The 144,179-nt window shown below is 36.0% G+C and overlaps 6 protein-coding genes and 1 long non-coding RNA gene across 16 annotated transcripts; 6 read left to right on the top strand and 1 right to left on the bottom strand.

Moving 5' to 3' along the window:
* Nucleotides 1-72,962: 72,962 nt before the first annotated feature.
* LOC141381559 (secretory phospholipase A2 receptor-like) lies at nt 72,963-93,678 on the top strand. Of its 7 annotated transcripts, none has more exons than XM_073946902.1 (9): nt 72,963-72,994; nt 74,579-74,660; nt 81,766-81,877; nt 85,940-86,045; nt 88,741-88,801; nt 89,630-89,770; nt 90,772-91,134; nt 92,314-92,646; nt 92,756-93,678. In XM_073946902.1, the coding sequence occupies exons 6-9, from the start codon at nt 89,737-89,739 to the stop codon at nt 93,118-93,120; spliced, it is 1,095 nt and encodes a 364-aa protein (XP_073803003.1). In that variant the 5' UTR covers nt 72,963-72,994; nt 74,579-74,660; nt 81,766-81,877; nt 85,940-86,045; nt 88,741-88,801; nt 89,630-89,736; the 3' UTR covers nt 93,121-93,678. The 7 variants fall into 7 exon arrangements, with proteins under 7 accessions (XP_073803003.1, XP_073803002.1, XP_073803001.1 ...); XM_073946901.1 differs by lacking the exons at nt 72,963-72,994; nt 74,579-74,660 and adding exons at nt 81,032-81,362; nt 81,484-81,601; XM_073946900.1 differs by lacking the exons at nt 72,963-72,994; nt 74,579-74,660 and adding exons at nt 81,032-81,362; nt 81,484-81,601 and having other exon boundaries at nt 85,940-86,062.
* LOC137491389 (uncharacterized) lies at nt 84,367-128,988 on the bottom strand. Its single transcript, XR_012401737.1, has 4 exons — nt 128,390-128,988; nt 126,479-126,544; nt 85,902-85,993; nt 84,367-84,875 (listed from the first exon to the last, which is right to left on the bottom strand). It is a non-coding gene; the product is annotated as an uncharacterized lncRNA (long non-coding RNA).
* On the top strand, nt 93,185-97,118 carry LOC141381522 (macrophage mannose receptor 1-like). The gene is made up of 7 exons (XM_073946738.1): nt 93,185-93,196; nt 93,647-93,678; nt 93,972-94,089; nt 94,844-94,898; nt 95,487-95,849; nt 95,920-96,249; nt 96,359-97,118. Exons 1-7 carry the CDS (start codon nt 93,185-93,187, stop codon nt 96,721-96,723), a joined length of 1,275 nt encoding a protein of 424 aa, XP_073802839.1. The 3' UTR covers nt 96,724-97,118.
* LOC141381558 (macrophage mannose receptor 1-like) lies at nt 98,137-101,276 on the top strand. The gene is made up of 5 exons (XM_073946898.1): nt 98,137-98,248; nt 99,017-99,071; nt 99,653-100,015; nt 100,085-100,414; nt 100,524-101,276. The coding sequence occupies exons 2-5, from the start codon at nt 99,032-99,034 to the stop codon at nt 100,886-100,888; spliced, it is 1,098 nt and encodes a 365-aa protein (XP_073802999.1). The 5' UTR covers nt 98,137-98,248; nt 99,017-99,031; the 3' UTR covers nt 100,889-101,276.
* LOC103910408 (macrophage mannose receptor 1-like) lies at nt 101,338-104,916 on the top strand. The gene is made up of 7 exons (XM_073946737.1): nt 101,338-101,346; nt 101,452-101,483; nt 101,779-101,896; nt 102,661-102,715; nt 103,299-103,664; nt 103,731-104,060; nt 104,166-104,916. Exons 1-7 carry the CDS (start codon nt 101,338-101,340, stop codon nt 104,585-104,587), a joined length of 1,332 nt encoding a protein of 443 aa, XP_073802838.1. The 3' UTR covers nt 104,588-104,916.
* On the top strand, nt 104,934-114,997 carry LOC137490819 (lymphocyte antigen 75). Its single transcript, XM_073949101.1, has 7 exons — nt 104,934-104,939; nt 105,045-105,076; nt 105,342-105,459; nt 106,219-106,273; nt 106,995-107,354; nt 107,424-107,753; nt 114,406-114,997. Exons 1-7 carry the CDS (start codon nt 104,934-104,936, stop codon nt 114,771-114,773), a joined length of 1,269 nt encoding a protein of 422 aa, XP_073805202.1. The 3' UTR covers nt 114,774-114,997.
* Nucleotides 117,557-121,822, top strand: LOC100331140 (secretory phospholipase A2 receptor). Of its 4 annotated transcripts, none has more exons than XM_073946894.1 (5): nt 117,557-118,075; nt 118,526-118,574; nt 120,206-120,562; nt 120,632-120,961; nt 121,071-121,822. In XM_073946894.1, the coding sequence occupies exons 2-5, from the start codon at nt 118,538-118,540 to the stop codon at nt 121,490-121,492; spliced, it is 1,146 nt and encodes a 381-aa protein (XP_073802995.1). In that variant the 5' UTR covers nt 117,557-118,075; nt 118,526-118,537; the 3' UTR covers nt 121,493-121,822. The 4 variants fall into 4 exon arrangements, with proteins under 4 accessions (XP_073802995.1, XP_073802994.1, XP_073802996.1 ...); XM_073946893.1 differs by having other exon boundaries at nt 117,699-118,075; nt 118,526-118,577; XM_073946895.1 differs by having other exon boundaries at nt 117,805-118,075; nt 118,526-118,577; nt 120,221-120,562.
* Nucleotides 128,989-144,179: the final 15,191 nt, after the last annotated feature.

Below are 144,179 nucleotides of genomic sequence, written 5' to 3'. Positions count from 1 at the left end.
AATTAAACCAGAGGTGTGTCATTTTGTGAAGTTTATTCATAAACTAATTTCGAGAGGATCATGTGCTTACGACTGACACTGCTGGCCCCGAGACGAACCACCAATCTGACTATTCCTAACCCAGTATAAATAACCAAGCATCTTATCTTTAGTCATCTTCGTCTTGAAGAATTCCTCCTTCCACCCCCTCTCCTCCTTTTCTCTATAGGGCAGCACGGCGCCCCAGTGGCTAGCACCGTGACCTCACAGCAAAAAATGCCTCCAGCTCGGGTCTCTACCCAGCCGCACTGCATTTCCGTGTGGAGTTCATGTTCTCCCTGTGCTTGCGTGGGTTTTCCCTGGGTCCTCCGGTTTTCCCAAAAACATAAGACTTAAGTAAATTGATTAAATCAAATCAGCACCATATTCAATTTCATAAGCAACACACAACCTTAGCAATCTTTAAGCAGCCGGAGACCTCGAGATCTACCTGAGCTCAAACTCCCCTCTCGCCCTGCAACAGGAGGGAGCCCCGGGCTTGAGGATCTCATGAGCTCAGGGCTCTCTCCCGGGATAGCATGCCAAACTAGCTTATTACCAATCTTTAGCTAAGTGTGAACTCTTGAACATTTATTTATTTATTTTCTGTATTGCAACACGAGTGGGTGTACAGGGATTTTTTTTAATAACACAAAACAAAATACAAGCAAAGATAAAACTGGAATGGATTCTACCATTATTGCATTATGGGTGTAAGTGTCACTCCACATCCAGACTAAAGATGGCTCCCTGGTGAGTGTTCATCTAGGAATGAATCCAACCCCTCCTTCCTTTAGCAATCATCCCCATTAACCGAGAGCCTTAGCTTTATGGAGTCGATTACATTGTCTTCTAGGACACATATATCACAGAGTAGCCTCGGGGTCTCGGCGACGGTCGTGCTTTCATCAAGTTTCCATATTATCAATTACTTACAGCCTCCAACAAGTAGCCAATTCCAGCGCTGATAAGCGGATTAGATGAATCCTAAAACACATACTGTCAGGCCAGCCATGTCATATTAATGGCCTTGGAATATTTCTAAAGGAGATGATGCAAACCAGGCATGCTAATAATGGCCAGGCTCGGATTTGTTCTTTTGGATTAAGACCCATTAAATCCCAATTCTGCAAGATGAAGCTTTTACAAGCATACATGTTGCCATACAAATGTGCAACAAGATCACTGAGGTGCATCGCTGGCTACCTTTCAGGAGACATGCAAGCTGTCGGGCCGGATGCCACTTTTATTTTAAAAACCCCACCTTGCCGCTTTACTCCCAGTTTCACCATCGCTTAACGCAGCCTTGAGTTTCTCCCTTCTGCAACTCCCAAGCATTCTGCTGTCGACAAAGTATTTACCGTGCGCTAATTAAAGAATTCAGAGGGGTAAATGCATGCAGGGTACCGCATCTGACAGACTCACCAAATGTGAGCACGGAAACACACGCATACACCCAAACTTAACTAACATGCGCACACACAAAAAGGTATGTGGTTTCTCTTTTCCGCTGTTTGTTTGCCAGTTACCCCGGGGAATGGTGTTGGCATGGCTGACACAGTGTGAATCAAACTAATTAATCCTGGGGAGAAATGTTGGTGCTCAACACACACACACGCTATATTGCATTGGCTTTGGAAGCTTCCCTCAGTGAAGACAACAAGAGAGAGGGTCATTATCTCTGTTTCACTTCCAACGAAATTAAATGTTCAAATACAACAGGCGGTCTGCATCAAAGCAGATGGCTCTCTGGTTCTAAAAAAAAAAAGGGTTTCGTCTTCTTGCAAATGCCTCCATACTGCAAAAGGAAAAACCTGAAGCTAGGTTTTCCCTGCCCCAGAACGTTTATTAGTCCTCAGGCAAGGTGTAAGCAGCGGGTCACCTGTTCTCCACGGACCACGCTTAGTGAGAAGTGCAATATCAATCTGCCGCTAATTAATTTAGTCTTGTCTAGGAGTGCAAGGCACAGGCAAATGAAGTCAATTTTTGGATGCCGATACTGAAACTTTCCCAGTATGGTGTCAGACTAAATGAAACTCATTATTTAGATGACAAGGGAGACAGGCTGTGTTCTCCACTACAGTTTTTTTTTTTCCTGTATGAGACACACGAGCTCAAAGACATCCCAGGGTGCCACACAGTCATTTCTGAATAGATATAACAACCGCAATGTGGAGATGAACAAAATCTAGCAGATGAGCCAGCAGATGATCTGGCTTTAAAGGAAGGAAAGTTTCAATGGCTGACTGCAGAAAGGGGAACTAAGCAAAGGTCATCGTATAACATACAAGCATATGCTTGTGTAAATAGTGGCATGGTCCCACTTTATATTAAGTGGCCTTAACTAATATGTACTTACACAAGAATTAATAGTTTGTTACATTGTACTTATTGTGTATATACATGTATTTACTGTGTACTTATGCTTAATTAAATACATGTATGTAATTAATTTTTATAGTTACATTTGTAAATACACTGTTGACCATCCCTTACACCTTAACCCACCCTTAAACCTACCCATACCACCAAACCTGTCCATAACCCAACCTCTATCCCAACTCAAAAGCACCACAAGTGTTCTCAAATACATTATAAACACAGTAAGTACATTGTATTTATTTTTTGATGTAAGTACATAGTAGTTAAGGACACTTAATATAAAGTGGGATCAGTGGAATTTACTTAAAAGAGAAAAAAAATCGGGATGTGAGTGATAGTGTTTTAAACTTAGCTTAACTTCAACAGACTGACACAAGTGGAAGTTAATGTCACATATTAAATATAAGTAAGCAAGCAAAGATGCCCAGGGCTTGGACTCACAATGATTCTCTAACACACAGCCAATCCGGCTCTATCCCGGTGCATAAACATCTGCAGTCTTTGAAGATAATTCAGGGTGCCCATGAACGACATTAAGAATTTAAAGAGGTCAGAAAATCCCTTTCATTTCTTCATGAAATGTCTCCCTATTTGTGAATAATCTAATGTTTTTTATTTATTGACCATAGGCAGAGGTTTCAATACAAGCCTTATTTGAGTTTAAAAAACAAATAGTGCTATTGCTGGTACATTTCATATGGCCTTTATTAATTACACTAGCTGCTGTTGTGGAATATATACAAAGCACAATGGCACACTTGACTAAGTTTGGTTTGTGTAGCAGCTTGTGCTTTACAGTTACTAATGTATACTGGCTGTCAGCCCCAGAGCTGGTCCATTGAGTTGTTATTAGAATTTGAAGGTGGTTCATTACCTTGATGTAAAATGATGGTTGTCATTTCCATTTATAACACAGAAGTGTTGTCGGCAGAGGGTTTTTTTTTTTTTTGTGGAGGCATATCTCACTGTAGCAAAGTGTCATGATGATTGCACTGTAGAAAATACATGGCTCACCTTGCCTTGTGGGAAAATAAGACATCAGCTGTGAAGGTTATTGTAAAAATATGATTATGACAACATTATCAGGACTCAGCCTGATATGTTAAAAGAGCTCTCTCAAAATAAACTTGCATTATCATTTTCTCGCCAACCTCAAAAAAACTAAATACAATTTCCACACAATGACTGTTTGCTTTAGTCAAAGTTAACGGCCGGTAAGCCCATTCGCTGCATGGAGAATCTGTAAAGAGTAGATTACTTTTCTCTTTGATTTCAGGCTTTCACATTGGAATTGAGACAAACTGAGAAATTGAGAGAGACAAAGGAGAACTAAATGAAAATCTAGTTTGATGCATATTTTATTACCAATTAAAAAGTAGTTAAAAGTCACCTATAAATGAAAATTAAAGGGTTCCACCTTGATCTTGTCTGACTAAATTGCTTTACAAGTACATGGAAATGTCACATGACTGTATCGGACAAGCTTCCTCCAGGGAACGACAGATTCAAAACTGCATTTTGCAATGAGACCCATGAGAGACGAGTGAAGGAACGGCATCCTGGAGGTACGCCAAAACCTGTCTATGCAATAAAATGGGCTGGCAATGCCAGGAAGAACTAGGGAATACAACATGACGGTGAAGAACCGTCTGCAGGGAAAATAAAACAGGGAAGCATCTTAGGGAAACTTGGCTTCTGATTTCAAGAACATCATTACAATTTGCTCTTCAACTAAACATTCAGCTGAACACCTACTTTTAGAGAGGATTTAGAAATACAATACTAGTAACTTTATCAAATGTGGATCAGTGAAAAGTAGGATCGGTAAAAAGTTGATTACCTTTCCCCTTGATTTCAGACTTTCACATTGGAATTGAGACTAACTGAGGAATTGAGACTGAAGGAAAGAGACAAAGGAGAACTAAATGAAAAGTCTAGTTTGATGCATTTTTTATTACCCATTAAAAAGTAGTTTAATATCACCTAGAAATGAAAATTAAAGGGTTCCACCTTGATCTTGTCTGACTAAATTGCTTTACAAGTACAGGGAAATGTCACATGACTGTATCAGACAAGCTTGCTCCAGGGAATGACAGATTCAAAAATGCATTTTACAATGAGACCCATGAGAGACGAGTGAAGGAACGGCATCCTGGAGGTACGCCAAAACCTGGCTATGCAATAAAATGGGCTGGCAATGCCAGGAAGAACTAGGGAATACAACATGACGGTGAAGAACCGTCTGCAGGGAAAATAAAACAGGGAAGCATCTTAGGGAAACTTGGCTTCTAATTTCAAGAACATCATTACAATTTGCTCTTCAACTAAACATTCAGCTGAACACCTAGTTTTAGAGAGGATTCCTAGAAATACAATACTAGTAACTTTATCAAATGTGCTGCAATAAATTATTTAGGGGTTAGTGATTTAAACATACCATTATATAGACAAGTAAATGTAAATCTTACCTCAGCACACCTCTTACCCTCTCCTGGGTTTAAATCCCATCAAATCAACAGTGTTTCCCCCACCCAACGTTTCAGCCCTTGAGCCTTTTTACATGAATGTAATTGCTCTTATTTATTAAGATTGCAGCGTTGTGTGACTGGAATCAGTCACCAGATACAGTGTATTAACCTTAGTTGATGTGTGGGGAGGGCTGAGAAAGTTCCTAGACTCCTGAATCATCTAGGGGACGATTACTTCTATAAGGCAATCGTATGAGAGGCTCCAAGGCACAGCATGGATAACTTATCACCTAGTGGCAAGAGCCCTGCGCAACCTAAGTCCAGGAGTTCTCGGTCACGTCTGACAGCCGTGAGAAAGGGTTCTGCTCTCTTGGGGTGAGAGATGACATGCTGGAGGCAATGTGGAGGGGTTATGAGAGGAGTCATGCTGCCAAATTCTCCTACTGAACCGAGAATGAGGGTTTGGTTGAATTATAAAGCCCCACAAAGACAGACAAACAAAGCTGATAGTGGCAGAAATATTGGATAGGAATAATGCACCCTCTTGGGCTTTCATTTGCTCATCAAACAGAGTAGCGGGCTTGCAGAGTGCTGGATTTGTTTGACTAAAAAAAAACAGACAAACAAACAGGCATCATCTGAAAAAGTCCCTTTCTGATTCAAAGGCTGGAAAGGGGGAGAGTAAAAGCCAGAGTTCCAGCACTTCTTTTTATCTGCTCATCAAAGGCTGGCCTGACTACTTCACCAGCACTCAGCTCTCTGCTTAAAGATGACTCACTGACCGCGGCTCTGTGTTCAAAACCCTGCCCATCCACCATGACTTCAGTCTGAACAGCAACTGAATAATCTGTTTGAACAACTGAAACACCAGAGTGTCTTTTACAAGTCAACATGAAATAAAATATGAAACCATTATTCTTTAATTTTTGTTCTTTCTCGGCAAAATAAATGTCCGCTGGACACAGGAAGCTGTGCAGTCTATCACACTTTACAATATACAACACAGAAAGATCTTTTAATAAACGCCACGTTTTTGACAACTTCAACTCTATGCTCAATATCAATCCAAGTGCGGATGTACTTCATTTAAAACTCTATGCACAAAAGAGCATTATTAGAAAGATATATGCAAAGGAGAATCATTTAGCAAGACAATTGATTATATCCCAAAACAATCAATGCCATTAGTCAATTAACATTATGACTCTACCTGCACTCACAGCAGTCTTTCACATGTTCTTAGTAACTCTTGATATGTTACCACCAAAAAGTCAAATTTGAGACAAACCACACTTGATTCCCACTCAATTGCTTCGTACTGTTTTTATTTTTTATTTTTCTTACATTTTAAGGGTGATAAAAGACAGACGTTTCGGCACAAAGCCTTCCTCAGTGTTCGTCACACTGAGGAAGGCTTTGTGCCAAAACGTCTGTCTTTTATCACCCGTAAAATGTAAGAAAAAGAAAAAAGAAAAACAGTACGAAGCAATTCGAGTGGGAATCATTACCATTTTTTAATAATAGCAACGAAAAGATCAACGCACCAAACCAAAGAAGTAACTAAAAAAAAAACGCAAGCGCGCAGGACAAACTTCACAAACTGAACTTGAGCCAAAGATGTAGAAATAATGATGCACTGTTATTGCTTTTTTGATAAATTACAAATATGTTCAATAACACTTTATAATAACTACACACTACGAACCATTTATTAAGCATTAGCAAATGGTGAATTCAACATTTGTTAAGCATTAACTCTACATTAATAGACATTAGTAAGCAGTTTATAACTGCAGCTACAAATGCTGTGTTCTAGACTTACAACCACATTTATAATGTACTTAATAATTGTACTTTCATACTTTGTTAATGATTTATTTTTCATTACTAAATGAAGTATCGCATTATTTACAAACCAGTTGTATTTAAGAGTAGTTGGAGGTTTTAACATAATTCAGAATGAGTTAGTAAATAATTAATAAACTATTGAAATCAACGTTTATACATCTTATTATTCAGACATATATTAATGGTTACTATGTATGTTAACAAATGCTTTATTAACTGAATCATGTTAAAACCTTCAACTACTTTGTAAATAATGCGATACTTCATTTAGTAATGAAAAATAAATCATTAACAAATTATGAAAGTACAATTATTAGGCACATTATAAATGTGGTTGTAAGTCTAGAACACAGCATTTGTAGCTGCAGTTATAAACTGCTTACTAACATTTATTAATGTAGAGTTAATGCTTAACAAATAATACATTTATTAGATGCTACTGCTTAATAAATGGTTCATAGTGTGTAGTTATTATAAAGTGTTACCATATGTTCTTTTGTAATAGTATAAAGTGCACATGCACAAAATAAGATCAGAATTGTGTACAAAAAGCAAACAGGGTCATTTAGATTTTTTTGGCAACAATATGCTGCACAACAACCAATTTAAGCACTGAGGGAGTATCGTAATTGAGTAGCCTAAAGAGGCTTTAACCAGGTTAACCTTGGATTGTTTCCCCAAGAGGTTAAGCTAAGGTTCAGTCATTTTCAGTGATTTTTACAGTTATAGACCACAAATTGTGCTTGCTACACATTTCTTTTGAGAGCAGTGATATTCAATTCAGTTCATCTTTATTTCTATGGAACGTTTACAATGTAGATTGTGTCAAAAAAAGTTCTAGTAAACTGAAATTGTCAGTCCAGGTTTCAGAGTTAAAGTTCAGTTTAGTTCAGTTCAGTGTGGTTTAAATTTCACTGCTGAAAGTCCAAACAATCGATAGGCAGCTCTACAAGTCCTAACCAAGCGTGCCAGGGGCGAAGAACAAAACTTCACCAATTGACAAAAGTGAAGGAAAAAAACCGTGAGAGAACCCAACTGTGCCCAACTGAGCCTGATTTCTCTTAAGGTTTTCAGAAGCACTGTGGAAGATTATGAATTATAAAGTCTCTCAGATGTTTTTGGTAAGTCTTTGTATTTTTCCATCCAAGGTTCTGATGTCAAACAAAACTTCTATTCACCTCTATTCATAGTTAAACTGACTATTAGTTCAGTCACTTATGTAAAAGGTCTGTCCATTTATTCGATTTTAAAACTCTATTTAGCATCTAGCAGAGATCTTTAGCTGCAGTAGCATATGATGTGATGTTATGCTTGTCATAATAAAGAAAAAACAATTATGGGAGGATTATTATTTTATTTGATGTTCTGCAATGTTTTGTCTTCTACTTATATCTATATGTATAAGAGGTTAGCAATTGTTTGAGCACAAAACGGTAGAAAAATACCCAGGAGAGTTGTCATTTTTAGTCGGCTTACACAAAACTACAAGGTAGGGGCATTAAAAGACAACCTCTAGCTATGATGAATTTTGCAGTAAGCATGCCTCAGGCTACACTTAGCTGCAGTCTAATCACTAGACCAAAATGTCTTCTGTGTAGATACCCGTGCATTTCTTCCCTGTGTATTACGTTGAACGCGTATCTCCTCTAAGCTCAGGGCAGACCCAAGCCGTGAAGGTTCTTTGACCTAGAAAAGCAAGCCTCTTCTTACATATCCTTCATGTTTGATCCGCTTCAAAAATCACTGGCTCTTTGAAGTCAAAGAATTAATGAGTTTCATAAAAGTGACTCAATTCTTCAGAGCTGCAAAAATTCCAAATTCACACCTGTTGAGAGAAATGGTTTAGGATGGCAGCTGTGGTTGTAGAAAGAAAAATAATTCAGGCAATTAAATGCAGCTTGCTAATATATACACCCATACACTGAAAAAAAAATATTCAAAGATAATTCCTTGGATTTACTCAACAAGTGGCTGTAAACAATTTTTTTTGGGTTGAATTTAAACAAACAAATTAAGTTGAACATTGATAAACCTAATTTGTTTAAATTCAACACAAAATAAATTCTGTGCAACCATTCTGCATGCAACACTTTTTTCAGTGTACATATTGTCACGGTTGCAGGTTTGTGCGCTCTCCCTGAGTGTCTGTTTGATCATGTGGGTTTGTTTTGTTTTTGTTTTGATCACGTGTTATGATGGCACTCAACTAGCTTGATGAGTTTGCCAGCTGAGGCTCATATTCGTGCCTATATATGGGCGACGTTTTCTGTGTGTCCTTGTCAGTCCGTTACGTGTGCTTATGTGTGCTATCTGCCTGTGCTCAGGATCGCGAGGAGTTTCTACTGGACCCTGTTTCCTGCCTGATACCTGCCCAGTTTCTCCTAGCCCTAGCACCGCATTCATTCTTTGCATTTGTTTTGACTGTCAATAAATAATTTTTGTTCACTCGCACTTGGATCTATCAGAACATTTCTTTGACTGTGACACATATTTACATTTACATTTAGTCATTTAGCAGATGCTTTTATCCAAAGCGACTTAAAAATGAGGACATGGAAGCAATTTACACAACTATAAAAGCAACAATGAATAAGTGCTATAGGCAAGTTTCAGGTATGCAACAAAAGTGTAAGAAGCAAAACATTAGTAATTTTTTTTTATTATTTTTTTTTAATGTAGTTAGTGGAGGGGTCAGAGAGGGAATTGCAGACTTGTAAGGAAAGTGGACTTGTAGCTAACTTAAAAGGTAACAATTAAAAAATTGCATTTAATTAATAAAAGAGCTTTGTCAGGAAACCCTCTAACTTCTGCTTTTTTTTTTTTTGACAATCACTAAGGACCACTTTAGAACCAGACTGAAATTTTTTTAACGTTTTCTACAGGGACTGATGGAACCATAATAAATAGCCAAACCTTGACCCCATTTCAGGGATTCTGATGCTGTACTAAGACATCACTTGATGGCAAATGAGTCCTGAATCCAAACTAGGTTTGAAATGCAATAAATTCTAATGATTTTTTTGTTCATGCATACCAAAAAACAAGACAAAACCTTGACAATCCTTGGTTTTGTTTTGTTTTACCACTTGAAAATAGCACAATTTTAGAGCAATATCTCTGCAGCTGTGATAAATCCCGCTCTCAGAATTCTCTAAAAAATGAAAATGCACAATGTTTTAATAAAAACACCTTGAAATGATTCCAGCGGAGGCCTTCAGCCTATTCAATCCTCCGAGTGATTTTATAGTAGCCATGTGGAGGTTTTTAAAAACACAAGATGGTGAGTACATGCATAATCGCTTAGGAAAAAAAACTATCCCTTCTTCTGTTAAAAAAGGATGCGTGGGTGGAAAAAAGCTTACAACGCTGCGTTGGCTGTGAAACAAGCACTGAATTGAGGAGATGCAGCCCCTTCATCAGCAGCCCTGAGGGAAAGTGGCGATGGAGAGGCACATCCTGTCGGCATGTAAGCCGTCTTCGCTCTTTGTTTACACCGACCCGTTTACAGCGTTCCAGGATGCGTGTGGCTGCCTCATCTGCATAATCTCTGTCAAGAGTGACAAAAGCTTCCCAAAAATAGGCAATGAAAGAGTCACAGACTGTGCGAAGGTCTTAGTGGACTGTGAAGTTGAGAAACATGGGATATGAATCTGATCATGTGTCTGAACTCTACGTAACAGGGATCCATTCCATTACAAGAACACTATATTAAAAATCTATGGCATAACTAAATATAAAACACATATATTAAAGAACAAGATGTTTAAGATAAGTGATGATAAATGTAAACTGGTGGGGATTTCAGCATGCTACATCGTTGACTACTGTCTGCAAGGCTTGAAAGGGAGAGTTTAATGAAAAGACAAGCGAATTACGAATGTCTCACTAATGAAATGCATGAAACATCGGCTGCACTGAGTGTCACTGTTGAGCTTATTTTCCTTCTGATTTGGAGCCAACAAGACCTTCAACATGCACAATGCTCTGTCGCTGGGTTTTTCAATGCAGCGCAGCTACAGTAGAATGCCAAACGCATGAATGTCTGAGGGTCGAGGAGAACAAGGAGGTCTGATTTTAAAATTACAATCCTCCATTCATCCTTGATGACTGCTTGAAAGTCCAATTACCCACCAGCAGAATGTGATTGCTCAGTTTTCTTTGAGTATGGAGAGATATCAGTATGGCTGCAGGAGGCTCAGCCCTGACCCTCTTGCCCCGCTGTGAGTCAGAATAACCCCTCAACGCTGCACTCCCAGCCTCCTACCAATGTTTCACAATAAATGCTCTTCGGTAAGGGGGTTGAATCCTGCACTCGTCACCTAGAAAAAAAATTAGTTATCCTCTTTTTTCAAAATGATAATTCTGGGGTATACCTGATTTCAAAAATTGCCAAATGCAGTTCTCAAAGTGCCAACATGGTGCAAGGCTGCTAAGTGATTGATGAAAATGCCTCAATTGTTGCCTCAAAAAAAGGTGGACTGGGAGTATAATCATACCTTCCTTCTGCAGCAATCCAACTTATACTTCTATCCCACATCTACCAATCACAGATGACGTATATCTGACAGAAGGACTAGGAAAGGTAAAGCTGGTGTACATGTATTGAGTGAAATTGGCTAAAAAGAGGTAATGGTATTATATTGGGTTATGATTACATAATATAGAGACATGGTTTCTTAAAGTTAACATCCATTGGAAATGTTCAAGGGTGCACAGCCAGTTAGATGAAACATCTCCATTGACATGCTTTGTCTGCAGTTATGTTCATTTAAGACTTACGCCTGTTTCACACCGCAAGCGTCAGCAGCGCGTGAGCAGAGCGTGAGCAGCGCGTATGTTGAGCAGAAGCAGCACACAGGCATCTGCCTTTCACACCAGCTGCGTCTGCAGCGCGCAGTTTTTCGGCAGCTGCTGCAGAGATCAACATATCTCTGTCTATTCTATCTAGTTACCTATGTCTCTCTATATACAAATACACTTTTCAAACTTTTCATCTGCAGCAATGCTCGCGGAAACTGCAGTTTCTTTAACCTGCAAATCTTTATTTTACAATTTTTATAGATGAAATAGTGCTGTATGCTTCTCAAGCTGTCTACAGTCAGAAGACAATCGACTGTGATATCATGTCATTTGTTTTTTGATTGTCAGGTTGCTGTAGACTTAGGTATAATAATACTTATACAATATAATTATAATGATATTTATACATGATCAAACTAGTGTTGCTTTCGCCGCTTCAGTGATGTCCAGCGGCAGAGTAACAGCACGTTAATTCATGCTCGTGCAGAGGATGAGACGGACAAAAGTGATCAATGCATGCCCTCCTTTTACTTATTTTCGTGTTGTCGGGTTCACAGTGCAAACAGCTCCCAGGTGGAATAACTTGAGCGAACATAAAGCAAAGCCGAATAAAGCTTTCTTCCACTGCTTGAGCAGCACAGCACACAGCCAGTTCACATCATCCAGCATGCGTGTCGAACTACACTACCCACAATACACTTCGCTATGGACTACAATTCCCGTAAATCACTTTCCCTCTCCAACAAATCTGATACTAAAATTGTTTTACTATTGGTTTTGTAGTTCGGGCCGCAATAAAGGTTTGTTGCAGTTCATTTGATTGACTATATATAAATTAGTTGATATTATTGACACATTTATTGGGTAAAATTACTACTTTTTACTGTCATTCAATGTATTTAGGTCATTATCAATGCACTGTCACTTTAATTGAGCGTGAGCAGCGCGTCAAAAATAGACCCAGCGCCGAAACTATTGCTGCACTGCTGCTTCAGCGACGCTCACGCCTCGCTCTGACGCGCTGCTGCTGCGTGCGGTATGAAAGCTCTAATCTGTTAACATGGACGCCGAAAACACAAGCGCTGCTCACGCTCTGCTCAAACCCCGCTGACGCTTGCGGTGTGAAACAGGCGTAAGGTAAATTAAGCCTAAGCTAAAATAACAACAAATTATGCACTCTAGGACATGGAGATCTCCCTAATGACACCAAATACAGAGTGAACCTTCATCATTTCTGCCGTCTCACACACAATACCAACCATAGAGACTGAAATATGATATGCCTACTGTATACCTGGCAATGCACATTTCAGACGAACATAGGTCAGAATAAAGAAGTTAATAAATAAAGCCTTAAGCCTTATCAAAGTATCAGCAATTGCTTTGCATTCATGTTGGAATTTGATGCAATCTATGAGTTCACAGGGTTACGCTTTTGAGGCTGTTTGCCGGGAGAGGGTTTGACTTTCTTTCAGTCCTCTGAAAATGAAAAGAGATTGCAGGCAGACCTTACACGCCACAGCCTCTTATTGAGCTTGAAGCAACACACATATCAGAGTGATGAGAAGACAAGATAGCAAACTTGCAAGAACAATCCTGAGTGCTGGCTGTATGTCACCTCCCTGACCTTTGATGATAGTGAAATAATCACCCCTGCCTCTCCTGAGAGGTCTGGGACAGGAACGCAAGGTCAGCTTTAATAATACGATAACCTCAAATCAAATATACACAGTACTGATATCACCCATCTCAAGGGAGATGACCTAGGGTAAGCATGAAGCTCATGAGTCGAAATCTTTGAGTCAAAGTCACAGTTTATAATTGATTCAGGAAACCGTTTGCAGTGATCAAAAGTATAAAAAAAAAACAAGAAAAAGTACAATATTTTGTTCATAAGCTAATTTGCCTGAGAAGATGGTGGCAAAATAGTAAAAAATTAAATGAGAGGGAAACATTAAAATGTCAATAAAATGTGCATTTTGGTCAAATATATGTTGTTTTCACTAATATAACCAAAATGATAAAAACATTTGTAAAAGTATGAAAAAACACGATGTTTATAAAAACAGACCATGGGTAAATTTAAAGACTCTTCACACTAAAGACAGTAAACAGCAAAACAACAACCCAACAGCAATGTGCTAATTTACACCTTAATGAAGAAAAATATCATAGGGTGCTTTCACAACTGCCTCCTTTCATTCAGTTAAAATGTATCAGAGTTTGTTTGCCTTTTTGATGAGATTCATTTGGGTAGGTGTGAAAGCACTCTTGTGGGCACCAAAAGTAGACCAAGAGGACCAAGACCAGTTCCAAGAGGTGGCCAAGGTAGGCTTTCAAATGAACCCTGGATCAATTTGTTTGTGACAAGAACGTGAACCTACGACCTTCGAGCTCACCCAAATGCAAAAAGTCCTTTACTTTTTTTTGTACTGAACCAGCTGACGTAGTTAGCTACAACATGCATTTTGGCATGACATTTTTGTTTAGATATTTATGGCAGGTCACAGACAAACAAGTTGTGTGAAGGTCCATATTGTTTGCTCACTTTTTTCTCCACTCTTTGTTTACTACCGTGTGTTGCACACGTGAAGTTTATTTATAAACTAATTTCGAGAGGAACACGTGCTTATAATTGACCAGGGCTGGTCCCGTTATCACATGATTCACCAATCAGACGATTCCTAACTCACCCAGAGTTTCTTACCTCAATACCTTTGTGTAGAACAATACCTCTTCCCACCCCTACTCACTCACCTTTCTAGAATGGGTGCCACAACGACCCAGGGATTAACACTCTTGCCTCACAACAAGAATGTCACTGGTTAAAGTCCCTACTGAACGAGTCGACATTTCTGTGCAGAGTTTGCTTGTTCTCCCTATGCTTGCGTGGGTTTCCCCCGGGTTCCACGGTTTCCTCCCACAGTCCAAAAACACCTGACCTAAGTAAATTGAACATTCTAAATTGGCATCATAGTCGAACTCTCAGTAAGTCATATATCTTTCTTTAGCCATCCCTTTATCTACCATTAGCCAGAAATAAGCCTGGGGAGTTCATCGAGATCTACCTGAGCTCAAACTCCCCTCTCTCCCTGCTAACAGGAGGGAGATCTTATGATCTAGAAGATCTTATGAGCTTAGGGCTCTCTCCCAAAACAGCATGCCAAACAAGCTATATGATCAATCATCAGCTAAGTGGGAACTCTTGAAATTAGTTTCTTGCAGATTCATTCTGACCAATCAAAATGATTTCAGTAAATTTGTCAAGCCAATGACTGATATGTATGTTGTCACATGACTTCTTTCTTCTTAGTTTCATCTGGTATTGTTCAAAGCAGTGAGTCTAGTGTGAAAAAATGCTAAAATGTATTATGTTTAGCCTTGGTCTGGACCAAAGGAAACATGACTACATGTGTGAAAGCTCCTATAGTGACAAGTGTAGCTCAGATTCCATTCAGAATGCACCAAAAAAACAAGAAAACTGCTCAGTGTCACAACTTTAAAATATTTTGGAGAAAACCCATATGGAATAGCCCATGCTGTCTCATACAAGTTTGTTGGCATTTTGCTGTACAAATCTTTCAAGTCATAATATATGATAAATGCATATGATGATTTATTAACACAGCCGGTCCTGTTCGACTTAGAGGGGTTCATAATTCATGTTGATTATTCTATAATTATAAAGACACAAAACAAGGCTTACATAGATTTCCCTTTGTTTAGAAATCCTGCTGGTTGCCACCAGAGGCCAATTAGCAATAGCAATTATCATGCTAGCCTGGTGCTTATTATGACTACAGACTGGGCCCAAGGTGCATCGAAATTCAGGTAGTGGTTTGACTTTGAAAACTCTTTGCAGTCAGTAGTTCATGTGTTCCCATTACACAGGGAGCCAGAGACTGGGTTTGTTTGGGCTAACTTAGTGTGACCATGAAGGTCATGTAATCAGCAAGGAAAAAAAGGAGGTTTGAGCTCAAGTAATTACTCAGCTCTAATTACTGTAGCTGGCTTCCAAGAAAGGTGGAATTCCGGGTCTCGCTGTGTAATTTCACAGCCCAACTTGGAACTTATGAATAAAAATATGTGTGTGTATTAAATGATAACTACATCACAGCTATGCATGTGGTCAAGATAGAGCTTCTGACTTATAAGCAGTTTTAAACGACTTGCCAAAGATTTATTTAGTCAAACAGATTACAATTACAGTAGTGTGAGTTAAGATGCTTGCAGTTAATTTTCTAAGGCCTAGTCACAATTCTACCCATTAGCTTATCCCAAAAATCTCCAGAAAAATCTCTGTTTCAAGGGCTATCTAGCCCCTCCTCTTAGCCCAACAATTCAATTCCATTCCATTCAATTCAATTAAATTCAATTAAATTCAATTCAATTCAATTCAATTCAATTCAACTCAAATCAACTCAACTCAACTCAACTCAACTCAACTCAACTCAACTCAACTCAGTTCAATTCAATTCAATTCAATTCAATTCAATTCAATTCAATTCAATTCAATTCAATTCAATTCAATTCAATTCAATTGTTTATTGTCACATGCACAGTAAAGAAACACATTTCCCTGTACAATGAAACTCTTACTTTGCCGTCCACAGTGAAGTCATACACACAACATACATATCATAAACGACATACACATACGTACACATATATATACACAAAAGTGACTGAAGTATAATTATGAAATGTAATATATATATATATATATATATATATATATCTATGAAAGTAAACTATATAATACCAATTGTGGAGTAATGAAAACAGATGTAAACAACGTATAGTGGTTCTTAAATTGCGCTTATTATGCAAAAAGTGCCCAGTGCAATTGGCTTATGTGCAAATAACAGTATAATGGCCGGAGCAGATTGAGTGCCATTGTACGCATTAATAGTGCAAACTGGGATTGGGAATGTAGTGTGCAACTGAGCAGAAAATGAAACTGTTTATGTCCACTGGTTATCCGTTTAAAAGTCTGATAGCTGATGGGAAAAAAAGAGTTCTTGAGTCTGGCAGTCCTGCATCAAGCAGTCCTACGACTTGGGACACCCCTACCCCTTCATGTGAACATGCAAAATGACGGGAAGGGGTGTCGCAACTGGAATAATTACAGTAGTCGCCATCGTCAATCTTATATGAAGATATGGTGATGACATATGATGACGTGTGCAGGTGTTGTAGTGCTGTCCCATTTTATAGGGGTAAAATTTGAAGCCGTTCCCCTTTAAACTCTGTTTCAAGGGTCAAGGGAAAGGAGTAGGCGTAAAAATAGAATTGGGAGTGGGCCTACATGTTGTGGCTTGGGAAATTGCCTATAATCACATCTTGAAGGATAAAACGGCGAAAGCCAGAAGGAAATTTTGCTCATAACTGCCTGATGTCCTGATGAAACTGTGTTTCACAAGGGAATAAAGCACTGTGAGTTACTTTACTATATTTGATAGACTATCTTCATGGAATTTAATGTTCTGTTTTATAAGTCAGTCTATCTATGTAACTAAGCAATTCAGTGTGGCAACAGCATCTTCTGGTTCGCACAACTCATTACATCTTCCACTTCCTAGAAGTTAAAGACATACCCAAAAATGCACTTTTAGCACATCTTAGCACTGCAAAAACTGATGATGTAGAAATATTACATGGCAAAAATGTACATGACTGCATATGTTCCAAGCTAAAGTTTTCAGACCACATTTCCCAATGATACTCACAGATCAGCAAAAAAAGTTTATGTGAACTGCAAGCAATTACTGTATTTCAAAAAAAAATTTTTTTTTTTTTTAGAAAACTTTAACAGTTGCCTTTTTCAATAGTAACAGGTTAGTTAAACCTAAACTTATCCCATTACATGAGCCAACGCTGTGTCTAAAATAAGCTGATGAAGACCACACATTCACTTTTTGTAAACCTTTGAGTTTGCTTGGACAGGAACGATGTTGTATTAACATACAAGAAGCACAACTTGATTACGTCTATGGACTAGACACATGGGTGTAAATTGAACAGTAAACACTGACATATCTCACTCTCAAGTGGTGTTTAATTAATGTAGTGGATTCTGTTTGTGTGTAGACTACAATATGGAAGGGAATAAAGGGGGTTCTGTTTACTGGTATGCATGAGGTCTTCAGAGAGTGAAGCAGTTATCAGATTTGATCCAACACAATGCACAATGAAATTGAGTTTTAAGGCCAACATTTTGGCGGCTTTCACAATTTGTTACTAAGCTTAGTGTCGTCTCAGAGGGGGCAAAACTTTCTGTAGAGCAGAGGGTGAGTGTTCATGTAATAAGAAGGAGAGCTGAGCAGAACAAGCTGTCACTGTGAGTCTCACTCTAAATCCACATATGGCAAACCTAACTAAAAGTACCTTAGCTCAGTCTTAAGTTCAACGTATTACAATTTTATTGTTACTATTATTTGTTAAGACATTAAAAATGCCAAGAATATTGAAAATGTCTTGCACCAGTACATTTCTTCTGCATTTGAGGGTCTGTTTACACCTGGTCATGTCATGCATTTTTAATGATCAAATAGGTCTCGCATGTATATAAATCTGATTGATCAAAACATAGCAGGTGGCTATCAGGAGGAACTGAACAGGTCTTAATGCATCTGATTCTTGAAAACGCAAATGTAAATTTTACTCCTCCCAACAACAACAACAAAAAATAATAATAATTAACACATTAGATTGTGGTATGGACTAATGCAAAATAAAATACAATTAAATGATAAAATTAGGATGCTAAATTACTATCAAACATAAAAATAACAACAGAGACACAATCCGCACCAGTGGTGCCTCTTTGATTGTAGAGAAAAATAGGCTGTAGCATTTCTTTCATTTAGAATCATGCGTTTTTGAGAGAGTTGATTATACACAAATTTAGCCTAATGACAGTAATCATCCAAGTCAAGTAATCTTCCTAATGTGTTTTAAACACAAATGAAGTAGCCTATAAAGCCTCTGTAGCCTAAAGACATGCGGTGCAAGTGAATTGGGTAGCCTTAAGTCATTTGTATGATGAATAAGATATATAGCTTATGTTTCTGTAAAAATAAAATAATTAAATTAAATGTGCCGTATTTAATCGGCAAAACCTACTTTGCATCACATCCATTTAACAGAGACGCATAGATGTGGTCAAGTGTAAATGGAAACGTTTTTACAAATCAGTACCCCTTCAAATGACCAACTTCTACAGTCCTTTGTAAACAGATTGTGTGTCTCCCATCATTTCCATACCCCAAATTCCTGCTCGCATGTGAAGGAGTGACATTTCTCAAGGAATCTGAGAGGAAAGTCGGCATTGAACAAAGAACATTAATGTCAAAAGCAGGACTTACCATCAACTTTTAGCCACCTCTCATTTGAGAGATACACAGTTAAACAGCCATTTCTGAAGTCGTAAAAGGAAAGCAAAGCTATCCGTTCAGAGAAAACATGAAATTTCCATGCATAAACTAAAAAGGCCCTAAATATCTATGCATTTTCATTGTAGAAATGTCAGATATTCAACAGTCATCTCACCAACTGGATCCCAGTTTACCTGGTCACAATCTCCTGATTACTAATTCCTCACACTTGTGGATTTCCTTACCATTCCCCTTTAAATAAAGACACTTTGCCTTCAAACAGCACTGAGTCTTCGGTTTACACCCATGAACCTACCTGACTCTCCCTATGATACCTACCTGCAAAGCGATGGACACTAGAGGCCATGGTCTTTAGACTTCTTGTTAAATCAACCGACTACACTGCAAAAAAAGAAGTCGCTGGTTCCATCCCAGCTCAGACCGAGTTGGATGCAGTAGTAATATTGGGTTACACATGGGGGCTCGTCCGGGATGGGAGTGAGGTTTAGAGGGGTGAGTGTAACAGAGGCCAGCTGGTGAAGTGCTATGCAGGTAAACCTCACTCCTCTGACCTCAAAAGGTGCTCCAGGGACAGACTCTAGAGGCCATGGTCTTTAGCCTCCATGTTAAAGCTACCGGCTTCCATGCAAAGAATTGCCAGTTCAATCGCACCTCAGACTGAATTGAGTGCAGTAGGACCGATTGGTTCCAAAGCTATATTACAATAAGGACCACATATGGAGAATTGCCTTTTAGAATGAAGACATTTTCAAAAAGTGACAAGCAAAACACCTGGATGCATTTTGGTTTCGAATATTTTTGACATTACGATACAATTACTCACTCCATTTGCTGAGTCATGGTACATTTCTAAGAAAGAAATATCTGTGACTACCGAGCACCCTTAAAACTTGCTGTTCATTATTAAATCTATAGTGTTCTTATCACTCTCGTCTACCTTGCCTCTGTGGCGTTTCTGTCAAAGGTGCACTCATTAAGGCTCAGTTAGTGACAGATTCACATACTTCTGATAGATTCTCACACTTCTTCATGTGTCACAGTGATACCCGTAGCTGTGATTTACTTTTCAACGGATGCTAGTGAAGGGAGTCAATTAGACTGCCAATCTGTAACACCAGTTGTTGAATAGATGCACTTAAATGACAGTTTTTTAATCCTGAAATAATCAGCAGTGTATTCAGGGAAAGGGTCATATGCAGGTGGGATGGTGTCTTCACATTGTATAAGTACTGAGTACAGACTGTGTGTGTGTGTGATGAGAAAGATGATTGTGGTCTCCTTTTTTTTTGAGAATAAAAATGTCACAGTAACTTCTTTAACAGTTTTTTTGTCTTCGCCTTTGAGGGCTACATTAAAATCATGTTCAGAGAACTCGTCACATTATGCTGCAGTCTGTTGTTTCTGAAAAACCATCATTGCTTAAATGTGTATATGACAAACAACTCTAAAACATCATCATTACATATTTACCGTCATACAGAAGGCAAAAACCCTGACTCATTACAGTCTCATTAGGCAATCGTTGCAGTCGCTGATTTTAAATTTGTCATTGAGTGATAGAGCACTATACACAGAGCTGACATATGCTTACTTCCATTATAAATATAATTCTCGACAAGATGCAAACAAAGTTCATTGTGTGATTCACAAAAAGCTAAACATTCACATGCACATACGCCAGCCGTATTTCTTTGTATAGACCTCATCTTCCCAGTACGCCACTGGCGCAATATTCATTAGCAACTCCTAATGAGCTTTTATGGGGTTGTTTTTTCCAGTAATTTTAATTTGCAGTATACAATACACTTTCAGGAGCAGTGGAGGACTATTGTGCGGCTTATTCAGGTGTTATTACTTTTTTTTTCAGTCATCATTAGCCCTGGCCAAGCCTGATTACTGCACAACACGAAACACTGATAAAAACCCACCTGCACTCTTCCCCCAGGTGCTTTCAAGAAAAAAACATTTGCATCAGCGGCAAAACTAGAAATGCCAACTACGAACAAACACGCCAACTCCGGAGGTAACTTATAATCATTCAGGCAACCTTAACAGCAAAGAACAAATGAATCAACAGCCTTTAAAAGCACTCTGAACAGGCCAATAAAGATAGCAATTTATTCCAGAAGAGTTTACTTCTTTAACGAAGATGAAATATGCCTGAACAATCCAGAAAAGCAGTTTTGTTTTTCCAAGGGGTTGTGCAGAATCCAGGTTCTTTAGTGGTCCACAATGCTTCCGGCACATTAGCCTACTGTGGGAGTATCATTTGTTATTTTGGCAGCTCGGCTGTCATTAAATTACTCCCGAGCTCAGGCTGTGTCTGAATGGCAGTTTAAGGAGAGTCAGCACTCTATTAAGCTCATAATAGAGATGATATTCACCATTTTATAGGTAACAACATTTTTCTGGACAATAAAATATTCTTTTCTTAATATTCGCCCACTTTATTTGCTAGAGAATGGATGTATAAAAGAATGGCAACATTTGGCACAGCTGCATTTCAATTCCAGTCTGACTAATCGGGCAGATCTTGGCTGGAATAAGCTGCCAAGCTGACTTATACTGACAGTCTGGCTATCACCAGTTGGAAAGAATCCTTTTAAAAGGATAAACCCATACAACTTGCCACAGTCATATCACCCTGCAGCGTAAGACTGGTTACTGAAGCTAAGCAGGGCTGACCCTACTCAGTACCTGAATGGGAAACCAGACGGGAAAACTAGGTTTCTGTTGAATGTGATGTTAGTAAGACCAGCAGGTGGTGCTCAACCTGCAGTCTGTGTGAGTCCTAATGCCCCAGTAAAGTGAAGGGGACAATATACTTTTAGTACTTTTAGTGAGTACCGTCTTTTGGATGAGATGTTAAACTGAGGTCCTGGCTATCTTTGGTCTTTAAGGGTGCTTTCACACTAGCACTTTTGGTCTGGACCTGGGTTTGTTTGACGTCATAGTACGGCACATTTAGCTAGTGTGAACGTGTCTTCTGAACTCTGGTGCGCACCCGTGAACCGTACCCAAGTCCGCCTGAAAGAGGTGATCTGAGGCACGATTCATGCAAACTCTGGTACGGTTCACTTCTGATGTGAATGCAATCGTACAAAACAAAACAAAATTGAACCGGCAACTGTACTATCCGTACAACAAACTATCATTTTCATAACGTTCGTTCATGTGTGTGTGTGTGTGTCACGTTTCGTACCTTGGTGACAAGCAGGACTGAGCCAGGGCAAGCACAGTGATGTCTGCTTGTCTACTCCAAAAACAGCTTCTGTAGACACTGTGTGATTTTTCTGAATGTTTATAAATTTTTTGCAGCAGATGGACGCGAGTCGCTTTCTGTATGTCGAATTAAAAGATTCAGTAAAAGCAGAATGACCAGGATGTGCGGAAGTGTTTCCATTTTGGCGCTTTGCTTCTGTGACTGTCACCTAGTCACAGCCAAATAATGGAACTGAACCACCAACTGTACAACAAACTATCGTTTTCATGACGTTCATTCATGTGTGTGTCTGTGTGTGTCTCGTATCATACCTTGGTGACAAGCGGGACTAATCCAGGGCAAACACAGTGATGATTTCTGCTTGTCTCCTCCAAACCAGCTTCTGCAGACGCTGTGTGATGTTCTGAATGCTTATAATATTTTTGACTATTTATTTAAAATATAGTTGTATAATAAATATATAAAATATATTATAAATATATTAAGAATATATTTATAAAATATTTACAATATAGTCGCTTTCTGTATGTCCAAAACCAAAAGGTTCATTAAAAGCAGAATGACCGCGATGTGCAGACGACTTTCCTTTTCGGCGATTTGCTTTCGTGACCGTCACCTAGCAACAGCCGTAAACAAAACAGCAGCTCGATGACACAAGCATACCGGTATTTAGTAGGAAAAAAGACAACCGAGAAGGTGGCAAGGGGGGACAATCGAACTTGGGTACGGTCCAGGCAAATGAACCAAGTGTGAAAGCGCCCTAAAAGAGTAAAGTTGTAACCCCGTGTCCAAGCCAAGTCCCCTTTAAGTTACCAGGCATGGCCTCCTTATCATCCCCATCCACCAAATTGGCTCTATCGTTGTCTCTCCACTCCTCCTATAGCTGGTGTGTGGTGAGCGCACTTGCATCATTATCCTGTGGCTGCCCCCACATCATCCAAATGGAAGCTACACACTGGTGGTAGTGTGAACAACCCCCCTCTCAAGATTGTAAAGTGCTTTGGGTGTACGGCCATACACAATACATGCGCTATATAAATACACACTACTCACTTACTTACGAACTGAGGTGTGAAGTGGCGTTTCCATACATAGTATTTAATTTGCCACTTTATGGTGTTACAACTCATTTACAATGAGTTCTACGTACAAGACCCATTAGTAATAGATGTCTGAAGGAAAGGACAAACTGACCTCCGTTCCTTCTAAAGTCTCATCTCTTCATCAGAAGCACCCCTACTGCTTCTGGAAACCGTACAAGGACAAACTGTCAACAAATCCAAGGGGTTCCATAAGCCCTGTGTCTTTGCTACAAGTGTACTTTCAAGAGCTCAAAGAAATAAGGGCTGTACCAAGCTTGTTATCTCTGTTCAGAGAAAAAAGGCATAAAATTGCTTACTGACAGTGTTTTCATTGCATAAAGAATGACCTTAATAACTTGTTTCATCTCGCGTTAAAACAATTTAGTAGATACATGAAGCAATGTTTCTGAGAGTTTAATCTGGTAAGCTTTAAGCAGGACATCAAAGCGTAGGTGAGTGTTATTTCTCTTGTGTTAACTGCATTAATACCCATTGAAAGGACATTTAAAAACGCAAGACCGCCATTAAGATTATCAAAGATCTTATTGAAGTTATCAAGGGTTTGACCTAAAAAGAAAATTAATTGCCTACTATTGCAATACAAGCAATGCAGTGGCGCAGTAGGTAGCGCTGTTGCCTCACAGCAAGAAGGTCACTGGTTTGAGCCTCGGCTGGGTCAGTTTCTGTGTGGAGTTTGCATGTTCTTCCTGCATTCGTGTGGGTTTCCTCCACAGCCCAAAGACATGCGGTACAAGTGAACTGGGTAGGCTAAATTGTCTGTAATGAATATGTGTGGATGTTTCCCAAAAGATGGGTTGCGGCTGGAAGGGCATCCACTGCGTAAAAACGTGCTGGATATATTGGCGGTTCATTCTGCTGTGGTGACCACGGATTAATAAAGGGACTAAGCCGAAAAGAAAATGAATGAATGAATGTACTGCAATACAATTCCACTTCCTTGTGAAAAGCTATGGAGTCGAGCACCTTTTGTGTTGAGACACAAAAAGAAATAAATCCACTGTTTCATTTACAATGTAAACAGTCTGTTCAGTCAGTGAGCTGGAAATATGTGAGTGCTCTGTATTTGTCTCTTCAACAAAAAAAAAAACTTAAATTTTGCGAATGGCTGATCAACTTGTTCATGTAAACTACAACAAAGCAAATACTACAAATTCCCCTGTCATTGCTTTTCAAAACTCCAATGAACACAAGGCTCCTGATCAGGATATACAATACTTTCTAATTTGCTCCCAAACTAGGAGATACTTCAGTATATTTTGTTATTCTGGAGGAGAAAGGATAATTATTGGACTACTAATAACATGGTAAATAAATGCAGAAATCTGCATTACCTTGAAATAAGCCTCAGAGAGACTTTCATTATGCATGAGAGCGCTTTTCATAATTTTGTGATTATCTGTATCTTTATAATTGATGAATTGTTTGTGGAACTGCCTGATTCGCATCCAAAATAAAAGCTTTTATTAACATAATCTCCCTCCCTCTTTTTCTCTTTCTATATCTGTATTTTGAATGTGGTGATTCATTGTTTGACAGCTCTAAAATAAATATGATATAGAAATTCTTTGAATGATCATTGGTTAAAGTCGTAGATATGAATTACAATCTATCCTTCATTCTAATTATTAATCTTTTAGTAATGCTGGGGGACACGAAAAGGCAAATGAAGCCAGCTGGTCCTGAAAAAAAAAAGAAAAGGATATTGAATTAGGAGATGATTTCCTAATGAAGATGCTATCGTGGCAGAGCGGAACAGATTGCGGTAATCCTGAATGTCCAGCTTCATTCTGCTGACCATTTATCACCCCCGGCCATAGCTCTACACTGGGGTGGCAGACACTGAGGCCAAGAAGACTTCGAAGTAAGAATAATTGTGAAATATGGAGGTCTGTCCTGCTGTTCCTCTATGAACCTGCTGCCTTTCACCTCATCCAGATGTCCAGTTTTTTTTTTTTTTTTTTGAGAGGAAGTATGACAATCTTTCTTTTCGTCACCAGAATGAGTCATGCTTAGATATGATTCATGGCCCCTGTCAAGTTTCTCTTTATTGCAAGCTGGTTAAGCTGAAACACTGGCAGGTGTTTTTAAACTACAGCTTACTAGCAGTTTTTTTATTCACCTTTCATTCACAAGAGTTAGAGCAGAACAAAGCAGAGCAATGCAATACGTTGCATTCTGTGGTCAGACAGGTTCTGAATCATCAGTGAAGAAAACAGCATTTCTGTAAACCTGTGTTTTTCAACCCTATTTATGGAGGCATACCAGTGGTTCATATTTTATATCTGCACCACAAATTTCAGGCTTAAGCCACAGACACGCTGCATTGTTTCGCCCTAAAGGCTTCCATTCATAAGCATGCGAATGCGGCAAATCAAAGCTATCTCATGGCAATTGGTAACTTTTAGAATCAGTGGCTAATTGGTATGATCTCATTCATACAATTTAGTATGACTTCCTCATCTCCATTGATAATTGGGTTTAGCGGTGCAGTTTGGTGCCTCCTTTTAAAAGTTTTACATTTTCGTACAACTGAACTCATATGAATTAGTTCAAATTAGCCACTAAATTGACTAATTGTAAAATAGTCACATTTCCTTGTGAGATCAGACTAGACAGGCTGAAAAAGCAAGATTGTGCAACAATTTTTGCATGACGATGTATTCTAAAGTAAAACGCTGTGATTGCGTGAGACGAGTAGAAGATCTGAATGTGACCTCTCTGTGTAGAATTTAAAAATTTGGGACAATCTATAGCTTTGTCGGTGTCTAATCATCTTGTTTTATCCCACCCCTTTTCGCAGTGCATCCTCAAACTTTAGTCCATAGGTCTCAAACTTGATTCCTGGAGGGCCACAGCTCTGCACAGTTTTGCTCCAACCCTAATCAAACATTACTGAGCCAACTAATCAAGGTGTTCAAGACTATGACGACCCATTCACATTGGGTGTCAGCGTCAATGCTTCCCATTCATTTTTAATGGGTGACATCAGGCGTTGCCGAACCGCATTGTGGATCTGTCGGCGGCACTTCAGAGGAGCTGCTTGCTGCAGAAGTTGGGACTAGCTCAACTTTTTAAGCGCCGATGGAAGCGTCAGCCAATCAGAGCGCTGTATGCAAATACACCAGCTAGACAGTGTTCCATTGCTGACTGATTTTCATTGGCTGATGCTGCTATGACGATCGTGTTAGCCCCAACTTCAGACACGCCTTCAGTCAAGCGTTGATGCTGAAGCCACGTGTGAATGGGGTGTTAGAGACTATTAAGGAAGTAAGAGTTGGAGATGGTTTAGAGCTTATCTATGCACAAATACGGCCCTCCATTAATTGAGTTTGAGACCATTGCTCTAGTCCAGAGGTGCTTAAACAACGGCCCAAAGGCCAAAGTTGGCCGATGCTAACCTTTGATTTGGCTCGCCATCCCATGTGAGAAGAGAGAGAGAGAATGGTGGGGATGCTTTAGAAATTGTCATTTCCAATTTAACGTAACCTTGTGTTAGTTTGTTTTATTTTTAAGCTACAAAAAAACTAACTGAAATTAAATGTTCAATTTAAATGCTGTATTTAGATTAAAATGTAGATACTGTCAACCGAGAGATAGGGGACAATGCAGAGACTTTGGTAAGGAAATCAATGCAGAGGCTGACTAGTGTGAATGTGAATGTTCATGCTTTTATTGCAATATGTTACTATTAATTAAAAAAATTCCAAATTGCATTAGTTAATTTGATTTAAAGATATGTTTTCTATTTATTTATAAATATCTTGAAATAAATTTACCCATGGCTACTTTAATGTAAGATATTTTGATATATTTACCTTTGGCCCACAGCTCTCAATGACATTTGTTTTTTTTGTCATTTATACAAAAAAAAGTTTGGGCAACCCTGCACTAGTCTGACCACGGATTTAGGAGTTTCTACTAAGGAGCTGATGAGTTGAATCAGGTGTGTTTGATTAGAAAGCAATTGAAAACGTGGGTTTGAAAACACTGCAGTAAACCAGCCATTGTCAGCAGACCCTATGGGCTTAATTGCTAAAAGCGAGGCATGTTGTTCTTTTATTACCTTTTGAATTAACACTGTCTTGCGAGAATCTCCCAAGTCTCAGGGTTCATTGAGAGTCTCTCTGGCAAATCGCAACTGATCAATGGCAAACAATGGTCTTTGTTTTCAGGCGTGTAGGAGATAACAGCTAATTAAGAAACACCCCAATCTTGTTGTGCCCCGTGGTTCAGGACTGAATCACTGATATAATGGATTTATCCCTTTATTGGATAAATAGTTAAGATTATTTCTCCTGAGAACGCAATTGAACTTTTCAACTGCAAAATTATGCGACAAGCAGCTACCTGTTCCAAGATAGGGTAATTAATTTTTTACTTGATAACAGTGTTATGCTTGAATCAAAAAGAATTATATCTAATCCTTTCTCCACCCTTAACTGAGCAAGCCACACTCGTAATCACCACAACAAGACACAATGATATTTCCTTTACACCTTTACCGCTGTAAGTAAAACGATAAGAAGAACACCAACACTTAAACTCTTTCAGAAACCGGCGGATGATTAAAGCTGTCCATCAGCACACTGAAAAAGTGAAAGTCAAATCAGACAGGCTGACAGTCTATAATGCTGAAAGATGATGTAGGATAAAGGGTCATCAACTCATCTTCAAGTTTGTCAAGAGCCTTGAGAGACCCATTAAACCGTCTGACAGACCTTTTCTTGTGCCATCTATCGCTCTCGCATTTGGGTCAGCATGAATGACAATTTATCTAGAGGGGCTAACTGTCAATATCTGGTCCCTACTCATAAATGTGCAATTGAGCCGAATAAATGCCATGACGAGGGGATGTTAGTGCAATCTAAATCCTTGCTTACTCTAAGACGGCCTGACCCTGATAGAGTTGGGGAAGGAGATTGTGTTTGTCTTTTTTAAAAGCATAATCTTGGCGGCGCAGCAGGTAGTGCTGTCGCCTCACAGCAAGAAGGTCACTAGGTCGATCCACGGATCAGTTGATGTTTCTGTATGGAGTTTGCATGTTCTCCATGCGTTCGCGTGGGTTTCCCACTGGGTGCTCCAGTTTCCCCATCAGTCCAAAGACGTGTGGTACAGGGGAATTGGGTAAGCTAAATTGTCCGTAGTGTATGAGTGAGTGTGTTTCACAGAGCTGGGTTGCGGCTGGAAGGGCATCCGCTACGTAAAAACGTGCTGCATAAGTCTACATCTTGTTTAAATACACTGTGAACAGTAGCTACGCTAATTATTCTCTTTATTCTCCATTTCCACCTGGGGATACTCATCCCGAGGTCTTCAGATTATGCGGAGTCACTGATTGGATCCAAGACCAGCGACGAGATAATCCCAAGGTGTCCATATCCGGGCCGTATCCTGAGCACCTGCTGTGGTGGTCATGGGGAGTGGAGAGCATGAGAATGATTCCAGTGATGCTCCAGGGACAGACGAGTCTTCGCTGAGGCCAGCTTCCAGCCTCCACTGCTGAGACTGCAGCTCTGCACAAGACTTTTGGTCAGCGGAGAAATTAAAATGGTCGAGTCTGGTTCTCTCAAGGTTTTTTTTCTTCACTTTACCATTGGTGAATGTTTTTTTCCCTCTCCGCTGTCGCCACTGGCTTGCATGGTTCAGGATCTGAAAAGCTACGCATCGATGAATTTGCTCTTCAGTGTTTGGACTCTCAGTAATAGGGGTGTCAGGATTTCGATTTTAAATCAAAATTGATCGAAATTTATGCTCAATTTCGATTATCGAATCAAAAAATAGAATCATCGATGCAGCCACGCCCCCATGTCACGTCAGCTTGGCTTGCCAAGCGGGAAAAAAAACAGGCTTGTTGAAGTGCTTGTTAAACTGCAGACGCAGGAGACCCGTCAACAGAACTTAAACCCTCTCCTCTTTCAATGAAGTCGCCGGTGTGGAAGCATTTTGGATTTCCAGTGAGTTATGTTGACAACGTTCGTGTTGTCGACAAAAAAAACACAGTTTGCAAGCTCTGCTATGTACGTATTACATACGGTTCGTCCGATAGACAACACCTGCATCGCGATCCTCCGCCCGCCCCCATTGCAAATCCGCTCGCGAAAAGTACACACTCAGGCCCTGTTTACACTGTCTTTGTTTTTAAATGGCATTTTAAAACGACAACGATTTGACATCCACAGTGGCGTGTAGCATTATGAGCAGCCCTCCTTCCTCTCTACCTCTGAAAATGCACATCACGTGACCACACACACACAGACGCACTCACAGCCATGCGCTCGAGACAGCAGGTCCAGGAAGTCAGAGGACTGCTTCAATCTTTCACTCACTTGTACTTAGACATTTTAGCGAACACCTCAGATACTGTTGGCTGGTTCCTGTTGGTTGTGCGTCTTTTTTACCGACGCCATTATAACGACACAGATCACTGCCTATTCACGAGTCCCGCAGAAAAAGTGATTGACAGGTGGTAATTATGTGTGTATCTTGCCTTTATTCATTTACTGTATGATTTGTTTATGGGTAAAACAAAGACCATGCAGGTCAGGTAGTTAAAATGGTAGGCTACAAATAATTTTTCGTCATCTAATCGAATCGTGCCTTTAGAATCGAAAATGTTATCGAATCGAGGATTTGGAGGATCGTGACACCCTTACTCAGTAATGATCTCAAATCACACTGAACTGAGCTAAACTGAACTGAACTTAAACACTAAAAACTGAACTACCCTGATCCAGTTACTATGACCATTTATGTGAAGCTGCTTTGACACAATCTACATTGTAAAAGCGCTATACAAATAAAGCTGAATTGAATTGAAATAAGTTGGCGGTTCATTCCGCTGTGGTGACCCTGGATTAATAAAGGGACTAAGCCGACAAGAAAATGAATAGATGAAAAGCATAATCTTAACCCTGCCTCACTGAAACTGTAATCTCAAGATTGACTGAATACCTTCCTCAATTCAATAAGAGGGGAATATCCGAAATATAGCTGTAGATTTTTTGAAATGCATGGCATCAAGAGGACAGATCTATTTAATAATGCACAAGATACATCTCACATGTGAGACATTGTCTCTCAGTGCTGATAATCTATCAGCTATTCTGTTTCAGATGGGATGGTTAAGGGACTGTAGCACCAGGCAGATCAAAAAAAGGAAGATGTAAAACATGTCACTCCCTACCACCACAGTTCTGACATGGATATGGCGAAACAAACAAGAGTGTTTTCCTCCCTGTGGTTGTCAGTCCAAATCTTAGCAGCTTACAAAAAAATCTAAAGGAATTGGGAATGGAAAACTGACAATTTGATTTGGCATCCAGCACCAGGATATGGATTTCCTGCTTGACAAACCTCACAGTCATTTACTACTAGTGGTCTGAGCTCAGGGAATGGGATTCCCAATTTCCTAACAAGTCCGCTCTTAGAAAAGGCACACCTGGAGGGTGTAGGGATTATTGAAATACATAGTTGAAGCAAGTAATTCCCAAAGGTGTGCAGCTGTGTGTGCATTTGTATGCTTTGCACATGTGTGCATTAGTAAGCGTTTCTGGCAGAAAGACAGGCAGGTGCAGCTCAGTAGGGGAACACCGTTCAACTGCCGCCCATGAGATGCCTCCTGAGGGTTGTGGGATTGACAGCCTGAGGGTGGCATGCCTGCCAGAGAGGGTGGCTTCTCAAGAGACCCTGCTACTCCTGTCATATTTTCACTTCTGTCAATGCCAATTAAAGAAAGCTAAGACACTCCATGAGTCATTTCCTGTCAGGAAGGAAGCCGTTGCTCTCTTGTACCGTTCCTCAGCCAGATTCAGGGTTTTTTGAGCCTGAGCGGTGTGCTTCTGAAAGGTTTCAGGGAGCTCCGCATTGGGTTTCATTTACATTTAACGATGAGCACAGCTTCAAGCTTAAAAGCACAGAGTGGGATGGAAGTGTCAGAGTCTCTCTTCCTGTCTCCACCTCACAGCTGACACTGGATCACGAATTCCGGAAGGATACCGCTTTTTTCCTGTTATCGCATGTGTATCATAGATTTATGAAGAACCTGTTGCCCCTCAACCATGCTCCTTGTTTATACAGTACACTGTCAAATGGACAGAGCGCCATGAATAAAAGCAGAAGTGTTGCAGCGAGGGAAATCCATAGTGTTCAGTGATACTAATATGCTTAAAGTGTAAAACAGGACATTTTAATGTGAAGCAGAGAATGTGCGGCAGGGAAGAGATTTTTTCAAAAGCATCTGAAATAGGCAATTGATTTCAGACAGTGACATTTGATTGCATTGGATCTATTGAGCCTGTCTTACACATCAAGTGCAATAAAAGTAAGGAGGCAGATATTGAATTGATTTAGTTCACATACGGGAACTACTTGGAACTCTACAGTAAAATCATTTTATAAAACTGGGGAAAATCAATGATTAAACAAAATTGGTGGTGGGTTTTAAAAATGAGCACAGGAAATAATTTAAACATTATGACAGAAATGTGCCAGATAATTTTCATACCCATGGTATAGAAACAAAACCAGTGAGGAGGAGAGAAATTAAAATGACTAACAAAATAAAAACTATACATATATAAACAGAATTGTATGTTTCTCACAGGTTAAATGGCAAGCGGTAACATTATTATCATATATTATTAATAATAGCCTAACTGAAGAAATAAAATAGTTCCTGTTCAGATTTAAGCATAATTAATCAAGTATATAATTGTGCAATGGGTCTTAATAAGTTAGGATCTTACTTTACATGAATTTTTAATTCAATTGTTAGAGCCTACTCACACTATGCTATCCGAACCATGCTCAGGCCCGCTTCCTGGATTGTTTGAGAAGTGTGAGTGCACTGAATCGGGCTCAGTTCACTTGGCCGGTCCTGGCCCAGTTGGAAGAGGTGTGCTTGAGCGCGGTTTACTTGGACTTTAGCAAGGTGTGCTTGTGTGTGAGTGCAAAAGCACGCCTAAGCCTGAAACTGAAAGCAAGACGTGACTTTTAAGGGACTGTTTCATATGGATTACTTGGTCATTCTTTCTATTCAATCAACGCAAACCCTCGTAGATTATTAAAGACGCAAACCCGTCACTGCACGACAGCTTCGCCTTCAGCAAACCTCATAATTCCTGCAGCATGAGGACTTTATGATTGTTTATGAGCGTCACAAGTGGCGGATCTGAGTGAGAGCGCTTACTGAACAGCACATCATCGATGACGCAAGCGTGCCCAGGGTCGAATGTAATGTGAGTGCGGGCCGACAGGGGAGACGGGAGGGGGGACAAGCATGCTTTGCCCCAGTTCAAGGCAACTGTACATAGTGTGAGTACGCTATTAGTTACTTTGTGAATATTTGGCATGTTAATAAAAGCATTTGACAGTGACGTTTGTTATGCTATTGTGATTCTTTCTATTAGGTTTTGCTGTTTGATAGTAATAATGTTTTAATGCAATAGTCATTATTGGTGGAAAACTAAAACACTGATGATCTTTTTATAACACTGTTATTCAGCAGTAGTGAAGAAAATATAAAATCAATGTAGAACCCTACACGTCTGATAATTCAGACATGTGAGAGAAAAAATAGTAAGAAAAATAGAGAGAGAAAAATAGTAACACCTTTGATACCTTTGACTGAATTTTAGATCACAAGATATTAAGACCACATAATTTCATGGGTTAAATGAATCTCATTTTCCATATTGAATTCATTCAATGCATTAACTTCTTTAAAGGACATGAAGCGCCAGCCACCCACCTAAGAGAGCAGTCAGATCGATCCCATGGTTCAGCCTGGCTGCCAGTGTAATGAAAAGGTCGTGTACAGGAGCATGCGTGAATTTGATCTGTTTAACTGTGTATCATCCTAAATGTAGAAAAGCTACAGCTTCCATGCTGAAAGAGGATTTGGCCCATATCAACTGTCCATAGCTTGCAGCTATAACTGACATATTCTTAATAGCTTTTTTCTAGAACTCACTAAGTTGCCTTGCTGTATATTGCCTATTTATATAGGTAGTAACCTAAGGCAGAAACCAAAATGTCATGGAATTTCACAAGCCAACAATTAGAATGGCTCTAAATAAGCAGTACTTACCTGCATAAAAGATTTGAGTCACAGTTGACTTTAATAGGGTTTGACACATTTTTTAGCTAACACAAATACTAAAAATGTTGAGAAATCATTACTTCAACACTCCCATAATTGAGGTCCTGTCCACATGAACACGGGGCTTTTCAAAACCAGTTTTTTTTCTATGTGGTTTGGCAATTGACAATTGTTGCCAAACCTCGACATGCTATCAATGTCTAATGCAGAAAAGCTTATTCATCCTTTCATGACCTCTCGGTTAGACTATTGTAATGTGTTACTAGGCGGTTGTCTTGTAAGTCAAATTAACAAACGTCAGCTAGTTCTAAGTGCAGCTGCTAGAGTGCTTTCTAGAACAAAGAAATATGATCATATGACTCCAGTTCTTTTAACATTGCATTGGCTCCCTATTAAATATCGTATAAATGTAAACATTTTATTGAATAGCCCTAAACGGCTTAGCTCCCTAGTATTTGATGGAGCTCCTGGTGTATGACAGCCCCTCAAGTCCACTACTTTCAATTAATTCTGGACAACTGATTACACCCAGATTATAAAATTCAATAGGTGGTAGATCTTTCTCATATCTGGCACCTAAACTCTGGAAAAGCCTTCCTAGCACAGTTCGGGAGGCAGACACACTCTGTCAGTTTAAAACTACATTAAAGACACATTTCTCATTAGCATACACATAAAGCACAAATGCTTTTGAAATCCAAATCCTTTAAAGGATTGTTAGTCTGCATTAATTAGGGCAACGGGAGCCGAGAAGATTTCTTTAAGACATTATAACTTGAGCGGCATCTGTGCTTATGTTAGTCTGTTTTTCCTTATCCCGAGGTCTCCATAATCTTGGACCAGGCCGTATCCTGAGCAGATGCATGGAAGAGTGGAGAGCATGAGACTGATTTCTGTAAAACCCCAGTGACAGAAAAGTCTCAGCATTGATCCTGTGGGCCAGTCTGAACACCCACCAGTGGCCTACACACACCTTCAACTTCTCCATGATGAACGTGCAGTGTTCTCCAGCCTCCAGCGCAAGAAGTTTGGGCAAAGGAGAAATGGTTGTGGCCAACTCAGCCTGGTTTCTCTCAAGGTTTTTTTTCTTTCATTATCATCAATTGGTTGAAGTTTTATTCCCCGCCGCTGTTGCCACTGGCTTGCTTGGTTTGGGACTTGTAGAGCTGCGCATCTATGGATTTGCTCTTCTGTGTTTGGACTTTCAGCAGTGAAATGTTTCAGTTTCTTAGAAGTTAAAATTAACATATAACTTCTAAGAAACTGAAACTGTGTCAGTCCAGTTTTAAAAATTCAGAGGTTGGTTTAGTTTACATTTCACTGCTGCTTTGACACAAACTATATTGTAAAAGTGCTATAGAAATAAAGATGAATTGAATAAAGGGAAATTAAAAAAAATAATAATAATTTAATAAGAAAGTAGGGGAAATTCCGTTTATAAAAATTCCCATAAACGTTTGGCAAAAATATTAGGCATAGTATAAGCATTCAAATTACTCTGCAGAAGGTAAAGTTCCTAGCTTTTGTCCAAGCCCATGGGGCTGGTAAAATAGACAGTGATATATTGCAGTTCTGAGCCCCGCTTTGAAATGAAGTGCTAGATGCTGAACCAGACACAAAAGGTAGCAGTATGTCATTAACACCACCAATATGGGTGCCTGTTAGAGCTCCATACTGCCGCAGGCACAACACCGAACCATCAGGTGGTACGGAGGAAACAGCATTCATTTATTTTCTTTTGTGCTCCAAAACAATGTGCAGAGACCCACAGCTGAACAGCGAAAAGCATGCGCTTCCACTACCTCACGAAAAAAATAAAAAAGCATGCATCAGTATCATCTCAAGGGAGTTAGCCTTTCCCGAGCTAAACAGACCTGGAGAGGCTTGGTGGCACGGGGACCAAATTAATTCATTTGTGGAATAAAGAAGATATACAAATGTAAATGAGCGCAGTCTTCATTAAATGCAAGACAATAAACAATGTGTTTTGTCTTTATGCAAATGTTTCATTTTAATTACAGAAGGCCATCAGATGTAAAAATTGCAATTGACAATGACCGCAATAAGCAATACAGTAAATCCCTCTCCACCAAAAGAACCTAATGAGCTGAGCCCAGTGTCAATTTTGCATAATTACAGACTGAACGTATTTAAAACTCAAATTAATTGCCTTTTTTACTGATAAGAGCTCGGTTCACTGAATGCACTGAGGCTGAAACAGGAATGGCACCTACATTCAATAAACATGTCACTTGCTCTTCGTTCTTTGTCACTACGGCCAAGTCGTTGCCTTGGTGTGTCACAGAGACCGTATATGAATTTTTGTTCTGTGGTGTTCTCATGATAACTGTGTTGAACGCTCCCAATGGTGCATCTCAGCGCAGTCACGACTCCATGCTATTGATACTGCGTCTTATCTTGCAGGCCCAGTCCCGCCAACATCCCGCAAACACAAACAGGCAGCAAAACAAAAGACTGACTAAAAAGCCTCAGGGTCGTCGTCATTTCCATGGCAACTGCTGTTCCAGTCAAATATAAATGTATGAAAAGACATGTCGGTTAAATGTGAAGGACAGTGACATGCTCCTACACACACAATTTGCTTTCTCTTAAAGAGATGGCACTGATTGAGTGGAGGTGGAGATGAAAAAGCTGTTGTAGAAGCAAGTTTAAATCATCACTTTAAAAAAAACTAGGTTATAATGAATAAATAATAATAATATTTCTTTAAAAAAGGGCATCAGAGTGGCTCCGGTTTCGCCCACAGTCCAAAGACATGCACTATAGGTGAATTGAATTAGCTAAATTGGCTGTAGTGTGTGAATGCAAGAGTGCACGTAAAACATATGTAACCCACCGGTCCTACAGCACCCAACCTGTGCTGAGCTGGGATCAAATTACAATTATTTGTATGGGAGTTGGTTGCTCTAACAAGCAGGCTAAAGACCATGGCCTCTAGCATCTGTCGCTAGAGCACCTTTAGAAGACAGAGGAGTGAGGTTTACCTGCATAGCACTTCGCTAGCTGGCCCCATTACACTCACCCCATAAACCTCACTCCCTTCCTGGACAAGCCCCCACGTATAACTCACCAGTTATACTGCACCCAACCCGTTCTGAGTTGGGATCGACCCGCCGATTCTATGTATAGGAGTCAGTTGCTCTAACAAGCAGACTAAAGACCATGGCCTCTGGCGTCTGTAGCTAGAGCACCTTTAGAGGACAGAGGAGTGAGGTTTACCTGCATAACACTTTGCTAGCTGGTCCCTGTTCATGGTATTTTTATGTACTCCTCACCATACCTTTTCACCTTAGTCCCTTTATTAATCCGGAGTTGACACAGTGGAATGAACCGCCAACTTATCCAGCGCATGTTTTATTCCAGCTGCAACCCATCACTGGGAAACACCCAAACACCCATTCACACACATACACTACAGACAATTTAGCTTACCCAATTCACCCATATCACATGTCTTAGGACCAGGGGGGAAAGCGGATCACCCGGACGAAATTCACGTGAACATGGGCAGAACATGCAAACTCCACACAGAGATGCCAACTGAGCCATCCGAGGCTCGAACCAGCAACCTTCTTCCTGTAAGGAGACAGCACTACCTACTGCGCCACCACATCACCCTATACCTCAATTCATTATTACTTAATTTTTGCTACCTCCCACCAGCTCAGGAGAGTAAATGAGCAACGCAGTGTTCCCTCACAAAACAATACTCCCCAATCTCTGCAGTTAAAGACTAAGCTCTTACTGGAAGCACCACCCAACACTCTTAAACCAATACTCATACACACACATAAAAAACTGCACCTCTTTAGATGGTTTCCTAGAATCTAGTGATCTAATAAACCTGGCATAGTGTACTATAATGATTCTAGGCTCTTTGATGAATTGATTTGTTCCTCTTTAATAAATCGATTTGGACCTTTGGAATGGTTTCTTAGTGACCTCATTTAAAAAAAAAAAAAAGTATAAAAAATCTATAGAAAAGTCCCCAATATATGCCCTGAATCCTTTCTTTTAATGCAACACTCCTTGTTTACCCTCAAGTACAAGACAAATATGGTTCAGTCAATGTGCCAAAGTTTGATACTCGCAGGCTGTTTCAATCTCAGACCTTACGTATAGGGAATAATACTACTGACACTTGTCCTAGCAGCTCTAGCAATAAAGTCCCTGATGTAAATAGTGGTGTCAAAGCTCATTCCGTTCAATTAGCTATATTAACACTCTAATATGCATGGCTTGTCGCCTTATCGTAGTCCCAACTCTCTGAAAAATAAGAAGAACAGCTGGTCAGCTTCGAGACTGGGTTTCCATTACAAGCAGACAGCTCGCGTAGAGGCACTGAGAATGTTTACACGCCGAGTTACGGCCTAGTCCTAAGAGACGTTCCACATTTACCAGTGGACAAACATCAAGCTCAGTGCTGTCAGTCAAGCTAGCCCCAAAATCCCAAGTCTCCCCAAGCCCCCAGTCCCTCCCACCGTAGCCGCATGTTAACTGAGGCATGGACACTCCTCGCCAGACTCCCTGGCCTTCACTCTTCTGCAATGCATGGACAAACAGTTTTGGAAGATAATCATGACAGCACACCAAGTGTGAAATATCTGATGTCATGCTGGTGTAAAGCTGTTCTACTTAGAAAACATAGAAAGCATGCGTGCAAACATCAATGCTTGGCCAACATATTGCATTCCAATAACATCTATGTAACTAGCATACTCAAAAGGCTCCGATTCTGGCCTTCTTTCAAGATGGAAAATATGTCTCCAGAATGTGTCAGGTCAAAATACCCATCAGATTATTTGTTGTACCCTGTTGAAAATGTCAATTGTTGGGTTAAAGGGAATTGTAGCTATTTTTTGCGCCTGTGCCTTTAAATTAAATTGAGCTGGTTCTCTCCACCCACTCTCTGGACATTTCTCTTCAGAAAAGGATAACCAGGGTTGGATGTCAGACAGAACTCAGACATGATGAAACAGAGACTTCTAGTCAAAAAAACAGCACAGTATGACCCACACACATGTAGCTAGAATGCTGCATTTTTCTGTTTTTGCTTATCTACTCGCAGCAAGTGTGACAGGATGCCCACCAAACAGGTAAATACACTGCTGTTTAGATATCCATTATAGCTGAAGCTACCTGAATTAACCTGTTCTGTCCTTGATTATAATTTTGTAAACTGTGTACAAGTGCAGTACTTGTATTGGAACAGATCTTTTAATCCCAGTTTCTTTGCAAATCCTGTCTTGTGGACATGATTATACACCTTGCTATGAAGATATGCTAACATGCGCCGTTCAATCAGTGTTGGTGGATGGGGAAAACAGCACTATTGTCATGTGCAGTTGGATCCTATTTTCAGGTAAGGACATTTTTGAAAAGACACTAGTGTTTAACCGCCAAAGGTCTAAGGGTGTTTTGGGGTTGTGGAGACATGCACTGACATTTGTGTTGTTTTCAGTATCTTAAAAGCATATTAGTGGCCAAAGTGTGATAACACTGTAAACAGCATAAGATGGGCTACAATAATATCTAAGCAGCATGTTTGTATGTGTTTGTGTTTTTGAGAAATAAACACTTATGTGTGGTGAGTGGAAAAACTAACATTTTGAAGTCACTGAAACAAGGCCGTGAAACACACAGAGAACATTTGTTCACAAGACTTTTGAGAACTGGATCTTGTAACCTAGTGTTTTTGCTTCAAAATTATGTGAAAATCATCATGTTTACTTGCTCACAGAAAACCATATAATGAATTACATTTTCTAAGTCACTTTCTGAGTGAAAATGGTCTATGCGAGAAGGCGTTAACTATCATTACTAATGCAGCGATTTACACCTGAGAAGACAAAGACCTGCATAATGAGTTGCATAATGAGCCATCAGACAGGTATGTGACTAATAGGAGTTTCAAGAAAGAATCTGAGCAAAAATATATAAGTTTATATGTATTTTTGTGTGCAGTTAATCTAAAATATATGTAACTATCACATAAAATAACTCTATATACACTTGTGAGATTCAGTACAGTGTAAAACTTTGTAATCTTACTGTGGATACACTATAAAAAATATATTTCTATCCAAATAGCTCTCAAAAGTGGATGTTAATGTTAATGTTTGTGCCCAATGAGTAATTTAAAAAAGCTAAAAAGTATGGCAAGTGGTGTGGATCATAATCGAATATTCGTATTAGCCAGACATCTCCTGTTTGTGGTCTTGTTCTAGCAGAGCTTTTGCCTCCCTGATCTAATATCCTACTAACTGAACTTATTAGCTCATTAGTAAAGACTGCAAAACAGGTGTGTACAATAAGGTTTGCATCCAAAATGTGCAACAGTGAGGTGTTTTAGGGTAGTTTTGGAAGCCCTGCTGTGGTATAAACCCCTGCACATGACAACCTTGCCCTTTGTGAACCAGATTTACAAAGTTTTTGTTAAAGGTGACTTGTCAAACACACAGTTTTATTGTGCTTGAGCCGAGACCTTGAAAATGTGTCTTTAAAAAACCAACTGACATTCAGCAAGAAGCACAGGCACTCATTTTCAATTGCACAATAATTTTCGCACATCAATTTTATTTTGTGTAATTGCCTTTTGGTGGAGTTTCACAAATTCAGCGGAATTAGATCAAACGCTTTCATTTACATTTTGACACAATGCAATTACATCCAACATTATTGTAGAATATTAGGGAATGTGCGACGTGAGTAATATCAGAACGGAGGAAAGTTTTCAACCTCTGGTGGTCTGAAAGCTTCCACCCACATATTCCAATTAAAATTTCTCAAGCCTGCAGAGGAACTTGCTCATGCATCGAGTTGTCTAGCCATTCAAGTGAAAGGAAAGCACTAATGAAAGAGATGAAAACAAGACAACATGACATTTGCTTAGTGAGTGATGTGGCTGGCCTATTTCCATATTAATATATAAACATGCAAATGCATGGTTTGAAGTGGCTAATTAGTTGCAAGAAGTGTGAAATTGTTAATAAATATTTCTCAGTTTGTATCTGTTCCACGATTTCTGCAGGTTGGACAGAGAAATAAAGACTAAAGTTTTAAAGCATTGACAGTAAGGCTACTTTTAGGTTTATCCATACAATTTAACATGGTGAAGTATAAACATAATCAAAATGTATCTATGATGACTCTGTATGCCCTAAAACAGGGAGGTGTTTATTTGCTGTACATTTAGTTGGCAAAAAAAGAGCAAGCTTAATAATACTTAAAGGTGCAGTATGTATAGTTTGACACCCAGTGGTTGAACTAGGTATTGCACCCCTAGTTCAAAACACGCAAGAGCAGGTTGCCAGATTGACAACACCAAGAAAGGCTGATCTAAATTGTATTCTAAATAATAGCAACAACACGCAAAAGGAGGAATATTTTCCATATAAAGTGGAGTTTTTGTCCTAACCAATGTTTGAAGTTCATATTTTAGAAACATCTTTCATTTCTTGCAGCTGAACAACAGAAAACTAAAAATGATCACCTCAGGTATACCTCATGTGCTTTATTCAGTTTTAAATGCTAAAAATGTGAGTTTGAATGCCATTTTACATGACATTTTTTTGCCATAATACTGAAAGCAGCAGCAGATAGTTCACCTCAGATCTTGAAAATAAAATAGACCGTTTGAAATTTAACTTTAGAACTGTGATTCATTGCCAAGCAACACATATCAGTGATTTTTCATCTACATTTAATAATGTTAAAGACATTTAATATGTATTAATTCAATTGTAAACCTTGCAGTTTTGGTGCAGTTTAGTGCATTGGAGTGCAGCGAGTGCACTATTCTGTGCTTCTGAATGGCTGTATTTAAACCTCTATCATGTTTAGTCTGGTGTAAACAGCCCAATTGAATATCACTGCAAATCTAGTCACGTAGCATGATGTACAATGTTTACGTTTGTAATATTTATGCTATTGGCTAATTAATAACCACCTCATGTGGAACTCTGAATCTGCGTCTCATTTTAGAGGCTGCTACTGTCCACCAGAGGTCGCATTTTCAAAGTGTGTTCAGGTGCTGAAATATAATTGGCTGAACTGGCATTGGGTGGGTTAAATGACCAAAACAACGACAGCTTTCCAGCATGTAACACACATTTTCAAAGCAGAATATGTGACCTCAGCATAGTTTTTTAGATAAACAATGTTCACTTGGCATGTTTCTTACATATCTGCAAACATATTATGGTATTTTTATACTTTAGACGAGTTAAAACCTACATACAGCACCATTAAGCGAAAAAAAAAGTATTGCCCAAAGATCAATCAATGAAGTCCCTGTTCAAACTCTCCTGGCTCTCTGCTAGCCCTGTGAAAGCTATTAGCCATGTCTATACTATATATCACCACTATTGTTATAAGAGCTTTAAAGCTCTATAGGGGACACAATAATCCAATGCGACTAGTAATAGAAGGTCATCATTAAGGAAAGTTCACCCATATTATGTCATCCACTCACCAAGCTGCTCAGAATCAAGTATGAAAGGAATTTCAGTATATAATTCTTTAGTAAATCATAAAAATTATATACTGTGTGACTTGAGAAAATTGGTATATGGACTAGCTTAGTCCGCATTTGCAGTAAATATCCATTCTGCCCTTTTGTGTTCTGGAGATGCAGTAAAAACCTTTAGATTTGGATCAGCATGAATGCAAGTAGATTTGTATTTTTAATTTGTGGCTAAACTACTCTTTTACTAAAACTAACCCAAACTTCAACTCACTCAACACGGTCTGCTTCTGTTTCATTCTCACCTCATCTCTTTTCAGCGATGACCCCGCGTTGTAATCTTCAAACAATCAGTTAAAAGATTTCATACTGCAACCAAGAGACAAAATAAGACCTTCTCGGGGAAAAAAAAGAACCACTGAAGCAAAAAGGATATTATTATGATAACATTATGGCAAGCAAGCATTAAGAATATGCCCAATTATTCCCCTACAATTATGCTAATTATCGTATTTAGTGCAAATTGTGGTTCACAGTCTGAAATACATAATCAGTGGGTTCAGAGTAATCATGTAAATTGTGAACAATTAAAATGGGTTGGGCTTAAAGCATATTCCAATAGACATAGCACTGCAGTAGCATAACCTTCAAGCTGTATCTCATTAGCATCTTGCAGGTCAGTCCCCTTAGTTGTTTTGAAGAAGTCGAGGAGCTTTCAATGCATTAAAAACAACTATATTTTACAAAGTGCAATGGAGTTAAATGGAGCCATTTTTAGTTCAATGGCTTGGCATATAAATTATAATATACATACATAATATATATGCACTATCTTTACCATGCAATGCGCAAGTCGATTCCAAAAGTACTCTGTATAAAGAAGGTGTAAAGTTCAGTTTCTTGTTGCTAAAAACTTTCAAGCTCTTAGATGGCGTCCAGAGGCTTGGGGTGAAAATTGCTAGAGCTGCTGTGTACTCTGCCAGAATGAATAAATGACAAGTTAAATCAATATCTAAAAGGCTGAACTGTTTGTATAGATGTTCACATACTTTGGTTCATGAAACTTTAATGATCACATGTGATTATCCTTTAATACCATACAATCATATATGGTAGGTTTACAAGATCGTGGAGTTACTAAGTAGCTACAATTTCTGATTGCACACATTATGAACAGAGTTTAAACAATGTGCTCTGATATCCTTGGCATTCACAGACTGCATTAGTCTCCTAATGATTAGATAACATACCTCTTAATTATTAACTTATCAGAAGCAGTAAAATTGCTTATTGTTAATGCATTATGTTGATTTCCTTACAAAAAGACTCAACAATGCAATAAATGCTAGCTCAGTCTTTGAAAAAAAAGACTTTGTCAATCATAGTCCAAATAATAGAAAAGTCCAAGCCCCAAACGAATCAATATTCAAATGCATGACAAATCACCGCTGACAAATGAACACTGCACCCAGTGGATTTATCACAAAATAAATAAATGGATTATGGAATAAGCAAGTTCGTAAAGGAAGACAAAGGCTGAATCATCAGGTTTTCTTCCTTGTACTGTAAAGTCCCAGCGCAATGTGGAAGACTGACTCAGCAGCAAGGCTGGGTTAATAGATTTTCACCCTCATCTTGCAGGACAACTCAATGCCCTGAACAAGCTTTTCTACCTGTACAAGCATATATCGCTGGTATATGGCTGGGAAATGCATGCAACTTGCTCAGGACAAGCCCATGTTTCCACTGACTTCAAAGTTGAACAAATTACTGTTGCACAACTTGCCCAAAAACGAACCCACTCTTGCTGGGTGTACTGTCAGTTTAAGTAGTGCAGTTGATTCCCCGTACAACAATTCTGTCTTCACAATGGAGTTGAACAGATGGGTCTTGGTGGTCAAAGTAAGTTCTCTCTCACACCCTACACAAACCATCAACTAACATCACAAGATAGGCTTTCAGATGGAAACCACAAGAAAAGCAGAAGAGGCTGTCCAAGTAGCACTTGGTGATGCAACCTAGAGGCAGACATCACAAGGATGGGTTACACCTGGAGACAAATAGAAAGAATGGCCGAGGACAGATACCTCTGGATACCGACCTTTGGCGGCCCACACCCCTGAAGGAGTTGTGGGCATAAGTAAGTAAGTGCAGCTTATTGTAATTGAATTAGTCAAATGGGAACACTGTAAAAAAAAATGACTCAAGCTTCTGTTTTTGAGTTAACTCAACCAATATTGAGTCAACTACAGTACTTGGGTTGAAAGTTGAGTCAACTCAAAAAGCTGTGCAGCAAGTTGGTTAGGTTTTTTATGTTTTGCAGCGTACATTCGAGTTTTGTTATCGATTATACTTGCTAACCAGACTTGCTTGTTGTTGTTCTGAAAGTGTACCAAAATTTTTGTCAACAAAATTTCGAGCAATAGCAATGGCTTTACTTAAAATTTCAACACAATCTCATGGCAATTCGTAACTTTTTAATTTAGTGGCTAATTCATATGAACTCGTACGATCTAACTTGTACAGTTTAGCACGATTTGCTTATCCCCCAATGACGGTTGGGTTTAGAGGTTAGGTGCCACGCCTCCTTTTTAAAATCGTACATTTTCATATGACTGAACTCATATACGAATTCGTACGAATCAGCCACTAAACTGGCAAAACATAAAATACTTGTTTTCTCGTGAGATCAGGCTGAAAATTTAGTAATTTTGCAAGAGAGCCTGCAAATAGTGAGTTATGACAGAGCTGCTAATAAACAATTAAATTATTTCTTAAGATGACAAGAAATAGGTCAGATTAATTAAAAATAATGATAATAAAATGGTGCACACTTAGTCAGTATTTCAGCGCGAACTGAACAGTTAAACATGTCAGTGATGTTTGTTTTTGACAAACTACAGTTTCTGTTACTGCCGCACAACTATATGTGATTACATTGAATAATCTTCAGCATCAATGAGCACTGCCCTATTTTTATAAGCACTTATATTACGCTTGTCAGTCTTCATACTTGTCCTCATCTAGACTCATTTACCCATTCAGACTTTTTGAAAATAATAAAAATGTGTCAGGCTAAATGAAGGGCTGCCACTTCTCTACCCCTATCCACTTTCTCACTAGCTCAAAAACACACACACACACACATACAGACGCCGGATCTGTCAGGCATGGTGAGGCTGCAGGGCTCCTTTAACATTCTGATGAGAGACATCTATTAAATGTCACCCTGCTAGACAGAGAACCACAGGCCCAGATTCTAACACCAGGGAGCAAAGAGAGCGAGACTGAAAAAGAGACAGTTAGGAGAGTCCCTAAAGAAATTTTTTTACAGGTATGAGTCACTCAGAAAATGACAATAAGCGTAACCTTTTTACCGGAGCAATGTTGGAGACAGAAACATGGCAGCATCAAGCCAGTTCATCAAAGAGGTTATTTAAGTTTACTGTAGATACTAAATATACAAAATATTCTAATTCACGAGAGCCATGCAGGAGCATCTTAATGTAAATTCTGGCAAATGCTATTACAAAAGCATGCAGAGCCAAAAGTTTACGATATATATAATCATAATAAGTATGTAAGATTATTTACATTTAGTCATTTAGAAGACACTTTTGTCCAAAGCGACAGACAATTGAAGAGGCATTCAGCAATTCAACAAGAAGAGGCAACACACACAAGAAGTGCTAATTACATGAAGGAACATGTTAGTGCACTAGAATAAGGAGGGGGAAGTTTTATTTAACAGAGAGAAGAGTCTACATTATCTCCTTGTTAGATGTTCCAGCTATCCCCATTCCTGTCTATGTTCCACAATCCACATTCTACAATACAAAGATTGAGATAAATACTGACTTTTTATTACCATATCCTGTACTGCACATCATTATCCTCTTCTCATTCATTCATCCATCTATTTTGCTTATCCAGGGTTGGGTTGCGGAGACAGCCATCTCAGAAGGGAACGCTAAACTTCTCTCTTCCCAGACACTTTCATCAGCTCCTCCGGGGGGATTCCGAGGTGTTCCCAGGCCGGCCGAGAGACATAGTCCCTCCAGCTTGTCCTGGGTGTTCCCTGAGACGTCCTCCTGGTGGGACGAGCCTGGAACACCTGCCTAGGCATTTGAAACAGACGCCCAAGCCTCCTCAGCTGGCTTTTCTTGTGGAGGAGCAGTGGCAAAACTGCTGTCAATCACACGCTTCATGCGTCCCTCACTTGTGAATAAAACCCCAAGATACCTTACCACCTAGGGAAGGGACTTTTCTCCAACCAGGAGATGGAAATCCACCTTTTCCGTTGAAGCACCCTGGTCTCGAACTTGGAGGTGCTGATACATATGCCAGCTGCATCACCCTTGGGAGCAAACCGCTGAAGGTCCACGTACGATGAAGCCAACAGAACAACATTATCTGCGAATAATAGATGAAATCCTGTGGTCCCCAAATTAGACCCCTCTGGCCCTAGGCTGTGCCTTGAAAATCTGTCCATAAAAAGTAGGATCAGAACCGGTGACAAAGGGCAAACCTGCCAGAGTCTAACAAGCAATGGAAACAAGTGTGGCTTATTGCCAGCAATGCAAACCAAACTTCCGCTCTGCTCATACAGCCCTTAACAGAGTAACTCTGAACCCATACTGCCAGAACACACCCCACAGAATGCCACAAGGGACGCGGTCGAATGCCTTTCCATGAACTCTCGAGCACGCAGGTGAGGGTATAGATCTGGTCCAGTGTATCACGACAAAGACTAAATGCACATTGTTCCTCCTGGATCCGAGGTTCCACCATCGGCCAAATCTCCAGTATCCTAGCATAGACTTTTACAGGGAGGCTGAGGATAGTGATCCCCCTATAGTTGAAACCCACTCTCCGGTCCCCCTTCTAAAAATGGTAACATCCGTCTCAGTTGGCCAGTCCAGAGGTACTGTACCCAACTTCCATGCGATATTGTAAAAACATGTCAGCCAAGACAGAACCACAATATCCAAAGATTATTCTTTTGTGTTTAGTAAACTACCTGGTTTTGCAAAATTCTGGTTTCTTGCTAATTAAATTCACATACTTGTTTCTCTAAAAAAACAATGCTAAAGCCAGTTATTCTATTTTAAAATATGTGCTATATCTCAGAGTCTGTTTTGTTTGTTTTTGTTTTGGTCTGTGTGATTCCAGCCAATGGCACCTTTGCCTTTCATTCAGTGTATTTAGTATATTATTCAGCAACAATTACATAAACAAACACTAAACTCTTTTTGAGTGATATTACCTATGACACTAGTTTCATCAATGAATAAACAGGGACAATATTCGGGACAACAATTTATTTAAAGATCCATCGGTGCACACATTTGAAATGCAATGTAACTGATCTAGCCGGCAGGACATAAGCAATCTGCAGCATGCTTCATTAAACAAGAAAAAAAGCCTTTGTGTGAGAGAGGAAAGGCTAAAAGCAGGTATAAACAAACCTGAAGCACACTTGAATGGACGTTCATCAAAATGCAATCGCTTACTGAAAACACTGACCGTGATCTTCGATTCTGAATAATTTAAAATATTTAAAATCTAATTATTTTATTTCACTTATATACATATTTAGTTGCACAGAGAACTACGAAAGATGTGACATATATCTAAAATGCTTTACAACCAGAAATAGTAAATACTGGAGATGTTTGTAAGAGATGGAGACAGCTTAAAGCCCATTGTCAGTTGTGGTTTTCGGGCAACCAATATGCACAACTAGTTTAAATTTGGACTGAAGTATCAGTTCTACCATTAAAAATACATACTGGAGCTTTAAACCAGACAAGAACCTACGTAACAAAATGAAATAGTCGACACTTTTACTTCGCTCAGCTGCAAGTTTGACGGATTCAGCAAGACTCTTGGGAAGAAATCTAGTGCAACAGAATCTTTACTGGTTCCGAACAGGCCACATCACCATGGCAACGGAAGCCCTTTACAAGGGTGTGTGTGTGTGTGTGTGTGTTCACACAGCAGGGAGAAGCCTGGGACTGCGGTTTTCAGCACTTCATTTTTCTCCTCTTTTTTTAGCCATTAATTTTCACTTAGTTGCTTCTTACTGAAGTCGCAAAAAGTGGGAAGTTATTCTTCCACCCCGTTTCATTTTTTAAAACTTCTCACATGAATGTGTCCGGAATGTTTAAGTGCATTTGGGGTCTCCGTTTAATAGGATCAAAACTGTGTTATTAATAAGCACCGTAGCCCACAAGGCATTCACATAATTAGGAAGGGATGTGTAAATGCGACAGGCTGCCCTTTAATGCAGAAGCCGTTTCTCTGCCCTGGTGCAGATTCATGCACACCTCACTGCAGGAGGCTATGCCACGAATTTGTGCGTTGCTCTTCTTACTGAAAATTGCGTTATTGATTGTCACCCCCGCCAGTTTGCACGATCAAATAAGCCTTCAGCTTCAAAAGATTGCAGAGTCAAATGCTGAAGGGATCTCATATGGCTCCACGGGTTCTCAAATAAGATGGTGTATGGGTGTGGATTAGCGTGCCCAGAGATGAAGTCAACTATTGTAATCATCTGATATACAGTTGAAGTCACAATTATTAGCCATCCTGTGGATTTTTTCAGATTTTTTCCAAATGATAATTAACAGAGCAAAGATTTTTTTACAGTATTTCCTAAATTATATTTTCTTCTAAAGAAATTCCTATGGTCTTATATAAACAATATCGCTTGGTGGTTTCCAAAAATATATGATATATTAAATTATTAAAACTACCATATTTTATTCAAAACCTGCAGAAGATTAAAACAGTATATAATAGTTACATAAAAACAAAATGCAAATAAAAAGCCATCAGCCTTTAGACTCGTTTTCCATTGGACTGCGACCCCTGGGGTTAATACGCTAGATTACTGACACAGCAATAATGTTAGTTGCAGCAGATTGATTTTACAACTCAATGTTAAACTCCAACACCTTTACAGCACTTACATTAAAAATAAAGGCCACGACTGAACAGAGGACGATCTCCAAGTGGCGGTTTCCAAAATTATACCAAGAATAGTGCTGTAAACATTGCCCACATTCTCATTAAGTGAGGCTAATATTAAATTAAATAAATAATGACTAGGAGCTCTGTCACCCGGGAGGAGCTCGGAGTAGAGCCGTTGCTCCTCCACATAGAGAGAAGTCAGCTGAGGTGGCTTGGACATCTGTTTCGGATGCCTCCTGGATGTCTACCTAGGGAGGTGTTCCAAGCATGTGCCACCGGGAGGAGGCCTCAGAAAAGACCCAGGACATGCTGGAGGGACTATGTCTCTCAGGTTCACTGGGGTTCACTCCCAAGACTGCTGCCCTCACAACTTGGCCCAGAAAAAGCGGTTGAAATAAATGAAATAATGAATAATGACTATAAAAAATTATATAGTTGTTAGACTGATGCACTTTTAGGAGGGGGTGATAGGGAGGCCATGATGGGTAAGGGCCAATGGAGGCAATATAACCAGGATACCGGGGTTACACCCCTACTCTTTACGAGAAGTGCCATGGGATTTTAATGACCACAGAGAGTCACCTTTACTTTACTGGGGCATTAGGACTAACACAGGCCTCACTAATACCACTGCCAACAGCAAACTAGTTTTACCATGTGGTCTCCCATCCAAGTACTGACCAGCGTCAGTCCTGCTTAGCTTCGGTGAGTATCCAGTCTTGGGCTGCAGGGTAATGGCTGTGTCAATTTTGAAGGTCGCGAGCTGAAAAGTTGGGAAAATTTCAGGGCGTTGGATGGCAGAGGGGTGTCATGGATGAAGGATGAAAGTGAAGAGCGGCGGGCTGTCGCAGACGAAAATGAAAAGGGTTGGGGAGTCACTGAAGTAACACTAAGTAAAAGTAAGTAAGTAAAATTAGGTGCCAGATCAGATTTCAGAGGTGCCGGATCAGGATCAGGCGTGTTCCGGCACAAATTAAGCCCTGGTCATGCCCAACTGAGCCTGGTTTCTCTCAAGGTTTTTCCCTTCACCTTCGTCAATTGATGAAGTTTTGTTACTCGCCACTGGCTTGCTTGCTTTGGGAATTGTGGAGCTGCGCATCAATGGATTTGCTCTTCAGTCTTTGAACTTTCAGCAGTGAAATTTAAACGACACAGAACTGAACTAAACTGGACTTAAGTTAACTTACTCAACTCTAAAAACTGGACTGACACAGTTTCAATTTACTAGAACTTCTATGTTAAACAGCTTTGACAAAATCTACAACGAAAAGCACTAAAGAAATGAAGAACTGAATTGAATATTGAAAAATATTATGTACTACAATCATGGCAAAGATAAAAGAAATCAGCTATTAAAAATTAGTTACTGAAACTATTATGTTTAGAAATGTGTTGTAAAAAATAACTTCATTCCATTAAACAGAAATAAGGGAAAATGTATGAGGAGGGGGGTAATTCTGATAATAAAACTGTAAATAGTCTGCGCCTTGATGTTTGACATAACATCAATGTTTTCACCGACTACCAACTACATCTCAGCAACTTACAAAAACAGTTCTTTATAGACAATTTCCTTTCAGGCCAACTGATTTTAGTACTTGGAATATAGAGCTAAATCCCCAAATGGTTGTAATTTCCTGTAGAGATGTTGTTGCTAAAGTCTTGAACTATAAACCGTCTTCTTGAAACATGCGCATTTCCCTCATTATGGACTATTATAGGCAACAACAAAAGATCTTTTCAAGTGAGCACTGGTCGAAGAGTTGAGAGCTGATGAGACTTTATGCAGATGAATTTACCACTCAACTGAGCTACGGCGCAGCTTCCTAGGGCTTTCGGCCAAGGATAATAATAATGATTTATACAAGCTGTACAGCACTGAAGGAAATACGTTAGTTTACTTCACGAGCCTATTAGGAGAAGCACAACAAGAGCCATTACAGCTTATAACAACAATAAGAAAGGATAACTCAGCCTGACCAATTTATGTAATTGAAAACGAGTCTGTCATCATTGACTTATAATACGCACTGCTTTACATTGACAGAAGATTCGAGGGCTCTTCATTTCTTCGCCTGAGCCCTGTGGATCTAATGTTTTTTGCTGGGTTCAGTTCTGGCTGGCTTTCAGTCCAAATTTATACCTCTAATTAGTCACGCACACCTGTCCATCCCCCAACACTGTGCCATAAAAGTGGAAAACCGAACACACTCGCAGCCTATAGGATCCATTATTTATCAGCACCAGCAAGGAGTGGCGTTTTGCTACTGGGGAATATTTATGTAACTCTATTACCGATGCCATTCACGCAACAGCATTTCCATTGAGCCGTGGGGTTATTTATAAATGTTACACATTACGACGGCTTCCTGGAGAGTTTGGGGATTCCACGCTCGGCACCAAAATGAATCACGTGGTTGGTCGGACAGACAACAGATTCTGTGATGGCTGAGGGAACATGTAAGGAATGCTAAATGCGTGTTGAAGGGGAATGGAGAAAATTGAGAAAATGCGGATTGTGAGGGGATGATGCAGTTCAGTGGTCCCAGGGGAGTACTGCTGGGCGGGGGATAGCCAGTTGGTCTGCATCATGACAGGAAGACAAAGTAAGCACTCAGGGCAAGCAGGGACAGTGTTTGGGCCCTTGAGGCAGTCCAGAGGGTCTGAACAGAACAGCAAAGTGCCAGACAGAAATGCCCAGACCGTAGCCTCTGAATCATTAAACCAGCCCCTGTGCAATATTGCTTCAATCTCCCTGTTACACTGGTGTTGAACATATATTTACAGTGACTATGTTTACATGGATATCAGTAATCTTTTTCATTAATATTTAAAGGGCACCTATGATGCAAAATTAACTTTTGCAAGCTATGTCAACAATCATATAGGAGTTAAATAAAAACAACAAGTGTAATTTCCTAGATCCCTGCAATTTTGAGGCCCACTTCAAGGGGCCCTGCCTACCAAATCAATTGACAGCCATGTATTAACATGTCTCTGTAGTAATGTGTATACATGTCCACAAAACAGAAGTTGCAAAGAAACTGGGATTAAAAGATCTGTTCCAACTCTCTGTGATCATCTGCACCTCAAGAATGAGATTTACAAGCTTAAAACGTTTTTGAAACAGTGCATGTTAGTAATACAAAAAAGACATGACGCGTCAAGTAGATGTGCAAAAACAGTGAAAAGTTAAATGTGTGTGTGTGTACTGCGAATTTTGTAGTGACATTTGTGTGTGAGACAATGCTGCATCCTTTGCTTGAATACACTCCACCCCAAACATATCAAACAGACATTTTTGATATATTGACTTCATCAAACTGAGTCTAAAAGGAATCCAGAATCTGCAACATCCGTGTCTGTCTCTGTCACTGACTGCTGTTTATCTGATGTGAAGCAGCAGGAGAAGCAGACACACATGTGGGGAAAGTTGGCAGGGAGAACCAGCTCATTTGCATTTAAAGGCACAGGATACATAACCAGCTCTACTGTCCTTTGAGTCTAAAGTAGGCATATTCTGAATGGTTTAATAAATTATCGGAAACATTACAGACATAACGTGAAGAGACGCTGACAAGGGAGTGCGGATCCAAACGCAGGTTTATTAAACAGAATGGTCAGGCAAGCAACAGTCAACACAGGAGCAAACAGACGTATATGGGTAATTCCAAAGTTGTGGTCATATAACAGGCGGATGGTCAAAAGGCAAGCAGCAGACAGGGTAAAACAAGGTTAAAAACATGGAAAGCAAGGAAAACACGTTGTTATGTGCACGAACAGATGTAACAAGACTCAGCACTAAAGTGTGTGTGTGCTGTAAAAATAGTCCTAGTAATCAGTTAATGAGTAGCTTTTGATGTGTCTGTCTGCAATCATGGGGATCTAGGCCAGGTGTGTGAGTGGTAGACTGGATCTTGTAGTCCATTTAATGGCAGATTTGTAGTTCTATGCAATACCATATGTATGTTTACTAGCGATCTGCACAGACTGAATCGCTGTTGATCTTGACAACTAGCGCATTCTGGAGAAAGCAAAGACTGAGCTTACATCTTGTAAAAAGGGTAAAATTGGAGCCCTTTAATGTGTAAAAGACAATACTATGATTAAGTTGTTTATACCTGCTTACTTACTCCTAGGGCTGTTTATATCGAAGTTGATTAGTCGCACTATGCTGTTGTTTCCTAACATCTCATTTTTACAAGGTGGGTCATTTGCTTAATGCTCAACTCCCAACCTGGAGGACGAGGACAAACACACATTCACTATGGACAATTCAGCCTACCCAATTCACCTTTAGCACATGTCTTTGGATTTGTGGGGTAAACCCATGCCAACAAAAAGAGAACATGCAAACTCCACACAGAAATGCTTACTGACCCAGCTGGGACTCGAACCATCAATCTTCTTGCTGTGAGGCAACAGAGCTACTGAGCCTAAGGTGTTTATGATTCGCTTTTACAATGTTTCTTTCAAGCTCCCGTTTTACTCCCAATTAACGTCATTACATCAGCAAGCTATCCAATATTACATCAGGTGCTTCGTGTAATATTGGGTATGGATTATGCAATTTTAATTTTTTTCAACTGCAGTTCAGAAGTTTCACTTTAATTCATTTTTTTCATGTCCCAGCAAAAGAGTTGTTTTAAAGGAATTTGATACTGCACACTGAATGGAAAGCAAACTTCCACATTTACCAGACAGCATTTGAAAAATTGAGTTCAGTGATGGAGTGTGTGATGAGTCTCCAGGAGTTCACTGTGTGTGCACTTGTGCCCTTGAATATGTGACTCAGTGGGTGCAGTAAATAAAGCGACAAACAGCCTTGTGTCTATGGACTATCCTGTCGCAAAATGTGGTAAAAAGTCCTACACTGGTAATAGTTTGATTAAGGTGTTTACATGATTGTACTGCACTTCAATATTGTGACTAATATATGAATACTCCGCATGTCTTACCATGATGATGACTTAAGTCAAATTAAGGCAGTGGCTCTCAATTCAGGTCCTGAACATTTTGAATGTCTTCCTTAATTAACACACCTGATTCAGATCATCAGCTCATTAACAGAGAAGTCCATTAACTGATCCTTGAGTGTCAAAGAAAAGAGACATACTAAATGTGCAGGGTGGGGGGTTTTACACATAGACTTATTTTCAGCCAGCCATCCTGACGTCTTTCAATTACAAAGTCACCAAGTTTAAGATTTCTTTTCTTTAAAAAAATAAATGATCCTCACTCCCTATATTTGATATAAAGTGGGTCTCAGACCGGACAAGAAGCACTGCATTCAATTCCATTTTTTCCCCTGCCATCTCTTTAAAATATGACAATTATTTTGACCTATTTATTATTTTGAATGGAGTTCTGCGCTAGCCTGCTGGCACTAGTGGTTACATGGTCTATCATCTCGTTTTATGCTTGAACAACTAAATGAATGATTAAGTTTATTTACTGATTGTATTTTATTTACATTACAATGTTGATGCTGTAAAAGGAACGCTACAAAATTTAAAATAGTCACAGAAACCTTTCACCGGAAGTTTCCTGTTGGCTGAAAAACATTACTTATGCATAGAGCCCATTGAGAGCCACTGGATTGAGTTAATCTCTGTTTACATGGTGGCAGACTCTGAATCTGAATCCGAGTATTGTCTTAATTATATTAAAATCAGAGTCCATGTAAATGTACTGATTGAAACTACTAGCCTATTCAACACATCTACACCATACATATACAGAATACATTTGGTATGTACATCTCATGTTTCTCCCACCCAGTGCTTCCCTTCAGGACCAAACTGCATCATGTATTTCAATTCCTATTATAAAAGAAAGAGAGAGAAACTCTTTACCATATTGCAAGGATGCTCTAGGTGGCTTTTTGTTGCGATTTACAAACTGGAAATCAAACAAGCCCACCCCTATTATGTTTAGAGCTGAGTTTTAGGTATTTTATGTATTTTTTATCGTTAAGATCAAATCATTGAAGAAAAATAATAGCACACCCTTTCTAGTAAAGTCGTCACGTTTATTTGAGAAATCATTTATGCCTCAAGCAAATGCTATTGAATAAAACTGGTGAATTATAATGTCAGCAATCTGTAGGGTAATACCGTACATTCACCATACTGTATATACTACCAGGAATGCAGTACATAATTGCAGTATTCACCATTCTAATGTCTCCAACTATAAGCTTATACTCAAAGGCGGACCATTATGCATTGTCTCAATTACCCATCTGCCTGAAGAATGTGGTGTGGAGACGAAAATTAAAACTATTTATCCTTCAGTGTTCCTCCTTTGCTTTGGAGTTGTTGATCTTTCATTATGAAAACTGATCACTATTTAGCTTTAAACGCACTGTATTTAAGTCTCCTTAGTTTAATTAACTGGGATTAATGGGGATGATCGACGTTCAGTTTACCTCTTGACCTGCAAGGTTTGATGATATGCGAATAAGTCATAAGTACTGTAGACATCCTGAAGGGAATGGCTTAGAAAACAGTTTTTTAAGCTGAAATATAATACTCGTCTTCAGAGCCTTCAGCGGCCTAGGAGGAGGGGAAAATTCACTGGATCAATTAAAAGTCCAGCCTTGACAGTTATGGAGGAGAAAAATACTGCTCACTCTGGCATAAACGCTGCTTTTAACACTTCTTGTGGAGCTGTGCTCGAGGACTACTAATCGGGCGTGACCTAGCACCAACCTTCGAGGCTTTTATCAGAGCCAGACATCAACATTCTCCGAGGAATGGAAAAACAGCCAATCAAAACAGGAGTATGCTTGGAAGAGTTACAGTGCATTAAGTGCCAACTTGGTTAATGAATAATACATATGCACCCACCCATTTCAACATGCATTCCTGGCATTTATCAGACACTCTCACACTTTTATCTACACCAGGTTTGTTCAAACTCGATCCTGGAGGGCCGGTGTCCAGGAAAGTTTAGTTCCAACCTCAATCAGTCACACCTGGGCTAGCTAATCAAGCTCTTACTAGGCTTTCTAGAAACATCCTTGCAGGTGTGTTGAAGCAAGTTGGAGCTAAAATCTGCAGGACACCGGCCCTCCAGGACCGAGTTTGGACACCCCTCATCAACACATTATGCAGCAATGGAGACGTTTGAAGTTGACGTTATAGAATATATTTGAAATTGATGAAGCTTTGCATTTATTTATATAAGTCATGCCAACTTTCTACTATAAATAGAAGCTTGCAACGTTTGCTCCACCTCTTATGCTCTTATCAGTGACTACGTTTACATGGACATCAGTAATCGAATAATTTGCCATAATCTAATTAATACAATAATAAGATTAAGGCGCTGCTTTTTGAATGTTTATTTCATGACTGCGTTTTAAATGTTATAGCATATACTTAGATTAACGTCATTGCATCACCACGCTATTAGCATTTCTTCCGGAGTTTCATGTAATTTCGGGTGTTTCATTATTAATTTGTCAACTTCAACTGCAGTTTGGCACATTTACTTTCATTCAGGCGAGTCCCCTGTGACAAACGAGATATTGGATGCAACTATGAACTGCTGGATAAGTTGTTTTAATGGAAGTTCATACCGCATGCTGAATGGAAGAAAAAATAAAAGCTATGCATTTCACTGGGCAGGTGTCTGTGGTCTGCACTGACTCGGTACTGCTGACTGCACTTCAATAATGCGACTAAAATCGGCATACTCCACCTGTCTTAATTCGATGTCTCTTTACTTCAGTTATGACCTTAATCTGATTAAATTAATCACAAATCGCTGTTTACATGGTCGACTCATAATTAGAGTACTGTCTTAATCGCATTAAAATCTAATTATTGGTGTACATGTAAACGTAATCATTGGTCGACTGCTTTTGGACCGGACAATGATGAACTGTGCTGCTTGTGAAATCTAAATATATTTTCACTAGGCACAGCATCTTAAAAACGCTGTGTTCACAAGTGCCGTGCCTTAAAGTAATGAAATTGGACCCCTTCGACCATAGACAAACATCACACATTTAAAAAAAAAAAGACAGGTCAGTCAAGAGGCAGCTCGTAAAGATTATACATTGAGGGGAAAATTAGGTAAAAAATAACCCTATCAGACAAGCTTAATGGTAACAAGTCCAAGTCCAGCACAAATTCACATTGAAAAACAACAGACAAGTGGAACGTTGGAAAGGAAAAAATGCATTGTTTGATTAGCTCCTTACTGTAAAAATGCTGGTTTCCACACAATTGATTTGTGTTGAGACAACATAAAGGAATCCATTCATTCCTTCAGCTTAGTCCCTTATTTATCAGGGGCTGCCACAGTGGAATGAACCACCAACTATTCCGGTATCCTGACATTTGACCCTACTCATCAGATGATGCTACCAACTCTGCATTTAAATGGATCTGAGGTTGGGGTTAGGGATTAGGTAGGTTAGGGCGATATTACAGCTTTATATCACACTACTCCTACTCTTACTATTCAAATTTACACTGGTAGCAAAATCTGATGGGTTGCATAATACGTTTACAAAATGCGGTACTTAGTTTTTGAATGGAGAGATAGGAAAATCTTACAAGTTTGGACAACAGAACACTGGCATATGTTTTACGCAGCGGATGTACAACTTCGGTGCTAACCAGTGAGTCACCGTTTCACCCTCCTTAAAGATATTAAGTTAACAAGTTTTTTTTTTTTTTACAAATTTAAGTGGATTGAACATAAAACACTTTAGTTATTGCAAGAATTGTGTTGTATTAGCCCATTTTAAATGTGTAAATAGAACAAGCTTTAGGTGTCCCATTAAAAAAAATGCTAAAATAGACTGAAAGCCTATAGCTTAAGTCTGAAAAAAATGCAGTCTATTTCCTATGTGGCAAGATTTATTTTGAACAATTTCTCCACCACCAAAAATCTGTGCTTGTAAATGTACTTGTGATCGTATAAAACTTTGTTTAACATGAGTGAGCACACAAACACAAATCATAAGGACACTAAATCTCAAAGATGAAGTACACTCATATTAAATTTCCCTCTGGCTCTTAATTTCTCCTGCTCTGTGGTCAGGCAATCGTCCTCTAAATCAATCCGAACAGACCACATATTTTTACACACAGATCTCTTTTGCTCTTTAGTTAATAAGCAAGTCATATAATCTATATAACTGTGTCTTACAGAATTAGACGCAAGAGGCATGGTGTAGTGCATTGAAAGTGAGAAATTGTCTCTAGGGAAGTGCTATTTATTAAGTGCTGAGTAAGACATAAGCAGTCAGAGTCTGTGGTAATGGAGATTATAGGCACAGATATGAATGCAGAGATGTAAAATGACCAGGGCCTTGTTGAGCGCTAAACTAATTTTACGAAGTAGGACACGTTCCTGTATTAACATCTATGTTGATCCTGGAACAACATTCCAATCAGCCAATCAAAATTAACGGATACATTTACAGTTTATCTTAAGTTTAGGCTTACAGTATGGTTAGGTTTATGCACTTCTACGTGATTGTTATACAACTATTATTCCAGTCTAATTTTAGGAATAATTTACAGTTATGTTGGGTTTAGGGAAGGGAACATGTACGGGTTACATTTTCCAACAAAAATTATGTTCCAGGATCAACATAGATGTTAATCCAGGATCATATTTTACTTGGCAAAATCATGGCGTGCCCTTGTTAAAAGTTTCATTGTTAGTTTTAAAATACTGCGACTGTAAAAAAGATTTTGATATAAGATAAAAGACTCTCTTTCCCTCTCTCTCTCTCAAATACACTTTTATTTCTGTGATTAATTCAAGTCTCAATGATAAGTGTGTGTACAGAAAATTTATTGACTATTTTTATTTATTTATTTATTTATTTATTTATTTATTTATTTATTTATTTATTTTTTAGGTTTTCTTGTTGAGTGAATTGATTTTAAATATTGTTGAAATGTTCACAAATTACACATTTATTTTTGGAGAAGGACATTGTTAAAAACAAATGATTAATTGCCAACTTATTTTACTGGTCAAGCAAAACCTGCAATCTTTCTGGAGCAGAAATAATAAAACAAGTAATAGATCTATTCAGGAAGTTACAGTACACTGTAAAAATGCACAGGGTTCCACACAATTCAATCATGTTGTCCAAACAGAAATCGATTAAGTACCTAAAAAAATTTAAATTGAATGAACATAAAATAGTTGTCTCAAAAAACTCAATAACTGTATTGTTTCAGCTAATTTTAAATAAGTAGCTTGAACAAGCAGCTAAAATATTATTGATTTTAAGCACTGTAAGTTGATGATTGATTTATTATGCTTTTAAATTATTATTATTATTATTTTGTGTTGTGATGGAAGGGGATTTTTATTTTTATTTTATTTTATTTATTTTTTTTTTGCTATGAAGCATATAATTTAAAGTTTATAATGTAAATTGACTGTTTATAATAAAGTTGGTACTTAAAATTCAGTAAACTTTTTTCACTTGCAGTCCGATTCTATCGAATCTTCAGCTTTACAAAGGAAAAAAAAATAATACATTAATGGCCCATTCACATGGGGCATTAGTGTCAACTCTTTCCGTTCACTTTGAATGGGTGATGTCAAGCATTGCCGAACTGAATTGTAAATCCGTCAGTGCCGCTTTAGCAGTGTTGCTTGCTGCAGAAGTTGGGAATGGAAGCGTCAGCCAATCAGATTGCTTTATGCAAATACCCGAACTCAGACAGTAGTCAATTGTGGACAAGGTTCATTGGCTGAAGCTGCTATGATGATCACCTCAGCACTAACTTCAGACCTGCCCGCAGTCAAGCTTTGGCGCTAAAGCCCCATGTGAATTGGGCGTAAGAGTTTGGTGTCATATAATCTTTGTCTCCTATGTTTCAGTTGGCCTACAATCAAAGAGTATTTCATCTTAAAATAATATATTATAAAGTCATTTTTTGCTTATTATGAAAGTCAGAGGGGTCCAAAATGGACAAAAAGTTTTCTAGAGTGGAAATGAAGTCAAACATTTGAGGAACAAGATGAGGAATGGTTGAGCAGATGATGACCAAATTTTCATTTTAGAGTGAACCGAACCCAGTGTATTAAAGGGAGCTCCATCTGAATTCCCTCCGTTCCAAGGTTAGGCCAGGACGTAAAGCACAAATGGAGTAGAGCAGACAGAACTCAGCTGGGACAGAAAATGAGATTTATTTATCTCTTTCTCCCTCCTTTAAAAATTCAGAGAATAGCAATTTATATTCAAGAGGAGATGCGGTTTGTGCTCTAAATTCCCCACTACATTCTGAAAGTAACCACAGGCGCTGAGGAAAAGGCAAGAAAGGGACCTAATCTTTCTTCCACATACAAACAGGGCATGCCAAGCTCCCTGTCAGAGTGCCGGGTAAAAGAATAAACAAGAGGAACACCAGTGGCGCTGCTACAGGCCGCTTTTCAACACGCGGTGCATCGTCTAATGAGGGAAAGCTGCTCAAATGCACTTCTTTAAAATTCTGGTTCAGTCTCTGACACATTCACACCCAGGACTGAACATATTGGGTAAGAAAGAAAGTATGGGTGGAAGGAGATACGCAGGTGCAGCATCTCCAAATCAACACATTTTATACACATGGACATCACCTATATACGATATAACTGCAGGTAAACTAAGAGTTAATATATATATAAACAAACTGTTAAAAGCTATTAGTAACTAGTTAATTAGTTATAAGTATTAGTAACTAATAAAACTATGGGAAATAATAACCTTAAGCTTTCTGAATTTGATTGTAATGCATTCATGTGCTTTACCTTTTATAAAGCTGCTTTGAAACAATAATTCTTCCGAAAAGCGCTATACAAATAAGCTTGAACTGAATTGAATTTTCTGTATTGTGTGATGTCCAGTTATCCCTCTGGCCAAATTACTTTTCTGAATTGGCTTTTGGATTTATGTGTGTTCCTGGAGAGTAAATCGATGAGCTTGTCAGTTGAGTTACAGTACAGGAACAGTTTCTACAGAAATTGTGAGAGGTGCTCCCATGCATAATTCATCATCACGATGCCCCTAAAATAGTAAAATAATGACTTTTATATTTAGTAACAGGGTATTTAGTAACAGTATATTCAGTATAGACAGAGTTGATTCTAAGATTAACATGTCAGGAGGAAAAAATTATAGTTAAAGAGTGGAAAGAAGGCTAGATTTTCAGTGTGCCTGAGTAAAATTGTGTTTCTCAACCACATTCCTGGAGGAACAACACAGCATGTTTTGGATGTCTCCTTTGTTTGTCTTCTTCTTCTTCTTCTTTAGGTTGTATTGACTATATCCTGTCTAGTAAACCAATATTTTAACTTTATAATTGTCCTGATTTGTTCCACTGCATCTTTTAAAACACTGTTAAATGTAAATTCAGATACACCCATTCTTAATACTTCTTCTCTTAAATATTCTCTTTCCTTTTTATATGTACTACACCAAAAAAAATACATGTTCCACCGTTTCCCCTACTAAACATGAATCACATAAACCTGTATCGTGTTTCCCAATAATATGTAATGTATAACTGAAATTGGAACGACCTGTTTGTAAATGTGTTAGTATGACTTGTTCTTTTTTGCAGATGTTATGTCTGACCTTACTTTTCTTTACAGTTTTTTCCTGTGTTTGTCACACCCAATACAGGTATCTCAGTCTCTGCTAATGAGCTGATGATATGAATCAGGTGTGTTTGGTTAAGGAGACATGGAAACTGTCAGGGCTAGTGGTCCTCCAGGAACATGATTGAGAAACACTGCACTAGCAACACCCATTACAGTTGCAACCCTGACCAAACACACCTGTATGTAATTATCAAGAGCTGCTTCAGGTCCTAAATAATTGGTTCAGGTGTGTTTGATCAGGATTGGAGATGAATTCTGAGGTGAAGGTAGTTCTCCAGGAACAGGGTTGGTGACCCCTGATTTATAAACTGCTTTGTCTGACTATTTGTATGATTTGCTTCTCTTATCCTCACACATGCAGTCACTTTGGATAAAAGAGTGTATGATAAATGAGTAACTGTAAATGTTATGGGTGGTTAACAGGACTTTCCACTTAGCTTTAGAAACCACTTCTTAGCAATTTATGTTCACATGTACACGGGTGTTTTATAAGTGAAGTTTATTTATAAACTAACTTCGAGAGGATCACGTGATTATGATTGAACACGGCTGGTTCTGCATTAGCATATATGATCCACCAATCAGGCCAGTCCTAACCCACTATAAAGAGCCAGGGCTTCTCACTATAGCCATCTTCGATTTGAATAATCCCCCCTTCTACCCCTACTTCTCCACCTTTCCCTTCATAGGGCGACATGAAGGCCCAGTGGTTAGCACTGCTGCCTCACAGCAAGAACGTCACCAGTTCCAGTCCTTTAACGGCCGGCGGTAGTTTCTGTGCATAGTTTGCATGTTCTTCCCGTGCTCGCGTGGGTTTTCCCCGGGTTCTTCGGTTTCCTCCCACATTCCAAAATCATGCAATACTAGTGAATTGATCAATCTAAATTTAGCACTACAGTCAAACTCTCATCCTGCAGCATATCTCTTCATAGCATTCATTTTAGTCATCAGCTCTTATCAAGGTGGGAGTTGTCGAGATCTGCCTGAGCTCAAAGCTCCCCTCTCGCCCTCCAAATGGGAGGGAGCCCAGGGCTCAAGGAGTTTTTGGGCTCAGGGCTCTCCCCGGGAGAGCATGCCAAACTTGCTTGTAATCAATCACCAGCTAAGTGTGAACTTTTGAATTGAAATTCCCAGCTTTAAGTTTATTCGTCAAAAATTCTCCGTCCACATGTCAAAATAAAAATGTCATGCATGTTAAAGGCATGTAGAAACAACAGGCGGAAATAATGACAATTTTACGCTGGGTTCACACCAAACACACACCATACTCAAGTACTTTCGCAAGTAAATTGCATATAAATGCAAGCATGAGAATAGAGATGGATTACTGTTCCACGACATGAATAACACGGAATACATGATATGTTTGATGTGGACGTGCAGAATTTGTCTTATTCACATCTTGTGTTGGCTAATTAGAAAGGAGAAAACAGTACAAAAAGAAAGTTTTGGTTTCAGTCACCAGATACTTTGTCCACACATTTTCGTGTGGACAAACAACGAAAGCACATACAAAGTAATTTGGTTTTGAAAATAAATATGTGTGTGGACAGGACCTGAATGCGCATTTAAAATACATACAAGAAAAAAAGGCTCAATCACTAGTTCGTATGCAGGTAAAAATGATCCACTAGTTTACACAGAGTCCATATGTTAAGCGGTTGGATTTGCAGAACTGCAGAAAACTGAGCAACAGCAGGATTTCATTACAGCACTGCATTGAAAGCACTGTAAAAATGTGCACAGTAGTGAAAGCCTGGCTCAAAAGTATGATTGAAAAGAGGTTAGGAAGGTGAAGCGGGAACAGGCCAGTGATTTGTCTGTGGGATTCACTGGAAATCAATTTGTGGAAGTGTGGTCACAGAAGGGTAGCCTTCAAAGAGACGGCACAATTTCAAAAGACGCTCCCAAAAAAAGCATATCACAGAAACACAGTGTTTGTGCAAACCCTCTCAGATACAAGGCGCACACTGTGCCATGTTAAACACCAACAGTACTTTTTGATTTTTAAAGAATGTTGAGCTAGGAGAAAATAAAATCCCACCACATGAAATGGAGATCCTTCTGTCAGAGGACAAAGGCTTAAATGCTGAATACTGTATGCATACATATTGAAGCATGCATCCTACAAAGCATTGATCAAAGCTGTTGTTGAAAAAAAAGTGACCTCTGCTGACCTCCTGCAAAGAATCAAAATGTGAGAGAAAATAAATGTTTTTGTATTGCATCTAGTGCAAATATCTTAAAAATCCTAAATCAAGAAGCATTTTCTAGACCAGAAAAAACTATTGTCTTGATTTCAGAAATAATGCATCAAAATTATTTTTTTTTTCTTAAAAAGAGAAGCTAGTTCATGCTTTTATGACTTCTAGGCTGGATTACTGTAATGCTCTGTTCGCTTGTTGCCAGCATCCTCTATTGATGAACTTCAGTCAGTGCAAAATGCAGCTGCCAGAGTTCTTACCAGGTCTAAAAAATATGATCATATCACCCCAATTTTATCCTCCTTACACCAGCTGCCTGTTATTGATGATAAAACATTGCTTCCTGCCTATAAAGCTTTAAATAATCTAGCTCATCTTTATCTAAACAACCTTTTGTCTTACTACAATCCAACCCGCTCTTTAAGATCTCCAAACTTTGGACTTCTGGTAGTGCCCAGAATAGCAAAGCACACTAAAGGAGGTTGAGCCTTCTCATTTATGGCCATATAAACTGTGGAATAGCCTTCCTAATAATGTCTGAGGCTCAGACACACTCTTTCAGTTCAAAACTAGATTAAAGACCTAACTTTTTAGTAAAGCATACACACAATGCTTTACATAACAGTATGATGCAAGAGTGTGCTCCATGCAGGTGAGTGGGCTTGACAACTGTAGGACAAACTCTTCATCTTAATGCACCCCACATTTTGTTAGAAACCCTCACATGCTTTGTATTTTTGTTTATACAACTGCTATTTTCACTTAAAGCACTTTTTTTGCATTTATATTTAATATATTTTATTTAAATACACTATGAACAGCAGCTACACAAATTGTTGTCTTTGTTCTCTATGTCCACCTGGGGATATTTATCCTGAGGCCTCTGGAGATTGTGCAGTGCCATTGATGTGATCCAAGTCCTGTGAAGAGATGATGCCAACCATAGAGGACTTCTTGAGGTCTCCATAATCCTGGACCAGGCCGTATCCTGAGTAGATGCTGTGGTGGTCATGGAGGAGTGAAGAGCATGAGACTGTGGATCCCGTGGGCCAGACTGTGCACCATCCGGTGACCTACTCACACCTGCAGCTTCTCCATGATGGACGTCCAGCATTTTCCAGCCTTTGGCCAAAAGAGAAATGGTCGAGCCCAACTGAGCCTGGTTTATCTCAAGGTCATTTTCCTTCACTTTCGTCAATTAAAGTTTGTTCCTTGCCACCGTCGCCACTGGCTTGCCTGGTTTGGGACTTGTAGAGCTGTACAGCAATGGATTTGCTCTTCAGTATTCAGACTTTCAGCAGTGAAAATGAAACCACACTGAACTGAACTAAACAAAACTTTAACTCTGAGAACTAGACTGACACCGTTTCAATTTGAATTTACTAGATTTTCTATGTTAAGCTGCTTTGACACAATCAACATTGTAAAATTGCTATAGAAATAAAAACTAATTGAACTAAATTTAAAAAAAGCAAGAAAAATAATCTTCTTTCAAAGCAAAAACTGGATTATTTTACCTTCCCCATTGGCAGATTTTTTAGCTTGTATTAAGGAAAAACCTAATTTGATGTATTATTTCTGAAATCAAGAAGAAGACTAGAAAATGCTTCTTGATTTAGGAATTTTTAGATATTTGGACTAGAAACCAGGCAAAAACTCCAAGAAAGAAAAGCGTTTTTTTTGCAGTGCAGGAGTAGAATTAACAAATCTTGGATATTCCTTGGAGGATTTTGTGCGAGTGATTTCAGATGTGCTTGTTTTATTCATTTCTCAAACACGGTGCTACAGTCGCTAAGCTCAGGCTTGTCACCTGTGTTTGTATCTCATCTCAAGTGTCCCTAGAGAGACTCTCGGCTATGTCTGCAGCTGAACGAGATTTAGCGATACACAACAAGTAAAGGGTTTAAAATTCATGTAATAACCTTCAGGATCAGATACTGGGGTATATGAAAAGCTTGTCAACATCGACATGAAAGGAGGCAGCGTTGTGTAAATGGCTTCATTGACCCTCCTTTCCAACCATGTCAATTCTGTCAAATCTAAAAAGAAAATATAGTTTTTCTAGTAATTAGCTGTCAGAAAACACACTGAGTTTTTAATTTTATTGAAATCAATCAAGACCCCAAGGCTAAAATGTTTCAAACCATGGTTTCCAAAACTTTCAACAACCTTTTGCAAGAATTGCTTTGAGGCACTGTAAGGTTTACAGAAAGCGCTTTGCTAATTGCTTGTGTGGTTATTATTTGAGAGAGAAGGCCATTTGGTGAAATTATACAACAGTTACAGCCAATCTATGCAAAATAAAGGATCTATTTAAGCAAAGAATCAAACCTGCAGCGCTGTAAAATTTAATACCAGCTTCATATTAAAAAATAATACTTGGCACAGAGATCAGAAGCTAACCACCATCCATTCCAGCGTTAATTAAAAAAGAGCTGGAGCTGTATCCGACTTACAGTGCAATTCCTCCAGCCAACTCGAATCTCAGTTATTGGCTGAAACTGGTACAGTGTAGGAAGGAGGATTTAAATTTGACATAATGCTAGATGACCCCTCTCCACCCAGTCCACATTGACATTTACACACAAAACTAAAGCACATAAAAAGAGAATGAAGACTTTTCTGACTTCTCATGAATCATCCCAGCGTCCACATGCAAGGCAGAGTTGCGACTGTGGCTGCGGCGCCGGACAAAACTCACATAACTTATACATTTGACACTGGCCCAAATAGGAAGGCATCTGTCAGGGCTTGAATATAGTTAGACAGACTCATCTATTCTGAATGGGTTGCACACACATGTTGAAATGTCACTGGTAATGGACTTTTTCAATTTTTAAAGCAGTTCTCTTGCAGTGACATTTAAAGGCATGAAAACTCAGATGAGATAGCCTTGGGGTGACAACAGAGATAGCCGATTCGCTTTGTTTAGCGTTTTAATTGCAAAGTTGATGGGGCATGGTTCAATTAAGATAAATGTGGCACAAATTGAAAATAATGCCTTTTTTTTTTTTTTAAAAAACACACTTAAAGGAGACCTATTTTGACACTTTTTACAAGGCGTGAAATAATTCACTGATGTCTCAAGAGTGTGTATATGAAGTTTCAGCTCAAAATACCACACGAATGATGTTTTACATCGACTTTGTTAGACTTTGAAACAAAACGTGTTGTTTTGGTGGCTGTTGCAAACATTAAATGTCTTTTGATGTTTTTATGCAGGTATATGCAACTATATACTTACATAAGAAGTGGTAGCACGTCGTAGGCTATCAAAAGCTTTACACATGCCTTTAGTTGTACATCAGTATATGAAATACATAATTTAAAATAGTTTTATGTCATTATAACATTATTTTAATTATATAGTGATTTAACTGCATTTATATATATATATATATATATATATATATATATATATATATATATATATATATATATATATATATATATATATATATATATATATATATATATTTATATATTAATCAGGCGCTACAAACTATACCTATTACAACTCCAGTGAACCAATAAGATCCTAGGCGGACCCAATTGTCAGGGGGGGAAGCGATTTGTCATGACACCGGTTTCACACACAGTCCAAAGACACATGGTATAAGTGAATAGGATGAACTAAATTGGCCGTAGTGTATGGGTGCATGTGAATACTGGGGTGCATCCTAATACTGGGTTGTGGCTGGAAGGTCGTCTATTGCGTAAAACATTTGCTGGAATACTTGGCGGTTCATTCTGTTGTAGTGACAGAATATAAATAAGGGAGTAAGCCGAAGGAAAATGAATAAATTAACTTTTATCAATATTAAGGCTAATTTCGTAAAGTTGTTTTTTTTTTGTATGTAAATACTGTTCTGCTTGCCATTTGTTATTAATATATGAACAAACTGTTGGTTTCATATGCAAAGAAGGTACTGGACTAATTTTGGGGTTTGACAATAAAGCTTCTTTTGCATCAGAGTCTGCTTCCTCATTGCCTTTGATTCTTCATTGTGCAGGTACTCAACAAAACCAGATATCACAATTAAGACCCTTTAAATTCAAAAGTTTTCAATAAATCTTTTCAAGTAGCGCTGGACTCATTTCTAAGGGAAACAATTGCTTGAAAACACTTTGAATATGTAATTAAAATAAGCTTTCTTTGTTCCACAGACTTTATTCCAAAGCCAAGATAATAGCATTTGCTTCTGCTGTAAAAATTAAACTGAATTTGGAATAAGGCAGCAGTACACTATTGGCTAAAGTGGAATCTCATATCCTTAGTCTAAAGACAGTTCTGATATATATATATATATAAACAAAAACATTATAATCTAACCTGAATTGTTTTATCGAAAAGCAATCTTACATGTGTTACAACCAACTTCTTCAAAGAAAACGCCCTGTACTGAACTCCCACTTAGGCTGGGAAAAGACATCCGGCCGTATTGAAACTATCTGACATATGGTTACTGTATAAAATAGCTAAATGATAAGTAGAACGTTTCCTTTCTGAACAATTTTGTCTGGTGTGACGGTTTAGCGCCTGACAGGACACTGGGGCACTTTATTCATTATAGCAACCGCCAAGTAGCACTAATGAACGATGAGGTTGTCTGAGCAGAAATAAGGTCAGTCTTTGGTTGAAGGAGCTGATTGAGAAATCTTGTCCCTTTGGGCATTGGAAAAAAATTAGAAGGTAGATGTAAAAACCTTGAACACCAGAAGGGGGCAATGGAGGCCAAATGAGCTTACAATGGTTTGTATGCGTTTATGCTGTTTTCTTTTTCTCTATTACCTTTCATATAAGCATGTAATAGTCTATCTAATCAAATATAAGCAAATAAAACATCTGAAGTGCATCAAAAGACAAAGATTCAACAATGAATGGTCTTTCTAAACACGTTTAAATTTCATTTATTAAAAGAAATAAAACTGAAAGTCATTTCTACTATGGATGCATACTGGGAAACTGGAAAAATATGCCATATGCGATGTGATCACTTGCAAAATGCAATTTTATCAGCAATTTTAAAAATATACTTATGTTTTGATCACACTAATACAAAAGGTAGATCTTTTTCTCAGCTAACTGATTAAAAACTATGTCATGGTGCAAATATTTCAACATTAAAACACCATAAATGACTTAAAACCTCAGCAGATGTTCATATACTTATTAGCTGTTCTCAATTTCCTCCATTGTATTAGTATCTGGGCATTAGTATTTATTTTCAGCTCTAGGTTGAGCTAACATAGTAGCTAAGATGGTAAAGGCCCAATCTGATTGGTCAGATTTGGATAAACAAGCTATGACTGTAGCAAACAAAATTAACTTCTATGGATTTTGCACCTACCATCATCACAATAACAATACATTTTTGATATGTTGTGCAGCCCTAATTTATACCACAGCAATTTAATCAAACTTTGAAAGGTGTCCCTCTAATTCAGTCTAAACTGCACCAATTAAATACTGTCTAAACAGACCGGAAGAATCTTTAGCAAATCTGTACTGAAAATATCACTAACAAATCAAGACTGCAGATTCCTTCATGTTTGACTTGAGCTACTGGAAGAGCATTTTGTCAGCACATAGACAGGGCAGAAGTAGGACTGGAGCCACAGGTCAGATTTGGACTGTGGCCATTTCAATTTGTCACTTGGATTACTGTAGATTGAACAGACTCCTATACAGACACCAGGGACTATGATAGCAGTTCGGGCAGAATGACAGATTCATGAGAAAGTTTACTTCTTATTTAGGTTTATGTGTGTTTTTAAGAGCATCGTGCAAAAGATTGTCATTTTAACACTAATTCTCAAGTGTTTGATAACATTTCAGATGGCAGAATGGGATAAAAAGAAAAAATAATGACAGAATATAGTGTGTAGGTGTCGATCTCTGCACAGCAGGTCTGCGCAGTTTGGCTTTAACCCTAATTAAACACACCTGATCAAACGAATTGAGTCCTTCAGGCTTGTTTGAAACCTGCAGGTAAGTTTGAGTTGAAGTTTGTGATTAGACATAAAATCTGCAGGACTGCAGGCCTGAGTTTAACACTAGTAGTTGATGACATTTCCTTTAAAAAATCAAATGTTTCTTAGGATGCTTTGTGGCATTGCTTTATTCAGTTTATGTTGACTGTTAGGTAGTTCAAAGTCAAAAGTATTTGTGGCTCTGTTCATATGTTATAGTGTGGCTGTTGGACAATGCTGTGTTGGATTAAAATGTGCTGTTCTATATAGTAAAGCCTCCATAAGATTGGTCAGATTTGTATTGCAACAACCTAAGCATGTAGCAAACAAATGCTTGGTCCATAAAATGAGTTTAATGTATTGCACTTCTTTGCAATATGGATATTGCATATCCATATAGTATTATTAGATTAGATTAGATTAGATTAGATTAGATTAGATTAGATTAGATTAAACTTCATTGTCATTACACATGTGCAAGTGCAAGGCAGAGAAATGCAGTTCAGGTCTAACCAGGAGTGCAATAGCAGCAAGTGCAGGATATAGGTATGAGCTATAAAGGGCAATTACTGAAAAAGTATGGGTAATATTTACAGATGAATGTACTATGAACATTATAAACAATTCATATTAACTACAAACAGAGATTAACTATACATAAATATATATATATATATATATATATATATATATATATATATATATATATATATATATATATATATATATATATATATATATATATATATATATATATATATATATATATACAGGTTGCTATTAATAATCAGAAGTATGCAGATAAATATAAACATAATTACAAACTTATATAAGCATAGGATGTGTACAATTTAAGATGAATTATTGCAATGAATATGTGCAATTTTAATTGATAATTTAAATTATTAATTATAATTTAGCTTATTTTACAAATTATATATAATTATAAAATAGTTTATTACCACAATTATAATAATTTTTGATTTATTGTGCAGCCTTAATTTGTACGGCACATCAATTTGTGTTGATTTTTGTATATTACTTTGGACTATGCTGTGTTGTATTAATATGTTCTATATAAAAATCTCATGCATTAAGGATCTCTATGATAATGACATACCTGTATTTGCCTCATGTCCATCGTAGAATAGGTGTAGTCAGCTTTTTGCAAGTTTCATCAACCACCTGGAGAAAGCCCGAAGCCAGATCTCTTTTAAAAGTACGAGTAGGCTGCACCTCACCTGAAAAATAACACAAACAGGATTTAAAGTGACTTAAAGGACTTTAAACCCATAAACGTTAAATAAAAAGAGACTCACTCACCCTCATGTCTTTCCAAACATGTAAGACTTCTTCATCTTCTGGACACAAGTTAGGATATTTTGAAAATAAAACTTGACAACTCTATGACCAAAAAAATGACAACTTTATCAGTTGTAACAACAGGAAGGTAAGAAATTATGAATAGAATTTGCATTTTTTGGGTGAACTATCACTGTTATCATTACAATAAATGTAACAGGTATGACCTAAAATCATATATGAACAGTGATCAGTTCTTTAGCAATGTATTTAAGCTCCTGTCATCTTTACTTGCCTTTCTGTGTTGCTATTTATCCCCAGTCACTTGTCTGCACTTGTCTTTTCTCCTCATCTCTGTATTTGCCTTTGCAACTCTTCCTGATCATCATTTAACGTCTGGCCCCGACTGAAATGATGAAGGACTGGATGTTTAGAGGTGAGTGAGATGCATCTGCTGCGTTGGTTTCATCATGGTATCACACCGGGCACTCGATCAGAACAAACTCCTGCTTGTTTTTGCTCTTGACAGATTAAAACAGAACATCCTGCCAGAGATGGAGAGGAACAATATTTATGTGAGCCACTAGGTAAGGAAAAATGCTAAAGCAGCTATAATACTCACCTGAGCTTTCACTATTGTTGTCATGACCAGAGGGACCATTTTTTTCCTCACATTCCTTCCTATGATTTATATAAAGAAATTTCGACATTATTAATGGTTGCATTATTTTAAAAGAGTAATTAAAAACACATTTTTGTTATTTAAAATATTATATTTATATTTGTATGTATATAGTATAGTATATAGTATATATATATATATTGTATATTTATATTTATATTTATTATATATGTATTATATATATATATATATATATATATATATATATATATATATATATATATATATATATATATATATATATATATATATGTGTGTGTGTGTGTGTGTGTGTGTGTGTGTGTGTTATATATATATATATATATATATATATATATATATATATGTGTGTGTGTGTGTGTGTGTGTGTGTGTGTGTGTATGTGTATATATATATTTATATGTATATATGCATATTTATATGCATATATATGAAACCCATAATAGATTCCTTTATAACATTTGTATTTAGTAAATGTATGTATTTCTTTTTATTTATTTATTTATTTAATGCACTTCTAATCAGATCACTTAAATTTATTTTATTTTTTTGGCTACCAAATACGGAAGAGTGCCTATCTGAATCACTACCAAGGATTCTGATTAAGGGTAAAGTTGGTTTTATATGTTTAATTAAGGACATTGTTGTCCATAATTTAATGCCAGAAAAGTATGCTTTGCTAATACTTAAATAGTGAAATCATATTAGCAGCTAATGACTATCAAAGTACTGTTCAGTCAAATAAATAGTGCTTATGTTGTTTTGAAGTCATACTTGCATGTCATTTCAGACCAAGTATTCAAAGTACCATGGTAAACTACATAGGGAGCGTGTCACAAGTGGTCACTGAAGGAATGTGCGAATATAAAACCATGTCAATGGGATTTAGAAGTTTTGTGAGACGTGATGTCCACACGACAGGATTTGTAAAGCAACTGGGATTAAAACATCTGTTTCAACTTCACTTCAGGAAGCAGTAAGTGCTATACACTGTGTTTTTGTAGCATTCTGAACGGTAATTAAACACAGCTGAAATCAGCACTGCTGCATAGTGTACACAACAATAACGTTTGTAGTAACTTACAGGCTTATTTTGAACAGTAACTTAGCTGTAATGGATCTCTTTACAGCAATATCTACGTATTTACCTGTTTAAAGGACGTCCTGTCACATTTGGCACGAGTAGATGATGAGCATAAACAGTACAACGTGTGTGCGTGCGCGTGCTTGCGTGCGTGCGCGCGCACGTGCGTGGCTAATTCATCTTACTACAGTTTTTGTGACAACAGTTTTTGTGATAATGTCTGTCTCTGTTTCATCCTTTCAGAGTTGCTTACTCTCTTTTTGCTGTGTTTATCCAATGTCTATCCTATCCTGACATTTGACTCTGAAGTGAAACCAACCAACAGTGATACATACTGCACAGGTATTTTCTTTCTTATGCATAATATTATGATTCAAAGTGTGTTTATATTGTTATATGCAGTTATTGTTCCTCATTTAAGTTTGTAAAATGATACTGTTACATTAAAAATAAAAAAATATACATTTAAAAATAGCTAATTTGCATTTTAAAATGAGCAAATAGGGTTTATGAGCTAGTGTTTCTTCTCATACTAATAAACTTCCGGTGAACGGTCAATGGGACTTTTTTCAATATTATATGGTTCCTTTTACAGAATTTATGTCGTAATGTAATTAAAATATGATCAGTTAAATAGATTTTGGGATTAATTTTGGCATTCATTTAGTTGCTTAAGCGTAAAACGTGACAAAAGCCATTTACACTGACACCCATCAGAATCGGCAGCATAGCGCAGAAGCTCCATTGAATATACTGGGGTGAAATAAATGCTAATATTATTTAAAAATAGCAGGGAAAATATAATTTAATTCAGTGCTTATTGTACAATCTGAGACCAAACTTAGACTGGATATCACTCAACCAGTGGAAATTGCAGATTTTAAAAGAAAACAGACCTTAAATGCATTGGGATACAGTTCACTGTAAACGCTAAACCGAGGTAACTGACAAATTAAAAGTCATTTAGCATACTTCTGCATATTCCGTATTGTGTTTTAAAATGTCCAAAAATGGGTTTTTTGAAAGATGGGTGGGTATTTTGACTTGAAACTTCATAGATATACTTAAAAGACATAATAGACATATTTTTTACATTTCACATTTTTCTTACATCTTGTAAAAGTTCCAAAATTGGAGCCCTATAGCTTGACGAAAGTCATCAAACTCCAAATGATTTCCATCTTATCTGACAAAATATGGCACTTTTGTATAATTGTATAATTATTTTTCTTACTTTAATCAAACAGATGACTCAAATTCAGAGCCTAAAACAATTTATATCAACGCTTCTGCTTGCTTGTAAAATTCAAAGCATTTTTACTAGTATTCATTATAATATAATAGTTAAATTTTATTAAGAAAGTTTTAGACACATCTCAAGAAAAATAGTATAATATAAAATGATGGCATAAGCTTTCTCCACTGTCCTTAACAATTTTTCACTGCCGTCTATGTTTATATTTTTAACAAGGAACATCTGCAGTAACTTAAACAAGCAAGGCTTGGTATTTTTTTAGACTCTAGTAATTTTATGTTGGCTTATGTTGTGTATTTAGTCTTGCTCTGGACTTGCATCATTTCCTCCATACAAAAGCTTACTATTTTCCTCTAGTTTTTTAAAAAAAAAAAAAGTGGCTTCAAATTACAAGCCTGAGCGGGACCGTCTGAAACCTCCACAGCTGTATATGAGGCAATGCCCACCAGGTACAAGCAACAAAAGTAGAGCAATGCTATAGTATATATATTTATTGTCGACTGTATTGTATAGTGAAGTAGTTTGATGCACTGTGTTTCTGTGGCATATGGGAGTTGCATATACTAAATATGCTGCCCATGTGATCACACTGCAGTATTCATGCTGTCCACATGAGCAGCAAGATTATTCATTCATTCACTGTCCTTCAGCTTAGTCCCTTTATTCATCAGGGGTCATCACATCGGAATGAACCGCCAACGTATCCAGCATATATTTTACACAGCGGATGCCTTTCCAGCTGCAACAGTACTGGTAAACATCCATACACACTCATTCACACACACAGAAGATTATGCTTTATAGATAATACATTTTTGTTGCTGCATCACACAATAAACTTAATCCATGTTGAAAATGCACATTATCAATGTTTTTGCAATATTGACTAGGAAGAAACTTTGGAAACAAAATACAATAATGCAAACAAAAACTGATTTATTGTTACAGATAAGGCATTATTTCAAGTACACGGCAAAAAATATCTGTAAATTAGCAGCGTTCATGTTATTATCTTTCTTTCTCCCTGTTTATTTCTGCTTTTGAATTGCATTATGGAACCTTGACTTTATTCTAGCTTTTTTAACCTTGAAAAAGTAAAAAAGAGACTTTAATGAACATTTCAATAGTTTACAGTGCCTTATTGTCTGGGTTTGTGTTGTACATTACTCTAAAAAAAAACCTTGATATAAACTGCCAGGACATTTTGTGTTATTTTACACACTTATTTCTCTCTCTATATTATTTATTAGATGTTATACTAGTTTAAAATACTAAAATGTCAATAAAAGTCACTTTGTTAAACTGTACAATTGAATTCCCAATACGAAAGTCATGAGAGCTAAAATCAAGGTCCCATAATCCAATTCACAACCATAAATAAATAGAAAACACAACAGAAATTGTTCATGAACAGATTTTTTACAGTGTTTGATGCCAGTTCTTTTAAGGAGAATTCAATGCAAGTTTGTTTGTACAGTACAGCACTTTTCACAATAATTTTCATTCATTCCAAGGCAGCTTTACAAAAGATGCATGTTATTACATTACAATCAAAGAAATATTTAAGGTGTTAGGCTGAACAGTATATACTCACACCATTCACCTACAGTTATAAAATATATAGTGTACTTTCTAAAAGGTGATGTCTATATACACAATAGATTACCATGAAGTGATCTGATCATTGCAATTAATAGTTGATAGATAAATTATATAAAGGGATAGTCACCATTTACTTGTTTCAAAACTAAAACTAAACTTCCTTTTTTTATCTGAACACAGAATATATTTTGAATAAAGCTGAAAACCTGTAACCATTGACTTCCATACATTTTTTTCTATGCATGTTAATGGTTACAGGTTTTCAACATTCTTGGAAATATCTGCTTTAGTGTTTAAAAGATGAAAGAAGCTCATAATGGTTTGGAACCGCTTGAGGCAGAGTAAATGGTGAACACATTTTCATTTTTGGGTGAACTATCCCTTTAAAACAATTTGTGTAATGCGTATTGCTTAATGACAGACTCAATTACCATTTGAAGTGCGTAAATTCTGACTATTATTCAGCTCCCATTTTTGCTGTCAATTTATTTTAATAAAATATAGTTTGTAACAATTCTCAGTGGGGCCCAGTGGTTAACTTCAAGAAGGTTGCTGGTTTGAGTCCCGGCTGTGCTAGTTAGCATTTCTGTGTGGAGTTTGCACAATAGTATCTGGATGCAGCCTTTATGATGAGGGGTAGGGTTAGGGGTGGGGTTAGATGAGCCCATTAAAAAGAATTGGATGCAGCTCAGATTGCACTGCACCAGGTCTGCATCCAGACCCCTCTCAGTTTGCATGTTCTCCTAGCACTCATATTGGTTTCCTCCGAGTGCTCCGGTTTCCACCACAGTCTGAAGACAGGCATATAGGTGAATTGAATAAGCTAAATTGGCCCTAGTTTATGAGTGTGTGTGGATGCGTGTGTATGGGTGTTTTCCAGTACAGAGAATTTTTATACTGCTGTAGTCTGTGGTTTTGCATTGACAACATGGTTGAAGTAATATTTCGACTGCAAAAAAAAAAGCAGCAGCAGCAGCAGGGAGAACATCTCATCCTTCTTTGAAATGTTTGCTACACCTGAGTTTTTTTACCGTGCTGTTCTCTGTTCAAGGTAACCTGTATCTGTACCCATTGGAGTGATACACAAGTTGTTGTCTGAGCCTGCAGCAAACTATTCTAGGCTATGTATCTTTTATATACTGTATGTGTATACTCTTAAAATTCTTGTCTAGAGTCATGTCCTAAAATGCTGCTGAGATGAGTTTATTTTTGTCTGTGTTCAGGAAATAGAAACCTAAAGGAAATCATAAAGATGTCTGTCTGTCTGTCTGTCTGTCTGTCTGTCTTTTTTGTCTGTCTGTCTTTTTTGTCTGTCTGCCTGCCCATCTGTCCGTCTATCCATCCATCCATCATTCCATGCATCCAGCCATCCAGTCATTAAATTGACATTTAAACAAGCACTTTAAAACTTCACAAAAGAGCCATCTTTTAATGCTAAATGTCATACCATAGCATTCGTTAGCATTCTCTGTGAATAAATCCATAATGCTGATTGTATTTTGAAAAGTTTATTTCTCTAATTGCACACAGTTTCTTCAGTAGATGGGTCTAATTCAAATGTTGTCCATTAAACATAGACCAACCTGACATTTAAATGTGTATTGGTAGCTTCATTCATTTTCTTGTCAGCTTAGTCTGTTTATTAATCCGGGGTCGCCACAGTGGAATGAACCGCCAACTTATCCAGCAAGTTTTTATGCAGCGGATGCCCTTCCAGCCGCAACCCATCTCTGGGAAGTATTGTTAACTTGCAGACTGAATATTTTAGCTTTTGGTGATTGAAAGCATCCTCAAGATCCTGAACTGATGGAGCAGCTGATTGATCGAAGACTGAAAAGTGGAAAATTGGATATAAATGCCTGTCCTTTTTTTCCTGCATAAAGAACTGTACTGTATTTTGGGTGGAGTTTGTGCTTTATTTAATTGCAGTTCAAACTGACTACTTGCAAATTTACTTGAGCACATCACTTAAAGCAGACATAGTAAATCTTTATATTAAAACAGAAAATTGCAATTTTATTAAATTATTATTATTATTAAATTATTATTATTATTATTATTAATAATAATAATAATATTATTTGTACAATTCTATACACATAGAATTTGTTAAACGGACAATTAATTTGTTTGTTTAGCAAACATGTGTTTGTTATACACACACAATGTTATGTGTGTTTTATACAACCTTGTTTTAGCTTGTTTTACAGCTCTCAATATGATGCAAAGTGCAATTGCATAGTTAAAAAAAGCCATAAATAAATACATAAATGTATTAATTAATTAAATGAGGGTTGTGAATTTCTTGCAAATGTATAGGGATTTTTATTACTAATAACATATCAGATTTTATTCTTGCAATTCTGGCAGAACTATTTAATCCACAAATAGCTATATCAGGTTATTATATCATTAACTGTGTGTTTAGACATTCATTTGAGGCATATTTTGTGTTTAATAATAGTGAAAAGCGTGTTTTTGATTAAAAGTGCAGGTAAATGTTTATATGATTGTGGCGCATTGTGTTACATTTAAATGTTTCCGACGACGGCACGAGCGCGTGCACGACAGTGGAAATTTCCGTTTGTTTAATGAGTGGGCGGGGCTAGTTTGTGAACTGTAATGCCATTGGCTGGCAATCTAATTAATGGCTAACACCTGCAGAGCATAAATGCCAGACGCCAGCAAGCTGCTTCCGAGTATATGTGGATGAGAGGTGAGATGCTGTGACTTTTAACCGTATTTTAAGTGTAAGACTAAAACAAACAATTGATTAGTTTTGTAGTGCATTTAAGTGCTTATTTCATTATTTAAACTCTCTTGGTTTGTAGTAGAAACCTTGCAAACAATCACACAAGTAGCCTACTCTTAAATCTCTTATCTTGTAAATATCATGTTTCTGACATGTCTTAAGTTTTAACCTGTTTAAATGTAATCATTGCTAACTGTTAGAGAAACATGCGTTTAAGTTAATTTAGTCAACTGATTTAAAAAGTGCACCTTTTAAGTCTGGTTTGTTTTAGCGTCCCTTCTACTTTAACATGTAGTATATAACTGTCTTTTAATGTCATTGTCTAGTTATGAGATTTAAAGGTAGTGTTTACTGTTTGCCCCATGTACTTTTTATGTTGACAAAGTAATGACTTTTTAACCACAGCAATGTTTCTTTTTATCATTAGGTCTCTGGATTGGAGTTGTAGGAGAAACTGGAGTATCGCTGGCATGGAGTCCTTCAACAGCTGACCTTCATTTACCTTTGACTTATTCCTGAGCAGCCTCTGTCTGCTGCTCTTGTATCCATCTGATGGTGGTATCAGCTTGGACTGATTGTTTGGTTAATCTGTGCTTTCAACCATCTTCACAGAGCCTTTATTAGCACTTCAAATTTTGCATGTCTCTTATGGTTTAAGTCTCCTTAAATGAGGTGATTTTTGATATCAGTTTGTATTAAGACATGCAAAATATGTAGTGTTTGAGGGCTCCTGGAGTGGTTGAATTTGTTTTTGTGTAGTGTTTTTTTTTTTTTTTTAATGTGCCAAGTTTGTATTTGTTTGTGCAAAATAAAAGGTTAAATGTGATCTTTTTGTACTCTTCATGATTAAGTATTACTCTTCTCTTAACGTGTTTTTGATTATGGGTTTTGGTTCTCCACACAATGTTTGTGGATGAGTTAATTTTTAATTTGTCATCAAATAAGATGATTAGTATGTCATAAATGCTGATCTAAAACCAAATGACCTAATCTGTTAAAGCTTATTTCAGCAGTGTCCATCTGAATCAAACCATCCTGAAGGTCCTGAGCTGAAGCTACGTTTAAAGCTGAAAAGTGTGGAATGGGATCCTGCTGAACCACTGATGGGGGCTGAGCTGGCTGGGCTAGATTGGTTTTTTTTTTTGTGAATTTTATGGCAATTGTTTTTTGTATTTTTTTGTATTTTTTTTTTAGGGGGGCTGGCTGGAATTTTTTTTTTTTTTTTTTGTCTGGATTTTTTTTTTTTTTAGGTTTTTTTTTTTTTTTAGGTTTTTTTTATTTTTATTTTTATTTATTTTTTTTTGTCAGCCTGGTATATCCTGGCCAAATTTTTTTTTACAGATTTTTAGCAGGATTTGTTTTTTAATTCCCTCCAGCCTGGTCCAGTTCTAAAATATTTCATAAAATTAGTCCCTCCTCCTCTTTAGCTGGTTGGCTCAGGTAGTTAAATAGTGCCTTGTAATAGGCTCTTTTGACTTAGCCACTCCTTCTCTTACTTATACTCTTCTCTGATTGGTTGATTTGAATAGGCCCCTCCCATGGGTACTTGTTCTGGAAAATTTTATAAGTAATTTTGCAAAATTTTGTCTCCTCCTGCATAACCGCTGCTGATTATTGTCACGAAAGTCCCCAGGGGGAGCGTTCTGGATCTTTACTCCGCCCCTTCGTGTCCTGCCTTCATGTCTCTGTCGCCATGTTCCGATCCGCTTGCCGAGGCACAGCCTGTCACAGCCCACGGCGACCTGACCGTCACGCAACCATGCTTTCAGTGCCGGGGTGGGGATTGAGCCCACGATGTCCCATTCAGGAAGCTGGTGCACTACCACTGTGCTACCGGCACTTTCTTACTTACTATAGTCTTTCCGGTTAATTTATCTTTTTCCTTGCAGGTAAAGCCAGTTAAACTGCTCAAATTCGGCTAAAGAGGGAATTGAACCTGCCACTTCTCAATCATGGCCCAACATGCACCGACCACCAAGCCAGCGCTCCGCTCATACTTACTAATGATATTTTTCTTATTTTATCTTTTTTTCTTGCAGGTAAAGCCATTACAACTGCTCCTGTTTGGCTAAAGAGGGCCTTGAACCTGCAACTTCACAATCATGGCCTAACATGCACTGACCACGAAGCCACTGCTTTGCTCTTACATACAAATGATTTTTGCTTATTTTTATCTTTTTTTCTTGCAGGTAAAGCCAGAAGAACAGTTAGAAATTCATTTAAAGAGAGTCTCGAACCAGGATCTTCCCTATCATGGATGGCTACGCACAGACCACTGAGCCACTGGTCTGCTCATACTTAGTAAAGCTTTTTGGTCATTTTATCTTTTTTCTTTTTTTCAACTGCTCTGAATCAGCTAAAGTGGGCCTCGATCCTGCATCCTCTCATTCATGGCCTGACGTGCATTGACCACTAACCCACAGCTCCACTCATTCTTAGTAATGATTTACGCTTATTTTATCTTTTTTCTTACAGGTGAAACCAGTTGAACTGCTCAAATCCGGCTAAAAGAGGGCATCAAACCTAGAACATCTCGATCATGCACAGCTACACACTGACCACTGAGCCACAGGTCTGCTCATACATACTATTGCTCTTTGGTAATTTTGTCTTTTTTCTTGCAGGTAAAGTAAGAAGTACACAAATTTCAGCTCATGCAGGCCTTGAACATGCAGCTTTACAATCATGGCCTGACGTGAACAGTCCACCAAGCCACAGCTCCACTCATGTTTATTAGTAATTTTTGGTTACTTTATCTTCTTTCTTGCAGGTGAAGCCAGTAGAACTGTTCTAATTTGGCTGAAGAGAGGCTTGAACCTGTAACTTCATGATCATGAACCAACGTGGAGCAACCACCAAGCCACTGCTCTGCTCATAATCATTTCTGATTTTTGTTTTTTTTTAATCTTTTTTCTTGTAGTTAAAGCCAGTAGAACTGCTGGAATTTGGCTAAAGAGAGCCTTGAACCTAGAACTTCACGACCATAGATATACAGCACAGATCCACTGAGCTACTATTTCACTTATACTTAGTGGTGATTTTTGGTTACTTTATCTATTTTTGGTGGGTGAACAAGAAGAACTGCTAAAACTTCTGCTGAAGTGAGGCTCAAACCTGGAATTTCATGTTCATGATTCTACCCATTCAGGGCATTACCACTGTGCTACCAGCACTTTCTTACTTGCTATAGACTTTACGGTTACTTCATCCTTTTTCTCGCAGGTAAAGCCAGAAAAGCTGCTCATATCTTATCTAAAGAGGGTCTCAAACCTGCAACTTCTTGCAACTTGACGTGCAGACCACTGAGCCACTGGTGTTCTCTCTAACACAATGTGTTTTGGTAATTTTATCTTTCTTTTTTACAGACAAAGATTCAATTTTGACTAAAGCATGCTTTGAACCTCAAACTTTCCAATCACAATGTGACCACTCAGACCACTGAGCCACTGGTGATTCATTGATTACTAATGATTTTTGGATATTTTGTCTTTTGTTCCTTTAAAGTTAGACCATGAGAAATTCATCTAAAGAGGGATTCGAACCAGGAATTCCCAGATCAGGGATGGCTGAACAGACCACTGAGCCACATGGACTCTACACTCACTTCTATCTTTTGGTATGTTTGACTTTTTTTTTTTCTTGCAAAAATCAGAACAATTTAATATGCAGCGCTGGAGGGCCTAGAACCCAGATCTTCCTCAAACCTGGATCTTCTGTACAAAAGGCGAACGCACAGACCACTGAGCCATTGAGCGTGCTGTGCACTCGCTTGTTTTTAGGTTTTTCTGTTTTTTATCAATGGTCAAATCAGCTAAAATTGACGAAGCTGAGCCTAGAACCCAGATCTTTCTCGGACCTAGATCTTCTGTACAAAAGGCAAACGCTTAGACCACTGAGCCATTGACATTTTGGTCTGCTGTGTATTTTTGTGGGTTTTTCTGCTTTTTATCAATGGTTTAATCAACGAAAACAAGCATAGAACCAGACTAGAACCTAGATCTTTCTCAAATCTGGATCTTTTGCACGAAAGGCTAACGCACAGACCGCTGAGCCATTGAGGTTGTGCTTTGCTATTTACTTTTGTGGGTTTTTGTCCTTTTTATCAATGGTTAAATCAACAAAAAATTACTAAGGCGAGTCTAGAACCCAGATCTTTCCTGAACCTGGATCTTCTGTACAACTGGCAAATGCTCAGACCAGTGAGCCATTGATTTGTTGTTCAGTTTTGTGGGTTTTTATGAATGGTTACATCAACGGAAACTGGCAAAGGCGAGCCTAGAAGCCAAATCTTTTTTGAACCTGGATCTTTCGTACGAGAAGCAAGGTCACAGACCTCTGAGCTATTGATCTTGTAGTGCATAATTTTTTTATTTGTGTTTTTCTGCTTTTAATTGATGTACAAACAAACGAAAACAGATGAAGGTGAGCCTAGAACCCAGATTTTCTTAAATCTGCATCTTCTGTACGAAAGACTAACTCTCAGACCACTGAACCATTGATGCACACTCATTTTTTGGGGGGGTTTTAGTGCTTTTTATCGATTGTCAAATCAACAAAAACTGAGAAAGGCAAGCTTAGAACCCAGATCTTTCTCGAAACAGAATCTTTCGTACAGAAGGCAAATGCACAGACCACTGAGCCATTGAGGTTGTAACATGAAAATGTTTTTGTGAGTTTTTGTGCTTTTAATCTTTGGTCAAAGCAACAAAAACTGACGAAGGCGAGCCTAGAATCCAGATCTTCTGTACAAAAGGCAAAATTACAGACGGCTAAGCTATTGAGTCTAACATATAATCTATTGTTGTTTAGGTTTTTGTTCCATTTATTGATATTCAAGCAACGGAGACAGTTTTAAGCAAGCCTAGAACCCTGATCTTGGTGAGAGGCGAACATAGATTCATGGGAATCACAGATTGCTAATTGGGTTTTTCTGCTTTTTATCGATGTACAAACCAATGAAACTAACTTAAGGCAAGGCTAGAACCCAGATCTTTCTTGAACCTTGATCCTATGTATGAAAGGCAAGCTCACAGACCACTGAACTATCGAGACTTTGAAGCATAGTGTTGTTATGTGGGATTTTGTGCTTTTTATCGATGTAAACGAACAAAACATTTCAAAACAACTCTAGAACCTTGATCTTTTGCATGGAAGGCAAACGCACAAACCACTGAGCTACTGAGTCTGGGTTGTAAAATCTTGTTATTTGGGTTTTTGTGCTACTTATCGATGTACGAACCAACGGAAACCTAGAACTCCTAGAGAAACCTAGAGCCTAGAACTCGGATCTTTCTCAAACCTGGATCTTCTGCCTTAAAGTCAAACTCACAGAGCAGTTTGCCATTGAGTCTGTTACACATGATCTTGTTATGTGGGTTTTTGTGCTTTTTATTGATGTACAAACCAACAAAAACGATTCAAAGTAGGCCTAGAACTTAGATCTTTCTCGAAGTTGGAGCCTCTGCATGACGACGAACAGACCACTTGTATCATCACAGGTATCAAGACTGTGATGTAAGCTCTCGCTGTTTGTGTTTTTGTGTGTTTTATCAATGTACAAACAGGCACAGGGATGTAAAAAAAACCTACCTGGCCTTTTTAACTTCCAAACATCCTCAAACCCCAGAAAGCCTCTTGAACACGTGACTGAAGCTTTAATCATCTGCTTTAAAATGTTTTATTTGCTTCAGTCATGTACTGATAGTCAGTTTTATTAGTGTTTATAAGCCCTTATGGCTCATTTTTAGATTCTCTAATGAGCTTGTTTAAGATTTACAATAATTGATGAGATCCATCAGGACCTACATTGAGCTCAAAGACACTTTATTCACTTAAATTGATTAGATACACAGTTGACATGACTAGTAAAGAAGTTGTATTATTATTTTATGATCATTACATCTATTAAAAACAGCCCATGATGGCATTTAAACACGAACATCAAACATAAAATTGTGATATGATTGAGTTTACTTATAAAATATTGAAAATGAAAGTAAAATCTTTTATAAAGTAAAGCTCAAGTGAAAGTTTGAGCGCTTTTATTTACTCATACATTTTGCCAATGTAGTGTGTGTGACATTTCTGAATGAAACAAGCAATTAATTTGGGTGAACAATATTTAATTGTAAATGAAACCAATAATCCAGCATGCACAGTGTTTGTTTTCATGTTGACTTAAAGTATTAAAAATAGTTAGAAAATAAAACAAACTAGATCTGATGAAATATTAATCACACAAAACAGAAACAAGATCATTCACTGTGTGACACTGAAACACATCAACTAAAGTAAAAAAGAAATCAATTTATCTTAATTAACATGTTAATATGTAATGAAATATCGCAGATATTGTTTAGCTCTGGTGTGAACTTTAATAAAGTACTGAAGGGTGACATACTTTTCTGTCGTGCAGAGTTTAATAGGGAGATCCTGCTTTAATCAGAGGTCAAAGGCTGCATTTCCTCTGTAAATCTTAAGTAAATCCAGACAAACACCTCCTGCATCATTGACAGAAAATAACTTTCATTAATAGAAAAGACAAAGACAATGGCCATTCTCCTCACAATCAGCAGGTTCATCAGGACAGCTAACAAACTGAGGTGTCCTCATATCTGAAATGACAAATATGCATTTATAGTGTTTTAAGCTGAAATCACACACTCTCTCACTCTCTAGATCAGGGGTGCCCAAACTTTGTCCCAGAGGGCCGGTGTCCTGCAGATTTTAGCTCCAAGTTGCCTTAACACACCTGTAAGGATGTTTCTAGAAAGCTTAGTGAAGCTGAGGTCACACTATAAGCTTGCAAAATTCTGTAGTATGGCACTGTGAAAATGGCCAGGATTAAACAACATGATTAGACATTTAAAGAAGCAAGTGATTACTCAATGTTTTAAATTTCTGCACAGAGAGCTCGTGTTTTGATCCTCGGCTTGTCTCACACAGTCATGTGATGTGATTTCGCAGATCAGAGTTCACCAAGCTTGAACTTAGCAACAATGTGAACTGCAAAATTTGCCGCTTGACTTTGCGTTTCCAGTCTGATGCATTCATGTGCATACAAATGGAAGTCTATAGGGAGAAAAGTCCAGTGTGACGGCAGTTTAAGAGATTAATTAGCTAGCCCAGGTGTGTGTGAGTGGGATTGGAACAAAACTTTGCAGGACACCAGCCCTCCAGGACCAAATTTGGACAACCCTGCTCTAGGTGTTATTATTATTTCATCGTTCATAGCAGATTTTCATTTACCAGGTTTCATCATATTTGTGACCCTGGACTACAAAACCAGTCTGATTTTGCACATCTGTATTTTTTGGCAATAACCAAAGTACACTGTATGGGTCAAAATTACAGATTTTATTTTAATTTTATGACTAAACTCGCTATCATTTAGTTAGTAAACATCCTGTTCTATGAAATATTTATTACATTTCCTATCGTAAATATATAATAACTACATTTTGTAATTATTAATATGCATTGCTGAGAACTTAATGTGGACAAATTTAAATAATCTCAGTATTTTGATTTCAGCTAAATACTGTCCAAACATCACTAGAAAGCTTATTCAATTCAATTGTCAGATCTTTGACACTTATGACTGGTTTTGTTGTCCGGGGTCTAATTCGACTTATACTTACTACATTTAATGACTCTGAAACGTCCTCATTTGTTTTAGACCTTCAGGCTTCACACAATCCAAGAATGAATTGTAAACATCTGGACCGATTTCCTGAAATGCAGAAGAAAATATTTTCATCAACTGAGAAAAACAGACAGAGGTGGTAATGCAGAGAAAGTGGTTTGTGATTTCTGATCTTTCTGAGGCCTGAAAACTGTTGCAACCCAAACAAAAATATAAGCAAAACCTTTCAGAAGATGGGCTAAAGGTTAGGCTTATAGTGGTCAGCACTTCTTGTTTTTTTGTGACAGTAAAAAGTGCACTGATCATTACACTTCACGTCAGCAACACTTTAGATGTTTATATTGTGAAGAAGAAGCCATACAGTATGCATTTCTGTTATATCCACCAAATGAAATTATATTTGAACACATTGTAAATTAACAGTAGACTCAAATAAAGGATCCCTGCAGATCCCAATGAAAAACTTTTAAACATTTTAGCTTTTACTTGCACAAGTGTTCTTTTCTCAGCATAACTGATCAGCTTATTATCTCATGTATAGTCATGGATTAATGGCTTTGGTTAGGTTCCATAAAATAGAAAGAGTTTGAGATTTATTCTTCCGGGAAGAAACCCTTGGCCTGGCCAAACGAAGCTTTTTAACTTGATGAAGTTCAAAAGAAAATTCAGCTCTTAATAAAGGGAGCTGACAATTACTGAAGTTCAGAAACAGACACACTTCAACACATTACACTGAAAATGAATGGCATAAGGAAAAGTGCACTAAAATATCAAAGACGTCTATTTATAATGTCCCACTTATTAAATTGGATTATTTTATAACATTTTATGACGCTTATTATTATTATTAACATTTGTTTAGTATCTATTAATATTAACCAGACTTCAATTACTTTTAATTAGAACATTGATCATAAAAATATATATATTAAGGACTTGTCACATTTACTCTACAGTATATACGTAATTTTATACTTTATCAGACTTTATCAAATAATTAAAACTAGCTTCACTAGCTACTGGTTAATGTGAAACTTTGTATGACAAATATGATTTGTTGAGTCAAAATATATTGTTTTACAGTAGTTGTTATCTTTTAATAGTCCGTCAGTTTAGACTTTGACACATCAGAATATAATATTGACTTAAATGTTTAAAAAAAGGAATGTTAAAAATATATATATATGAAGGACTTGTCACATTAAGTCTACAGTATATATGCAATTTTATACTTTTTCAAACAATTATGACTTTGATTTATTATTTTTTACATTTGTTCAGTATCTATTAATATTAACCAGACTTAAATTAATCAAAGTGCATTTTGATCATTTAAAATATACATCTATTTCAAGATAATTATACATCTAACATCACAGCATCACTAGGAACTATTAAAAATGAAATTTAGTATCATAAATATGATTTGTTCTATCAAAATTGATAGTTTTTTTTTGTTAAAGTGCATCAGTTCAGACTTTGATGAACTCAAATGTTTGAATAGGGAGGTTGTGAATGTTATTAATATTTGACTAAGGAAAAATCTCTATGCAAATACTTCCCAACATACTTCAAAACAACGAAAGGACACTTTGAGTATTCATTTTAATGGTGTGTGTGCGTCATTTCTCCATGCCTACGGTTAAAGAAAATTCCCAAAATACGTCTGTTGTTCACTATTTCCTATATAAACTCGATGTAATGCTTTAGCTTGATATTAAAAATATAACAAATTTGACGGATCTAAATTGGTTTCTAAATTAAATGATAATTATTGTGGATGTGCATATATTTTAAATGATCATAATTTCCACGTTAGTATAGGCTACTATATAGCTACAAACCATCATACACAAATATCCTCTATAATTTGAATCTGATGGCAAACAAACACGTTTGCTATTTATTTATTTACTTACTTATTCATTTATGTATGTACTGTATGTATAAAAACATCAGCATAGACTAAGACACATCAGAATAAAACATTGCATGGCCTAAATGTTTGGATAAGGGAATGTTGTGGAAGCTATTTATATTTTACCAAGGTAAATCTCTATGCAAATACTTCCAAAACAGAATAAAAGAAGACTGAGTATTTTAATGTTCTGTGTGGGTGTGCTCTGTCTATTGTATACTGAAAATACATGTACTGTATGTATAAACAGCATTTATGTAAAATGAAATTATTTTTTAGAAAACATCCTGATCTTACACTCTACTAATGAAAACTTATTTTAAAATATGTCAGCACATATCAAAATTTCACATTAAACATACATAAGCATTAAACATAAGTGTGTACACGCTTTGTGTCAGCCTTTTTAATTTAATAAATTTGTATTTTTGGAGCCTTGGTGTTGCTGCCTTTGATTAACATTTAATTTGCACTTTTTGTGTTAAGAGGGATGTGCGTGCTCTTGTACAGTTTTTACATTAAACATTTTTGTAGTAATACTAATTTGCTATAGTGATGTTACATCTATGTACACGTAGCTATAATTATCTTAAAATTCACTGAATAAATATAAATATTGAAATAATATTTTATGGCATGCCTATACTTATACTGTAAAATTATTACAATTTTTATATATTATTCATTATTCATGTTTTATTTTCTCTTTTACATATTTTCAAAAGCATTTCCTTTTTAATAAATCAACTCAAAATTAAAGACATCAATTATAAGAGGTCTTTCTTTCTGCACTTCTTTAATGTCTATAAACTATTATTCTAATTATTATGTTTACAGCGCATTATGCTTCATAACTAACAGCAGCTCTAACCTTTTCGGTTTATCTGTTTTGCATACTTACTTTCCCAAAACCCAGAGATCATTTGAATACATGATTTCCTTCAGCGCAGTTCACAATCAAACAACCTGCTGACCAGGTAAGAAGCTTTATGATCTCAGCTTTATATTCACTAACATGTATTTCTTACCAAACTGATCATAGTAAACCAACATAATTTTTATATGTATAAATGAAGCATCAGAATTAATTTCCTATCATTGTTTCTTGTCGATGTGTTCTGTCTGAAAAACATCATTTACATTCAGGTGCTCTGATTTTGTACTTTGCTTTTTGTACTGTTTGGATATCTCAAACTAAATCATTTTAAGACAACATAGTATTTACACACTATCTTTTGGCTTAGTTCGGAGGTCAACACAGGGGGAAAATATAATTTAATATGAGGTATTTATTACCTTTGCTGTCTGCTATGATGGATATTTAATAATTTGAATTGATCAAAATTATCAAAACACTTTATGAGAGAAGGCTGAATGTATAGACTTATATAGCAAATATTTGTATGACTGAATTCACCAAACAATCAAATGAATAAATGACAAATGTATTTAAATTGATCATATAATATCGTATATACAATTACATCTAAATCAGGAGCGTCCAAACTCGGTCCTGGAGGGCCGATTTCCTGGAGAGTTTAGCTCCTACCCCAAACAAACACACCTGAACCAAGTAATCAAGCTCTTACTGGAAAAACTTCCTTGCAGGTGTGTTGATGGAAGTTGGAGCTAAACTCAGGAGCACACCGAACCTCCAGGACTGAGTTTGGACACCCCTGATCTAAATGGAGCATAAAACCCAGGTAAGTACTATTTGTTGCTTAGATTCGTTTCACTTCACATTGTTTCTTATTTTTTCCCCCTTTTATTAAATAATTTATATATATATATATTTATTTTTACAGCTTGCATTGGTGTTTGAATTATTCCCTGAAACAACCACATATATTCTGTGCTTTATATCAAAGTGTGTCTACAGTAGATTCTGATTAAAACACAGAGAGCAACATTAATGATGTTCCTGCTTGTGCCTCTTCTCCTCTGTGGTAAGTTTTCACTTTGTGTTATATTTGCTGAGCTTTGGAAAATCAGTTTTATTTGTTGTTCTAATAAATACATGTCTGATCTGTTTGGCTGATATACTTAATTAAATAATTTTATGCGTTTATACTTTCAACTAAATAAATTTTAGTTTCTTTTTTGGGTCTATTAATATTAATAGATATTTTAAAAATTGTATTATATTATTATATTTTACAGTTTTATATTATGAAGATTATTGCACCGATTGGCGTATCTTTAAAGAACAGTACTAAACAACAGCCTTTTTACAAAATTGTACATGTAATTAATGTGTTGTTTTGAATAGTTGCATGTAGAAAAATGTTATTCATATGCAAGTGACAAATGTTTAACTTAGCAATTTTCCAAAGTTTGAAATAAAAGACATAAATTTCCTCAATATTAAGGTAAGTATATAGAATATTTTGTAATAACATAATTTTCTGCAATTATTTGTTTTTAAAATTACTGATGAATTGCAAAATGTCTTTACGGAAACATTCAATACAGTAACTATGAAATTTATCAGTAATTTTTAAACACAAAACATAAAATAACATTTTAAATATGCCAAAAGCTGTGTAATGACATTAATAACACAAGTAATTAAATTAATAACAATTATTATTACAAATAAAATAATAATGCATAATGTTTTTATTGTAAATGAGATGGGGAGGATTTGTAAGTGATAAATTATAAGAGATTTTATTTACATGATATCATAATTTATAATATTTTACATTAAAGACAAGTATGTTTTATTGAAAAATCAAGAATAAGTGGTCTGCACATTTGTTATTGAACAGCCATGAAAATGCAGTGATAAATATCAGTTTCAGTTTCTAAACATTAATAAATAACACTATTACAAACTGAAAATCGAACGTATTTAAATTAAAAGTCATTTCATTGTTTCAAACTAAAGTGTCATTTTAGTGAAGATGTTGATGTTGTGTTTCTAAATGTGTGTTTTTCTCTTCAGCTTTTCCTCCTTCAGCTGCTGAAGGCCGACTGAGACAGTTCTACATAATGAAGCAGAGGAGTAACAATACATCTGCTGCTCAGAGTTTATGCAGAGTAAACTACACTGACCTCGTCACAATTTATGACCAACAAGACAATATTAAATTACAGCAACTGCTCAATAGCAGCAGCTTTCAGCAAGGCTGGATTGGTGCTTATAGAGGAAACTACAGTCTAAAATGGTCAAATGGTGATGATGTTACATACAGTAGATATTCTCCAAGCTATTCAGATCAAACTCGCTGTGCTGCTTTGAATGCTAATGGAGACTGGGAATCTATCCTGTGCAATGAGACAAAACACTTCATGTGCTATGAACAAGGTAATAAAATTTAATTACAAACGGAGATGCATTTAATGTATTTAAAATATGTTTTTTAATTCTGAGTGTTTTGTTATTTTATTTTTAACAAAATGTATACATAAGTGTTTTCTATTTAAAATTCATTAACAAATATATCATGTTATTTTTAAATAATACTAGAACTTGATCACTAAGCTTAGAACAAGACAACCTAATTTAGTGTTTTGACAAGATGTACTGTAAATAAATCACATTGCACATCTTGTTAAATCCAGTGTGCTCATTGCAATCTTGAAAAAAAGTTGATTTAGTTCAATAGCAATAAAATAAAAAAAGTTCAAAAAATAGATATTTGTCAAGAATATAGCAAATAGGCAAAGTAGAATTGCATTAAATGATCATTTATTTCTTGACAATAGATCCCTGTAAATCTCATTAGCATTAAATAAAACAGTTAATAGTCAAACATTTGTTAGAAAAATTGGTGGTTCATTCCTCTGTGTATAACACTGATAAAACAGGTAATAAGCTGAAGGAAATGAGTAAGTGAATAACCATTTTGCTGCCATACTGCTCTGTAGCTTTCATTTTACCTAGAAACCGCAGTTAAACATCTTGTGGTTTCACAAAACTGGCTGAAGCACATATTTCCAATGAGCCTGTGTTGGTTAGGGTTGTGTGATCAGCTTCACTCAGACTCATACTGCTGGTCTGGAGCTGCTGTCCTGAAACTGCTGTACTGTAATGCACTGTGATTCTGCATTTGGGAATACACTATCATGCCTGACGCACACACAAGGACATCACATAGCCTAGCCTGCAATCCCTTAATCCTTTTAGCTTTATGTATTATCATAAACGCTTTCAGTTATATTTCTGTTGAGCATAAACAACTGAAAGAAAAATGGTTCAATACATTTAATTACATTCGTCTTAAAGTGACAGCAGCTTAATATATGCTTTGAATTTTTCTTGTATTTTCACGACAATTTATAGTTATATAGTATATCATTGAAAATAACTCATAGCTTGGTTAAATTTCTCACTCCACTATTTTATATTTTATTGCAATAGGCCTACAATTGCAAAACAAGTATGTCATTTCTAACATGATTTTTCCTTTATTTGTGCCAATACTGCTTATAAGTATTACAATGTAATTCAACCATATTAAAACATCTTACAACATTTAAACAGATGGAGATGGAGGAACAACCTACAACTACTTATTAATCCCTCAAAACAAAAACTGGTCTGATGCTCAGCTTTACTGCAGAGAGAATCACACTGATTTAGTCTCTATTAGAAATGAGGAGGAAAATACCCTGGTGAAGAACAATGGAACACAGAGTAATACTGCTTTCTGGATCGGCCTGCTGAATGACAATGTGAACTGGAGAGATGGAGGACCATCCGCTTACAGAAACTGGTTTCAGGAGTTTGAGCAGAGCAGACCTAATGCTTTCATGAGATTAACTGATGGGCGGTGGACAAGAGCTGATATCAATAATAACTATCCTCTGTGCTACAGTAAGACGACACACACAACAGCTTTAAAATTCAAGAAATTCCCATTTCATCTATACATGTCATTATAATCTGCTGTATTTGACTAGTTTTGGATGTTTGTTATTGTCAGAGAGCTTCATTCATGTGAGTCCTGCTGAGATGTCCTGGGAAGATGCTATGAATTACTGCAGCTCTCAGTTTTCTGGAGCTCTGTGTCTGGAGTCTGAGAACGATCAGACAGAAACGCAGCGAGAGTTAAACAGAAATAATATCTCTGCTCCAGTTTGGGTGGGTCTCAGACAGAGCCGACTTTTCGGATTCTGGATGTGGATCAATGGTCTTCAAGTGAGAAACTGGACAAACTGGAAAGGAGGAAAGGCTCCTGAAGCTGCGCTTTCTCAACACTGCGCTGCCATGGAGAAGGTGAACGGACGATACACACTGACTGATAAAGACTGCAGGTCTACATTCAGAGTTGTGTGTGAGAAAAACTAGTGAACACAAATTCACAGAGTAGATCCTGGATTAACTAATCAGATTTCAGGTTAAATTTAGATGTATGATTACACTGGTTAGTGGTTTCTACACTATTAATATTCAGCTATTCTTGATATTGAACATTTATTATTAGGTTTAGTATGTTTTTTTGACATAAATGGAAATTAAAATATATTGATCTACAAACATGTATAACTAGTTATATTTGCTGTTGTTTTGTTAATCTCTTATTTCCTGTAATATTGGTTGTGATTTCTATAAGTTGTGTGTGTAGTTTGATGCTTTCAGTCAATATCACTGTTGTTTCAGGTTGTCAAACACAACTCAATAAACATTGTTCTGGAATCCACTGGAATCTGTCTTTAATGTCTGTGAATTATTAATCTGATTATCATATGTACAGTGCTTTATTCTTCATGTCACTTTATATCTAACAGTAGCTCCACAGCGCCTTTCCAGTTCATCTGTTTTGCAAACTCCATTCCATAATTCAGACATGATTTAAATACATTATTTCCTTCAGTGCAGTTCACAATCAAACAACCTGCTCACCAGGTAAGAAGCTTTAAGATCTCAGCTTTATATTCATTATTACTATTTATATTATATTATACCAACACTGTGTTTTGATTACTTTGGGTTATAGATGACTTAAACATGCTTAGACTGATCTGCAAATGATCACAGCACATCTATTACTGCAATTATTGATTTATAGTTTTTGTTTTAATAAAATTATCACATTTAAACTTGAAGACTCTGACTGACTGGATCTCATTCGATTAATTATTTGCATCAGCACTGTTTACTTTAGTTATTATGAGCATGTTCATGTGAATTTTCCATAGAGAGATTGAGGAAGTGTCTGAATTCAAATGTGTGTTTGAGTCTCCTCTTACTGCAGTCGTCTACTCTCACCTACAGTTCAGACCAGGAGACGATCAGAAGAGATCAGCTGCTCACCAGGTAAGACTTTTATACCCTTTACTACAATCAAGCTGATAAGATCAGTCTAAGATAGGATTTTAAATAAGTAAATAACTAGAACACTTGAATATTTACTGAAGCAATTCTGTCTGAAAATGCAAACCCCTTTACTATATTTTAGATTTGATTATTAAACTGTTTTTGCTTCAAGGGCTAGTTCACCATAAAATATAAATGTAAATGTACTCACCCTCAAGTGGGTGCAAACTTGTTTGAGTTTCTTTTAAACATAGATAAAATGGTCACACTTTACAATAGCTGTGTTAGTTATTGTTAGTTAATGCATTTACTAACATAATTAAACAATAAACAAAACAATTATTACAGAATTTGTTCATGTTAAGTAACATCAGTAAATGAAAATGGTTGTTCGATGTTAGCATTATCTAATGTTAACAAGTATGCATTTGGATGTTAATAATGCATTAGTAAATGTTGAACTATCATTACCAAATGCTCTACAAATATTGTTCGTCATTGGTTTATGCTAGCAAATACTTTAATGAATGAAACATTATTGTAAAATGTGACCAAAAAATATTTAAAGAACGCGGAAAACCTGCAGCCTTTGACTTCCATAGTGTGAAAAATACTGAGTCAATGGCAATCAGTGTTCAACATTTATAAAAATATCTTCTTTTGTGTTCAACAGAAACTTAAACAGGTTTAGCATTTATTAATTTATTATTGAAAACAGAAGAATGTGTATGATTTGCCTTTGTCTTTTATTCAGTGGTTGCTGAAACTGATGTTGATGATGTTTCTGTATGTGTTTCTCCTCATCTGTGGTGAGTTTGACACTTTGATCATATTTGCAGAGACACAGAGCAATGAAATGTTTAGCATTAGTTTGATCAATTCAGTAAATAAAGGGAAATCTTTGTTGTGTTTTTGTACTGTAACAGAAAAATAGAGAAACTATGAAATGTATCAGTCATAATTTTAAGACAAAAATCATAGAAGTATTTTAGTCAAAGTGTAAAAATTGTGCAATGGCATAAATAACAAAATCAGTTACAGCCGGAACAGTCATTACTACAGTAAATCATAACACTTCATGTTTTTACTGTAGGTGAGAGATGTAAAATGCAGAATCTTTTTTTTTTTTTTTTGCAAATCCTATCTTAATATTGTTTTACATCAAAGACATGAAATATTTATTGATTAAAACAAACTAAATATCTGTACATTGAGTGTTGAAAAGGAATTGAGTGAACATTGTCATTTCCAGTTCCTAATAACTATAAAAGACATTCATATGATACAATCTGATGATCAAAAGTGTCATTATAAGTCATTTCACTGTTTCAAGTCAAAGTGTCATTTCAGAGAAGATGTTGATGTTGTGTTTCTGAAATGTGGATTTTTCTCTTCAGCTTTTCCTCCTTCAGCTGCTGAAGGTCGACTGAGACAATTCTACATGCTGAACCAGAAGACTATCAATACATCTGCTGCTCAGAGTTTATGCAGAGTAAACTACACTGACCTCGTCACAGTTTATGACCAACAAGACAATATTAAACTACTGCAACTGATCAAGAACAGCAGCTCTTCAGTTGGCTGGATTGGTGCTTCTAGAGGAAACTACAGTCTGAAATGGTCAAATGGTGATGATGTTTCATACAGCAGATATTCTCCAAATTATTCTGATCAAACACACTGTGCTGCTATGAATGCTACTGGAGATTGGGAATCTGTCTTATGCAATGAGACAAAACACTTCATGTGCTATGAACAAGGTAATAAATACCAGTTTATAAATATTAAATGTAATTAAATGAAACAAAAACTCTTAATTCATCCACACAGAAGCTGGAGGATCATCATACATACACTCATTAATCCTTCAACCAAACAGCTGGTTTGATGCTCAGCTTTACTGCAGAGAGAATCACACTGATTTAGTCTCTATCAGAAATGAGGAGGAAAATACCCTGGTGATGAACAATGGAAATCAGAGTAATACTTCTTTCTGGATCGGCCTGCTGAATGACAGTGTGGACTGGAGAGATGGAGGACGATCTGCTTACAGAAACTGGCGTGAGAAGACTAATCACAGCATGAGTTATGTTGCCATACAGTCTGCTGATGGGCGATGGTTCAAAGCTAGCGCTGGGAACTTCTATCCTCTGTGCTACAGTAAGAAGACACACACAACAGCTGTAAAACTCAATTAATTTCCATTTTCTCTTCACATGTCATTATAATCTGCTGTATTTGACTAGTTTTGGATGTCTGTTGTTGTCAGAGAGCTTCATTCATGTGAGTCTTGCTGAAATGTCCTGGGAAGATGCTATGAATTACTGCAGCTCTCAGTTTTCTGGAGCTCTGTGTCTGGAGTCTGAGAACGATCAGACAGAAACGCAGCGAGAGTTAAACAGAAATAATATCTCTGCTCCAGTTTGGGTGGGTCTCAGACAGAGCTGTCCTTTCGGATTCTGGATGTGGATCAATGGTCTTCAAGTGGGAAACTGGACAAACTGGAGAGGAGGAAAGGCTCCTGAAGCTGCGCTTTCTCAACACTGCGCTGCCATGGAGAAGGTGAACGGACGATACACACTGACTGATAAAGACTGCAGGTCTACATTCAGAGTTGTGTGTGAGAAAAACTAGTGAACACAAATACACAGAGTAGATCCTGGACCAACCAATCAGATTTCAGCTTAAACATAAATATATGATTATAAGGGTTAGTGGTTTCTACACTTAATATTTAGCTATTCTTGATATTGTGTTTTTATGATTAGACGTTTAGTAGGTTTTTGGACATAAATGCAGATTGAAATATATTGATCTACAAACATTTCTTTGGCAGGATCACTGTCAGGGGAACTAATATATCATGTATAACTAGTTATCTTTGCTGTAGTTTTGTTCATCTCTGATCTCTTGTATTATTGGTTGTGATTTCTATAAGTCGTGTGTGTAGTTTGATGCTTTCAGTCAATATCACTTTTGTGTCAAGTAGTCAAACGCAACTCAATAAACATTGTTCTGGAATCCACTGGAATCTGTCGTTAATGTCTGTGAATTATTAATCTGATTATTATATGTACAGTGCTTTATTCTTCATGTCACTTTATATCTAACAGTAGCTCCACAGCGCCTTTCCAGTTCATCTGTTTTGCAAACTGACCATCCCATAATTCAGACATGATTTAAATACAATATTTCCTTCAGTGCAGTTCACAATCAAACAGTTTTATTGTCTCTTCACTGGCTCCCAGTCCAATTTAGAATTCAATATAAGTTATTGCTTCCAGTTTTTAAAAGTTTGAATGGTCTGGCACCGACTTACATTTCTGAGCTTCTTCACTGGCACACTTCATTGAGGCCAATCAGGTCTGAAAACACATTTCAGCTAGTTGTCCCCAAAACGCGGTTGAAATCGAGAGTTGACAGGGCTTTTTCTGCTGCAGCCCCCCGACTGTGGAATGGTCTGCCTTTACAGATCCGGTCATGTTCTTCACTTGGTGCTTTTAAGTCTCATCTAAAAAAATCACCTTCTGTCTCTTGCCTTTGATTGTAATTAATTTAATTTTAATCTGTTTTATATATTTTGCACAATTTTTATATATAGGTATAGATTTTGTATGCTGGTCGTTTTGTAAAGCACTTTGGTCAACATCTGTTGTTTTTAAATGTGCTCTATAAATAAAGCAAACAAACAAACAAACAAACAAACAAACAAACAAACAAACAAACAAACAAACAACCTGCTAACCAGGTAAGAAGCTTTATGATCTCAGCTTTATATTCTTTATTACTATGTAGATTATAATATACCAACACTGTGTTTTGATCATTTTGGGTTATAGATGACTTCAACATTCTTAGATTGATCTGCAAATGATCACAGCACATCTATTACTGCAATTATTGATTTATAGTTTTGTTCAAATAAAATGATCACATTTAAACTTGAGGACTCTGACTGACTGGATCTCACCTAATCAATTATTTGCATCAGCACTGTTTATCTTTGGTTATTGTGAGCATGTTCATGTGAATTTTCCATAGAGAGATTGAGGAAGTGTCTGAATTCAAATGTGTGTTTGAGTCTCCTCTTACTGCAGTCGTCTACTCTCACCTACAGTTCAGACCAGGAGACGATCAGAAGAGATCAGCTGCTAACCAGGTAATAGTTTTATACCTTTTACTACAATCAAGCTGATAAAATCAGTCCAAGATAATATTTTAAGTAAGTAAATAACTAGAGTACTTGAATATTTACTGAAGCAATTCTGTCTGAAAATGCAAACCCCTTTACTATATTTTAGATTTGATTATTAAACTGTTTTTGCTTATAGAGATAGTTCACTCTAAATATAAATGTACTCACCCTTAAGTGGCTGCAAACTTGTTTGAGTTTCTTGTGAACATAAATAAATGTGTCACACTTTACAATAATGTTGTATTAGTTAATTTTAGTTAATGTATTTACTAACATGAATAAACAATGAGCAATACATTTATTACAGAATTTGTTCTTGTTAGTTTACATTGGTAAAAGAAAATACAGTTGTTCATTGTTAGTTTTTTAACTCACGGTGCATTAACTAATGTTAACAAGCATGCATGTGGATGTTAACAATGCATTAGTAAATATTGAACTATTAATAAATGCGGTATAAGTATTTTTTATTATTAGTTTATGCTAGTAAATACATTAACTATTAAAACCTTAATGTAAAGTGTGACCAAATAATTTTTGGAGAATGCTGGAAACCTGCAGCCATTGACTTCCATAGTGGGAAAAACAAATACTGAGTCGATGGCAATCAGTGTTCAACATTTTTAAAAATATCTTCTTTTGTGTTCGACAGAAACTCGAACAGGTTTGCACATTATTAATTTATTATTGAAAACAGAAGAATGTGTGTTATTTGCCTTGTCTTTTATTCAGTGGTTGCTGAAACTGATGTTGATGATGTTTCTGCATGTGTTTCTCCTCATCTGTGGTGAGTTTGACACTTTGATCATATTTGCAGAGACACAGAGCAATGAAATGTTCAGCATTATTTTGATCAATTCAGTAAATAAATGGAAATCTTTCTTGTGTTTTTGCACTGTAACAGAAAAATAGAGAAACTATGAAATGTATCAGTCTTGTAAGATTAAGACAAAAATCAAATAAGTATTTTACTAAAGTGTAAAAGCTGTGCAACTGCATTAACAACAAAAACAATTATAGCCGGAACAGTCATTACTACAATAAATCATAACACTTCATGATTTTACTGTAGGTGAGAGATGTAAAATGCAGAATCATATTTTTTGGTAAATCATATCATAATATTGTTTTACATCAAAGACATGAATAATTTATTGATTAAACAAACTAAATATCTGCACATTGAGTGTTGAAAAGGAATTGAGTGAACATTATCAATTCCAGTTCCTCATAACTATAAATGACATTCATATGATACAATCTGATGATCAAAAGTGTCATTAAAAGTCATTTCACAGTTTCAAGTCAAAGTGTAATTACAGTAAAGATGTTGATGTTGTGTTTCTAAATGTGGATTTTTCTCTTCAGCTTTTCCTCCTTCAGCTGCTGAAGGCCGACTGAGACAGTTCTACATACTGAAGCAGAAGATTAACAATGGATCTGCTGCTCAGAGTTTATGCAGAGTAAACTACACTGACCTCGTCACAGTTTATGACCAACAAGACAATAATAAACTACTGCAACTGATGAAGAACAGCGGCTCTCCAGTTGGCTGGATTGGTGCTTATAGAGGAAACTACAGTCTGAAATGGTCAAATGGTGATGATGTTTCATACAGCAGATATTCTCCAAGCTATTCTGATCAAACACGCTGTGCTGCTATGAGTGCTAGTGGAGATTGGGAATCTATCCTGTGTAGTGAGACAAAACCCTTCATGTGCTATGAACAAGGTAATAAATATCAGCTTATCAAAATTTCAGTGTAATTACATAACATAAACTCTTCCTTCATCCACACAGAAGCTGGAGGATCATCATACATCTACTCGTTAATCCTTCAACCAAAGAGCTGGTCTGATGCTCAGCTTTACTGCAGAGAGAATCACACTGATTTAGTCTCTATCAGAAATGAGCAGGAAAATACCCTACTGATGAACAGAGAAAATCAGAGTAATACTCCTTTCTGGATCGGCCTGCTGGATGACAGTGTGGACTGGAGAGATGGAGGACGATCTGCTTACAGAAACTGGAGTCCAATCACTAATCAGAGCAGACCTAATGCTTACATGAGTATTGCTGATGGGCGATGGATGAAAGCTGATGCTGGGCAGTATTATTCTCTGTGCTACAGTAAGAAGACACACACAACAGCTCTAAAACTCAATTAATTCCCATTTTACCCTCACATGTCATTCTAATCTGCTGTATTTGACTAGTTTTGGATGTTTGTTGTTGTCAGAGAGCTTCATTCATGTGAGTCCTGCTGAAATGTCCTGGGAAGATGCTATGAATTACTGCAGCTCTCAGTTTTCTGGAGCTCTGTGTCTGGAGTCTGAGAACGATCAGACAGAAACGCAGCGAGAGTTAAACAGAAATAATATCTCTGCTCCAGTTTGGGTGGGTCTCAGACAAAGCTGTCCTTTTGGATTCTGGATGTGGATCAATGGTCTTGAAGTGGGAAACTGGACAAACTGGAAAGGAGGAAAGGCTCCTGAAGCTGCACTTTCTCAACACTGCGCTGCCATGGAGAAGGTGAACGGACGATACACACTGACTGATAAAGACTGCAGGTCTACATTCAGAGTTGTGTGTGAGAAAAACTAGTAAACACAAATTCACAGAGTAGATCCTGGATCAACCAATCAGATTTCAGGTTAAATATAAATGTATGATTACAAGAGTTAGTGGTTTCTACACTTAATATTTTAGCTATTGTTGATATTGAGCATTTATTATTAGGTTTAGTAGGTTTTTGAACATGATTGCTGATTGAAATATATTGATCTACAAACATTTCTTTAGCAGGATCACTGTCAGAGTAACTATATATCATGTATAACTAGTTATCTTTGCTGTAGTTTTGTTCATCTCTGATCTCCTGTATTATTGGTTGTGATTTCTATAAGTCGTGTGTGTAGTTTGATGCTTTTAGTCAATATCACTGTAGTTTCAAGTTGTCAAACGCAACTCAATAAACATTGTTCTGGAATCCACTGGGATCTGTCTTTATTTTCTGTGAATTATTAATCTGATTATCATATGTACAGTGCATTATGCTTCATGTCACTTTATATATAACAGTAGCTCCACAGCGCCTTTCCAGTTCAGCTGTTTTGCAAACTCCATCCCATAATTCAGACATGATTTAAATACATTATTTCCTTCAGTGCAGTTCACAATCAAACAACCTGCTCACCAGGTAAGAAGATTTATGATCTCGGCTTTATATTCATTATTACTACGTAGATTATAATATACCAACACTGTGTTTTGATTATTTTGGGTTATAGATGACTTCAACAATCTTAGACTGATCTGCAAATGATCACAGCACATCTATTACTGCCATTATTGATTTATAGTTTTTGTTTTAATAAAATGATCACATTTTAAACTTGAGGACTCTGACTGACTGGATCTCATTCGATCAATTATTTGCATCAGCACTGTTTATCTTTAGTTAATATGAGCATGTTCATGTGAATTTTCCATAGAGCAATTGAGGAAGTGTCTGAATTCAAATGTGTGTTTGAGTCTCCTCTTACTGCAGTCGTCTACTCTCACCTACAGTTCAGACCAGGAGACGATCAGAAGAGATCAGCTGCTCACCAGGTAAGACTTTAATAGCTTTTTATTACAATCAAGCTGATAAAAACAGTCTAAGATAGTAATTTAAATAAGAAAATAGATAGAGCCCTTAAATATTTACTGATGTAATTCTGTCTGAAAATGCAAACCCCTTTACTAAAGTTTAGATTTGATTATTAAACTGTGTTGCTTAAAGAGATAGTTCACTCTAAATATAAATGTACTCACCCTTAAGTGGCTGCCAACTTGTTTGATTTTCTTTTGAACATGACTAAATTGGTAACACTTTACAATAATGTTGTATTAGTTATTGTTAGTTAATGCATTTACTAACATGATTAAACAATGAACAATACAATTATTACAGAATTTGTTCATGTTAGCTAACATCAGTAAATGAAAATGGTTGTTCGATGTTAGTTCGTTAATGTACGGTGCATTATCTAATGCTAACAAGTATGCATTTGGATGTTAATAATGCTTTAGGAAATGATTAACTATAGTTATTAAATGCTCTATAAACATTTTTAATTATTAGTTCATTTTAGTAAATACATAAACTAATGAAACCTTAATGTAAAATGGGACCAAATCATTTTTGGAGAACACTGAAAACCTGCAGCCATTGACTTCCATGGTCGGGAAAATAAATACTGAGTCAGTGGCAATCAGTGTTCAACATTTAAAAATATTTTCTTTTGGGTTCGACAGAAACTCGAACAGGTTGGAATTAATTAGTTTATTACTGAAAACAGAAGTATGTGTATGATTTGCCATGTCTTTTTCAGTGGTTGCTCAAACTGATGTTGATGATGTTTCTGCATGTGTTTCTCCTCATCTGTGGTGAGTTTGACACTTTGATCATATTTGCAGAGACACAGAGCAATCAAATGTTTAGCAATATTTTGATCAATTCAGTAAATAAATGGAAATCTTTGCTGTGTTTTCGCACTGTAACAGAAAAATAGAGAAACTATGAAATGTATCAGTCTTGTATAATTTTAAGACAAAAATCATAAAAGCATTTTACTCAAAGTGTAAAAATTGTGCAACGGCATAAACAACAAAATCATTTATAGCTAAAACAGTCATTACTACAATAAATCATAACACTTCATGTTTTTGTTGTAGGTGACAGATGTAAAATGCAGAATCATATGTTTTTGTAAAACCTATCAATATTGTTTTACATCAAAGACATGAATAATTTATTGATTAAAACAAACTAAATATCTGCACATTGAGTGTTGAAAAGGAATTGAGTGAACATTGTCAATTTCAGTTATTAATAACTATAAATGACATTCATATGATACAATCTGATGATCAAAAGTGTCATTAAAAGTCATTTCACTGTTTCAAGTCAAAGTGTAATTACAGTAAAGATGTTGATGTTGTGTTTCTAAATGTGGATTTTTCTCTTCAGCTTTTCCTCCTTCAGCTGCTGAAGGTCGACTGAGACAGTTCTACATACTGAAGCAGAAGATTAACAATGGATCTGCTGCTCAGAGTTTATGCAGAGTAAACTACACTGACCTCGTCACAGTTTATGACCAACAAGACAATATTAAACTACTGCAACTGATGAAGAACAGCAGCTCTCCTGGTAGTGGCTGGATTGGTGCTTATAGAGGAAACTACAGTCTGAAATGGTCAAATGGTGATGATGTTTCATACAGCAGATATTCTCCAAGCTATTCTGATCAAACTCGCTGTGCTGCCATGAATGCTAGTGGAGATTGGGAATCTATCCTGTGCAATGAGACAAAACCCTTCATGTGCTATGAACAAGGTAATAAATATCAGCTTATCAAAATTTCAAGTTAATTAAAATAAAACTCTTCCTTCATCCACACAGAAGCTGGAGGATCATCATACATCTACTCATTAATCACTCAAAATAAGAGCTGGTCTGATGCTCAGCTTTACTGCAGAGAGAATCACACTGATTTAGTCTCTATCAGAAATGAAGAGGAAAATACCCTGGTGATGAACAATGGAAAACAGAGTAATACTCCTTTCTGGATCGGCCTGCTGAATGACAGTGTGGACTGGAGAGATGGAGGACGATCTGCTTACAGAAACTGGCATCCAATCACTGATCAGAGCAGACCTAATGCTATCATGAGTATTGCTGATGGGCGATGGATGAAAGTTTATGCCAGTAACTTATATCCTCTGTGCTACAGTAAGACGACACACAAAAGTGTAAAATGAATTAATCCCTATTTTATCCTCACATGTCATCATAATCTGCTGTATTTGACTAGTTTTGGATGTTTGTTGTTGTCAGAGAGCTTCATTCATGTGAGTCCTGCTGAAATGTCCTGGGAAGATGCTATGAATTACTGCAGCTCTCAGTTTTCTGGAGCTCTGTGTCTGGAGTCTGAGAACGATCAGACAGAAACGCAGCGAGAGTTAAACAGAAATAATATCTCTGCTCCAGTTTGGGTGGGTCTCAGACAGAGCTGTCCTTTCGGATTCTGGATGTGGATCAATGGTCTTGAAGTGGGAAACTGGACAAACTGGAAAGAAGGAAAGGCTCCTGAAGCTGCGCTTTCTCAACACTGCGCTGCCATGGAGAAGGTGAACGGACGATACACACTGACTGATAAAGACTGCAGGTCTAAATACAGAGTTGTGTGTGAGGAAAATCATGTTCCTGGATCAACTATCCAAACAGCCAGTTTGGTTAGCAATCATGACTCATTTTAAACTTAAATGATGATTAAGCTTCTTTTTAATATTAAGCTACTGTTTAATCCTAATTCAAATATTTATGATTAGACAAATGTTTAGAGGATTTTAGACAAACTCTGATTGAAATATATTGATCTACAAACATTTCTTTGGCAGTCTCACTGTCAGGGTAACTAATATATCATGTATAACTAGTTATCTTTGCTGTAGTTTTGTTCATCTCTGATCTCCTGTATTATTGGTTGTGATTTCTATAAGTCGTGTGTGTAGTTTGATGCTTTTAGTCAATATCACTGTTGTTTCAGGTTGTCAAGCACAACTCAATAAACATTGTTCTGGAATCCACTGGGATCTGTCTTTAATGTCTGTGAACTATTAATCTGATTATCATATGTACAGTGCATTATGCTTCATGTCACTTTATATCTAATCCCATAATTCAGACATGATTTAAATACATTATTTCCTTCAGTGCAGTTCACAATCAAACAACCTGCTCACCAGGTAAGAAGATTTATGATCTCGGCTTTATATTCATTATTACTACGTAGATTATAATATACCAACACTGTGTTTTGATTATTTTGGGTTATAAATGACTTAAACATGCTTAGACTGATGAATTATTGATTTATAGTTTTTGTTTTAATAAAATGATCACATTTAAAACTTGAGGACTCTGACTGACTGAATCTCACCCGATCAATTATTTGCATCAGCATTGTTTATCTTTAGTTAATATGAGCATGTTCATGTGAATTTTCCATAGAGAGATTGAGGAAGTGTCTGAATTCAAATGTGTGTTTGAGTCTCCTCTTACTGCAGTCGTCTACTCTCACCTACAGTTCAGACCAGGAGACGATCAGAAGAGATCAGCTGCTCACCAGGTAAGACTTTTATACCTTTTATTACAATCAAACTTACAAAATCAGTCTATGAAAATAATTTGATGTTAGTAAATAACTAGAGCACTTGAATATTTACTGAAGTAATTCTGTCTGAAAATGCAAACCCCTTTACTATATGTAAGATTTGATTATTAAACTGTGTTGCTTATAATATAAAAATATAAATATACATGTACTCACCTTTAAGTGGCTGCAAACTTGTTTGAGTTTCTTTTGAACATAAATAAATTGGTCACGCTTTACAATAATGTTGTATTAGTTAATGTTAGTTAATGCTTACTAACATGAATTAACAATGAACAATACAATTATTAGTGTTTGTCCATGTAAGCTAACATTAGTAAATGAAATAGTTGTTCGTTGTTAGTTTGTTAACTCACAGTGCATTATCTAATATGTTAACAAGCATGCATATGGATGTTAATAATGCATTTGTAAATGTTGAACTATGATTCATAAGTGCTCTATAAGCATTCTTCATTATTAGTTTATGCTAGTAAATACATTTACTAATAAAACATTTTTGTAAAGTGTGACCGAATCATTTTTGAAGAATGTTTTAAACCTGCAGCCTTTGACTTCCACGGTAGGACAGACAGATATTGAGTCAATGGCAGTCAGTGTTCAACATTTAAAAAATATCTTTTTTGTGTTCAACAAAAACTCAAACAGGTTTACACATTTTTAATTTATTATTGAAAACAGAAGAATGAGTATTATTTGTCTTGTCTTTTTCAGTGGTTGCTCAGATTGATATTGATGATGATTCTGCATTTGTTTCTCTTCATCTGTGGTGAGTTTGACACTTTGATCATATTTGAAAAAATAATATTTTCATCAATTCAGTAAATGAATACAAATCTTTGTTGTGTTTTTGCACTGTAACTGAAAAATAGTGAAACTATGAAATGTATCAATAATCTTGGCATAAATAACAAAAACAATCATAGCTGGACCAGTTAATATTACAACACATCATAACATTTTGTTTTTATTGTAGGTGAAAGATTTAAAACGCAGAATTTTAGGGGGGTTTATGTAACTTCTATCAATTTTTTTACAGAAAATACAGTGTTCATTCTCAATTTCAGTTTATTGTAATTATTATAACAGTTCATATGTTACAATCTGAAGATCAAAAGTGTTACAAGTTATTTCAATGTTTCAAATCAAAGTGGTTGTAGATGCGTATATTTTGGTCATTGGTTCTGAGGGTCAATAATAAAGTGAAATGTCCATACTTTTCTCAAATAAAGTTGGATATTCCAAACTATTTATTATTAATAAAAAGTGAACATCAAAACAAATATAAACCCGTTCTCTCACAGCCATGACGGTCAAAAAATTTGTTTGACCTTCTTCTACACCTCTTAGCTTATCGTGAGGAGAGCATAAATACCTTATACACCCTTTAGTGATGCAAAAGAAAATTGCAACCCATAAATGGCTCCAACAGTGGTATTTTAGTAAAGATGTTGATGTTGTGTTTCTAAAATGAGGATTTTTCTCTTCAGCTTTTCCTCCTTCAGCTGCCGAAGGTCGACTGAGACAATTCTACATACTGAAGCAGAGAGTTAATGTATCTGCTGCTCAGAGTTTATGCAGAGTAAACTACACTGACCTCGTCACAGTTTGCGACCAACAAGACAATATTAAACTACTGCAACTGCTCAGGAACAGCAGCTCTCCAGCTGGCTGGATTGGTGCTTCTAGAGGAAACTACAGTTTGAAATGGTCAAATGGTGATGATGTTTCATACAGCAGATATTCTCTAAATTATTCAAATCAATCTCGCTGTGCTGCTATGACTGTTAACGGAGATTGGGAATCTATCCTGTGCACTGAGACAAAACACTTCATGTGCTACAAACAAGGTAATAAATATCAGCTTATCAATATTTTGATTTAATTAAACAAAATAAAACTCTTCTACATCCACACAGAAGCTGGAGGATCATCATACATCTACACATTAATCCCACAAAACAAAAACTGGTCTGATGCTCAGCTTTACTGCAGAGAGAATCACACTGATTTAGTCTCTATCAGAAATGAGGAGGAAAATAACCTGGTGAAGAACAAAAGAAAACAGAGTAATACTCCTTTCTGGATCGGCCTGATGGATGACAGTGTGGACTGGAGAGATGGAGGACGATCTGCTTACAGAAACTGGAATCCAATCACCGATCAGAGCAAAACTAATACTATCATGAGTTTCACTGATGGGCGGTGGATAAAAACTAATGTTGGGAACAACAATCCTCTGTGCTACAGTAAGACAACACACACAACAGCTTTAAAACTGAATTAATTCCCATTTTCTCTTCCCATGTCATTATAATCTGCTGTATTTGACTAGTTTTGGATGTCTGTTGTTGTCAGAGAGCTTCATTCACGTGAGTTCTGCTGAAATGTCCTGGGAAGATGCTATGAATTACTGCAGCTCTCAGTTTTCTGGAGCTCTGTGTCTGGAGTCTGAGAACGATCAGACAGAAACGCAGCGAGAGTTAAACAGAAATAATATCTCTGCTCCAGTTTGGGTGGGTCTCAGACAGAGCCGTCCTTCTGGATTCTGGATGTGGATCAATGGTCTTGAAGTGGGAAACTGGACAAACTGGAAAGGAGGAAAGGCTCCTAAGGCTGCGCTTTCTCAACACTGCGCTGCCATGGAGAAGGTGAACGGACGATACACACTGACTGATAAAGACTGCAGGTCTACATTCAGAGTTGTGTGTGAGACGCAGTAATTTACAACTTTTTACTTCCTTATTTTTTATTGAACAGTTTTCAGGAGCTCCTGCTGTTAATAGAGAACAGCTCAATCATTTGTGTCTTTAGAATAAACTTGTAGTAATCTGGCAGCTACTTGAGAAACCTTGTGTGCTGTAGGCTTTCTTTGACTGCTCATGTTTATCTCTTTGGTTTATTTTCATTTATTGTATCAATTCACTTGTGAAACTTTATAGTAAAAGTAAATATTAAAACTTGCTAGTTATTATACAGCACATCACATCCTATTTCTGCATATATTGTCTTGAGTTGTCTTTGTATCATCTCATATTAAATAAAGCATTTTAATAAAGAAAAAACATTTTTATTTGAAAAGGAATGGGTCATTTAATTAAAAACTAAAAGTTATGCCAACTGTGCGCTAGTTTAAAGTTTGGAGCTTGTGTGCGAGGATAATATGCACCCACACTGGATTAAAGGCTGATTTTAAGTATGGCTGAGGCTATTAAAAAAGGCTGTTCACATATCCCATCTTTTGTATGTTCAAGTTCATTATTTTCTATGGAAGCGCGCAGCTTGTGTATTTATCCCAAAGACGAAAAAAACATACAAAATGAAAAAACAAGACCAAACTAATTCATAATGTAGTTGATCAAAAGTGCCTAGCAGACAGATTCAGCAGCCTTTGACTAGATTTGTTCTCTTTAAAAGGGGAATATTGAGCTAATATGTAGCTTAGATTTACATTAGCCAAATATATATATATTTTTTATTCGTATGAAATTTTTTAAATTTATTCTTATTTTAATTAATTAATTAATTTATTTATGTATTTATTTATTTACTTATTTATTCATTCATTCATTGTTTTGTGATTTATTTTCTGTGTAAAATTATTAATTATGTCAAAACATTTTTTCACTTTTTTTTTTCTCCAAAGAGAAATCGACTACTGTTTTTTTTTATTATTTTGTGCTGTATTAATTCGCTACTAAGCATCAATAAATAATACTTTAAAATATATAGAGTTTCATGTATTGTTCTAATCTAGTAACATTTTAAAAATTAATAAATGCATAATAATTGTAATAACCATAAAATCGGGATTATTCATCAGACTATAACTGTACAACCAAAAACTATAATCCTTGCATCCCTAATTGACAGCAACTAAATATTTCTTTATAAAAATCAATAGACTTTTAAATGTAATGATTATGAATCATTGAAGTTCACAAAATGCTAAATTCAAAACACGTTTTATTTTGATTGCATTTTACCAAGTTATTATAATCATATTAAAGATCACATTATTTTTAACTCTGAACATCATCCTCTAAATGTATTCATTTGCTGTATCGGGTTTTGCTGATGAATTTGCCATTAAGATGTCCTTATAGTAATGGATTTACAATTTAAGTTATGATGATGGTGATTTGTAAAAATATATATCTAAAAAGCTTGTTTTAGATGCTGTCAACTTGTTAATTTCAGTGTCTGAACGTATAAAATAAAGATATAAATGCATGAGCTGAAACACATCATGACAACACTAATTTGAAATCAGCATCACTCTTTTAAAGTCTTTATAAATCATGAAACCCCTTTAAAGTCATGAGGTCTTTCTGACTGAGACTGTAAATGGTTTAATGCAGATGCAGCATTGCATTTATTGACAATCACATCTAGTGCTGAGACTGAAGAAAAGATGCACTTTCATCAGCGTGAGATTAAATAACAGGAGAAACAGGTTTGATCAGTTATAGTCTGCTGTTTGAGCAAATCCAGAAGCATCAGTGATGTAGAAAAGAAACTATTTGGTTAGGGTAAAGGACCCATCACTCTAATAAAGCATAATTGTTTTAAGCTTGTAAAAAAACTAAATAAATAATTAAATAAACTATATATTTATATATACTGTAGTCAACATTTGAAGTGGGTCAAAAATGTTTTTCAATACTGTCCTTAGACAAGACTCAGTGCTGTTGAACAGTTTTCAGAGCACTTTAATTAAAGGTTTGATTCACTTTAAATGTTGACTACTGTATAAATATGTTTGACATGATCCGAGAGGCTCAGATTTGTGTTGGAAAAAGATTACGAAAAGATCATTACTTCTGTTTTACATAGTACTAAAGCACAACAACAGCTTGTTTACGTTAGATTTGATGGACATTAAGCTTTTTAGTCAGTGAAAGTCAGGGAATTTAATATTAAGCTTGGAGCATGGGTGTCCTGTCAAGAGTATAGACTTGCTTTTGATATTGATTGAGACCTAACCAAAAGTTAAAGCAATGTCTGGCGAAAATTATTAATATGTTCTTAGGTTGAAACAAAATGCAATAAAACATAAAGACCTGCTTTATCTTAAAATGATTAATAATATTTAATTTAATTAATAATTAATAAAATAATAAATAAATAATAAAATAATTTGTATTTTAAACATTACACAACAGAGTAAACATTAATTCACATTTTAAAGTCTTGTTTACTGGGGGAAAAAAGACAATAAATTAATTCATAGGAGAGTTGATTCAGAGATCAAGCAAAATAGCAGAACACGTAAAGTAATTTTTCTGTATTTTAAAAAATATAATCAGAAAAATTAAGTGACTCAAAAGGAAAGTCACCCAAAATTATTTAGCAAATTATTAATTCATTCATTCATCCTATTTCTTTTCAGTTTAGTCACTTTAAATCAGGGGTTGCCACAGAATGAACCGTCAACTTGTCCAGCACATGTTTTACGCAGCAGATGCCCTTCCACCTGCAACCCAACACTGGGAAACAACTGGGAAACACCAACACAATCTTCAGTTTTCCTCCTTTACAATATTAAGTGTCTTTCAACACGTTAAAGTAATGAACTGTAAAACAAACTACACTAAATAATAATCTTGGTTTACCTTGGAATTGAGTTGTATTTTTCAGACACCAATCTGCAAATTTTTATCCCTAGGCACAAACTTTCTTAAATTGTAATATATAGGGGGGAAATAGGTGTAGTTAAATCAAATCTAGAAATATAAATATATTCAGCATAATTAAGGAATGCACATCTCAAACAGGAAGCTGTCTTTCTGTCTGTCTGCCTGCCTGCCTGCCTGCCTGTCTGCCTGCCTGCCTGTCTGCCTGTCTGTCTGTCTGTCTGTCTGTCTGTCTGTCTGTCTATCACATCACTATCTCATCACATCACTCCTATAATGAATATGGGGATATAATAAAGATATTGAATATGGATAAGTTTTGTTTATGTAAACACCGAATGAACAGAAACAGCATTGAGGATCAGGAGGACGGGGGTTTTTATTTTGCACATTTGAATTTATTGGATTACGGAAAAACTGCTTCATGATCTATTCAGCATTCAAAACAGCTTCAGGTATTTATTATTAGTCCTATATAGAGGTTAAAAACCACACGAGGGAATAATTTGCATTTTTTGGGTGAACTATCCCTTTAATGAGCAGTGCTGTGACTCAACATACAAGATATACAAATGTGATTTATAGACTTTAAGACTGAACTGAAGCTACTGTTTAACTTCAGTCATCCAGAAGGAGCATTAAAGCTTCAGCTCATTATCAGAAGAGATCAGCTGCTCACCAGGTAAGACTGACAGCACTTTCATACCTTTAATTACAATCAAACTGACAGAAAATAGAAAATAACTAGCGCACTTGAATATTTATCGAAGCAATTCTGGTTGAAAATGCAAGCGTTTTGCTATATTTTGGATTTAATTATTAAACTGTTAAACTGTATAGCTTAAAGGGATAGTTCACTGTAAAATAAATATATACATGTCACCCACAGGTGGTTGCAAACCTGTTTAAGCTTCTGATAGATGCAAAATAAGAAGAATTTTGGAACCTGCAGCCATTGACTTGCATAGTAAAAAAACAAATAATATAAAAATAAAAGCAACCAGTTTTTAACATTTTCAAAATGTAATATATGTAAAATAAATAAAGTATTATAAGACAATACAATTTCAACTTCAGTGATATAAAGTTTATTATTGAAAACAGAGGAAGGTGTATTCTTTGACTTGTCATTTTCAGTGTTTGATCAGACTGATGTTGATGATGTTTCTGCATGTGTTTCTCCTCATCTGTGGTGAGTCTGACACTTTTTATCATTTTTATAATATATATATATATATATATATATATATATATATATATATATATATATATATATATATATATATATTTATTTATTTATATATATATATATATATATATATATATATTTATTTATTTATATATATATATATATATATATATATATATATATATATATATATATATATATATATATATATATATATATATATTTTTTTTTTTTTTTTTTTTTTTTTTTTTTTTTTTCTAATTCAGTATATAAATGAAAATCATGCTGTTGTTTGGATACACAAAATAATCAGAGTTGGGGAAATTTTCTTTTAAAAGTAATGTATTACAATCTTGTGCCACTTTTTATAAAAGTAGTAAATGTGTTACTTATTGTTTAAGGAATGATAAATATAATTTTATTCGTTTAATATGTTTTTTTAAATATGAGTACAAAATACATTTTTTTAAATATAAATATGTATTTTCAAATAATTTAATATTTAGTATTACGACAATATTGTTCTCAGTTATCTTAACTGTAATGCAGAATTTACTTCAAATTAAAAACTAACAAAGTGTTGATACAAAATAAAATAGCTTTAGTTGGGGTGTCTTTAAATAAACCGTTGTTTTATATTATTATTATTATTATTATTATTATTATTATTATTATTATTATTATTATTATTACTTATTTATTTATTTGTTTTTTTATTTAATTAAAAATTGCACAGCTTAAATGATTAAACCTCAGCCAAAGTATATTTTTAAATTGTTATAAAATCTGCAAATTGCAATTGAAAAATACAGAATTTTCTGTTAAACAAACATACAAACAAATAAGCAAACAAAAAAACAATAAATAAATAAATAAAAATAAATAAATAAATGTGAACTCTTATTTATACAAAAGTATGGAGCATTTTTGTGCCTTTATTTACTAAATTTTATTTGTGCAAATAGTAGAATCTATAGAAAAAAAAAACGTCAAAAAATAGTTTAGTATCTTGTACATAAGAAATACATTTATAAACACACAAAATATATTTGTATACATATAAATGTCTATAAATTAAAATATTTAATTTTAAATATAAAAATAATTTTATGTTTGCACTAAAATTAGGTGTAATAAGTTCCTAAACTCATCAAAATATAATTTCAGTTCAGATGTTGTTGTGTTTCTAAATGTGTATTTTTCTATTTAGATTTTCCTCTTTCAGCTGCTGAAGGTCGACTGAGACAATTCTACATACTGAAGCAGAGGGTTAATGTATCTGACGCTGAGAGTTTCTGCAGAGTAAACTACACTGACTTCGTCACAGTTTATGACCAACAAGACAATATTAAACTACTGCAACTGATGAAGAACAGCCCTCCATCTGGCTGGATTGGTGCTTATAGAGGAAACTACAGTCTGAAATGGTCAAATGGTGATGATGTTTCATACAGCAGATATTCTCCAAACTATTCAGATCAAACACGCTGTGCTGCTATGAATGCTAATGGAGACTGGGTATCTATCCTGTGCAATGACACAAAACACTTCATGTGCTATGAACAAGGTAATAAATACCAGCTTATCTATATTTCAGTGTAATTACACAAAATAAAACTCTTCCTTCATCCACACAGAAGCTGGAGGATCATCATACATCTACACATTAATCCTTCAGCAAAAGAGCTGGTCTGATGCTCAGTTTTACTGCAGAGAGAATCACACTGATTTAGTCTCTATCAGAAATGAGGAGGAAAATAACCTGGTGATGAACAATGGAACACAGAGTAATACTCCTTTCTGGATCGGCCTGCTGAATGACAATGTGGACTGGAGAGATGGAGGACGATCTGCTTACAGAAACTGGAATCCAATCACTGATCAGAGCAAAACTAATGCTTACATGAGTATTGCTGATGGGCGGTGGATGAAAGTTACTCATGCAAATAACTATCCTCTGTGCTACAGTAAGACGACACACACAACAGCTTTAAAACTGAATTAATCCCCATTTTCTCTTCACATGTCATTCTAATCTGCTGTATTTGACTAGTTTTGTATGTCTGTTGTTGTCAGAGAGCTTCATTCATGTGAGTCCTGCTGAAATGTCCTGGGAAGATGCTATGAATTACTGCAGCTCTCAGCAGTTTTCTGGAGCTCTGTGTCTGGAGTCTGAGAACGATCAGACAGAAACGCAGCGAGAGTTAAACAGAAATAATATCTCTGCTCCAGTTTGGGTGGGTCTCAGACAGAGCTGTCCTTTCGGATTCTGGATGTGGATCAATGGTCTTGAAGTGGGAAACTGGACAAACTGGAGAGGAGGAAAGGCTCCTGAAGCTTCACTCTCTCAACACTGCGCTGCCATGGAGAAGGTGAACGGACGATACACACTGACTGATAAAGACTGCAGGTCTACATTCAGAGTTGTGTGTGAGATGCAGTAATTTACCTCTTTTTACTGCCTTATTTTTTTAATTGAACAGTTTTCAGGAGCTCCTGCTGTTAATAGTGAACAGCTCAATCAACTTTATAGTAAAAGTGAATATTATAAGTTGTTGATTGATATACCGCACATCACATCCTATTTCTGCATATATTGTCTTGAGTTGTCTTTGTATCATCTCATATTAAATAAAGAATTTTAATAAAGAAAAAAACTTTTTATTTTATATTCAATAAGAAATGGTTTTTGCAACAAGAATCAGTCCAAGGCACTCGAGTAAAGTGAAAAAATTAAAAAGCCTTTATTCACATGGCTAGATCTCTAAAAACCCTAGGGTTTTTAGAGATCTAGCCATGTGAATAAAGGCTTTTTAATTTTTTCACTTTACTCGAGTGCCTTGGACTGATTCTTGTTGCAGATTTGATGAATCCCTTACCCAAAGAGCACCGACCATACATTTGAACTTACCCCAGAGCGCTTTTTGTTTTGTTTTGTTTTTTAAGAAATGGTTTTTATTGACTTTTTTATCAACAAAATGAATGAATGAATGAATGAATGAATCATTACATTAGCAGAATTATAGTAAAACAATAAGAAAAGGAATGGGTTATTTAATCAATATTACCATATTTATATTTGGTACTTTAAAAATTTCTGAAAATATGAGCGTATTGATAACAACTAAATATTTCTTTTAAAATCAATAGACTTATAGATGTTATGATTATGAATCATTAAAGTTCACAAAATGCTAAATTTAAGCAACTTTTTTATTTTGATTGCATTTTACCAAGTTATTATAATCCTATTAAAGATCACATTATTTTTAACTCTGAACATCATCCTCTAAATGTATTCATTTGCTGTATCGGGTTTTGCTGATGAATTTGCCTTTAAGATGTCCTTATAGTAATGGATTTACAATTCAAGTTATGATGATGATGATGATTTGTAAAAATATATATCTAAAAAGCTTGTTTTAGATGCTGTCAACTTGCTGATTTCAGTGTCTGAACGTATAAAAATAAAAATATAAATGCATGAGCTGAAACACATCATGACAACACTAATTTGAAATCAGCATCACTCTTGTAGAGTCTTTATAAATCACGAAACCCCTATAAAGTCATGAGGTCTTTCTGACTGAGACTGTGAATTTTTCAATGCAGACGCAGCATTGCATTTATTGACAATCATATCTAGTGCTGAGACCAAAGAAAAGATGCACTTTCATCAGCGTGAGATTAAACAAGAGAAACAGGTTTGATCAGTTTAAGTCTGTTGTTTGAGCAAATCCAGAAGCATCAGTGATGTAGAGAAGAAACTATTTGGTTAGAAGACTTCTCTCTTAAAAGAACCAATTACTCTAATAAAGCATAATTGTTTTAAGCTTGTAAAAAAAAACTAAATGAATAATTAAATAAATATATATTTATATATACTGTAGTCAACATTTGAAGTCAAAAATATTTTTTCAAAATTGTCCTTAGACAAGACTCAGTGCTGTTGAATAGTTTTCAGAGCCCTTTAATTAAAGGTTTTGATTCACTTTAAATGTTGACTACTGTATATTGACATGATCCGAGAGGCTCAGATTTGTGTTGGAAAAAGATTATGAAAAGATCATTACTTCTGTTTTACATAGTACTAAAGCACAACAACAGCTTGTTTACGTTAGATATGATGGACATTAAGCTTCTTAGTCAGTGAAAGTCAGGGACTTTAATATTAGGCTTGGAGCATGGGTGTCCCATCAAGGGTATAGACTTGTTTTTGATATTGATGGAGACCTAACTTAAAGTTAAAGTGATGTTTGACAAAAAAGGATTAATAAATTCTCATATTGATACAAAATGCAATAAAATATAAAGACCTGCTTGATGTTAAAATAAATAGAAAAATAAACAATAAAATAATTTATATTTTAAATATTACATTTTATATATTACATATATTATTGTTGTTCAGATCATTTAAAATCAGTAGTTTGAACAAACAGCAAATGCCTTTTTTTTGAGTGAAGGTATTAAATAATAATAAATAAGTGCTTATATATATACATATAATTGTTCATGGTATAAAACCTAAAGTCTTGTTTACTGTGGAAAACAATAAAAGAGAATTAAATAACACATAAGAGAGTTGATTCAGAGATCAAGACACATTTCTTTGAAATAAAATTTCAGAAAATATAACGTTATTTTAGAGGATTTTTTTCAAAGATAATTATAAAAATGAAGTGACTTAAAGGGACAGTCACCCAAAAGCAATTAGCACATTAGTTACTGCATTTAATGAATGATCAAGGACTAAAGTGTCAGATAAAAAGAATGTTTAATGTTCAACTGAAAAGAAAAAGTCATCTTAGACAGCCTGAAGGAGAGTAAATTAACAGCAACATTTTCAGTTTAGTTCCTTTAAAATAATAATATATTTCAACACGTTAAAGAAATAAACTGTAAAACAAACTACATTAAATAATAATGATGGATTACCTTGAAATTAAATGACATTTTTCAGACTCTATTTGGTAGATTTGTAGTTCTAAGCACAAACTCTTCAGTTTTAATATTTAGGGAGGAAAACAGATCTGCACTTAAATCAAGTTTAGAAAAATAAACATTTTGTTCAGCACAATTAATGAATGCACATATCAAGCGGGAAGTTACAATAGGAGATTACAGAAAGCACATCACATCACTGCCATAATGAATACGCGGAGATAGTACAGATATCGGATACGGTTGAGTTTTGTTTATGTAAACACTGAATGAACAGGAACAGCATTGAGGATCAGGAGGACGGGGTTTTTTATTTTCCACATTTGAATTTATTGGATTACGGATTACCTGATTGATAAACTATTCAGCATTCAAAACAGAATCTGATGACTTCAGGGATTTATTATTATTTCTATATAGAAATAAAACTAAAACAATACTGGATACTGATTTTACTTTTGAAAATAGTTGATCTTTTATTAAATAAACAAAACTACCCAGATCTGCAGTTTGACTTGATGCATTATGAATAGTCTCTGACATTGAGCATACAGGGAAGTTGTTTCGTGTGTGTGTGTTCAAGAGGAAAGGATCTCATTAAGGTTGAAGACCACACAAGGAAATCATTTGCATTTTTGGGTGAACTATCCCTTTGATGCGCAGGGCCGTGACTCAACATACAAGATATACAAATGTGATTTATAGACTTTAAGACTGAACTGAAGCTACTGTTTAACTTCAGTCATCCAGAAGGAGCATTAAAGCTTCAGCTCATTATCAGAAGAGATCAGCTGCTCAGCAGGTAAGACTGACAGCACTTTCATACCTTTAATTACAATCAAACTGACAAAAAATAGAAAATAACTAAAGCACTTGAACATTTATCGAAGCGATTCTGATTGAAAATGCACATTTTTTTTTACTATATTTTAGATTTGTTTATTAAACTGTATAGCTTAAAGGGATAGTTTACTCTAAAATAAAAATGTATGTCACCAACAAGTGGTTGCAAACCTGTTTGGGTTTCTGATAAGTGCTAAATAACTATTGAAGAATTCTGGCACCTGCAGTCCTTGACTTTCAAAGTAGGAAAACAAATATTATGGAAGTCAAAGCAACTGTTTTTTACAATTTTTAAAATATTTGTAAATAAGTGATGCAGTATAACATTATACAATTTTAACTTCAGTATTATAAAATGTATTATTGAAAACAGAAGAATGTGTGTCATTTGACTTGTTTTTTTTTTCAGTGGTTGCTCAAAATGATGTTGATGATGTTTCTGCAAATGCTTCTCATTTGTGGTGAGTTTGACACTTATGATTTTATGTTTTACTAATGATTTTTTAATCACTTTTCACTAATATTTTCACCAATTTAGTATGTAAATGGAAATCATGATGTTGAAAGGATGCACAAAATAATCAGTGTTGGGGAAATGTATTTTTAAAAGTAATACTGTATATTACAAATTTGTATGCCTTTTAAAAAAGTAACTAAATGAGTTACTTAGCATTTAAGCAATGTGATGTTTTATGTTATTTTTGTGCACTGAACACTGAAAATAACATCATTTTGTACACCTTATATATACACAACATTGTTTTTATAAAATTTTATTTTTGAGGTTTACACAGAGACAAAAGAGTAAACTTATTTTTAAGAGAGTGTTGGTTTTACTGTACGTGAGTTTTAAAGATGGTCAGGATTTGTAAGGGGTTTTTATGCATATAATGTCATATAATGATTTTAACAGTTCAATATCAATGATCCTGGAGAGAGGAGTTAATCACTCATTTATAACAATTAAAGAACGCAACAAACAAATAAACATCAATCAAAAAGAAATGTTCAATCTTGGCTCTAAATGTCTTATGATGTGTATGAACAACAAATAACAAAGATATATCATAAGAACAACAAATCAAAGATATCTCAAATAACATAATAGTATTTTTTAAATCAAAGCCAAATTTATGTTTAACAATACTTTTTTTATACTTAAACATTTTAATATACTGACATATTCTTGACAATTCTCATTACTATAATGCAGAAAATTGTTTTAATAGAAAGACCGCATAAACTGTTTATACTATTTAAATTTAACTCCAAAATGCACATCTTAAATTATTAAACTTCAAAGTATATTTATATATTATAGTATATATAAATTGTTTAAATCTTTATCATTAATTTTTTTATCTTTTCGCTAATTGTAATGCAAAAATACATAATTTCTGTAAAATAAATAAAGTCCTATTTACACAAAATTATGGAATCTTAAATAACATTTAAATAATACATTTAATAAGATCTCTCTCATGCGGGCACACGTTTCTAGTATGCAATATAAAGTTTTCATCAATTATTTTTCAGTGTCCTCTTAGGGGCTTCATACAGAAGCATTATTGTATATTTATTATATCATTTTATTTCCGCACAGAAACTAAAACAAAAATATAATCTAATGGATTCTATAGAAAATAATGCAAAACATAATGCAGTTTATTGTACATAAAATTATTATGAAGTAAATACTTAAATTTAGACATTATAACATTTTATTTCATAAAATTAAAATTATTTATTAAATATACTCAGTCTTCTTTGACTATTTATCAGGGGTCGCCAGAGCAGAATGAATCACATTATTAAATTTATAAACAGCAAAAATGTATATTTTTTTGTCCATAGTATATATATATATATATATATATATATATATATATATATATATATATATATATATATATATATATATATATATATATATATTTATATATACACACACACACACACACACACACACACACACACACACACACACACACAAACATATAATTTTAATTAATCATCATTATATGTTTTCACAGTAATTAAATATAAGCTGTTGATGTTGTGTTTCTAAAATGAGGATTTTTCTCTTCAGCTTTTCCTCCTTCAGCTGCTGAAGGTCGACTGAGACAGTTCTACATACTGAAGCAGAGAGTTAATGTATCTGATGCTGAGAGTTTATGCAGAGTAAACTACACTGACCTCGTCACAGTTTATGACCAACAAGACAATAATAAACTACTGCAACTGTTAAATAGAAGCTTTCCAACAGGCTGGATTGGTGTTTATAGAGGAAACTACAGTCTGAAATGGTCAAATGGTGATGATGTTTCATACAGCAGATATTCTCCAAGTTATTCTGATCAAACACGCTGTGCTGCTATGAGTGCTAGTGGAGATTGGGAATCTATCCTGTGCAATGAGACAAAACACTTCATGTGCTATAAACAAGGTAATAAATATCAGCTTATCATAATTTCAATGTGATTAAACAAAATAAACTTTTCCTTCATCCACACAGAAGCTGGAGGATCATCATACATCTACACATTAATCCTACAACCAAAGAGCTGGTCTGATGCTCAGCTTTACTGCAGAGAGAATCACACTGATTTAGTCTCTATCAGAAATGAGGAGGAAAATAACCTGGTGAAGAACAATGGAACACAGAGTAATACTCCTTTCTGGATCGGCCTGCTGAATGACAGTGTGGACTGGAGAGATGGAGGACGATCCGCTTACAGAAACTGGAATCCAATCACTGATCAGAGCAAAACTAATGCTTTCATGAGTATCCCTGATGGGCGGTGGATGAAAGTTATTACCAATAATATCTATTCTCTGTGCTACAGTAAGACGACACACACAACAGCTTTAAAGTTAAATTTACTCCTATTTTCTCTTCACATGTCATTATAATCTGCTGTATTTGACTAGTTTTGGATGTCTGTTGTTGTCAGAGAGCTTCATTCATGTGAGTCCTGCTGAAATGTCCTGGGAAGATGCTATGAATTACTGCAGCTCTCAGTTTTCTGGAGCTCTGTGTCTGGAGTCTGAGAACGATCAGACAGAAACGCAGCGAGAGTTAAACAGAAATAATATCTCTGCTCCAGTTTGGGTGGGTCTCAGACAGAGTCGACTTTTCGGGTTCTGGATGTGGATCAATGGTCTTGTAGTGGGAAACTGGACAAACTGGAAAGGTAGAGTCACTCCTGAACTTCCTCTTTCTCAACACTGCGCTGCCATGGAGAAGGTGAACGGACGATACACACTGACTGATAAAGACTGCAGGTCTAAATATAGAGTTTTATGTGAGGAAAATTATGTTTCTGGATCAACTATCCAAACAACCAATTCGGTTAGCAATCATGACTCAGGTTAAATTTAAATGATGATTATGTTTCTTTTTAATATTCAGCTACTGTTTAATCCTAATTCCAAATATTTAAGATTAGACGTAGGTTTAGAGGTATTTAGACATGAATGCAGATGGAAATATATTGATCTGAAAGCAATTGGCAGGATCACTGTCCGGGGAACTAATATATCATGTATAACTAGTTATCTTTGCTGTAGTTTTGTGCATCCCTTATCTGCCTTATTATTGGTTGTGATGTCTTTAAGTTGTGTGTGTAATTTGATGCTTTTAGTCAATATCACTGTTGTATTTTTAAGTTGCCAAACAACTCAATAAACATTGGTCTGGAATCCACTGGAATCTGTTTTTGTAAGGGTCCATCTATTAGTCCAATGATGGAACTGACAGCATAGGTGAAGCTTAAATGGTCATTTGTAAGTCGCTTTGGATAAAAGCGTCTGCTAAATGACTAAATGTAAATGTAAATGCATTTAGGCCTTTTCTAGCACATCAGAAAACAAATGTGTTGCTGATAAGGAAGTTATTACATTCAAAAATGTTGACTGAGTGTAGATATTTGACTAATAAAAACATCTCGTCTTTCATCTAATGGTTCATCGAGTCAGTATGCTGGCCAGTTACATCTGCTCACAGACACAGCCTCACCAGTTCTGGTTAGATAGAAGATAGAATAGAAGATAGAAGATACAACTGTTAACTAATATCCTTTAAGTAATATTAGGCCGTCCCATGCTTGCTCATATAAAGAAAGTTTGATTTAGCCCCTAGATTATATCATACCAAGTCAGTGATTGCCAGGAAACAAAAGGTCTCTAAAGCTGTGCCTATGCTCCATCCATTGAGCCTGAATGTATGAGCAATCCTGGTCATAGGCTGCAGAAACATCAGCCTAAACAATCTACTAGATTTTAATGATTTGAGTAGAACAAATATATCAAATATAACTAAGATTTTTTTCTTGCCAATTCACAAAATTAAACAAAATAAGCCAATTCAGATTGCCCAAACACCAATTACCCAAAGATTAATTTAAGAGTTGGAGATTAATACCTGACTGTATAGTAGTAGGTTTCAGCATACAAGTCTTGATGCAGAGCTCAGAGACTCACACACTGCAACACATTATCCTGGCAACAGGATCCTACATTTTTACAACTTTCCCTTAAATACTCACATCACAACATACAATCATAAATTCAAGACAATAAAGTTTTCATATCAACTCATGACCTGACAACAGTCTTTGTGAAGACTATTTTCCATTCAGTACAGCATCTGGCAAAGATCGTCTCAAAGCCAAAACCCAAATCAACATATACAAGTGACGCTGTGAAATATTATTGTGAAATTAAGACCACTTTATCAATCACATATTTAAAATTATACCAAACTTGAATATAAATCATGAAAACTTGGACATTATGAGTGGAATGTGAGTGAGCTGGTCTGGTCGAGAAGATAAATTTGAGGACAGAGAGGGGGTTCAGGATGCATGATCAAGACAGTTGAACAACTGGGCCTAGCTGATCTTCTTCTCAGGTAAGAAAGTTAATTATTTTTATTGCATGACAATTCTCTTGGTTTCGCCACTTCATAGCAATTCTTGGGGTCTGGTATTATGGAGAGATTTAGCCATCCTTACTTTATTAATGTCGTTTAAGTCAATGATTTAGTAAGTTGAATAAATCAGAATTGTATATATTCACTATAATTCATATGGTTATTTGTCTCTATGATAAGTGACCAAATTATTTTTTTTATAATATTTTTTGCAGAAGATAATTATTATAAGAGTTTTAGCCCAAACAATATCAATATCTAATATACAGAATATTTTACATAATTATTCTAATTTTAATACAAAAATAATTGTCCAGCATATACATACATACACACATACATATATATATATATATATATATATATATACACACACACATACACACATACATACATACACACACACACACACACACACACATACACACACACACACACACACACACACACACACACACACACACACACACACACACACACACACACACACACACATACATACATATATAATTATTATTAAATGTTTTATCATTTTTATATTAAATATTGTTTATATATTTTTAGTTTGTATTTGTGCAAGTACAGAGACAATTTCATAAACATATCGGTGCTTGTGGAAACTATATTATTAGTGGTTAATGCACATTTATAAGAACAAAAAAAATGCATACACGTGAAACTACTGTTGTGCCAAAACTAAACAAAACCTAAACCAGGTGAATAAAACTGCAGCTCTGTATACAATGAATTCTCATTTTACATTAAATATTGTTTTGAACACAAATCAATGACAGCATTTAAAATTACGGCACCTCATTTTCCTGCAAAACAACAGAAGAAAGGCTCTAATTAGGCTTTGAATAAATGCCGCTCCAGCCTTCCTATTTTCACCCCCACCGCTTAATTGCTAATTTCACAATATCTGCATGAGTAATGACATTTCAGACAGGTCTCAGGGAAATTACATTGTAAAAGCTCTGGGTCGCAGGAATGACCATTCCTCAGGGTCCACACTCAGTAGGTGACCTTACTGACCAATAGGCAGCACCGAACATGAGTAATAGAGGCCACCGGAACTAGTGTGCACTTCATTATCAGCCCATGAGGAGATCTGTTACCGTGCCAACCTCTGGGTGACCATCGCCACTGCAAACCCGAGCTGAACTTCTTCGGAGTGTGAAATTAATTAGGGATATTGTGCATAAACGCACTCTTATTAAGCCGTTTTAACACACTACTACAACTTTACTGAATTTAGGACACTCACTACAGAGGCTGATGGGTGTTTAGTGAGCCGGGATGCCATTTACTAACCTCACCCTCATCCATTTACACAAGATAGACACCAATTATAATAGTATTGCTTTTTTTTTTGCTGCTCCTGTATGAAAAAAAGTGTACAGGCACATTAGAGACTAGAGATATATGTAATAGTGAAAGAATATTTCTCATGCAAAACAATAATTAATTAAATATCTTATGTCTGAAGACACACAGTAAAACTTCATAGCTAAAAATGCCAGTACATACTTATTCATTTATTTTCCTTTGGCTTAGTCCCTTTATTTATCAGGAATGTTTGGACTGTGGGGGAAACCGGAGCACCCGGAGGAAACCCACACCAACATGGTGAGAACATACAAACTCCAAACAGAAATGCCAACTGACTCAGCCGGGACTCGAACCAGCGACCTTCTTGCTCTGAGGAGACCGTGCTAACCACTCGCTAATAAAATAAAAAAATAAAACACAAAGTCAATTGTCATAATTAAACTAATTTATGAGGTAAGGTAAGAGTACAAGGTAATATTCAGTTTTACCTCAGTTCACTCATCTGCAGATAACACTCTTTAAATGTTGAATAAATCAGTAATGTCACAAGCACACACTCCAATTCAACCACATCTGAATTAAACTAAAGTGTTTTATCAGGGGTCAACAAAGTGGAATGAACCACCAACTTATCCAGCATATGTTTTACGCAGCGGATACCCTTCCAGTTGCAACACACTACTGAGACACACCCATACACTGGCAATTTTAGCTTATTCAATTATAGAGCATGGACTCTGGGGGAAACCGGAGCACCTGGAGGAAAACACACGCTAACACAGGGAGAACATGCAAACTCCACACAGAAATATTAAATGACCCAGCCAGGACTTGAACCAAGGACCTTCTTGCTGTGAGGTGCTAACAACTGAGCCACCATGACACCCCACATAATACTTATGGAAAAAAAAGGCATAGTTAAATGGCAAAACAATCACTATACAGTACCTAATCAAATGTCATCTGATGGAGTTAAAATATTCAGAAATGATATTTTCAAGAATGTTTAAACTGCAGATATGAGACTGATGCTGAATGTACAAGAAAAGTGAGGTAGAACTACTCCAAGGAGTAAAAGAAAACAAAATTAAGTATTTGATCTTAAGAGATCAGGAGTTTTTAGTAGACTGGATGTAGGATATCTCTTTAATGCAATCAACCACAAGTTTTTACACCAAGCAACTGCAGTGTGTGTGTAAAAGTGTATTATTATTGTATCTGGCAACACTGCTGTTTTTCCTGGGAGTCTCCCATATTTTACACCTGTCTCCCGCTACCCTCCTGTTTTGTTTTGTTTTTTTTTTTTCTCAGGAAACTTGCATAGCCAAATCTAGTTAAGAAAATTCCCCTTTTGTCCATGTTCGTCAAGTTGCCTGATATTGTATGAGGCTCATCAACTCACACAAATGACAAAATGTTCAAATCTTGAAGCATTTTTATCTCAATCTGGCAACATGCATTACAACCCAGTTGTGCTGTTGATTTCTGCACAGGCTGTGGATTTAGATATTAAAGGGCGGTGGTAGCAAAGTCAGAACTAAATGGGGGGTGGTTATTTAATAACAGTTGACAGGTAGTAGACAGGTAGTAGAAGTGTGTAACAGGTTATGAATATATACAGTAGTTGTTCTCTTTGAGCTTATTTTCGAGACCAGTTTCTACCAAGGTTTACTACAGAGAGTAGGGCAAATCAATCATTCAAAATGAAACCAAAATCATAATTTCAAAAGTTATGATTTCATCCATATTTTATGAGGGAAGCATGGCTTTGTGATCACCACCCAACACCAGAGAGCATTCTCAAGTGTCAACAACAAATACTTACAAAGAAATAACTAAGAAAATCTCCATGGTAGTTGTTGAACTAAAAGTAGAACTGTATATGTAATCGCTGTCAGTATGAAGTCAGTATGGAGTAAATGTGGCATTTTCAGATGTTTCATCATTACTATGCCTTAATAAAAATAATTGATTAACTCATTGCTGGTTTTACAATACAAGCAAAGACATTAAGATGGTTTTACTTCAGTTACACTCTGTCAAACACACACTCCAATTCAACCACTTAACTAGAAAGTGTTTGTAGAAAACTCTTACCTTGAATGGGAGAAACCACGGAATACAGATGCGTTTTCTTGCAGAGAGGTCAGTTAGGTTGGCACACTATTAACAAAAAAAAAAAAAAAGAAATACACAACTGCATTAAAAAGTGTATTACATTCTCTAAGTACTTTAAGATAACATTAGATTAGTCAGGAATTGCTTAAAACAATGACAATGTTAAACAATATTATGATTCTTATACATGTACACATTTCCTTTTTCTATCAAATGTACTTTACACATTCAAAATGTAGACAAATATATAAAAATACACCTTAAAGTACACATTCAAACATCACATTATATTTAATGTTTTTTTCCCAAAAATATTAGTCATTTCTTAATTAAAACAACAAACACAATTTTCAAACATGAAATTAATCATATGGAGACAATACACTGATGATTTGATCATGTCAGGGAGAGTTCACTTCTAAATGTCCAACAGTTAGTTTAGTCTGTTTCTTTCAGTTCACAGTTTCTTGTGGAAAACTGTTCACTTGAATTGGAAAAACAGTCTTGGTTCTGGGTGGTTAAAAGGTCAAACACTGTTAAAAACACAACAGTCCCAAAAGCCAAACGTGCACATATGTATTACAATCAATAAGAACGTTCAACGTTGACCAAAAAAAATAAAAATAAAAAAATCAGTTTCAAATGTTCAATAATCATTTCAGTCTGTTTCTTTCAGTTCACAGTTCCTTGTTAAAAAAAAAATGTCTTTGCTAAACTGTTAACTTGATTTGGAGAAAGGATATAATCCACACAATGATATACAGTATTTCACCCAATGCAATGCAAGAGCACAACACTGTAAATGTATGCAATTATGCACAAAAATACAACAAACGTACATAATTCAAACACCACACATCAAATAAAATAAAATGGTCATTTCTGAATTGAAACATTAAACAAAATCAAATAAACCACATCAAGACAATAAATCAGATAATTGCACACATTGATGAATGTTCAGTTTCAAAGTCTTGTGAAAGTTTTTGTGCTGAAAACTGTATTTGGAAAAAATATATAAATCCACAGTCTGAGCTGCTGCCATAAATGAAAAATGTTCAAAAGTCAAGAAATGCACAAATGTATGACAATCCATGTGAATTTCTGAACAAAAATTCAACAAATATTTAACAGGGTGAAAATGATTAAGTTACATACACATACACAGTTACATACACACAATGCAATGCAAGATCATGCCATTATAAATGTATACAATTATGCACAAAAATACAACATAGCACACATTCAAACAGCACACATGAAAATCTATAAATTGCACACAATGACAAAAATGTTCAGTTTCAAATATTCAGTCTGTTTTTTTTTTTTAGTTCACAGTTCATTGTTAAGTGTTGTGTAAGTCTTTATGCTGAAAACTTTTAACCTGAATTGAAAAAACACTTCATTCCATAGTTTGTGTTCCACGTGGTTAAATATGCTCGCCATAAATGGAAAATACTGAGCCAACAAAGAAAGGAAAAAAATGTCGAAAAGGCAAGAAATGCACAGTTGCATTTTAGTCCCTAAACATTTTCGACGTCTGCAAAAAGTTAATTTCCAAATGTTCAATAGTGTTTTCAGTCTTTTTCTTTCAGTTCAGTTCATTTCCACTGCGTTGTAATGCATTTTTCAAACTCCATTAACAATTGTTCAACAGATAATAACAGAAAATATTTAACTACATTTCAAACACATTTCTTTTACAATCACATGTACTTCACACAATTTCCATGTATTAAAAGTTGCATGCAAAAATACAGAATAAACAGCATTGTATTGAGAAAACCACATAAATGAACACCACAATGGAAGCGTTTTGCTCACCCAATAATTGTTATTCACTACTGAAACATTAAACAACATTGAAGAGCATGGAAAAAAACTCACCAGATTAACATTGCACTCCGCACAATTCAGCGATGACATGAGTCCAATGTCCGTCACAAAGACAAAAAAGCAACCAAATCCACTCAATACATTTCTCTTGAAACCCTTTTTCATGGATGCATTCCCAAAATCACCGTTCATAGATTTTGCAAAACCATCAAAAGTTCAAAGTCGAGCAAAGTGAAGTTTACCGAGTGCATCTTCCAACAATCTCAAAAAGTCACAAACGTGCATGCAGCTGGAACCATAGTTCTCATTCAGTGGGAAGAACTGTCCTCATATTCACTGATGCATTTCCAAAGTCATTGTTATCCAGTCGCAATTTCATAGTTTTTCGTGATTTAATGTTTTCCGAGTGCATCTTTTCAACAAACAATCGCATAAAGGCACGCACGTGCGGTTGAAAATAGTTCTTATAATGTAGGAACTGTCCGCCTTAAATCACATATTGCATAAATGCATCCTTCAAGCAATACAAACAGCATCTTACATTCTGTACATGTGAACATATAAGTCTTTGTATTCATTTTGTTAGAAGATTTAACGCAGTTTTGAAGAGTGCGCATGTGTGCCGAAAGATCCTGGAGTGACGTAAAGGAACTCGTATAATAGCTAAGGAATGTTATTTATTGGCACATTAATTTGCGTTTGTACAATTTCACACAGTTATAATATGCTTTGTGTGGCTAAAAACACAATAAATGTGTGGTGATGATATGATGTTGGCTCAACTTGCTTTTCAAACAGAACGAAAGCGCACCCCTGTTTTTAAATTTCACAACACGCAACTACAACAACCATTTATTTCTATTTATCTTTAATTTAATTAATTTTTTAAGCCTATAATTGGTTTTGGTAAAAGGATGCTTCTCGGACTCTCACAGTTTTAATGAATCACAAAGATGGTTTCAGCTTATTTAGTCAAATATTATCATTATTATTAATATTAGTTATGATTATTAATATGATCCTGACCAACTTTAAATTGGTGAAAAGCTCATGTATTCAGATTTCATCTGATGCAAAGTCCTCGTTTTATTTTTTAAATCAACACTAGTGGCTGGTTTTGTAATCCAAGGTCACATATTTGAATAAAAGTTACAGTAATTAATAGTAATTAATGTTCTAAAATTTAGATTTTCATGTTTTTCATTTAGATTTTAAATCAAAGTTTTTTCAAATATTATTTTCTCCCCTTATATATTCTAAAAAATAATTACCTATTTTATTTTTATTAATAATATAATCATATAATATTTGTTTTAATATGCATTACCAAACACTTCACCTGGACAACTTTAAATGCTATTTATATTTTATTATTTTATTAGTATTTAAATAATTAATTAATTATTTCATTTATGTATTTATTTATTTGGTTATTTATTTGTTTATTTGTTTGTTTGTTTGTTTGTTCATTTATGTATTTCTTTATTTCTTTATTTAGTTAGTTAGTTAGTTAGTTAGTTAGTTAGTTAGTTAGTTAGTTAGTTAGTTAGTTAGTTAGTTAGTTAGTTAGCTAGTTAGTTAGTTAGTAAGTTTTCATTTTAATTTATAAGTTTTTTATAAATTCTCTCTCTCTCTTTTTTTGGCCGAGCCGACGCATCATCATGCCATATTTCATACCTCCACTTTTTCAGCTCTCTGGTTATTGTGGTGTACGTTCAGTCCCTCTATTATCCTTATGCTTGCATTGAACACGAAACATCTCCCCACTCGACCCAGACCAGCTCTCCTCTTGTTACCAAGCTGTTATCCACATCTCGTTTTTCAATCATCTCTATCCCACCACACCGAGATGAATGAAATCTCACACAATGTCGAAATGGGTCGACCCGAGATACCCATTTTCCAGGATCATCAATACAGACGGGAAAAGACACGAACTTTTAGACCAAAAAGCGGCACCTTCATTAAAACTTCACCGAAATGCTGGCCCTCCACGGACGGCAGGACCCGCGGGTGAAAATAAGGCTCTAGGCTCTTTATAAATGGATCTAAACCGCATTCCTGTCCCTCATGTCCGCTATTAGAGGAGAAAGTTTTGTGTGCGGAAAATTGCCGTGGGTTCTTGAATTCTGAGGCTCACATTTGGCCAGGTCTGCTGCAGTCATTACGATAACGGGGCACTGCTTTAAAAGCCAAACGAGCTTTAAAGGAAGATGAAAGTGTAGTGTACAGCTGATTGGTGTCCTGAAATGATACTGAGGTTTCAGCTGACATTCAAACATGCAATTTGTGAGATATATCTATATATGTGACCCTGAGGCAGAAATCTGTGCACTTTTGTTGTCGCATGTTGCATATATGTGTATTTTTGACAGCAGCAGAACATGCGACAATAATAGTAAATTATAGGAGGCAAAATAATTTATTTATTTTATGGCAAAAATCATTTGAGTATTGTACAAAGAAAATGTTGCATTAATATTTTTTTGTAAAAATCCAACTGTATATATATATTACAATATTTGTATTTGTAATATGCATTGCTTAACAAACTTCAAATTAGTGTAAAGTTCATTTATTAAGATTCCATGTGATGTTTCTTTTCTTTTTCTTTTTTAATAAAAAGACTGGTTTTGTGGTTTAATATTACATACTGAAATAGCTGAATTAATTTCCAAACATCTAAACTATCATGTTTTTATTTTGTTTAGTTCTCAATTTAAAGCTTTTTTTTTAATCAGTAACTTCTCACTTTTATTATTGGTAAAATAACATAAATAATAAACATTACCCAAAATTATTTATTTAGTTTTTATTTCTAGAAATGTTTTTTTCTCTCCATATTTTATTGTTTTATTTTAAATGTAAAGTTTTTGCACTTTTGTTTTTATTTTTGTCATTTTATTATATGGACCAGAAAGCAAACCACACAAACCAGATGTTCAGAATAAACACAGATGCTCTATTATGCATGCCAAAAATAATATTTTACATTCATCATTTTCTTTTTGGCTTTAGTCCCTTTATTAATCTGGGGTCACACAGCAGAATGAACAATTTATCTATGTTTCACGCAGTACACTCTGAACTATTTAGCTCACCCAATTCACCTATACCACATATTTTTAGCACCTGGAGGAAGCCTACACAAACATAGGGAGAACATGCAAACTTCACATATGCCAACTGACCCAGACGGGGCTCAAACCGGCAATCTTGTTGCGGTAAGGCAATTGTGCTACCCACTGCACCACCGTGCTGCCCCCTATTCATAATGTAAATCTCTATTTAAAAGATCTGAAAAGGTTTCCAATAAACTTTTTTTTTCATGCATTCACAGATTTTGATGGCCTTTTTTTCTGTGCAGTGTCCACTTTGCAGATGGATCAGCAGGAACTGAGAGTATCTCCGATATTCTGTCGAGATGCTTTTGCTCATTTGCTCTGCAGACTAAAAGTGTCAAAGTGTAAAGCGGCCGGTCTTCAATCAATAATGCTGAACATCGCCTGAAGGTCAGAAACCATAGAGAGATGCAGAATTCATCAAGCAACAGGAGACCAAACTGAAGGGATTTTCATAGTTTCTTTTGCAAATTTTATGGTAAAAGGTCAATGACTTTCCAAGAACAATAGGTGCTTTTGTCTTTATAATCCGCTTTCTCCTCCAGGACGTGAAGTTTAAAACTTAGTTAGCTTCTCGAACACACACAGAGAATCCATATAAACTCTGTTTAATGCAATGTTTACTCTCAGTTCACATAATTGTGATTCAAACACATATTTCACTTAAATAAATAAATAAATAAATAAATAAATAAATAAATAAATAAATAAATAAATGATTACACTTTATTTTGATGGTCCGTTTGTTAAATTTAAGTTGCATTGCATCTACATGCCAACCAATTCTCATACGATTATAAGTAGACTGTTAGGGTTGGGGTTGGGGTTGGTGTAAGTTGACATGTACTTGCAAAGTTTCTTACAGTCAGTTAAAAGTCTGTTGAAGGAGCCATATCAGCAGATATTAAGCAGACACTCTACTAATACTCAAATAGACTATCAAAATAAAGTGCTACCAAATAAGCAAATAAAAATACTGCATACACTCTTGGAAATAAATGTGCAAAATCTGTCCCTTGGACTTTTCAAAAGGTATATTTTTGTTTCTAACATGTTCTTAAAGGTACATATTAATACCTAACAAGTACAAATGTGTACCTTATTGTACCTTTAAGGTACAAATGTCCACATGTATGCTACCAAAGTGTACCTTTTAAAAAGGTACCATCCCAGTGGCAGATCTTGTCTCTTTATTTCTGAGTGTGTATATATACAGTATATGCAGTAGTTTTTTGTATGTGTAGAAACACAAAAACAGCAGAATTTTGTATTAATGTTATAATATATTATAGAAAAAAAGTGTAAATATAAATTTTCAACAACAGTAGAACAGCAGCATGCAGCAGGTTTTGTATGAGCAGTACTGCAAAAACAGCAGTATTTACTGTAATAATAAATTATTAAACAAATGTGTAAATATATTTTTGTGTGTTATGAAACAAAATATGGGAAAAGTGAAGTGATGTGAATAACAAAAATGTTTAAATATATAATATACTGCAGCTTTAATAGTCACCACACACTATATTTTTTTCTTATTATCAAATGGTAAAATACTGGCAGTTTTCAATCGTGAACAGTAATCATACAGTTTCATTACTGAATATCATGGCTTTTCTGTAACTTAGTAAAATACAAACAGAAGGGTTTCTGGTAGTGAACTGTAACCATACAATATAATAATGTGATCTAAATTATTGGTATAATTCAATAATATAAATTCATTTGACTAATTAACTATCAAAAATATCTGTTGTTGTGTAAATACAAACTGAAATTTTATTTGGGAGCAAATACACAAAAGAATAAAGAAGGGAGTATTATAATGCACAGCATTAATAGATGTGCCCAAAAACATTTGCTGAAACATTCTCTTAAACACAGCAGTTGAGAAACAGCAGAAGTCCACAGGCCAAGAACATACCATAAAAAAGATCTGTACTGTAAATAAGCAGTTTTCTGTATTTATATATCATTTTGAATTGTGTTATAGGACCGTTATCTTTCTTTTAACCTTGAAAAGTTAAATAAAGTGACTTTTATGAACATTTTTAATAGTTTGCAGTGCTATATTGTCTGGGTTGGTGTTGTATATCATGCTACAAAAACATTATAAACTGCCAGTGCATTTTCTGTCATTTTCAATAAGTATTTTACAGACTTACTCCTCTATATTTTATTTCTTATACATCATATTCTTTTAGAATACTAAAATGTCAATAAGTCACTTTGTTAGGCTGTAGAGTTAAATTTCCAACATTGAAAGAGGAAAGAGCAGAGATCAAGCTCCTATAATGCAATTCACTACCATAAATGAAAAGAAACCACTTGTGAAATTGGGAAATTGTTCATTAACAGATATTTTTACAGTGCGGATTTATTCAGGAATTGAATGTATTCTGATAGATAAATCGTGGAGACAAAAATATTTAAATAAATGTAAGTTTAGTTAGGAGACTGTAAGGCAGCGTGCACCACAAATATGCAAATGTGGATGTTAAACATGGGTTTAATAATTTACAGTGATAATACTCTCTTCATTTTAAATTCATTTTAGAATCTAATATTTTATCAAGGTGTTTTGGTCTTTTTTTGGCAGCCAGGTAAAAAATAAATGTTGGTTTGTGGTTTTGAGTTTTGAGAAGGATTGATCAGTGGTTTAAAGGAAATTTACAATGTAAGACAATGTTAAATCATCTTAATCGGATCAGTAATTACCTTCTGAATTATGACATTCTACATTATCTTTGATACCCAGTTATTAATATGAAGGCTATAGTTTTATTGCATGACATATCCCATGCAGTAGGCTAAATAACACAAAACAGTAAGGCAACCAGTCAAGCTTGTGTTTGTTTTAGAGCATGGCATCAGTGAAGTTTGATCTGGTAGAGAATGTGTCTCTTTTATCCATGTAAGTATAATTTTAAGAAATGGCTTCTTAATAATCATCATGGGGTGCTGTTGTTGTTGTTGTTTTTATTGTTTATTTGAGTATTGTTTAAAGTTTGAAGTGTGTTTTTTTATTGGTGTATGCCTTTAACATCTGGCAAAAGGACCACTAATTAAAAGTAGTCTTTGGGCTAATTTGGCTATTTACATTCTTGAGAAATTAATACACCGTCTCTTGTAGTGAAATAAATAAATTAAATGAAAACAGTAACAGTAACAGGGAATGTAGTCACATATACTTTGCTTATACAAAACCTAGTGTTGTTTATCTGAGTAATAAAAGTTAATAAATATAAAGCTGAGGTCATTCAGCACCTGCTTACCAGGTAACAAACTAGTTTGATAATGTAATGCTGTGAAGGAAATAATGTATTCAAATCATGCCTGAATTTAGAGATGGGGAAAATGCAAAACAGCTGAACTGAAAAGGACAGAGCTACTGTTAGAGATAAAGTTACATTAAACTGCAAATAATAAGTGCATTATTAATGATTAAGATTAAAGGTTTGTTTTTAAAATATGTTAAAGAAAGAGAACATGCCGCATAATTGATGTCCTCAACTATCAATTGATTTGATATGCTTTTGGAAACATATAAAAAGGAAATTACAATTATAAAACAGTTGAGAATAAATGATGTTTGGCAAGATCATAGACATGTTCACCATCAAATATGATTAGAATGATATTCATATTTATTCAGCAAGCTTCAAGAAAATTATACCAAGATGTAACATCACTAGTAATAAAACTAGCATCACTAGCAACTAGACATGATATTTTCTATCAGAAATATGATTTGCTGTATAAAATGCATCGTTTTATAGAGTTTTAAAACTAGTTTTCATTAGCAGAATGTGAGATCCAGCATGTGTCAGCGAAAATAATTATGATGATGATTATGATGGTTTATATTTCACATAAAAGCTGTTTATACATACAGCACATGTCATTTCAGTGACACCGCACACCCACACGGACCATTAAAATAAATACTCAAAGCCTCCTTTCATTCTGTTTTGAAATGCATTGGATTTGCATTATATCTATATTACATTATTTGCATATGTTTTACTTAGCCGAATACCAATAACACCCACAACACTCCTTTAGTCAAATATTAAGGCCTTGCAATATTATCTTTATATGTGCCCAAGTATAAACTGTTGCATTGATAATAAAAATATTAAATAAAAAATAGGAATACTACAAAAACGATCAATTCTGATACAACAAATCATATTTGTGATACAAAAATTGCTGCTAGTGATGCTAGTTTTACAAGTAGTGATGTTAAATCCAGTTATAATCATCTTAAAGATCGCTGAATAAATATGAATATCATTCAAATTATCTATTATGATTAGCTCAACTGTTAAATAAATAAATAAATATCAGCACGTATTGTGAATGTGATTTTCTTTGTTGTTAAATGTAAATTATGAGGATCATCATTGTGTATCATGATTTGTTACTAATATGGAAAGCATAAGGCTCGTTTTAGACTTATGCACACGCAATTGCACAATATTATCATTTAGTTTGTAAATCAATATAAATCTTATTGTTTATATCGAGGTGGAGTTTTATATCGAGTATGCATAGTAAACAAATAGTAAACAGCTGACGCACTTACGAATCTTCTCTAATCGGAAGCAGGTGGTGTTAATAATTGAATTTAAGTGGGCGGGGATCTTCTCGTTCTAAATTACTTTTGATTTGACGTCAGTGATTCTGTTTTTGTTTACACGGAAGTAAGACTGTTGTTTTGGAATTCGAAACTGTTCTAAATTCGAAATATTTTAAAAAAGACTCACGTGGAACAAATCAAATGCTTGTTGTAGGCTACTGTATATTTAAACATCAAAGGTAAGAAGCTCTACATTTATGCTATTTACAGTACAGTATGTGTACAGTTTGTATTTTTATGGTAGAATTAAGTTATGTAATTTGCATAAACATTATTCTTTGTCTAAATTCTTAAAATAGCATACGCTAAATATTAATGTGCAATCAAAGTGCTGATGTGGAAATAATATAAGGAAAATTGTCATTACATTAAACTGTGTCATTGTCGTGTGTTATGATCTAAATGTTAGATCGGGTAGATTCCGTCTGTTATTATTAATGGATGCTTAACAAATTTTAGTGATTGTGCAAACCGGTAAATATGCGATAAAGGTGTAAAAATTGCAAATGTGGACTAAAGTGAAATTATTTTCTAAACGCTAACAAAACCCTGAAGTGTTGAAATTCTTTGATATTTTAGTGCACTTTTTCCTTACACCCTTCATTTTCAGTGTAATGTGTTAAAGTGCGTCTGTTTCTGAGCTTTAGTAATTGCCAGCTCCCTTTATGAAGTCTCTGCTGGATCATTTTCTTTTGAAATTCATCAAGTTAAAAAGCTTCATTTGGCCAGGCCAAGGGTTTTTTCCCGGAAGAATAAATCTCAAACTCTTTCTATTTTATGGAACCCTACAAAAGCCATTAATCCATGACTATACATGAGATAATAAGCTGATCAGTTATGCTGAGAAAAGAACACTTGTGCAAGTAAAAGCTGAAATATTCAGAAGTTTTTCATTGCGATCTGCAGGGATCCTTTATCTGAGTCTGCTGTTAATTTACAATGTGTTCAAATATACTTTGATTCGGTGGACAAACAGAAATACAGACGGCACCTTCTTTACAATGTAAACTTGGGAAATGTTGCAGATGCAAAGTGTAATGTTTCCAAACTCCAGAGCCTCACCTGACTTCTCTCCTCCTTCTATCTCAAGTACTAGAAGATCTTCTGGGGGGTTTTGCTTGAGTTTTTTTAGTTGCAACATCTAGAGACCATCTTCAGGAAGATCAGAAGCCATAAACCGTTTTCTCTCTATGCCCTGTTTCTATTTTTCTCATTAATGAAAACATTATCTTCTGCATTTCAGGAAATCAGTCTAGATGTTTACCTGAAGATCTTCCTAGGTCTATGTAGCCTGACAGTCTTAACCACATGAGGGCATTTTAGGTCATTAAATGTAATAACTATAAGACAAGTGAGCCCCTAAAACCATAAAACCAGTCATATTTAAGCTTTATACGAATGCTGAATGAATATAAATAATCTTTTCATTGATGTATGGTTTGTTAAGACAAGACAAAAATGAGCAAATTTACTGACAAGTATACAAACATATACTAAATATACTGACAAATATCTAAGATATGAAGTTAAACAATTTAAATACTGAGAAAATCACATATCAATCTGAGTTTTGAGATATTTGCCTTAAGAAATTTACAAAATATCTTCACGGAACATCATCTTTACTTAATATTTTTTTTAATTTTTGGCATAAAGAAAAAATGTTAGACCCATACAATGTATTTTTTGGCTTTTGACAAAAGTAAATAGTCAACATTTGAATTAAATCAAAATTGTTCATCAAAGTAATTCTAAAACTATTGAACAACACCCATTCTTGTCTTAGGACAATGTTGAAAAACTCTTCTCATCCACTTAAAATGTTGACTCCTGTAAACCTGTGCTACATAAGACAAATATGATGAGACCTGGCAGATGATAATCTAGCATAATGAGAGATGAAATCAGGAAAACAGCCTGACAGAGAGAGAAACATTTCAGCTTATGATATATTATAAATGCATTTTTGCCATTTCAGACATGAAGATCCATCAGTTTGCTGTCTGTCTGATTGTGAGGAGATTCACCATTGTCTTCATGTAATCTCTACTAATGCAAGTCATTTTCTGTCAATGATGCAGGATGTGTTTGTCTGGATTCATTTAAGACAGAAAAGCCTCCACAGTTCTGGTAGGTACTAAAGTTTCCACCACAGCTAAACATTAGTGATATTTTGTTATGTACTAACATAATTTATATTTGTTTATGTTTATATTTAATCAGATCTACTGTTTGTTTAATTTTCAAACTACTTTTTATATTTTAAGTCAACATCAAAACAAACAGTGCACATGCTGGTTTATTGGTTTCATTTACAATTAAATATAGTCCAAATGAATCGCTTGTTTCATTCAGAAATGTTAAACACACTACAATATACAAACTGTAGGAGTTGATAAAAACGTATACTTACTCATGTTAAAGTGTCTTTGAGCTCAAGGTAGATCCTGATGCATCCATTTTCTTAAATCTTAAACAAGCTCATTAGCCATAAGGGCTTCAGTAGCAAACAGCAATAAAACTCACGATCAGCACATGACTGAAGCAAATAAAACATTTTAAAGCATGCAGATGATTAAAGCTTCAGTTAGGTGTTCATGAGGCTTGCTGGGGTTTGAGGATTTTTCATATGGGAACCCCCACCAAAAACAGCGTTAACCAAAAGAAAAAAAGTTGCTTTATCATGTGACTCCTGGTCCAAATCCCACCTGCAAAGCTTGTCATGTCTTTTTTTTCATGAAAGATCAGGGTTCTAGGCTTGCTTTTGTTGGTTAAATATCAATAAATGGCAACCATGTACCAGACTCAATGCCTCAGATTTCCTTTCAAACAGAAGATCCAGTTTTGACAAAGATCTGGGTTCTAGGCCCACCTTCATTAGTTTATGTTCATTTGACTATCAATAAAAGGTAGAAAAGCCTAAATAACAAGGCCTTACATGTACATAAGGGTTTGTACATCAGTAAAAAGCACAAAAATACAAATACAAAACAGCGACGTCTCAGATTTAATGGCTCAGTGGTCTGTTCGCCTTTCATACGGAAGATGCAGATTGAAGAGAGATCAGGGTTCTAGGCTCACATTTAATTGGTTTCAATGGTTTGTACATCAATAAAAAGCACAAAAACCAAAATAACAAAGTTAAACAGTAAAGATGCAATGGCTCAGCGGTCTGTGTGTTTTCCTTTCAAGTCAGAGAAAACCTGGGTTCTGGACTCCCCTTCATCAGCTTTGGGTGAATTGACCATCAATAAATAACTCAAAAACCCAAATATGTAGAGTGATCGCTTCAGACCCAATGGCTTAGCGGTCTGTAAGTTCGCCTTTCATACAGAAGATACAGGTTGAAGAAAGATCTGGGTTCTAGGCTCACAAATGATTGATTTCAAGGGTTAATACATCAATAAAAAGCACAAAAACCCAAATACAAAGGCGTGACGTCTCAGATTCAATGGCTCAGCGGTCTGTAAGTTCGCCTTTCATACAGAAGATCCAGGTTGAAGAAAGATCTGGGTTCTAAGCTCACAAATGATTGATTTCAAGGGTTTGTTCATCAGTAAAAAGCACAAAAACCCAAATACAAAGGCGTGATGTTTCAGATTCAATGGCTCAGCGGTCTGTAAGTTCGCCTTTCATACAGAGGATACAGGTAGAAGAAAGATCTGGGTTCTAGGCTCACCAATTATGCATTTTAAGGGTTTGTACATCAATAAAAAGCACAAAAACCCAAATTCAAAAGCGTGACGTCTCAGATTCAATGGCTTAGCGGTTTATAAGGTCGCCTTTCATACAAAAGATACAGGTAGAAGAAAGATCTGGGTTCTAGGCTCACAAATGATTGATTTCAAGGGTTAATACATCAATAAAAAGCACAAAAACCCAAATACAAAGGCGTGACGTCTCAGATTCAATGGCTTAGCGGTCTGTAAGTTCGCCTTTCATACAGAAGATACAGGTTGAAGAAAGATCTGGGTTCTAGGCTCACAAATGATTGATTTCAAGGGTTAGTACATCAATAAAAAGCACAAAAACCCAAATACAAAAGCGTGACGTCTCAGATTCAATGGCTCAGCGGTCTGTAAGTTCGCCTTTCATACAGAAGATCCAGGTTGAAGAAAGATCTGGGTTCTAGGCTCACCAATTATGCATTTTAAGGGTTTGTACATCAATAAAAAGCATAAAAACCCAAATTCAAAAGCGTGACGTCTCAGATTCAATGGCTTAGCGGTTTATAAGGTCGCCTTTCATACAGAAGATACAGGTAGAAGAAAGATCTGGGTTCTAGGCTCACAAATGATTGGTTTCAAGGGTTTGTACATCAATAAAAAGCACAAAAACCCAAATACAAAGGCGTGACGTTTCAGATTCAATGGCTCAGCGGTCTGTAAGTTCACCTTTCATACAGAAGATACAGGTCGAAGAAAGAGCTGGGTTCTAGGCTCACAAATGTGTGTTTTTAAGCGTTTTACATGAATAAAAAGCACAAAAACCCAAATACAAAGGCGTGATGTTTCAGTTTCAATGGCTCAGCGGTCTGTAAGTTCGCCTTTCATACAGAAGATACAGGTTGAAGAAAGATCTGGGTTCTAGGCTCACAAATGATTGATTTCAAGGGTTAGTACATCAACAAAAAGCACAAAAACCCAAATACAAAGGCGTGATGTCTCAGATTCAATGGCTCAGCGGTCTGTAAGTTCGCCTTTCATACAGAAGATACAGGTTGAAGAAAGATCTGGGTTCTAAGCTCACAAATGATTGGTTTCAAGGGTTTGTACATCAATAAAAAGCACAAAAACCCAAATACAAAGGCGTGACGTTTCAGATTCAATGGCTCAGCGGTCTGTAAGTTCGCCTTTCATACAGAAGATACAGGTTGAAGAAAGATCTGGGTTCTAAGCTCACAAATGATTGGTTTCAAGGGTTTGTACATCAATAAAAAGCACAAAAACCCAAATACAAAGGCGTGACGTTTCAGATTCAATGGCTCAGCGGTCTGTAAGTTCGCCTTTCATACAGAGGATACAGGTTGAAGAAAGATCTGGGTTCTAGGCTCACAAATGATTGATTTCAAGGGTTAGTACATCAACAAAAAGCACAAAAACCCAAATACAAAGGCGTGATGTCTCAGATTCAATGGCTCAGCGGTCTGTAAGTTCGCCTTTCATACAGAAGATACAGGTTGAAGAAAGATCTGGGTTCTAAGCTCACAAATGATTGATTTCAAGGGTTAATACATCAATAAAAAGCACAAAAACCCAAATACAAAGGCGTGACGTCTCAGATTCAATGGCTCAGCGGTCTGTAAGTTCGCCTTTCATACAGAAGATACAAGTTGAAGAAAGATCTGGGTTCTAGGCTCACAAATGATTGGTTTCAAGGGTTTGTACATCAATAAAAAGCACAAAAATCCAAATACAAGGACGTGACATCTCAGATTTAATGGCTCAGCGGTCTGTAAGTTCGCCTTTCATACAGAGGATACAGGTTGAAGAAATATATGGGTTCTAGGCTCACCAATGATTGATTTCAAGGGTTAGTACATCAATAAAAAGCACAAAAACCCAAATACAAAAGCGTGACGTCTCAGATTCAATGGCTCAGCGGTCTGTAAGTTCGCCTTTCATACAGAGGATACAGGTTGAAGAAAGATCTGGGTTCTAGGCTCACAAATGATTCATTTCAAGGGTTTGTACATCAATAAAAAGCACAAAAACCCAAATACAAAGACGTGATGTCTCAGATTCAATGGCTCAGCGGTCTGTAAGTTCGCCTTTCATACAGAAGATCCAGGTTGAAGAAAGATCTGGGTTCTAGGCTCATAAATTATTGATTTCAAGGGTTTGTACATCAATAAATGGCCTTCCTAAAGAGTTAAAAAACAAAAATCATTACTAAATCTGAACGGAGCAGTGGCTTGGTGGTCAGTGCAAGTCAGACCATGATTGGGAAGCTGCAGGTTCGAGGCCCTCTTTAGCCAAAACTGAGCAGTTTTATTGTCTCACCTGCAAAAAAAAGATAAAATATCCAAAAACCCTTACTAAGTATGAGCGGAGTACTGGCCTGGTGGTCAGTGCATGTGTACTGATGACTGGAAAGTGGCAGGTTCGATTCCCTCTTTGGCCGAATTTAAGCAGTTTAACTGGCTTTACCTGCAAGAAAAAAGATAAATTAACCGGAAAGACTATAGTAAGTAAGAAAGTGCCGGTAGCACAGTGGTAGTGCACCAGCTCCCTGAATGGGACATCGTGGGCTCAATCCCCACCCCGGCACTGAAAGCATGGTTGCGTGACGGTCAGGTCGCCGTGGGCTGTGACAGGCTCTGCCTCGGCAAGCGGATCAGAACATGGTGACAGAGACATGAAGGCAGGACACGAAGGGGCGGAGTAAAGATCCAGAACGCTCCCCCTGGGGACTTTCGTGACAATAATCAGCAGCGGTTATGCGGAAGGAGACTAAATTTTGCAAAATTACTTATAAAATTTTCCAGAACAAGTACCCATGGGAGGGGCCTATTCAAATCAACCAATCAGAGAAGAGTATAAGTAAGAGAAGGAGTGGCTAAGTCAAAAGAGCCTATTACAAGGCACTAATTAACTACCTGAGCCAACCAGCTAAAGAGGAGGAGGGACTAATTTTATGAAATATTTTGGAACTGGACCAGAATGGCAGGCTGGAGGAAAAAAAAAAAAAACAAATCCTGCTAAAAATCTGTAAAAAAAAAAAAAAATTTTTTTTTGGGCCAGGATATACCAGGCTGGAGAAAAAAAAAAACCTAGAAAAAAAAAAATCCAGCTAGAAAAAAAAAAAAATAAATAAAAATTCTAGGCAGCCCCCGAAGAAAAAAAAAAAAAAAAAAAAAAAAAAAAAAAAAAAAAAAAAAAATTGCCCTAAAATGAAAAAAAATTAAATTAAATAAAATAAAAATCTAGCCCAGCCAGTTGGCCCCCCCATCAGTGGTCCAGCAGGATCCCATTCCACGCTTTTCAGCCTCAAACGTAGCTTCAGCTCAGGACCTTCAGGATGCTTTGATTCAGATGGACACTGCTGAAATAAGCTTTAACAGATTAGGTTGTTTGGTTTTAGATCAGCATTTATGACACACTAATCATCTTATTTGATGACAAATTAAAATTAATTCATCCACAAACATTTTAAATGTGTGGAGAACCAAAACCCATAATCAAAAATACTTTAAAAGAGAAGAGTAATACTTTAAAATCATGAAGAGTACAAAAAGATCACATTTAACCTTTTATTTTGCACAAACAAAATACACACTTGGCACATTTATACTACACAGAAACAATTTCAACCACTCCGGGAGCCCTCAAACACTACATATTTTGCATGTCTTAATTACAACTGAAGCTCATAACCTCATTTACAGGCTAAAAGACCTTGAGACATGCAAAATGTGAAGTGCTAGTAAAGGCTCTGTGAAGATGGTTGAAAGCACAGATTAACCAAACAATCAGTCCAAGCTGATACCACCATCAGATGGATACAAGAGCAGCAGACAGAGGCTGCTCAGGATTAAAGGACAAAGGTGAATAAAGGTCAGCTGTTGAAGGACTCCATGCCAGGGTTACTCCAATTTCTCCAACAGCTCCGATCCAGAGACCTAATAATAAAAAGAAACATTACTGTGGTTAAAAAACTCATTACTTTAGTCAATATACAAGTGTACATGGGGCAAACAAACAAAGCATTTTTTTAAAACAACTCATAACTAGACAATGACATTTAAGATAGTTATATAGTACATTTGATTTTACACCAAACAGAAGTGATGCCAAACAAACTGCTAAGACTTACAAAATGTGTGCCTTTAATAATAGGACTTGACTAAAATTACTTAAAATAAACACATCGGTCTCTTTAATGGTTATGACTGTACTTGGACAGATTAAAACTAATCACATGTAGAACGAGAGATTTAAGAGTGCCAGTGATCGTTTGCAAGTTTTTTGTTTTTTTTTGTTATCCTACTAAAAATCATGATACCTTCTCCAAAATCATTTGTCCTGAGGGATAATGAAAAAATACCCAAAATAAACTACAAAACTACTCATTTGTT

Source organism: Danio rerio, chromosome 4 (assembly GCF_049306965.1).
Source record: "Danio rerio strain Tuebingen ecotype United States chromosome 4, GRCz12tu, whole genome shotgun sequence".
Lineage (NCBI taxonomy): Eukaryota > Metazoa > Chordata > Actinopteri > Cypriniformes > Danionidae > Danio > Danio rerio.
The sequence above is the reverse complement of the archived record's forward strand: the minus strand, read 5'-3'. Positions and strand labels throughout refer to the sequence as shown.

Coding starts and splice junctions, on each gene's coding strand:
- LOC141381559 (XM_073946902.1), top strand. CDS start 89,737: ATGATGTTCCTGCTTGTGCCTCTTCTCCTCTGTG. Junction 91,135..92,313: donor CTTCATGTGCTATGAACAAG/GTAATAAAATTT, acceptor ACATTTAAACAG/ATGGAGATGGAGGAACAACC. Junction 92,647..92,755: donor TAACTATCCTCTGTGCTACA/GTAAGACGACAC, acceptor TGTTATTGTCAG/AGAGCTTCATTCATGTGAGT.
- LOC141381522 (XM_073946738.1), top strand. Junction 94,090..94,843: donor AGAGATCAGCTGCTCACCAG/GTAAGACTTTTA, acceptor TCTTTTATTCAG/TGGTTGCTGAAACTGATGTT. Junction 94,899..95,486: donor TGTGTTTCTCCTCATCTGTG/GTGAGTTTGACA, acceptor TTTTCTCTTCAG/CTTTTCCTCCTTCAGCTGCT.
- LOC141381558 (XM_073946898.1), top strand. CDS start 99,032: ATGTTGATGATGTTTCTGCATGTGTTTCTCCTCATCTGTG. Junction 99,072..99,652: donor TGTGTTTCTCCTCATCTGTG/GTGAGTTTGACA, acceptor TTTTCTCTTCAG/CTTTTCCTCCTTCAGCTGCT. Junction 100,016..100,084: donor CTTCATGTGCTATGAACAAG/GTAATAAATATC, acceptor TCATCCACACAG/AAGCTGGAGGATCATCATAC.
- LOC103910408 (XM_073946737.1), top strand. Junction 101,484..101,778: donor TCAAACAACCTGCTCACCAG/GTAAGAAGATTT, acceptor AATTTTCCATAG/AGCAATTGAGGAAGTGTCTG. Junction 103,665..103,730: donor CTTCATGTGCTATGAACAAG/GTAATAAATATC, acceptor TCATCCACACAG/AAGCTGGAGGATCATCATAC.
- LOC137490819 (XM_073949101.1), top strand. Junction 105,460..106,218: donor AGAGATCAGCTGCTCACCAG/GTAAGACTTTTA, acceptor TGTCTTTTTCAG/TGGTTGCTCAGATTGATATT. Junction 107,355..107,423: donor CTTCATGTGCTACAAACAAG/GTAATAAATATC, acceptor ACATCCACACAG/AAGCTGGAGGATCATCATAC.
- LOC100331140 (XM_073946893.1), top strand. CDS start 118,538: ATGATGTTGATGATGTTTCTGCAAATGCTTCTCATTTGTG. Junction 118,578..120,205: donor GCAAATGCTTCTCATTTGTG/GTGAGTTTGACA, acceptor TTTTCTCTTCAG/CTTTTCCTCCTTCAGCTGCT. Junction 120,962..121,070: donor TATCTATTCTCTGTGCTACA/GTAAGACGACAC, acceptor TGTTGTTGTCAG/AGAGCTTCATTCATGTGAGT.